The sequence below is a fragment of the Sander lucioperca genome, chromosome 6 (genome assembly GCF_008315115.2).
Source record: "Sander lucioperca isolate FBNREF2018 chromosome 6, SLUC_FBN_1.2, whole genome shotgun sequence".
NCBI classification, from domain to species: domain Eukaryota; kingdom Metazoa; phylum Chordata; class Actinopteri; order Perciformes; family Percidae; genus Sander; species Sander lucioperca.
In genome coordinates, this window is record NC_050178.1 from 6490565 (window position 1) to 6607343 (window position 116779).

Sequence of the window (116779 nt, forward strand, 5' to 3'; positions counted from 1 at the left end):
AGGAGTGAAGAGGACCCAAAACAGACAGGCGGGAACAGACCATACTGTTTGGCAGAGGGCTGCAGCTGAAAAGGGAGAAAGGAGCATTAACAACCACCATATGTCTGCATATTCTGGGGTCTCCAGCGTAAATTTCATTACCAAACGCTCAATGTGGACCATCTAAAAGACGTGTGTAACGTGGCCTGAGACAGCTACCGTGTGAAAAGCAGGCCGTTATGTGTGAGAGCCATGGCCTGATCTGTCACGCTGGGGTTTTAAGGAAAAACGGGGGTAGCAGCTGTTCAGTTCACCTGTCCTGTCCTGTACACGGCTCTCCATCAAACGAGAGGCTACTGTCCTCACAGGCCTGCACCCACAGACATGTTCCTCCACAGTAATCTCCGATGTAACACTCCTATCTAATGTGACAACATTTACAAGACCACAGCCCCTCTGTTTATCAGACTTGTACAATTATATGGTGCTCCATTTATATAAGCACACTGGTTATAGTGGGAGAGATAGCCATAAACATACTTTAAGGCCTGTATAACAAATGATAACAAATAAGGCCATACTTTTTTGTGCTCTGTATCAAACCATGTTTTTCCACTGACGGTGAGTGGGATAAAACAACACAGAAAGACACAGGTTGCTGTGTAGGTTAAACTGCATCACCATGGGTTTATTGTAAATATATATAATATATATAATTTTCAAGGGCCTACTAGTCAAAGAGTTGGAACTTTTTTAACTGTAAGTGTTTAGCGAAAAATACGCACAGCAGGAGTATGTGATTGAAAATTTTTAACTGTTTGCCGTTTGCACATGTGCTCCCTTGTTTAAAGGGGGAAAGTTACTACAGCACTGCTTAAGCCATGGATTATCTGTCTGCGTCCTCTGCCTCTTTAGCATCAACATGAATTCACCCACTCAGAGTCTATCACACATCCACAGAGCTCCCTGAGAGAGAGCGGACCTTAGGGAAGCCCAACCGGGGGGGATCTTCGACAGAGCCGAGTGGAGCCGAGTGGAGCTGAGTGGAGCTGAGCAGGGCTGTGGTTGAGCCCATGGGCATGGCCCTCTCACTCTCTGGCAACCACTTTGTTAGGCACACAACACTAATCCTCCTTGTGTCTTTATTGCCCTCTGTGTGGAGGAGCAGGCCAGGGCTGGGGCGGGGGGGGGGGGGGGTGTGAAGTACCGCTGCAGGGCCAGTATCATCAGCATTCCTGTTTGAAGATAGGCCACGCTGTACAGCATTAAGGCGCTAATAGAGGCAAGCTGAGAGCAAAACAGACTGATACTGACTGAGACAGAGAGGAAGAATAAAGAAAAAGGAGAGTCACTTTTGCACCCCACATGAAATATTACGGGTGGGGGTATAATTTGAGGATAGGCAGATTATTGCAACCAGAAATGACTGTGAGGCAATTCTGGTCCATGTCAAACATACTCAATAATCTAAACAACGCATTAATGTGCTGCCTTAATTTGTAATACTGCCTCTGTAGCTGTAAACAATTTGTCATGCGTTGAATGTATAGGATCCTCATTTTAATAACTCTAAAGCATTTAACACAAATTGTTTAATGGATGTTGAGATGTACATCTGAACGTATCTTTGTTCAGTTTATCTGTTTAGTTAGCAATATATACTATGCATCTGAAAATATTTGATGATTTGACAAAGACGAGAACTGATTGTCTTTGTTGTAGCTTTACAAAGTCAACCTTTGTTTTGTATTATTTTCTTTTTATCGTTTGTAGAGATTATTGTTGAAAATATTCTCACACACTTTGGCCTTCCTTTTTTTAACTATCCTACTCAACTGGCGTCATCTTGTGTCTGTATGGGGCTGCTGACTGCCGACACAGGTGCATAAAATTCAATGTCACCTTTTCCCCCAGATCTCCTCCCTGTCCCCCAGCTGTCACCTGAGCGCTTGGCAGCATAAGGTAATAGCATCAAGATGCAATCAAGATTATATGCTTGTCACTCATTCCATGCACTCAGTGCCTTACAATATGTGAAACAGACACAAGATAAAGCCTGTGCACAGATGGGAAGATAAAATCCTTCTAAATATTCATCAGCTTTCTGACTGCAGCGATGTAAGTCCTGAATGCTGCCATTAGATCACTGGGAAAGAGTAACCGGTTAGCAATGAGTTGAAATGTAGCATAACGCAAAGAATAAATAAATAAAAACATTTGAACATTTTTATCTTTCTCTGTAGAAGCAATGTTTCTGTATCCACTTTTGAATTTTGTGGCACTCTTCCTTACTGGGGATCTGAAACAGGGTTTGCAGCTGTGTATCTCAACTGAACAGAGCCTCTGCATGTAAGATACATCCATATTAGCAGTTTATTTCCATGTTTACACCGTTTCATATTCTTTGCAATAGTAACAGGATTACTTTGTGACAAACGGTAATTTGTGGAATTCCCTCATTTCAGTTTAAGGATTTTCTTTTTCCTCTGTCCCCGTCTTATACATTTTTTTTCTTTCTGTATTCTCGTTTCCCCCGAGGTTTGATTCCAGAAGCCCTTCAGGTTTTCGAGCAGACCTCTGCGAAGGGCCAGATAAAGCAGAGCAAGGCCGGGTGGTGAAGGCATGAGGGGGCACCAGATGAATAATATTACGCTAAGGAATCCACTGATGTGCACCCTTTTACTCAACAGGCCAATCTCCAGAAGAACATACACAACTATACTGTACCACATCTACAATATACACACTAAATGATCATTTCCATACCAAACTTATGGCCCATAACAGTTTGTATATTTTGCTTACGCACATACTATGCATGCTTTTACAGCTAACTGTTTTCCAAAGCAGTGTTTGAGACTTTTTAAAAGATATGTTTGCATTGTTATATATTTAAGAAACCAATCAGTTTTCTACTGATGGTGGAAAAGTTTAAAAACAGGCCAGAAATGTGTATAGTTTCATTTAAAAAAAGACTTGGTCATTTCCTTAAAGAGCTGAGAGTTTTGATTGTTGGCAAATGTTACTTAAACAGAAAAAAAGGAATTAATATGTGCTAGTGAATATTCATAGCAGCAGGGCAGTGTATGTGATACTGTATGACTTAATAAACTTCAGTGCCTGTGTTAGTAATAAATAAATCCAGGGCAACAATGTGGCTCATACACATGTGTTTTTAATAGTCTTTGGACAACAATTGTCACATCAGGCTTTGGCTACAAAGACAATATGTGTTAGTCAGATCAATGAATTGATGGTTTGGGTCTTTTCATGGGGTTTGTTGACAATAATAAAAATATAGGATATTGTCAGACTTATTCTTTGATATGTTTTCATTATTTTTCAGGTATTGTTTTAAAGTATTCAAGTATTCATCCTTGTAAATAATTGAACCTCGTTTGAGATGAGAAATTGAAGCCCTGTGCAAACAGACCCTTTGTTTTCAGTGTCTAAGACATTACTTTTCACACTTACCACTGTCATTTTGAAATATTTCCTCAGTGTGATCCTGCACTTTATGATTACATACTGAAAGGAATTAGCAAATGTACATAAGTGAATTAATGTATGGAAATTAGCTTGTGTGCCACTGCGGGTCTGGTTCAGTTGATCCCCAGCTGCATATGCTGGTAATCACCGCTGCCTCTTGGATTCACTCACAGGCACGCAATAAACAACCTGCTGCCAGCACCCCCTACGCTTTTGTCTAATCTGCCGTTTCACTGGGCTCTAGTTTGTCGCACAAATATGAAAGTGAATCTCAGCAGCAGAATGCACAGAGGCACATTAACTAGGATGGGTGTCTGCACGCTAAAGCCCCAGACATTAAGTCTAGGATTTACACTGGCATATGATTCCCTAACTGTCTTTGGAGTTTGGTGCAGAAGTTCTCAGACAGATCTTGAGGAACTTGGTGAACTCAATGACCTGCTGCATAGTGTTGTTACTGAATTAGCTCTTTAATTTGCACCTTGCAGCTGATAAGCTTATGATTAACTGGCATTAACCAGTACATGGATTTCTTTAACAATAGCTTTTGTGGTGTTGTCTCCATAATGTCCAGGTAACTTTTCTTTGGATTCCAGAGAGTGGTGAACATAAATGTTGTATGTAAACTTCTTTCTCAAGCTTTCCCTTAACATCCTTTCCAGAATCTTAGGTTAATGGCTCCACCTACTGGAAGAAAGTATGTAGTGTCAGTTATTAAAGGCCATTATAAGCTCCTTGCTTTGATGCCTGTTTGTAGCTGAACTATCATCAGTGGTGGAAGCAGGCTGTTCAGATCCTTTACTTCAGTAAGAGTACAAACACCATATTTCAAAAATACTCTACCACAATTAAAAGTCCTACATTCAAAACCATGCTTAAGTAAAATGATTTAAGTATTATCAGCATAATGTACTTAAAGCATCAAAAGTAAAAATACTCATTGTGCAGTAAAATGTTCTCTGTTGATGTTTTCACTTTATATATGATGTTTTTGGATTTATATTGCTGCTGCATTAATGTGTATATTGTGTTTTACTGTTGTAAATGTTTAAGGTTGTGCTAGTCTATATCCACGACGTTCCACTTTCGGGATTGGTCCGCTGGATGTCAATCTTTACGGCCAGATGTCGGTTACCTTACGCTTTCTTTGTGTTGGAATTTTAAACTCTGGTTGATTTATGAAGACTATGGTTAACTGCTCCTCAGATCTCTGCAGGGTAAATTCAGACAGCTAATTGACTATCTGTCCAATCTGAGTTTTCTGTTGCACGACTAAAACAACCTTTGGACGTACACATGTTCCACCAAGACAAGTTCCATCCCGAGGCTATTTTGCAGAGGCACCGGGGCTCTGTCTGGTGCTTAGCGCCACCCAAGACGACTGTGATTGGTTTAAAGACATGCCAATAAACCAGAGCATGTTTTTCTCCCATCCCGTAACGCTGTGTGAACTAGCCAGACCCTCCTCCGCAGCGCTGTGGACAGGGGCGTAGCACAACATTCTGGGCCCTGTAGAAAGGCATTTTCTATGGGCCCCTCCCTGCATCCACAGCTATTCATTCTAGCATCTTTTTGGGCCCTGCTCACATGAGGGCCCTGGGTACTCAGTCCCATTTTTCCCCCCAGTCCGACGCCCCTGGCTGTCGAGGAAGGTCTGGCAATGCGAGACTTCGGTTGTGCTAACTTTAAAGTGGCTACATGTAACTTTCAGTTTATGTTGATTCTAGTGGTGGCTTTGGACAAAAATGGTAGTGTTTTTACCACACCTGCTGTTTTCTTTACAATGCTGGAGCCCACTGCATTACTAAGTTTGCGTTACTGGAGGTCATATAGTTACTTTTTTCTCAGACAGAAAATCATTCATTTACAATAAGAGAATACGTTACAGATGCGTCGTTGCATTTCAAGTGTTGCATATGGTAACCTAGCCTACCAACAATTACACAGTTTCAGAAACATTTAAAAGTTACAGATTACTTTAACTTCTTTATATACTGTTGGGTTGTTAAATCTACAGCAATGCATCATATTCTATAAGATCATCATATGTTTGTAGCGTTGCTGTCCTATGAGAACCTTTATCTCTTAATCTTCATCTTTTAAAAGTCAACTTTTCATGGTGTCAGAAAAACAGCCCGGTTTTCAGCTTTGTGACGATGCATTTTCCAATTGATCCAAGAGGCTTTTTAAAGAGTTTATTTAGCTTAAGAAGTAGGAGAATTTTCTCAACACATAAAGGAACATTTCATTATTTTATCACTTTAAAATTCAAAATCTAAAATCTAAATACTCAGGTAGTACAAATACAGGTACCTTGACGTTGTACCTATACAGTACTTGAGTAAATATACTTAGTTACATTCCACCACTGACTATCACAGACTAGAAAACATTTTGTTTTTAGTGGTACGCAGTAATAATAATCTTTTTATCTTATGAATGTGGTCTTATGGTACCAAAAGCTGTTCCATTTTTCAGACTGCAAGCTGGCTAGTGGAAGCTTGCATGTGCACATACTGTATATGAACATTGGTTAAGATATAACATTTTTAATTCTGATGGTTTATTAAAAAGAGCTCTGAAATTGACAAGGCAAGTTTATATGAAAAATATTTTTTATTATTCTTATTTCTATCAATGACTTACTGTAAATTCAAATCAGCCTCACCTGGAAAGCATCTACTCAACAAGTTTAGCCACTTTTAAATAAGTTGGTGTTGTTTGTCAGTATGAGTAAGAACGACCATGAGGACAGGCTGCCTACAGTAATCTGATGGCCAAACATACATTTGTCCTCAAATTCATTACACACATACAGTAGACCACAATGTTTATTCGGAGCTGTTGTACAATTGACAAACAACCAGAATGTATAGCTAATACTGGAGCCCTAAACTGACAATTTGAGCTGGATGTTTGAGCTCACAGTAGGCCTATTGTTTCCCTGCAGAGGACAGAAGCATATTGCGTTTGTTTTTGCAGGTTTAGTTATTTGTATTCGTTTTACGGTTCATGTCTCTTTGGTTCATACATTGGTTTAAGCCTTTTATCAATTTTCTTAGTTAAGTAAAGGGTCATCATATGATAAATGGGGTCATCGTGGATCTGGTATAATAAAACCGGGGGGGTCATACTTGAGCGACATGTGTGCTGTGCTGTTATTGGTGGGATATCCCCCTTTCAAAGACGGTGCTCCATTAGTCTCGCATTGCCAGACATTGCAAAAGGTGGATAGAGGGACGCAGCCTGGCAACCCTCCTCCTGTCAGAATCTCATTGCAGAGCATGCCAGTTGCTGGAAGTACAAGCTGAAGTTAACGTTAGCGTCTTTGCGCTTACAGTAGACAGTAGCATAACTGCAAGCTAATCATGGCAGGCAAGAGGGCGTTAGTGATCCTGTCTAAAGGTGCAGAGGAGATGGAAACTGTTATTCCTGTGGACATCATGCGTAGAGCTGGGGTTTGTTTACTTGTTGTATGCTAGCAGTAACGTTAGCTATCTAGCTAGCTAGCTAATAATGCCACTGATCAACTTAACGTTAACGTTAGTTTAGCCAGCTAGCTGAGTTTATACAAATGTTAGCCACCCCACAACTGCCTTGTTAAGACATACCGGTTACTGCCAATGTGATAACGATGGAAATCAAAGAGTTGAGCAATAAGCAGCATTTGTAACGAGCTAAGTTAACGTTAACATAAATTAGTCTGCTAACTAACAGGAGCAATAAGTTAACAAACCGTACTTGTGCTATTTGTCCGTTCACTGTTTTGATTTTTGCTAGAAAATAGTATAAGCTAGCTAGTTAACTGTTGACGCACTCACAACCTTTAAAGTGAGTGCAGACAGAGGCCAAGTTAAATGTCAAAGTCGAACGACATGCACTTCTCCGCCATTTGATCGCCTTCAAAATTAAAGTCTCCATCCATCAGCAATACTAGTCTCGCATTCCCCCTGACCTATCTCCAGGAGCATGGTCTGGCTACACCACCTAGCTAGCTATCTATTCCAGGATAAGGGGAAAATGCTCGGGCTTGTTTGTATTTCTTTAGACAGTCTAGTTCGGCGCTAAGCTCCGGATAGTTCTCGATATTTCTTTTCCTAGGATGGCGAAGGCATGACCCGCCCTACTCTGCTCTGCTCTGATTGGCTTACCCTGGTATTATTACCAGAGTGATAGAGAAATGATATCTCTATGGCTCTGATTCTTACCCCAGAGCCTCCCACTCCTAGTGCCTAAACCTGACCAATCCAACCAACGAAGGTAACGATTACTAGCCAATCAGAGGCAGAGTAGGGCGGGTCATGCCTTCGCTATCCTAGGAAACGCCCTTTCCGTTAATATAATACATCCATGGCTCTTGCAAAAATAGATAGTGGATATAGTGGAAGCGATGGGCTTTATTATCTCAGCAATGTGCATCCGTTGAGCCATGTCGTGCCTTTATGCTAATGCTGTACTTTTCACATTACCTTCCCAAACCTTTAGATTGCAGTGACAGTTGCAGGACTGACTGGCAAAGAGCCAGTACAGTGCAGCAGAAACGTCGTCATCTGTCCTGATGCTAGCCTGGAGGAGGCCAGCACACAGGTTGGGCTCAGCATCTATCTACTAACATATTTAGTATTTTGTAATGTATATTTTGAATGTTGAATTGAACTTTGTGACGTTTTGCACATTCCTTAGACAACATTTTGCACAGTCCTACACAAAACTGTTCAGAATTTTACATTATCTCTTGACTTGTCTCTTGACTTTTGCACTGTATTTATGGTTATATGCACCAAAACACCAAGAAAAATTCGTTGTGCAAACCTACCTGGCAATAAACCTGTTTCTGATACTTAAGTGTGCTACAATATCAAACCTTGTTTCACTTTATCTTTAATTGTTTGTCACCCAGGGCCCATACGATGTGGTGCTTCTGCCAGGAGGAATGCCAGGGGCCCAGAATCTGGCAGAGGTGAGAAATACTCTGACTGCCTGTAAATTGCTTAGGCTACATTTTAAACATAACATTTTAAATATTTCAATATAACATTAAATACTTGTGACTAAATAAGAAGGGAACAAAGGTAAAGTTTTGGAAAAATACATCCCTGTTTAACTTGTTAATAGTTTAACACTCAAAAACTCAGCTCACCTGCCTCTTCAAGACAGTGTGGGTGTGGTTTGATCAGATTTGATTGACAGTTGCCCAGAAACAGATTCTGATTCCAATTTGGCTAAATCCTGATTGGTTCATGGGAGCATGTTGTCTCACATTGCCAGACTTATCTGCACAGTGCTGTGGAGTAAGGTCTGGCTCCTCCACACATACATTGCAGGACAGGAGAAAAAAACGCTCCGGGTTGTTTGCATTTCTTTAAACCAATCACAATCGTCTTGGGTGGAGCTAAAATCTGGACTCAGCAATGATGTCTCTGCACAATCTTCCCACTTTAAACAAATGAAAAGAGCAGAAACATTTATGTGAAATAACAAAAACTGTTCCAACTTTGGTGGAAGATTTTGTAGTCATAGGACACCATTCATCATAGTAAGAAGCTGACTGAGAAAATGTGTTTTGAGGGTCCTTAACTTGAGGGCCTTACTAGCATTGATTGACGAAAATGATTGACTTATTCTCTATTTTTCTCTATCCCTCTGTGCTACAGAGCTGGCATACAGGAATGACTGCTCACTCTTTTAGTGTTCTCAAAAAAGTAAAAGTTATTTGATTCTATGAAATTCAATATTTTCAAACTAATTTGATAGATGAGATAAGGCAAAGACCATGTTTAGTTAAAAATATTGCTCCTGATTTTGATTAATAAATATGTGGTTGTATTGAAACAATGATGGGTTAATTTTGATGTGTTTAAAACATTGCCAGTTTGTTCCAATGATTATACCACAGTCAGCATATACACTGTACAATCACATGGCCTGCAAATGACTCACTGTGCGTCTGGTTTCCATGCTCTCTTGCAGTCTCCTGCTGTGAAGGAGGTGCTGAAGGATCAAGATGGCAGAAAAGGCCTCATTGCAGCCATCTGTGCAGGTACAGTTGATGAAAACAAAGTCATAATTATACAGTACCAGCCTCTAATAGTTATGCCTTTTCTGTGTGTTAAAGTTTAAATATGAGTAGAAAGCAACACACACACCACTTGCTTTATCTCCTTTGTGGTGCAGGGAATTAATTAGCCCGAAGATCCATTTCCAAAGAAAATTCCCACACACACTTGTCGCCTCTGCATTGGTACCAGGTGACAAGTGTGAGTTCATATAACCCTAACCTGCAAAGCAAAAGTGACAAGTTTTAAAAATATCATGACCTCAAATGTGACCATCATGTTGGTGCTTTCATTCAAATAGATTTAAATTACCCAACCTATACAGTGCAGTTTATTCTGATGCTTGCAGTAATAGAGCAATACATGTACTCACAGTCATTTTCCATATCCAATCAAACCAGTTTGACAATCCAGTGATGTAAATAATAAACCATGCACTATGCTATCATGAGCTCTGCAAACGTGTTTAACTAGGAACAACACTATATGTATGATATTGTGGTTTAAAACCTACCAAGCTAATGTTGTGCCAGTAAATGGGATTTGGTTTGGCTCGCAAATAGAATCTTGGACAGAAAACATGTGCAGTTTTTATATGCACATGGCAATGGATTCAGATTTTGGTATTTTAGTAACTGGATGTGCTCTTGAAAGAGTTCATCACGTACCTTAAAAAAATAAAAAACATACAGTTAACAAATCAGAATCAGCTTTATTGGCCAAGTTTGCGCAAAACAAACAAGTAATTTGACTCTGGTTAATCTTTGCTCTCTAAGTACAACACTCACTTAACATATAAGAATAAAAAAAAAAAACAGAAGGACAGTGAGAAATATATATAAAAAAATACTATTAAGTATACAGTATAACAATACAATAGAATTTAGAACTTTACAAAAATATTGGGAAGGAATAGTGCAGTATCAGTATGGTCTGAGATTTAAGATTTGAAATATTAACAAACATGCTTTATTAATTTATGGTCATGTGTGACCCCTTTTTGGCATTTGGAATGAAAGAGAGGGTTTGATTAATAACTGTCCCTGAGTGAACCTACAAGCACTGACATTTTATTTGACAGCCTCCATATGCATAGAAAGGACACTGGAAAGACATTTTGAATAGGGACCGGGGCCAATGCAGCAAAGTGGATTGAAGGGTGTCCTAGAAAATGACTGAAATCCTCACAGGAATATACAGTTTAATGAACCTGCCAGCAAGAGGGCCAGTTGCAAGACTTATTATTCAGCCCTAACATGAAAATGATTATCTCGACATGTGGAAAAAAAAGTCAGTTCAAAAAGGATTCGATTGAAAACCAGAACAATGAGTGTAAAAAAAACCAATCTATTATTGTATATTTCTCTTTTTTTGAGCTAATGTGTTACATGTATGTCCAAAAAACATGGATACATCATTTTTAAAGATTCCTCAGAGGATAGAAAGATGGCCGTCATCACCTTTCTCTCCACGTCTGACTCTGGTTCTCAGGTCTCTCTCTCTCTCTCTCTCTCTCTCTCTCTCTCTCTCTCTCTCTCTCTCTCTCTCTCTCTCTCTCTCTCTCTCTCTCTCTCTCTCTCTCTCTCTCTCTCTCCCCCCAGGCTGGCGTCCTCTGGGTGGGGACTTGCTGTAACAGGAGTAGCCTGGCTTTAACTGACAGTCTGCTGTTCTGCCAGGGGAAAGTGAAATCTTTAGACTGCATTGGAAGGCAGCCAAGGAGCATAATCAATAACTTTCTATTTATTAACAGTTTTTGGATGAGCTCACTGCAGTGGTAGGACGTTGCCAAAGTTAATGCAGCAGCAGTCAATGTCTTCAGCCTCTCCTTTTTTCTCTCTTAAATGTGGCGCAGAGTCTTTGGAGAGAGGCTGAAACTGTATACTGTATGTGTGTATTCTTAGAAACAATGGCGCTGTTGAGGACACCTTTAGAACATAATGTTGTTTACTAACTGCAATTCCTAATGTTAAATGCAGCATTTTCTGTATTTTGATTTAGTGTTTAGCTAGAGGGAAGTGATTTGAGGATACAGTATTTTTACACCTATTTTTTATTTTACACACAAGCAGCAGAACAAGTGTTACTTTATCACAGGAAGCTGTTAAATGAACCTTAAACGACTTTGCTCTTCTGCAGGTCCCACTGCTCTTCTGGCACATGGCATCGGGTACGGCAGCACAGTCACTACACATCCTGCCATGAAGGAGAAGATGATGGTTGGAGGTAAAAAAAACACTTCATGCAAACAAACGTGTGGAAAATGTGTTAAATGTACAGCTAGTGACTAACATTTGCAGCTCTAACTCAGAACAGGAGGCCCTTGTAATTATTTGTAAAAGGCAGTAGATGGTGCTGTTGTAGCTCTTTCATGCCACTGGAATATCATGTCACTATGCAGTAGAGTAGAACACACCACCCAGGTGAAAGCAGATGCAGGAATTTGGCAGAACATACTAGAACTGGGTCAGTTAAAATGGTGGTACCTAAGTGCATATATTACAGTGTGATGTATGGTGTGGCTTTCAATCTGTAGCTTAAAGTTTTCATATTGTGATCATCCTTATGGTATGGCTCTGTCTTTTTTTAGACCACTATAAATATTCAGAGGCTCGAGTACAGAAGGATGGACATTACATCACCAGCCGTGGGCCAGGAACCAGTTTCGAGTTTGCCCTGACGATTGTAGAGGAACTTATGGGGGCTGAGGTTGCAGCTCAAGTCAAGGCTCCTCTCATTATGAAAGACTGACTGTAGCCGTGTTCACTTACATCCTGCAAGCAGCACCTCCCTCTATACAAGACTTGCACTACTGAGACAGCTAATCCAATGTAGCTGGCACAAAGAGTCACAGTCAAGTGACAAATCATTCTCCCCAGGGGGATATACCATAAAGATGTTTCTGTTCTGACAGGTTATTGTCTTTCTCGGTTGACAATGAACGGCACCCATTTGTTTTTTAACAAAGAAATAAAATATGGATTCACAGGCTTTCCAAATGAAATGAAATTGATTTTGTCACATTGTAGTTTTACCACAAGTTGCTCATTATTTTTGACAGCTTTTATTGTTTCAATTGACATTAAATATTAATTTGATAAAACGGTGTATGTCTTACTCCAGGTATTGTTATAAACCGGAGGTTACTGTGAGTTGTTTTCACATAAATATAGGCTGTATCATGTAATGTTTTGTGAGCGGTACTTGCCGGCGTATTCCACCAGGTGCAGATGCGCCGCGGTTTTGTTCCTTTCTAGCCGCTTCTGGGACGCTCTGTGTCGCGAAATTCAGTGCTAGAACCATGGATGTACTAAGAGAACGAACGCGGGAAGCAGAATCCGAATAGATTGACATGTGGTCTGGCCAATGAGAAGCTTCGCCCCGGCTGCAGTTGTATTCTAATTGACGAACGGCAGCTCGCCCGCAGCCAGCAGGGCGGGGCTCTGGTGCAGCGCGTGGTAGTTGTGTCAAAGCAACAAAATCCAGAGGGTCTTCACAGTGAAAAGAGAAGAATTTCGGCGAAGGTAAGAGCATTTGTGCTTTCTCCAATGACTGAGTGTTGTGCGGGTTATCTTCACTCTACCAACGGTGATGTTATTCCGAAATGGCGTTAATAGCGTTCGTGTCTTATTATTTATGTTGGCAGAACAGTTTACGCGACGCTAATCACGGTAACTAGCTACTGATGGTGTCGAAATGAACATAACGTTGTAAAGGGAATAACACGACAGCAACACATATAAGTTACATGATTAGGAATTGTTTTTGTTAGCTGTGATTATCTTGCTGATTGTGCTGAATTGTGAGCCTGAGCCTCAACTTCGCTGCAATCCATGGCGTAATGGATTGGCATCAGCGTCTCAAATCAAATATACTAATGTTAGCCTGAGGTAACGTTTACATAATCACAATTAAAAGACGCGTTTAGGACACTAGTAAAATCACTTGGAACACCGTATATTTAACGTTGAGAGATCGTTCCGCATATGTGACCCGATGTGGAGACGTCCGTTCCAGAAGCTCTCTATCAGCAGCTGCAGTCAGGCTGTGCTGCGTACACTGACTGTAGCTAACAAAGTGCGGCAGAGGCCAGGTTATTTACTCCATCTATCAATCAGAGACATCACTGTGACAACGAGAAAAAGCGCTGTCAAACACGTGCAACTAACTAAATACGAAAACTAGAAAGATCTTTTGTGCATGCAATGTAAATAAAAACCCGACCACGGGAAATGTCATAATGCTGAAGTTAAGGTCACGTTGCTATAGCTGTCATTATTTGAATGACTTATCCTCATAAGACATGGACAGCCGTGTTTCTCGTTAATCTAAGCAGAGCATAGCAATTGGCTTCACCGTTGAGAGATCTTCATTGACACTAGACCCGTCAAGATTGTGCTCTCTTTTGCGTTTGAGCCCTTATAACAGGAAATACCAGAGGTGTTACCATCACCTCTTTCTCTTTACAGAGACAGGAAACACAAGAAAGTTCTTTTCTGGTAGACTGCATTTTCAGTTGCTGGGAAACCGTCTCTTAGTCATGCAGGCAGAACCACAGCAAGTCAGGGGTCTTCTAAAATAAGAGGGCAACTCAAAATCCCATTTCCACCTGGTATGAAATCTAATCTGAGTGATCTGATCACAAGTGGACAGCTCTAAGAGGTGGGATGCATCCAGGACGCATTGAGATCCGATCACTCTGACCACATTCGTAAATGGTTTGTCGTGCTGTGTGTCGGCGTTGTTCAGCAGTTGTTGGGTATGTGAGTGGAAATACATCTAACATGCTAACGCATATCTGACGCCATCACCAGTCACTGGAACAAGACAAAAAAACTGTCAAACTTCTCCCTACAGTGCTTCACCAGCCTTTAGATACAAATAATTAAAGTTAAATTAAAGGGAGAAGAGCTTGGATGTTAAACAAGAGTTTATTCATTATTTTACCTACTGTTAAAAAAAAAGCAAATACAGGCTACTCTTTTTGCACTTGCTCTGTTTACTATAAGTTTTTATTTTTGTATTCCTCCTGAAAGTGAATTTATTTTGTTGTTGGATTGATAGCCTACATCTGGCTTCAGGTTGCACTAAAAATTAATTTTACTTAAACAATTTTAATAAATAGAGATTTGAACCTTATTGAAATTTGTTTTGTGTAAATTGTTAATAATTGAGCAATGGGAAAATAATTGCTAATTGAAAAATTAATCATTAGATTAATCGAAAAATGTATCGTTAGATTAATCGACTAATCGGAAAAAATAATCGCTAGATTAATCGTTTAAAAAATAATTGTTTGGGACAGCCCTAGGTGGAACGGTTTCATTTAATTCAAATTTTTCACAATGAAAGTCCCCTGTTATTTTTTTTTAAAGCAGCAAAATCAGGAAATGGGTACTCGTCAGCAGTTACCTAACACGACTTCTATAAGCAAACATGAAATAGAATAGTACACTTACATGTAGTACACTGTATGTACACACTTGTTTAGTGCGTAAATTTCAACAGAGTAATGTTGTCTCAAATCGCTCATGGCCGTTATGCACTGATCGGAAATGGCAATTCCAAGCGGTGCGCGATGCCGAGGGTAGCGCTTCCTCTGTCTCCACCGCTCTCCCCATAGGAAAACAATGGCACAGCCAGCGCAGAGCAGTTTTGCCGCAAACGTATGTGTATACGGCTTTACGTGTACGGGGGACGGCAGAGAGACCTCCACTCTGCAGTAGGGCTGCACAATTAATTGCAATTGTATCGAAATTGTAATATGGACTAGTGCAATATCCAAATCGCAGGGTGGTGCAATATTTGTTAAAGGCAAAATACAATATGTGTCAAACCATTCTGAATTAAGTATTGTGGCGCTGCAGAGATGTCCTGGGCCTACAATTCGTATCCTACAGACTAATGAAAAAAATCTGTTTGCTACAGATCCTTGCAAAAATCACACTATAATCATTTTTAATTTTAATGTTTAAATGAAAATGAGAATAATGATACACAAATGATCATTCCCTTCAATATCGTGAATCATCGCAATCGTAATATGTGTCAAAATAAGCGCAATTAGACATTTTCCTCATATCGTGCAGCCCTACTCTGCAGTTCAATTCAGTTAACAGGGATAGCATTGCCGATAAAGCGGTTGCAACTGTGGTTACTTTTCAAAACCCCACGCAGACAACGCTGCAGTTGCAGGCTCGCTGCAATATGATAGCCTATAATGACGAGCTGGAAGCGCTCCGGAATCGCTCCGGTAACAAAGACAGAAAGACAACAAATTAAAACTAAAATGTCACTAGGGCTGGACCCGAATATTCGAATATTCGTTCGGTGGGTTGGTATTCGATTTGAAAATTTGACATTTGAATATTCTTTTTTTTTTTTGCACAACCTGGCATCCCCCTCCAAACGGTTCTCATTCGCGCTTGAATATGTTCGAAATATAATACTCTCGTTTACATTTTTAAAAATGTAATCAGAGAGAGAGAGGTCTCGCTTTATAAGATAAATAGCCTGCCTATAAGTGGCATCATGCTCTGTCTGCACTTGTTGTCTGTAGCTGGTTGTGCTTTGCATGTGTGGGATTCTGATACGTCCTTAAATTCAGAAATTGTCATTTGTTTATTCAAAGTCAAAGACAGTCCAAAGTAGTGCAACTTTGCCCATTTTTGTGGGTCTGAGGTGTATGCCACATTTTAGCTGCCAAAGCTCCGCTGCTCTCTGTCTCTGGTCCTCAGGGTGAGAGGGGGAGTGGACAGCGGCAAAAGCCAATGTGTGCTTCTTTTAGCGATTTATATATTTAACGATATCTTTTGCATTTATAATCCAAACAACGTCAAACTTGGCACCCGTAGCAAGACACATGTCAAGTTTGAAATCCATCGGACTAACGGTTTGAGAGATATTCGCATAAAACCCAGACAGACAGAAAGACGTTCCTGCAATTTATAGAGAGATAATAATATGTCCTCTCGCCGAAGCTTCGAATATTCGATGCTCATTACTACTGAAGCTTCGAAGCTCAAAAAATGGTATTCGGACCAGCCCTAAATGTCACAAAGTTCATGGGAGCTACTGGCTGCCGCATTTGCAAAAAACGACAAGTGTAAAAATACCTTAACGTTAGGTTGTTCACACACGTGCTTCTAAAAACATTTTACAGTTTGCACACATCTATTTTTAGTCGCAAATGCGAGTGAAACGCTCACACTGCCGAGCCCTATGACTACCGACGTACTATGGGTAAACTAAAATGATATACGTATTTATTTGCATATAGAGCAGGGAAGTAAGATCCGGTCACAAGTGGTCACTCAAGATACATTTGGAGACACCCTCTGCTGCCATGTGGGAACGCATGTACTTAGAGCTGTCCACTTGTGATCGGAGCACTTAGATCAGATTTTTGTACCAGGTGGAAATGCGGCCCAAGTGGCTTTTTTTAATTGTACAACCAAGTGAGCCAAACAAGACTGCGAGGCCCTGTCCCATTACAGACAGTGCATCAAGAGAGCATTGTTTACTGTTGAAATCACATCAAAATCCAAATCTTCAAAATCATGAATGTGTGCATGCGTATGACTGTTACCTCTGGGTACTCTGCACATTTCCGATGGGGCAATACCTGTCATGTTGAGGCAACATCACTACATTGTGTGCCTGAGTTGATATGTTTTTATTTCTGTTTTTCGAAATGAAGTACTAACCGTTACCACTCCCTGGAAGACAAACATTAATAGTGTCTTGATGACATGTTTATAGCACACCCTCATTAATGCTATGTTTTTCAGTTGGATATTTCTGGAACGCTAGCATTTTACGCTGTTGCACATAACATGTTAGAATTATTCAGCTTGAGCAGCTGTACAGTAAAGAGCTTGAGGCTTGACTCCCTATTTCTGGATGGGGCAGAGGAGGGAATGGTGGGGGGAGGTGAAGGCTGAAGTCACTGTGACTGAGTCATTGGTTTAGCTAATGATGCAATTAGAGAGCTGCACTTTGCATCTCCTGATTAGATCCGCCACTTGAACTGGCCTGCAGACAACAAAGAATTTGTTTGCCTGAGTCACTTTGGCAAATGCATTTCGAAAGGTAAGACAATTTTCAAACAATTAGGATTTTTTTGTGTCAACATTTCATCAGCAACGAGTGGATAGATTTGTCGATCTTTGGCACTTCACCTAATATGGAATCTGATTTATTAATAATTATAGCTCTTGGTTATAGTAGAATTTGGAACCACTATTAGGTCAGTGATTACTATACTTAACCTATAATAAAATAGACATTTAATGCCAAATTGGGCTTGAAAGTTTGCATGATTAACTCTTTCAACATATTCACAAAAAAAGTGACTTTGTGAATGATGCTGTTGAATGTTGATATTGCTGCCTAAGGTATTTAAGGAGACGGGGAGGAAACTTTATTTGTCTTCAGCAACAATTTTACCCCAATTAATTACTCTGGGGGACTTGTTTGCCAGAGACATTGTTTAGCAAAAAGTACACACTTAATTTGTGTTAGTTTATTTTTAGAAGAGCATATGACTAGGTGATTTCATAGATACTTTAGACTTTTATCGAGAACATTTTTAAATGCAAAGGTTAATGAGAAATGCTGAACTCGGCTGTCCAAAGTTACACTTCTTCACATAATTCTGTTATTAGGTTATCTGCACTTGCTCTTGCAATTAGTGTTTCCATAAACAGAATATGTCTGCAGGGCTTTATGTGGGGACAAGTAGGCCTCTATACAAGCTTTAAATCTTCATAAATCTACAAGTATGTTTTTATGTATTGGTAATGGCCATAAATGGATCGGTATTAGCACCGACTTCATTAAAGTAATCATGCAGAAGTCAACGATGCACATGACACTTTCTGCATTTTATTCCGTTTGTCCGTAGGTCAGGTACAATTAGCAGAAGTAAGAAGGTCTGATCTGACATATAAAAGAGGACCCTAAACCAAAACAGGAAGATTATTACCTTAATCAGCTTGTTTGTTGTCTGGAATAACCGTCAAAGTGCTTGTCTGCTGTATGTTATCAAAGGTAAGCAAATACACACACGAGTGCAGATGCTGTGCAGTCCCATGGTGATCTGCTAGTTGTGCAGCATCAACTGTTTGCTGAAGTCCTGGAATAATTGTAATCAATCATACACTGTGTTGTCAAGAAAAAACGATCCACGCATATGTTTTTTTTTTTTTTTTTTTTTTTTTTAAAAGCTGAAGCCAATATTTGCTGCTTTCCTATCCTGCCGACGTACTGTATTTCTGCAGTTGGGTGGGACTTAGTACTGTTTAACATTAAGTTAATTTGAGGATTTTTGCAGTGCATCTAGGTTAAATTTCTATGGCATAACCACTATGAACTTCAGATTTGATATGTGAGATTAGCCCAAGGCTTTTCCCTTCCATGTCTTTAGATTAGCTGTGTATTAATATTAAAGCTGCAGTGGGAAGAAAGCAAAAAAACCCCCGCCAGATTTGAAGTAGAGTGAGATGTTTTCCTGCAGCTCTCCCTCTACCCTCTCTGTCGCATGGGCAATGCATGCTCAGAACAGCCAATAGGAACTCTCTCTCTCTCTCTCTCTCTCTCTCTCTCTCTCTCTCTCTCTCTCTCTCTCTCTCTCTCTCTCTCTCTCTCTCTCTCTCTCTCTCTCTCTCTCTCTCTCTGTGTGTGTGAAATGACCTGTGATTGACCAAAGTCTCCTGTGATGGACATATTTTCTGAAGCCTGAATACAGAGCCAAGAGGAGGTGCAAAAGTCTAGTTTTCTTTTAGATCACTTACATTACAATATGCTGAAAGATTATTATGGAATTCTTGCCCAACAACACCAAAAATAAAGTGCCTGCCTACCACAGCTTTCCAAAATTATAGCAATATCACCTTCTTCTGTTGTCAGTCTGAAACATCAGTCAATACTGTACTGATTTACACTCAGGAGCTGATCCAGGATTGTGTGGCTTTTTGTGTTTTACAATAAGTCACAGACTAATTCCTCTGAGCCTGTAATTTTGTGTACAAATGCCTGTCACTTGCTGTGTTCTCTCTGGAAATTCCAGGGAGACCGTGCAGAGACCGTAGTACTAAAAGCCTAATGGCCTTCTCCTCAGCATCAGCAATACCCAGTGGACCTGAGAATCAACTCAATATCAGGCTGAAAGTGTATGCAACTGCATGTATGCTGTTGTGTTAAGTGTTGTATGTAGATTGATAATAATTTGCAAGCTTATTCTGTTTTGTCTATTACTGGTTGTCTTCATATTTGTAGAGGTACAACAATAAGGTCATGTAAATATAAAAGCCAACAATTTGGCATTAATTGCTTAAAAATTGTGTTATAAAATGTCATGTATTCTACAACAATAACCATGACAAGTACTAGCCGACTTTCAATGAATAAAGTCAACATCTAACGTGTGTGATTCACATGAGTGTGTGATTTGTTTCTGCTACTGGTAGGAGGTAGCAGTGTGAGGGTCAGCATCTTGCACGAAAGCTTTCTGCTGTACAGACTGATCTCATGAAATGGCGTATGTATGACACGCTAATTCGTATGCCATTATTGGTGTGTTATAAAGACGCATACTCGCTTTTTAGCGTGCCGTTTGGCCTCCATTGACTTACATTACCTTGCGTTTGCGTGTGAATTTACGCCGTAGGGAGTAGTATGAAAGGGCGAAAACACAGGAGAGCGGCGATCCCTTCCCGCGTGTGGCGTTTCCTCGCTTTCTTGTTTGTGTAAAGCCAACCCCATTGTTTTTTTCTTAAACCCAACCCCGTTCTTCTTTTCCTAAACTCAACCGTCGCTTTATTCTTTTCCTAAACCCAACCGGTTCTTCTTTTCCTAAACTCAACCGTAGCTTTCTTCTCGCGATAACACGTTGTTCTCACGATAACACGGCAAGACGGCGATAACATGCCACGTGGCGTGTATGTTTACGTCCGCTGTATACGGCGTGGACATACACGCGGATAGCTCAAAATGTGTACAGATAACACGCCACTTGGCTTAAGAAAGTCGGCGTGTATGTTTACGCGAAGTCATGATACCACGTTGTGCTGTAGAACAAATGCAATCGTGTTAAATACATTTAAGTTGAAATAAATTCTCCTCATCTCCTTGAATGATTGCAGACTTTCGGAAAAGTAGTGTGTAGCAATAAATCGGGCGATTCTGATGGGTCAGGATAAAGATCCTGCAGGTTGGCTTGGACCATTTCAATTGGTCTTTATTATCTTTCTGTTCACACCCTGACCTGGATCAGGCATAGTTGAGTGTAGAGAGAGGAAGGATGGAGGTTGATGTACATGTTTTGTGATGAAATGACATTGTTGTATGCTTTTAGGGCCTCAACCCATACCTCGCAATGGCATCAGGAAGGTTTGGGTTAAACGTAATGGCTCGTTGTTTCTTAAACCTTTCAGCTGGTATTGAGGAGGGCAACCACTCACGCACCTGGCATAATCACAGGAGGATCACCGTTCCCTTATGCAACTGTCTGGCAAAGCTCCAGCAGTGTTTCACCTATAATTGCACAAGCCTGGCGGGTCGCCAGGCCAACAGAAACCCCTGACAGTCCAGAAAAGTGTTTTCCCTATATTCATACGGCAGCGCTGTAGGCTACTGTGAACTGCAGCAACGCACTGCCTAGAGTCCATTAACGAGGCAACTGTCTGTGGTTAGTTCACATGTCTGTAATAACAGCAGGACAGTTGAGTGTGTTATTTAAACTGCTAAAGTCAGTCAGAACGTTGTCGGTAGTCTAATGGGTACAAATGGGCTCGGTAGTGAGGTGTGGTTCCGTTCTCTGCCAGCGCCAGGCTAAAGAAGTCAACCTAGGGAAACCACTACTCCAGAGTGTCACACAGACTACAGGCCTGTGGCATTAAACATAGGTACCACAGAGCCAACCCTCAGCTATTTAGTATGAACATGGAGTCATAGGTAGGACATTTTGGAAGGCGATAATCGGGAGTGTGTTTACTGTGAAACAGTGGATGTTGTAGGGGTGTTCCTAGTCATGTGCATTTTTTTTCTGTGTTGGCCACCAGTTACAGATGGTGCAAAATTAATTACCCAGCATCATTTTATCTATTTCATACAAGGCAACATTAAATGCTTGTATTTTTTGTTTGTTTGGGATGACTGAATGGACATGGTGTGGTTTGCCTTCAACTGTAGGAAACTCTTAAAGTGTAGTTATTATTGTGAGTGTGGGTGAAGATCTCTTGCTGTGGCTCCATCAGACTGTCTGGCAGACGCCCCGCCATGCTTGGTGTCATAATTGGAGAGGAGCGACTCAAGCTGTGGAGCCATAGTCTGGCTCGAAGCAGAAGCTGGAGATGCCGTGACTGAGTTTGAGCTCATAGAGAAGGGACAGTGGTGCGCAACACTGAAGCTGTAGCTGTCCCCTCAGGCTCTATGCATCACACACACTAATACAGATCTAAAGGAAACTGAATCTGAACACCCTACTGACAATAAAGTAAAAAGAGAGAGAGAGAGAGAGAGAGAGAGAGAGAGAGAGAGAGAGAGAGAGAGAGAGAGAGAGAGAGAGACTTTCTATCCTCTGAGGAATCTTTAAAATGATGTATCCATGTTTTTTGGACATACATGTAACACATTAGCTCGAAAAAAGAGAAATATACAATAATAGACTTATCCTGCTAGTTTTTTTTTTTTTTTTTTTTACACTCATTGTTCTGGTTTTCAATCGAATCCTTTTTTAACTGACTTTTTTTTTCCACATGTCGAGATAATCATTTTCATGTTAGGGCTGAATAATAAGTCTTGCAACTGGCCCTCTTGCTGGCAGGTTCATTAAACTGTATATTCCTGTGAGGATTTCGGTCATTTTCTAGGACACCCTAGAAATCAGCTGTTTTTCCGAAGGGATAGTCAACAAGTCGGCTCTTTAGATCAAATTGTGGTCACCACTACGTATTTTCTTGTCTTTGATTTTGGTAGTTGTTGTGTTTGGTGTAATTTCATCGTCCATACGACTCTGTGATTTACTTTTGTCGGGTCCGCTTTGTCGAATGGATGATTAAGTTAGACTCAATGTTTTCAGATGAGATGCTGAAGAATTGATGTTGTGCTATTATTGTGGTAAGCTCGTTTGATTTTGCAGTAGACACACTGTACAGAGTTTTCGTTTTAATTACGTTTGAACTGATTCCAAACTGGTCACTTCTGTCACTTCTCTTAGCCCCTTACGCTCTTTCTTCATTTTGTAATCAGTCTTCATGGCATGTGTTTCAAGCAGCATCAGCCCGGTGTGCGACAGTAATAATCCTCCGTGCGGAAACACCGTGAGCGATACAACGTTGGTAACATTAATTAAACAAAGCTTCGAGGCAAATCATTTTGCATCGAGGATTTTTAGTAATCAAATTATTCGAGTTACTCGAGGAATCGTTTCAGCCCTAATAAATAAATAAATAAATAAATAAATAAATAAATATATATATATATAAATATAAATATATATATATATATATATATATATATATATATATATATATATATATATATATATATATATATATATACACACATTTAGCTGAAAATGTTTGCAAACAACCAGGCACATCATCATTACTGCATACTATCTCACACATGATTTGAGATAAATTACTTTTTTCTTTGCTGAGTGTGTTTAATTATCTAAGTTCAGACTGGCTGTGCTCCTAATGTCTTGAAAAATTAAAAACTACTACACCTTTCAATTGTCTTGCCTAAGCACTAACTCATCTATACACTGATACCATACTGCTAAATATTTCCTTGGCTCAAGCTGTCAGAGACACATGATGCGACTTGGGCTGTGTTCCACTTGAAGGTGTCATCTCTGAGTCCAACTACCTGCTCAGCCACCTGTTCAGTTATCTGATGCCCAAAGCAATCTACTAAAAACCAAATTTGAACAAATCTGGAATTCCCTGCACTCTTCACCATCAACCTTCTACCAGCACTAGGTGCAGCTAGGGTTGCTAATAACCACAATGACACAAATACCAAAAAACGGGACATACATTTATCTTCACTTTAATTCCTGTCCAACACAGTCTTTCCTTTGCTTTTAAGCTTAAATCTAAGTGAGGTAGTCGGTTTCATAAATGTTGTTTAAAACATCAATAACATTAAGTACTAAGTGTCTTTGAGTACCATGTAAAGCGCTATATAAATAAAATGTATTATTATTAAGTGGATTTTCAATCCCTGCTTTTTGAGAGCGGGGGTTTCATGGCCCATTGGTTTGTGCAACTACTATAAGCAAGGTGGGATCAGTTTCACATACATTATAGCACCTTTTTGAATTGCTGGAGATAGGAAGTTAGCAGGAAATACGATTGGTATCTTAAATCTTTCCCTTTTTAAAAATTCAAACTATAATAGGGAGAGTGAATCAGGCTTCTTATGCATAGAAGGGTGAATTGGGTTTGATATATAGTAGTATGTATTATGTAACAAGTTATTGATTTTTGTAAGTAATCCTCTCACTTGACCCCCCCCCCCAATTCCGCAAAGAAAACTGCCAGTGAGCAGACCTGGACTTGATAGGGATTTTATGCCATGCTCAAAGACTCTGCAGCATTTAAGGAGCTACTCGTCGGAGCTTGAATCATATCCTGACAGATTTCTTTGGGTGCAGTGTAGATTACATACTGTGCATGTTCATTTTACCTTTTGTCATAATAGGGAATAGGATTTACGTAGAGCTGCATACCAGAGAGCTTTCAACATATTGAACCTCCCTCCTCTCAGCTATAGTCAGCTTGCTGAGCTGTGTTCTTTTGCTATGCAGCCAATCAACTTCGAGCCACTTTCAGTAGAAACCACAAATCTCCTAGTGCCTTGTCATTGAATTTTAAAATGAACATACATGTTTTTTGCTTGCTTTCCTCTGGCCCACCCTATATCTCTTTCACCATTTACAGCTCACTTTGAGTCACTGAATGTGTGTGTGTGTGTGTGTGTGTGTGTTAGGGTTGTTGGAACGAATACCGAAATTCGAATATAATTCGAATAGTAAAAAAATCAATACTATTCGAATGCTGAAATTACTATTCGAATGTGACTTTTTTTAATTATAAATATACGTTATATATAATAAACGTTAGCTAATCATCCTCTTCTCGCTTTGGCCTACCCGCATGTGTGATTCATGTCATGTCGTATGAACAATAATTTAGCCGGAGTGAGAAACACAAGGCATTGTGAGGTCTAAGCTAACGTTACGTACCAAGTAACATTAGTACAACATTACGGAGCTAACGTTGCGTACCGAGTAACGTTAGTACACGGGGGAGTGACAGGCTGCGGCTGGAAATCGTAAGAAGGACGGGAAATAGTTTTAACATGACTTTAAAATCGGCATCCACCGAGCCAAAATGCTTATGTTATCAATAGTTAGCTCGTTCTGGTTTCCTAACTGCGTCGCGAGGTATAGTAACGTTAGCTGGGAGCTTCATGGAGAAAGCTAAAGTTAACTGCCCTACAGCTGTCAGTTAGCTTCCACGTCATATATATATTACCTTCTTACAGCTGTATTCTCAGTAACGTGACAATCTGCTGGAAACAGGTTGCTTATAAATCACTAAAATAGTAGTGACAGCCCTGTTTGGCTTGGTTATTAATGCACTTAGCATCGTATGTTTCTTACCTAGCTAGTTTATGACAAATCATTTCGGCTGTGCTTTCTAACATGATATCATTGTGCTAACCGAGCACCGTTAGCCTTTACAACAGAGCCGCTTCACTACACTTGTTAGATAATGTTTCATTACAGAGTTCTCTGTTGATTTGTGTTTGTCGCTGTGTGCTCGTGGTGGAAAATGAATGTAAACAAAGTTGCGTGCAGGTCGCCTCAAGGCCAGGCTAATGTTGGAAGTCCCTCTAGTGGACAGAACGTGTAACAACAACCACATGCTTATAGAGGCATTGACAATGCATGAGCCTGAGTAGTGTACTACATATTATTTAACAGGCTGCAATTGAGCATTAAATATTCAAATATTATTTGATTATTAAAAAAATATCAAATGGAATTCGAATAGTATTGTAGAGGAAGATTGACAGCTCTAGAGTGTGTGTGTGTGTGTGTGTGTGTGTGTGTGTGTGTGTGTGAAGGAGGGGCATTTCCTTTTAATGCATCTGCTCTGCTCAGTGACTCTCCAAGCTCACCCATTTATTCTGTCTCCTCTTTCCATCTCTTTCTTTCTTTCTCCCTGTTCCCCATCCCTGTTCTGTCTGTCTTGTGTCTCTTTTTTCCTGTCTTTTTGTATTTCTGTCTTTCTCATGTCAGACATACATGCTCATCTTGCTCAGTCACATAATCTTCACAGGCTCTCACATTCGCCAGTCTCGTATCATTCTTCCTCTCTCTGCTCAATCTCTTGGATATTGGTTGCTGGTCCTCCATCGTATACAGCATTTATCCCTGGTTGTGCTCACTGCGTCGGGAATCAGCAGCAGACTAAGGTGGGTGTTTTAAGAGCATCTTCGCTAGGTCTGAGGCTATGTGTCTTTACTATCTATCTCTCTCTCTTCCTCTCTCTCACCCCTTTCTCTTCCTGCCTCATCTCACTACGCTCTGTCATTGAGAGTCGGGATGCTCATGCTTGTCTGTTCCTGCCGGGGATCAAATGCCATACTATCTGCATACAGCATAATTTAACGTAGTCACAAATTATGCTAGCGAGGTAGCATATCTACCTCTCCAGATCTCTCTGTCTCAGAGCTGTTAGTATGGTTGATAGTGCTGCTGCCGCATTGAAAACAGTCTTTGCATACCTTATTACACTGGCATGTATTTTGCCCTTTCTCTTTTCCTTTTCTGCTTCTACTCCATTACTCTCCTCTGTCTGAATGCCTGTCATGTTTTATGCATGCTCTGTCATTTTGAATTCTTGCCAGAGACTTGGCCATGCTGTAGGATTTATAAAGAACCACCTTAAAACAGCCAGGGTGAAAGACTTGTGCCGGCTCACGCAGATATTTTATGCCATTAACACAGGAGGTTTGATTCCTTTTCACCTTAGCTGCCCCGCTGCTGCTGCAGTTCCATCTGTTGCAGTTGCCACAGCCAGCGACACCCTGAAGTGTGTGTGTGTGTGTGTGTGTGTGTGTGTGTGTGTGTGTGTGTGTGTGTGTGTGTGTGTGTGTGTGTGTTTTTTCTCGGTCTGTTGCTGAGGGGTTGGGACAGTCATCTGTGCCGAACTGACCAAATGTGTTACAGTGTCATTTAAATGTGTGTGGGTGTTCATGCTGATTGTTGTGGGTCAGAATCTGTGTGTGTGTGTGTGTGTGTGTGTGTGTGTGTGTGTGTGTGTGTGTGCACTCTTGAATACGGCGTGTGTGCTTGGCTGCCTTTGGGCTCTGGTCCAAGAGGAGAGAACAGGAGAGGCAGGCTGCAGGGTTTCAGTTTGGTGCAGTAAGCTGTTGAATGCTCTGTAACAAGCAGAAAAAGGCAGATTCATGTGCTAGTGGTGTGTCCTTTCACGTGGCTGGTACATCGATATTGCGGAAAGCATTGCTTTTTTTTTTATGTCTGCAATTCATTTGTCCTTGAGAAGCAAAACTCTAAGCAAAGTTAGATTGCTGTTGTTAATACCAAAACAAAACTTATATTTTCACCAAATTGGCTTGTATTTTAAGGAAAGGTACTGACAAGGACCAACAAACAATACTACCATTCCTTCAAAAAAACAAATCACCATGCCTATGTGACCTCCAGTGACAACAGGAAAGACAGATTAATTTGGGATTTTCAGAAATGCTTTGGTTAAGTGTCATTCCCAATACTTGTTTTACTAAAAACAAAGCAGACAATACTGCTCTGATGATGTCGCAGTTATGCTGATTATGCTGTCTTTTTAAGTGAACCATAGACACATCTTTTGAGCAGTTACTATACTGTATGTTTCCGGGAAGTGGTCATCTTTAGCATACAAACTAGTTGCAACAAAATGCTGCTGTAGTTTATAGCATTAATAAAGAGGGCAGCATATTATTCATAACACTGTCTTAAGGGTAACTGTGAGCACATACTACATGACACACATAGCATTCTTACTCCGATTCTCCACTAGGCGCATCTGTGCTGCATTCCGGCTGCGTGCCACACCAGGAGCGTCTCAGAAGCGGAGCATCTTGCTGCCCAACTCGCAGATTTTATTGTCTCTACAAGTACTTTACAGAACAATTGCGTGTTTATTAAGCTAGTATCTACCTTCCACTACAAGCACTTCTGCAATTAAACTCCATGCTTTCTCTTTTCTGGTGTTGTCCTTATAAAAAGGATCTGTGATATCGTATTATGTTTTTCAACGTCCAAGATGAATTGCTTGTTGTGTGGTAAAGGAGATACAAATGATATTGGGGGGTGTCTTTTGGTAAATTGACTGGATAGTCTTGCTGTTTCACTTCCTGCCCAGCAGTCCCAACGGCTCGTGTGAAAATAGCCCTGGCGTATCTTTAGCGGAGCGGAGAGCCGCTTCACGCATGCTTCTGGGACGCGCCGTGGCGCGGCTGGTGGATTATCAAGCATTGACTTGAATGGCAGCGATTGCTTGCGGGGGTCACGACGCCTCCGGAACGCAGCGCAGACGCGCCCAGTGGAAAATAGGGTTACAGTATATTATTCAACATTCTGGGTGATTTATATTGATAAATATTAAAGATATCATGTGAAACTAGAAATGTCTGTTTTGTCTTTGATTATTATCATATTGTGATATTGTGATTTTTGGCTCAGTTGTTGTTAGGAAATGACTCTTTTGTTGCCAACTGCTTCTTAACGTACAATGTCTTTCTTGTATTTCTCTCATTGAAGACTGAAAACCAGCAAATATTTACGTTTGAGATCGTGAAACCAGTGAATTTTTTGCTTAAAAGATGACAAATTATTAATCGTTTATTAATATTGTTGCAGGTTAAATTTTTGTTGACTTGAAGCATAAAAAGTCACTTTGGATGAGTTACTCACATAGCGCGTAGTAAGGTGCAAGTCATTATGCAGTCGGTATAAGACGGCTATGTTGGTTAAGGTGGACGTTTATCGGTTTTGTGTGTGATATTGCCCTCAGCCCTGTCACTAATGTAGGTCCTGACCCTCTTTAGTTTTTACAGCTTGGTCTGCTGGATGCACCAGTGGGGGGGTTTCCTAAACTGAGCTCAGTAGTCATTCTGCCTAGCTTCATTAGCCCTGTTTTGGAGCTCCCAAGGGGCAACACACACACACACACACACACACACACACACACACACACACACACACACACACACACACACACACTCTGAGTGAATTTATTAATTTATTATACATTTGTGTAGCAGAAGTGTTATCTTCCTCCTTAGTTCCCATATTTCTTTAAATATTATCTTCAATCAGAATTTAGCAATTTTTAAATCAAGATGTGATGACTGTTGCAAAGTTTACTTATGTTACCAGGCTGGTACACCACACATACCTGATAAAGTAGCTTAGCTGAGTTTTTGAATGATACATTTATTTCCTAAGGAGGTTCTTTTTTTAACTGCGTTGTTTTTAGACAGTTAGTTGGAAACTGGCCAGGTAGTTGTCAAGTGAATGAATTATAAAATATCATGTTTTAAGCTCATTACTTTGATTGTTGTAAAATATATTGGTTATAACCTCCTATATACAGCACCATTATAACAAAAGAAATCTGGGGAGACCTTAAATCACAAGGAAGATTCACAGTAGGACATTTACTGAACGTTTTTCCATTTCGAACCCTGCAGCTATGACTGTTTTGTCAATAAAAGTCTCTCAGTTGAGACACACAGCTGAAGCTTAGTTCCAGTTGTGGTGGATTATCCTTGTGTGATTACTAAGAAAGATTGACTCTCTGGCTTGCAAATTGGTAATTCCCATTAGATGTAACATGCCATCCTAGGAGACTAAAGGTTATTTTTTTACAGAGTGCAGTGGACTCATGAACTTGGGAGTTTAAAACTTGGCAACAGGGATGGAAATTAACTTTTGTGTTCACCTGCCAATGTGGCTGATGGATTCCAAAATCTACCAGCCACTCAACTTTTTTTACCAGCTACTTTCTTGTTTTTACCCGGAAAGTGTATAACAGCGTGTGAAAAATAATACAAGAAGATCGGCAATACTCAAGCTAATTATTTCATATGGTTTTAAGGAAAATACTAACATTCTCTTTCTCTCTCATGCACACTGTTTCCACTAGGATTTATAGTCTCTGGATCAGAATAAAATCTTTTACTACTGTTAGTCCGTTCAGCTTTACAGATATCGCACAGAGCTAATGAACAATTCCAGATACATAACACATTTTGCAATGTGCATCTTTGATCACATTTTCACTCACTACGACCACTACTACTGTCATTACTACACAACATTGTGCCAAAATATGAACAACGTTGCCGTCAGTGGGCTTATTTGCTAGCTAACCACCGCTCCAGCACATAGACGGTACCTTAGAGCAATGTTGCGTAAAACAGGTGATTTAACGTCACCGCTCATTTTACATACGGTTTACATCAGTTTAACAAAACAAAATACTGAGTGAACATTAATACGTTTTTCACGTTGGTTTTGAGCATTAATGCATCCCCACTAACCTGATAAACGTTTTAAACAGTAACGTTAATACTGCGTGTCGGGGTAATCCACGTCTCCTGCTGCGGGGAGTCAAAGGGACTGCTAACGTTAGCTTCTTGTCTCATCTGGGTTTTGATAATCAGTTAATTCAGCAAATTCAGTGCCCATAACGCTATTTTCCCAGCTACTGTAGCTGTCATATTTTATGGGGTTTTCATGGTAAATAAGCCACAGAGGCTTTCGTCGCTGTTTGTCACTCTGCCTGAGAAACTGCTGTACTTGCGCTGTCGTTTATGTGGTTGCCCTGACTTCGCAAGTGATGACATCCTGTCACTGTTCCAGTTGCTCACCGTCATAGGGGAGGGAGAGCGCTGTTTTTAGTACAACTACTCGCACATGTGCGACCTGCAAATTTGGCGACTTTTTTTCTTCTTTTTATTTCATGTTGAAAAATGCGGACAGAGCAAGTCTGCCAGAGTTGGTCAATGTGTGTGAGAGGGGGGAGGGTCCGGGAGTGATTAGTCAACTGTGTGGATGTGATCTACATTCGTGTATTTCACTTTTTATCATCTGTAAAAGTCAACCAGAGCGAAAAAAATGCACATGCTGTTGCACAGCGCTGTAATTGTTACCTACCCTTAGCCCTTCTCTCTTCCCCCCACTTTGTTTACGGTCTCAACCCTGCTTGCGAGCACTTCCAGTCAGCAGAGCAACATTTGCCACACGCTGCGGTACCGCTGCCTCAAGGGCTTTTCACACGGGGAGCGACACTTCGCCTGCGTAGTTGCGTGGGGTCTACTACGCTCCTCATGTAAAGGCAGCACTGCGCGATTAAACGGCAGGCGATCAATGTGTGGTAACCATGGGGATTCTGTGCACTACTGTATCCCTGCCAAACAACTGAATGACATTAGCTGACTGTGGCATCATATATCCCTTATCACAGGTCGATTTATAATAAGTGGTGGTAATCCTAGTCTTTCCTAACCACGGACTGTTATTGTTGATAGCTAAAGTTAGCTAAATTAGCATAGTCATAATTACTGACGTTACCCGATAAATCCGGCAAAAGCCCCACTGTCTATGTTCTGATAACTGTTTAGAAAACTTTTTTATATTTTAGGGAACTCACAAACAAGCGAGAATCCGTCTCTCGTTCATCGATTTGCACTGCGCGTCGCTCGCCTAGACAAAAGTTTAACACAATTCAACTCTTGCGGCGGGCGTGTGCGTGTGACGAGCACGAATGCGACAGTTTCACGGGATTGCGCCCGCTTGTCGCTTCGCATGTCAAACTACCCGTGCCCCCTTACCTGCCCGCTCGCCTCCTATTGAAAATGAATTACAAGGCGCGACAATCGCTTCCCGTGTGAAAAAGCCCTTCAGACACTTGGGTGAGAGAGGTAGAAATGTGACCGCAGAGAGTGGAGACCGCTTCTTTGAAAAGAAATGCATAAAGGCTGCTTTGCCTGGCCATAAGCAAACAGCAAGTTACTTTAATTTTGAGTTTGAATACACAGTTGGTGATCAAATATATAACTACTATAAACAAATAGTGCTTGTGTGTTTTTGAGTGTTGTGAGCTCCTCTTTCTCTGGCTTCCTCATCTCATTTAATATTTCCAGCACTGGGTGTTAGATAGTTAGTTAGATACTCTCCTTTCCATGGAAGTTTAATCACCTTAGATATTTCAGTGTTCACAAAAAAAAAGACATAGAGGAGGGAAGGAGAGCCTGTATGAGGCAGATGCAGTAATGCAGTGCATTGACAGTGATGAGACTTTGTTTACATTTCTGAAAGTACATTTGTTAAGCACCATTTAATTAAAATGTGACTGTGAACTAAAATAAGACCGCAGATTGTAGTGTCTGTATTTATTACCAAAGCATTTATCAGTAATACAGTTAAAATGGGGAAAATGTGAAAAAATTGCGTTGCAGGTCGATTTAAGTGCACCCCTAACTTTTCTGCCTGTGCTCCAGAACATTTTCAGTTAGTGGCTACAGTTCTCCTATAGTAAAAAAAGTTAGTCTGGAGCCCTGCCATGACTGATATTTGTCGTTTTCATAGTTTTCAGTGTGTCTTTTGATCACAATGTCAGCCCTAATTAACTGCTGATTTAAATTTCATCTCCATTAAGTTTGTTTTAAGATGTTTTGAATGGGTAATGACGTTAGATACATGAAGCATTAGTAGCTGGCTAGTCCTGACAATATGGTGCCCTTCTCTGTGGAAAGTAGCCTATTGTATGTCCTTAGAACTTAATAAATCACTGTAATGGAGAAACTACCCCATAAATAATCTCACACAATGCTGGATAATGTGTTGGTTGGCTAATATAGAGCTTAACTTCAGCCTTCAGTGTTATTAAAATGGCTCTTTGCTTTGACATGTCTGCTGCTGAGTGTTCGCCGCTCAATCTCACAAATGGTCCCATAGCGTGGAAAAATGTATTGGAGGATAAACGTTTGTCACCTGACTGGTTTTAATATGAATATCCTGAGTATATTGCATATAGTATATAGTCATATTGTGATAACAGGGTTCACACTTAGTAAGTTAGATCTGACCAAAATCTATCATCGAATGAGATTTAATTCAGAGTTATTAACTGCTAAAACATTGATTTACAATAGCATAGCAATTTCTTCAATTGCAATTTACAATTGAATGATTGTTCCACCCTGATAAAGGCAAGGTTACCAAAAATGTGAATATAGTATTGTATATTGCAGAAGAGTTGTGTGATTTGTTATTTTAGCAAATATGATAGCAAATTGATCTTGAGATAATTCAATGACAAAAATATTAACTTTAACGAAAAAAACTTTCGGTGCCAAATTTCGGTTCCAAAAGCGTCTGAGTGCGTAAGCGCAAGCTTATCTGTCCTCTCTGCATATTGACAGAGAGTGGAGCTCCGACCGAAACACGCACGCACGTGCGCAGAGGTGCAGACGGAGTAAACTACATCGGCTCTGCAGTTTTGTTGAAGTCACAGTGAGTCACAGCAATGCCGATAAAGTGGTTTCAAGTGTGGTTACAGTTTTTCAAAACTTCACGCAGACAGCGTTTGCTGCGATGTGATATTATTGGCGAGCCGAAAGCGGTCGCGGTGCTGTTGTTTTACACTTCCTCTGAAACAAGCAGGCACAAGAGTGGCTTCTGTGCCCTGATGACTGACTGACAGGCTGAGGTTGTAAGGCAAGGCAACTTTACTTCTACAGCACCTTTCAGCAACAAGGCAATTCAACAGGGTTCGTACGGGTGCTTGAAATCCTTGAAAATGCTTGAATTTTGATGTTGTGTTTTCAAGTGCTTACATTTTGGATAAGATGCTTGAAAATGCTTGAAATTGTAACTGTATTTCTTTCACGACAAGTTCGTTTATTAAATGGAGAAATAAAATGTTGGAGAGCTTAAAATGAAACCTGCTCGCTTGTGCATGTGTGACTGCGATCTCCCAGTCTGTTTCCATATGTGATTCCGCTCCCTGTTCAGATCCTATCCCCTGACCAATCGGCTATCCTAACCTTAACCACTTGAGGTAAAATGCCTAACCCCAACCAATCGAGCTGCTTCGTAGGGGGGCGGGGCCATAGTGGGATTCGAAATATCGCTGGCAGGTTGTCGTTTAAATGAACATTGGCTGGAAGATGAAAAATACAAATTATGGATTAAACGGGGACAAACCCCACGAATTGCAAAAAAGACCTGCAGCTTTTCACAATGGGCGAGTCTGCGCTCTTGAGTCACATGAAGGGTAAGACATAGACTTTTCAAGTTAGCCAACTGAAGTAGCCTACTATACATGTTAGCACCTATTTGTTTACGCTAGTAACTGCTAGCTAGGAATTTGCAGGCTAAGTGACTGAGAGTACTTGGTGTGATAATGTAATGTTAGTGTAACCGAGGGTTTCTAATACTGTCTAGTCTCAGGTTTGGCTGGAAAATAAAGACACAGGCTTCCAATGCTGGAACCAAGACGGCACTGCACGTCTCACTTAGTTCAACCCCGACACAGTCAAACGTCAGAAAATACAACACTTTATCCACTTCCGTTTTTTCCCGTCACAATGAAAGCTCTGTTTACGGTCACTTCCTCTTAAAGGAGAATTCCGGCCAATTTTTACGTTAATCTTGATCGCTATAGCTATGCGAGTACTTTCGATAGAAAAAAAACCCGACCCGAATCAGTGCAGGCAACACGGAGAAGCTGCAGCTACGTGCACAAGCATCCCCTGAGCTAAAACGGCAGTTGTCAGGGCAAGTTTTAGAGTGCCTTTGTGCCTCTTAACAGACACAAAATGCAATTAATATGTCTGTACCACATGAACAGGGCCCTTACGTGTCAAGGGCCCTGTTCATGCGTTTTCAACGCATCTTAAGTGTATTTAGACAGGCTTCTGTGATAATCATCCCAATAACAATCCACAGAGCGGCGGTGGTGGTGTGGCTATGTCCTCCAGAGGACAGGTCATGTCACATCTTGTTTATTCCCCCCTAAAAAAAAATAGTAGTGCGGTAGTAGCTGCTAGCTCAACAAAAGTATGACCGGAGAGTTGGAAGAGGCACAGTTGTGGTGCGTTTGCGGTGTAATCGTCAATACCGGTGTCACAAGTTCATTAACCATTGGGAAAAGGTCCTCACAGTGGAATACCTGTATTTAGAGCTGAGAATTATGTGCACAGCTCAAATTTCACGTGCACTACCGTGCATATCTACAGTATGTGGTATTTCAAGCCCTGGCTGTGTTAAACAGTGCCTCTGCTCTTTTCCTCTAAAGATTTTATTATATAAAGGTGTATTGGTGTCTTCTGATTTTGGAGGAGGCCCGCCTCCGCTAAAGCAATAAAAATCTATCACATGCAAGTAAAGCAGAGTGAGCTACTGTCTGCATGTAGCCTCCTTCTCAGTACTACTGAACACAAACGGCACAGGCTGATGGTACTGCTTAGCATAGTGCACATTTTCACAAGTACAAGCTACTTTTAGACCATACAGGTCAGTGTTGACGTACAGTGGGGCTGTTTTACCCCCTAGATGTTTCTCTGATGATCCCTGATCCTACACAGATTTAGTGCATCCATATGATTTATGGTGCCATGTTCATTTTTTCAAGGTTTCTGTTTAAGTAATGTGTGTGTGTCAGGGGTGATTTGTAAGTGCAGACACGATTTGAAAAAAACAAACCAAATTGATCATGATCCACTGCAACACGATGTGAACAGCCCTGGAGAATTACAACGTGCGAATTACGATTTAGCACTGACTGTTGTTGTTGACGTGCGTCTCTGACTTATGAGACATCATGCTGTCTGATGGCTGAGTTATTGGGGTCATGTCTGTATTTGCTTCAAATACTTGAGATTGATTAGAATACATGTGTCTGAAGCCTGAGCATTGTGTGAGATTTTTTTTTTTTTGTGCTGATTCTTGACTGCTTCATTAGTAAAGCTTCAGCAATGCATTGCCCGTTTAGCATACTATCACTGACTTGCTCCCAAAACTTGCTATTGTCGCTATTGTTTATTTAAGGCTAACATGATGTACTTTAGGCTAAGTTAGTTCAGTGTGATTTGCACAAATTAGGGTGCTTTCACACCTGGCGCATTTGGTCGGATAGTCTGTGTGGTTTGGGATGGTGTGAAAGCTCATTTGAACTCTGGTGCGGACCAAACAACCAAACTCTATTCCGCCTGGAAACGTGGGTCTTGGTTTGCTTCCAAGTGCACTAGTTTGGTTGACTTTAGGTGAAAACGCAATCCAACCCAAATTTAGAACATAGGAACCAAAAACCAGTGCAAGATTTTTTATTTTTTTATTTGCAGTTTAAAGTAATTCAATCTTGCACACAATTTACAAACTTGTATATAATTAAACGGATGTTAACTTTCAAATCCATAACTTTTTATGACCATACCTCATCATTTGTGTAACAAGGACAACACATCATAATCTCTCTCTCGTCAGGGCCCGTCTTCTCCATCGCCACTGCTTCACTTGCCTCAGTCGAAAATGAAATCCTCGACAACTCGCTGTCTTGTAAACTGATCATATTGTTTGCCTTCTTCTAAAATATTAGAAACACCAAAGCAAAACCCGAAAACCAAATACTGCATAAATTTGACGTTGCGCCATTATTTCTAAAACCAGGAAGTGTTGGCGAGTTTCACTCGGATATTCTGTTAATGGACAAGTGACCGGTTCGACCGTGTGAAATGTGTTGACAATGTTTGGTGCGCTTGACAAAATGCATTGTGAGTGCTAACCGTACCAGATGACCAATAAAATGTTCAGCCCTGAAACGCACCGAGCCTACCAAACTATAGTTTTCACAATGCTGTGTGTGTGCTCTGTGTCCTAGTCTTTGGTACATTACGTGAAGTGTTAAGAAAACACATGATAAAACTAATCGTGTTACTGCCCATTGATGTTTCCATATGGACATTCCTCGCACAGACCAAGGCTATATCTGTTCTGCTTCAGGGCCCTCCAGTTGGCCCCAGCACATGTCAGCTGGACCAGCTACTGACAAAAAGTCTCCATTACGTAGCCTCAAAAAAGACAGAGTAAATGGGTTGAGAGGAATTTAAGCCTGTATAATTCTGCTCACACATGACAAGGATGACATAAGTGGGCACTAATCTTAAGTAATACGATCAGGCACACATTACCTAAGTTGCATTGTTATTATAAACAAATCTTGAAAACAAATAAATGACATCACATTCCTCTGTTGGAAGTTTCAGTCCTTGTGTGTGTCTGTGCTGCATTGAGAGCAGGGGGCTGGCTGACCTGGCACAAAACTCTCAGACAAAGACGTGGGAGAGGTTGAAAATAGATTGATGGAAACAGAAATGCAGAGGAAGAAGTGCACCAGTAGAGTAGTATTATTTACTAGCCTACTTATTTGTAACGATACTATAGTTGCCCCTTTAGGGAAATTTGTTTTGGACTCCAAGCTGCACACATAAATAATGCTTGTCATGTGGAATGTACACATTAGAAGACAGCCTGCAAGATTAGCAGTGTTTCCCACACATAGACTAACGTGTGGCGGTGCGCCTCACTATCAACACTGGCCGCCGCACATTGCGTTTTGTTATTAATATATATTTTTTTAAACGCTATTTAAAACACGTTCAGCTGCATTTACTTTTCCTGCCCTCCTCCGTCTCTCTGTCACTTGTGTCTCGCTCACATACATACTCACTCACACACACACACACGCAGCTCCTCCCACCGTGCGGTGTTTGGTGGCTTAAAAACACCATCGAGCCCACTGTTCACAAGTTCACGAAAGGTTGGTATCTATCTCGTGAACACCTTTACACAATCACACATTAAAAAGTGCTAAAATATTTTATATTCTGAATACAATATTGAGTCCCCACCCGACTCTTAGCAAACAAGCGATTGTGCCTGCTTTAGGAAGTTGACTAGTCGCAAGTTTGCGGAAAAATGCAGTTGGGTTGTCGAGGTCAAAACACTATATGTAGCAGCTGTGAATCAAATAAACATATTATAAATGTTATGTCATTTTTTACTCTTACACTGAATGTTTGCTGCTTCAATCCAGATGAGTATTGAAAAATATTTTCCGCGACTGAAAAAGGCACTTGTTGAGGATGAGGACCAGCCTGAACCGGAGGCATCAGTCTGAAACAGAGCTGAACAGTCCGACCAGTGTAATTAGTTATGTTATTAATTTGTTTACAATATTTTCAGGCTTCAACCAGTGAAAGACGGAGAGAAATGAAGGTCAGGGAGAGAAATGGATAGATATTGTTAGGCATTGAAGAAAGAGTAGGAGAGAAGGACAGCATCCAACAGCATGTCCTCCTCAGTTTTTGGTAGTTGATTGTTATGGAAATAAGTATACCCCCCTGCCACAAATTGCTTTCTAATCTGTGGGAAACACTGATTAGGGTAGGTTAGCTTAGATTAGCATTTTCTGCAGATGGCCTTGTGCACCAGTTTAAAACTTATAGTTGTGTTGTTAATTAGAGTAAAAGCGTTTTTGTGTTGATGTGGACAGTCCCTCGTAGGACCCGGCATACTAGCACCATGGCTTAATGCTAGCACAATGGGGAACGCAATGGAGACACAAATGGGCCATTTAAGTGAGATTCCTACACCGCCGCACAACCCTGGGCTAAACGCCGCAACGCCTGATTTGTTGTGAATGCGGCCTTATACACAAAGGGGGCAGCCTGTCTGCCTTTCTGTTTGCTGTGGACAGCAAGTTTAACTTCTGCACCCCTATGTTACCCCTATAATGAGCTGGTTTGAAGAAGCTTATAATCTAAATTCCACTTTTTCTGTCTATCCTCTCTGACTTTGTGTTGTTTAAGAGTGTTGGTAACTACTTTTATTTCCAATCAGACTGTGCGTGATAAAGCTAAGTAAGATCTTAGGACTGTAAATAATCACAACTAACAGGGCTCAACGCTAACTTTTTCCCAAGGCTCCTATATAAGTTGAAAAATTTGGAGGAGCGCATAAAAACCTGTAATGTACACTTTACTGTGTAATGTGTCTTTAATAAAAGGAATATAAGGAGACATTTACAAGTGAAGTGATTTCATTTATTTGAATAGAAAAAAGTATACTAGGTTTTTAATTATTTCTGCTTAAAACTGTATTTATTTGATATGAATGAAAATGTAGGACAGGATTTCTCTCCCTCGTTCAGGACTATTTTCAAACTAAAAGAAATAAAGGTAGCCTAACGTCGAAACACACAGTGCCGCGAAGCGTAGATTTGTGCCCGATCGGGCGTCTGGCTACTCCAAACTGCGTGTGTGTGCCTGATCGCTTGTCTTGCTCTAGACACAGCTGAGAAGTTAAGTCACCATAAACCTGGGTGTTTTATTTTGAAATAAGTTTTATTTTGTAAAGTATCCGTCGGCGCTGTGGCCTTCCTGTGTTTCATTACCTACCTTGCTTGACACATTCGCTCGCGGCTCGCAAAAAAAATAGACACCGAAACAATCGCTGCAGCGCGCTGGCCAGCCAGCCGCTCCGCTCCTGATCGCAGTCGGCATGAACTGACAGATTGGATAACATGGTTGCTGAAATGAAAATCGCTCCGCGGCGTCACGCGTCCAGTGTGTATACAGCTTAAACATACACGCCACTTTTTAAAGCCATGTGGCGTGCTATCGCTAGGCTATGTGTTATCGCGAGGCTACGGTTGGTTTTAACGTCACACGCGGGGGAAAAGAAAAACCGGTTGGGATTAGGAAAAGAACTGTGTTGGGTTTAGGAAAAGAAAAACGTGGTAAGGAAACTACACATGCGGAAAACGAAGGAAACCTCACACGCGGGACGCGATCCCCACGTGTGAAAGTCCTGTGTTTTACCCATCCATCACCCAGACCAACCTCCCTACGCGGATTTTCGCCCTTTCATACTACTTCTATGGCGTCAGTTCACACGCAAACGCAAGGTAATGTAAGTCAATGGAGGACAAACAGCATTGATAAATACGCTGAAAAGCTAGTGTGCGTCTTGATAACACGCCAATAATGGCATACCAATTGGCGTGTCAGATTAGTCTGGTGAAGGAATTTCTCCCATCTAGCGGTGAAATTGTTTTGCAATCAAACGAATAGTGCTCTCTAGTGCCTCGCTTTTTTAAATGCGTGTTGTAACTACGGTAGCCGTTATGTACCAAGAAGCTGTTGACAACATGTCTTCCAATTTTCGCTTTTTTGGGGAATTCCTTCTCCTGTGGCTCGGCATAAGTATGATTCTCCATTATGAACTAAAGTGCAGTGCAGGCTTTCAAATTTGCCGGAGCAGTGACAAGCGCCTCTCGCTGATCTCCTTCTCCGTTTCAGCTGGTTTCAGTCACGTGACGCTGGCTCTGAACGAAAACGCGTTGTGGATTAGTTAGACAGCGATTATAGTTTTTCAAAATGGCGGAACGACATGGAAGCCTCCTTGGACTTGCCCGTCCAATGTAAATACAGATAAGAAATTCTTTGCTTAGGAGGATAAGTCAGATCATTGGCAGAGGTAATTTTACACCAATGAGGACATACATCTACATACTAATGAAGACATTGATTTTAGCTAATAAAATATTTAAAACACAGTGTACCTTTTAATGAATGAAAACTAAAAAATCAAGTTTCAGTCAACATGTTAAGTTTCCGTTCTAAAGATTTCCAATGGCTTTATTGTCAGTATATTGTAGAAGGAGAACACAACCTCTCATACACAGAAAAGATATAGACTTGCGTGGCTGAGAAGATATAACAATAATAGAATAGTAACAACTGACCTCTGGCAAATGCACACTTTGAATGTTACAGCACTGCTGCGAGCAGTATTTCACAGTTCTACACGTTGCCCGCTGTTAGCCTCATGGTTTACCAAGGTTAATGTAACAGTACAGATGGCACCTGGACACATTGCACTGACACACAGGATGAAAACAAGTGCTATTACCTTAATACACATAGAAGCCCTCTCTTCTTAGAGCGTAGCTGTTGTTGCTTCAGGGACACAAAAAAATCAGTTGGTAAACAAACACTTGAACTTCCACAATGATTGTCTGTGACACAGACTATGGGCAGGCCAACAGCCATGAATAAACAGGGTGACGTTAACCCTTTATGCCTCAGGAAACCTGGCGCTATTTTCATGCTTGACCGCGGGAGCCCTATGGGTATCTGTAGGTAGTCTGATGTAATGTGAGTGTGTTTATGTTTGTGCAGAAAAAGAAAAAGGGAGATGGACTATTGATGTCAATCATCCTTCTGTCTTCCTATAGAAACTCAAATAGCTACTATGTTAAAGCATGCTTAGATGGATCTATACACTAGCCGTTGTGTGGGCACTTGTATGTAGCCATTAAGTTTGTCCTACATTCTCGACGGAAGGCTCAATGTATTTCATATGCTGGCTGCACTGCAGCTCCCGTGTTGGTACTCAGATTCTGTTTGAAGGCAATTCTCCGCCTCCATAACACACATAAAAACAAGCCAATAACCAGCTGTTTGAGATACAGTTTTGTGTTTACAATAGGCCTATTGAGTCATGCTACATGTAGAGTAAATTTATTAAGCAATTAATTGCAGTACCCTCTGGAGTACAAATGCTAGACTCACGAAGATAAGTGAATGATGTTTCCACTCTGGAGCTGCTGCAAGGAGCAGTGCTTTGTTATAAAAGAGCAGCTGCAGAAGTGTCCTGAGGTGGTATGTGTCGAAAGTGACCCTGCCAAGTCATCCATGAGTGAGTCAGATCTGCACACATATGCGCACTTAATTCAAATATACAGGAGGATTTTCTCTGTTGTCTGCATGTGATCCTGGTCTTCCAATGATGGCTAAAAGAGGACGTAATGCTGCAGACTGTCACAGTCTCACAGCTGATAACCACAATAAAGGCTGCAAACTTCCCTCAGCTGGCATTTAAAGCTTGTGTGAACTACACGTACTATGTCAGACAGGCAGATATGTCTGTGCTCCACAAATCTTCAGGGTTTTACTGCTATTTCAAAGATACTGTATGGCGCCCAGCTGGACTTATAGTAGTCTCATTGTTTTTATCTGCCAGGAGTTTTTTCATGCTTCTTATGTTGACATTCTGTTGTTTACTTTTTATCTATTTTGCTTGTAATTAGGGATGTGCCAAGTCCCAAGTTATATCCTACAACAAAACAAGATATTTAAGGCAATGGCACTACGAGACAAGATAAATCCTATAAATTGTAGTGTTGTGTCGCTCCCGAACGATTCATTGGGTGAAAAAAACTGAATCGCTTCCTGAAACAATCTGTTCGTTTCTCAGTCAGGTTCAGTTGAACTTTCAGTTTTCGAGCGAATGTGATTCGTTCACAGGAATACACTCATTCACTAAGTGAGTGATCCAGTGATTAATTCAGTGAACTTACACAGTGAACGTGAGCCCTGAGTGATAGACAGTCGCTGAATCGCTCAAGCCTACCCCTCTCCCTCCCTCCAATGTCTTAAAGTCTCAAAGTAGGAAGTAGTACCAAATATTTTTTTGTGTTGTGAAAATATTTGTGCTGTACATAATAGGGTACAGGGCTCCAGACTAACCTTTTTTTACTAGGAGCACTGTAGCCCCTAACTGAAAATAAGGCATTTTTTTCACATTTTCCCCATTTTAACTGTATTACTGATTTATGCTTTGGTAATAAATACAGAAAATACAATGTGCTGTTTTATTTCAGTTCAGACACATTTTAATTGAATGGTGCTTAACAAATGCATATTCAGAAATGTAAAAGTATTATTACGGTCAGTGTACTGCATCTGCCTCATACCGGCTCTCCCTCCTCTCTTTTTTTTTTTAAACACTGAAATAGCAATCATATTTAAGGTGAAACTTCCACGGAAAGGGGAGTATCTATCTAAGTATCTAACACCCAGTGTGTGATAGATTGAATGAGGAGTGAGCCAGAGAGAGAGGAGCTCACGACACTCAAAACACACAAGCACTATTTGTTTTGACGAGGTAAATAGTTATACATTGGATCACCAACTGTGTATTTAAACTCAACATTAAAGTAATGCGCGGTTTGCTTATGGCCAGGCAAAGCAGCCATTATGTATTTTTGTTTGTTTTTATAGAAGCGGTCTTTCTGCTGTCACATCTCTACCTCTCTCACCCAAGTGTCTGAGGCCGAGACAACACGGAGTAAAAAATGCGGACGAAGATGTGCAGATGGGGTTGAGACTGTGAACGAAGTGGGGGGAAGAGAGGAGGGCTAACGTTAGGCTAACACCTTATTGGCTATCTCTATGCAGCATTTTCCTCGCCAATGTATGGTCTTTAGCAAACAAAATGGATGAACTTCGGCTGCAGATCACAACTCCTAATGGATTATGGACTGCAACATCATGATTTTCACAGAAACATGGTAACAACGGCGCTGTGCAACAGCATGTGCATGTTTTGCCATGGTTGACTTTTACGGACGATGATTGTAATGCCACAAAAAGCAAAACACACAAGTGAGATGACGTTACCCACGCAGTTGACTAATCACTCCCAGACCCTCCCCCTCTCACACATATTGGCCAACTCTGGCAGACTCTCTCCCATCTGTTTTTCAACATGGGAAAAAAAAAAAATTTGCAGGTCACACGTGCGAGTAATTGTAAAAAATACTTGCACTGTTTAAAAAAAATGATCGCAAAATGCAGTCTGGAGCCCTGGGGTAGGACTTTGTTATAGTAGCTTTCAGTTTGCAGAAGGTATGAGATGCTGCTACCCTAACATTGTTGTTTATTTATATTTTATTCATGCAAGTTTACAGATATTCCTTCTCTCTTAGAAAAAAGAAAATGCTGCTATGTGCTGTTAAATGCTGTTAAGTGCAGTTAAACTTTTTCATTATTATTCTTTTTTTTTTTTTTTTACAGTTTAGTTTTTGGATTATCTGCGGACATTTATTTAGTTAATTATTTTATTCATAGCCTAATAAGTGCACTGCAGACACAGTGCACATCTACTAATGCAAACAGACAATGCGGGAAATAACAGTGTTAAATTAATGTTTAGTTAAGTTCCGCAATTTTGTGTGTCATTTGTATTATAAATAATTGTTGTATTTTATCAGATAAACAAAACAACAACATGAAATTGCTATTAAATGTCGGCCATCGGTCGTCCTGCTCTCTAGATGTTGGAACCTGCCATTGAAAAACCCATATTGGTCGATCACTGTCTGGCATTCATCTGTGAAAAGTACGATGACAGGAAACTGGAACAACAGTATACTGCATGACGGACATAAATCCAACACAAAAGTGTACTTTGGTGGCTGTTAATTTACCTGCACACAAATCTAACCAATATTGAAGAAACCCTGCTTGTAGTCAGACATGTGCATGCACTTTGTCACATGCACAGTATGTATGTGCGACTGAGTGCATTGGTCATCCTTGTCAACATTGCCACATTGAGTGGGCAAAGTAGCATAGACTGTGTGAGTGAGGACTGTTGGTGAGTGGGTGGTTACACTGGATGTGTAATTTGCTAGTTTGTCACAATGCCTCAGTTAAATACTGTTGCACATTAAAGCCTATGTATGGGACACTGTGGTACAGTGGACAGAGGAAGTTAAGAAATTGTGGAGGAACACCACCATTACCTCAGGTGGGAGCTGTGACTGTACATATATTGTTTTCTTTTTAGTGTGTCCAAGATATGTCCAACACATGTAGTCTGATCTAATCAAGCTGTGTGTAATACTTTGGATTTTTTGGGGACAGTTGTTGTATAGCGAAAATAGCCGTTTGTCCTGGCTGAGTTTTTTTTACAGCAAGACAAACAAATAACTCATTGTTAGTTAATTTTGGTGTCAAATAAAAGCTTAATGTTTTTAAAATATCTGTAGAAGGCCGGCAGCATTGTCTCTACCTGTTCATGTAGTGAAATTGCCCCATGTTTAAACAAGAAACCATTGAAAAGAGAAGAAAGGAGCTTGTTTAATATTTCATATTAAGAGTGGTCTAACATGATGTCAGTGGCAAAACTCAGCAAGCTAAGCAGGTCTTTTAATAGTGCATCTAGTCATAGGGTTATATTTTCTAAACGTTCTAAAAATTGCAGATTTGCATTTTTTGAGTGCAACAGAAACAGTAATTAAATACAAAATACTCTCAATGAAATGGAACATTGTGTACATTATACACATGCTGTATATTTATACTCTTCTGCATGATCCATAATGATCATTACTTCGAGAGAGAGAGAGAGAGAGAGAGAGAGAGAGAGAGAGAGAGAGAGAGAGAGAGAGAGAGAGAGAGAGAGAGAGAGAGAGAGAGAGATTCTGCAGCACGGGGTCTCCCCAGCAATGTTTTTTTATTTTCCTTTTCCACTCCTACTCCTCAGAAGTTGTGTGTTGATTGTTACTCGCCGCAGGCTGCTTCTCTTGGGGCCACTCAGAGTCTGTTCTAAGAGCCGCCAGCCACTTACTGCATTTGCACCAGATTTCAATAGGAACTCTGGACCATACTTTGTTTTTCCCGTATGTTCGAAACCGCATCCGTCAGAGTGGCACGGTAGCACCCTGAGGGAGAATATTGAATCCTGTATGGCTGGAAAATAGAATAGTAGAGGTATCAAGGGCTTGTATGTGAAGAAATAAGGAAGATGCATAAAAAACCTTGGGAATTATTAAACAATCTATTTAAATGATCAGTTTAATTGTATAAACTAGTGCAGAACTAACTGGGTTGATTGCTTGGCCTCTGGTACTGCTGCCTGTGGCTTTCTCCAAAACCTTGTACCTGGAAATAACTTACAGAAGGCTTCAAAGGAAACATTGTACTGCTACATTTACCTGACAGAGAAATGTTACTGGTTAAAGGGATATTTCACCATTGGAAAGACAAATATATCTTTAAATTGGGTTAGTTATGTAGTAGAAATGTGATTTTTTATTTTTTTATTTATTTATTTTTTTGAAATTGGTGCCTTCTAGGCCGAGATAAGCCAGAAAATGTGTTTTTGGCTCATATGGATGAAAGAACCGAATCCCAGAATGTACTTGCTTTGCTGCTTTACCGTGGATTTCCACAGGATGCGGAACGTCTGCGGACCGGCTCCGCTGCGGAACGGCTGCGTGCTCCGCCATCCGTCAATACCCACCAGGTCCGGATTTGTTGCGTAACGGCTGCGAATTCACGTATGTTCGTGCGATATAACAGGATGTAGTTTCTATAAACAGAACCACAAAACCAACAACAGTTTGTTTCCATCCAGAGGAGTAGAGGGGAAACAACTCTGTGCTGTGTTTTCAAGGTGTAGTGCAGGGAAATATGACCTGCCGTGAGCACGATGTATTTTATTTTGAAAAGTATCCGGATGTTTTATTTTGTTTCTGTGCTCGACTTCCTGTCCCGCACAATCTGAATTGTGCTGAATTGCTGCGGAGCTCTCCGTCGTCCGTCAAAAATAGAAGCTCTGTGTATCTGCTCCGGAGGGCTGCGGACTGACGGAACTGGGACGGAGTAGGGACGCAGACGTTCTGCAGTCAGTGGAAATACACACATTGACTTTAATGGAAACCTAATGACTCCGGAGACGTTCCGCATCCAGTGGAAATTGCCGGTTAGAGTCTACTCCCAAGCCACGCCTACCATTTACAGACAGACAGTGAGGCAGCATTCAACTCAACTCAGATGTGTTTTATTGTCATTTCAACCATATACACAAAACAACGTTTCACCGTGGCTCAAGTGGTGTTACACATTTAAAATATATAATAACGACGTTATATAAATACGACATACGAAACAGGCTACATTTAGTGCACACACATTAGGCTCCGTAAAGTTCAGCTAACGCATTTGTAGCGTTAGTGCTTGGTGGGCTGTAAACACCGAGTATAAACACAGCCGTAAATTTGCTTGGAATGTAGAATAGTCGGCATTTAACAGTCACAAACTCCACCAGCGGTTAGCAGTAGTTGGATACAAGCACCAGTCCGTGTTAACACAGCCCACCTCCACTAGTCTTACCCGGCGACAGAGCAGCAGGCCTGGTAGCTGGATAGTCCGGTACACTGTTGTTCAGCCATATTTCCACAACAACAAAAACACAGCAGTCTCTGAACTCACGTTGGGAGTTTTGTTGAAGTTGGATGTAGTCCAGTTTGTTGTCTAATGAGCGGACACTTGCAAGCAGGATTGATGGAACAGGTGGCCGGCTAGCGTTAGCTTTCCACATAGCTGCTTTGCACTGCTGCACACCGCTGTCGAGGTCCCTTTCCCCCGCTAGTGGCATCGGGCGACACCGCAGGCTGAGGTGCTGGTCTCCGTAGCAGGCGACGCTTGCGTAGTGTGTCGAGTATTCCATCTGTAATAAAGTGTCCTGCATATTCTCCGATCTGTACCAATGTATCCCGGTGGTACACGTGTGGTAGTTTGAATGCACATAATTGTTGTAAAAGTTTAGCGATGCTTCAAGATGGCTGACACTCGGCTCCGCTCGGCTAGCATCGGCCAGTGACAGTCCCACCCCCTATGGGCGGGTTGAAAACATGCGGAACTAGCTGGCTGTAGTCCATAGCCTCTGGGCAAAAATGCCTCCGATGGCGCTAAATGACGATTTTTGCGTCATCAGAGGCTTTTTTCCAGATCCACAATACAGAGAAGTCTCGTCTCGGGGGACATGAGGGAGGGAATTCGAAAATACTACCGGGTTTCTACTGATACAAAGCTTAATGCTAAATTGGTGAAGTATCCCTTTAAGTTGCAGATTCAGATTTTACTCACAACGTATCACAATTAAAATATGATGCATTATTATTCATTAAACTATCCAGCATTATTTTAGAGTTGAAAGCTCCACCTTGAACAGACGTGAATTAATCATTTTGTCATTCTAGTCAAACTGATTTCACAAGCTTTTATCTGATGTATCTTATCTGATGAAAAACACAGGTGTCTACCGGCACTTCACCTGTTCACCTGACTTTAGCAGTTTAGATAACAGACATTCAACTGTCCTACTGTAATAACAGTCATGTGAACTAACCACAGACACTTGCCCCGTTCATGGGCTCACGGCAGTGCACCGCTGAAGAATGCAACACTGATGTATGAAACTGCCGATTAGATTACTTTACCTATACTGTAAATTGAAGGTGCCGGAGCAGTTCTGGCCCACTTTGAACCCTGGTTCGATGATTATGAATGCAGCTTACTCTTGAATCCTCAGCGGAGGTATTAATTTCCAAACAGGCGTATTAAAGTAGGGCTGGGCGATGTGGAGAAAATCAAATATCACGATTTTTTGACAAAATACATTGATATCGATACCGCAACGATATTGTAGTGTTGACTTTTGGTGCTTTCACAAAATATTTACACAATGAGATTTTTGATAAATAATAATCAGTAATGTTGACATAATGACTAAGTGGGGTAAAGTTAAATAATAGGACAGCTAGAACAGTCTGGTGAGTTCAGAAAAAGACATCACTTTACTGTAATGAAGCCTTTAACACCAGTAAAAGACAACACTTATGCCATATTACAATATCCAAAATCTAAGACGATATCTAGTCTCATATCGCAATATCGATATAATATCGATTTATTGCCCAGCTCTATATTAAAGTCGTTTGCTTTGACCACTGCAGTTAAAAAGCATGGACTTAATTAGCGGAGGCAACGTTGTTTTCCCGGATGTAACGTTATTAGTGTTAAGTAAGTTAAGTTAGTATGACAAACTTGCACAATTTGAGTTGCAATGGCCCAGTAACGCTGTTCCTGTAGAATAACCGCTTGTGCTCGTTGACTTCAGGGTAATGAAGAAGAGTTTGGTTGTTGGTAAGGCTAGCTAACGATTATTTTCATGGTTGATTTAAGCTGTCAATTATTTTCTGGATTAATCGATTAGTTGTTTGTCCAAAACCTAAGGGCATACTCACACCCAGTTAAATCGTTCCCGAGCACGTTTTACCCCAAAGCCTTTCGTTTGACTAGTGTGATCGCTACGCTACGTTGGGTTGGACTCGGGCACGGTACGTATTAGTGTGGTTGCTAAACATGCCCAAGTTTGGTTCTTGCCTTACAAATGAACGGGAAACGTGGCCGGGTTAGTTCGGTGGTAGAGCAGGCGTTGTACTGAGAGGTTTATGCCTCGACGCAGAGGTCCAGGGTTCGAATCCCACCTATGACGATTTCCTGCATGTCTTCCCCCTCTCTCTCCCCTTTTTCACCTAGCTATCCTATCAAAAATTAAAGGCGGAAAAGCCCAAAAAATTATCTTAAAAAAAAAAGAACGGGAATTGTAGTGGGCGAGTCCCGCAATGTAATGACGTAAGCGTACTCTGGCCCAGATTGTTTTATTGCAGTGTAAGCGCAGGGGAGTGGGGAGGGGGAACAGTCGTGCTTGGGCACTGCAACTGTGCCATTAAGTTTGTTGAAAAAGTAAATGTATGTGTTGTGCAGTATTAAACTACTGGTATTATTGTAGTTTTACTGCTGTCCTCTGGATCCTCCCTGATGACAGTCTGGACTTAGATGTATTGATCACCTTCACCCCTCTCTGTCCCTCGGCCCAGCTATGTTTTTGTATCAACATAATGCTTTCTTCTCATCTATGCACAACTTAATATTTAACTAAATATTGTACTTAACGTACAGCCTGCTCATGCTTATATGTAGTACTTGAACAAGGATAAAAAAAGCCGGGGGAAGCTATGCATAGTGACAGGAATCTGGGATGTAAAACTTAGAGAAAGTATATGTGTACTGTGAAAAAAAAGTAAAATGTATTGGTAATCTTACATTTCTGAATGGGTGCTTAGAGTTATTTAAACAGGCATGAAAATCTGCCAGAAAGACAAGGACACAGTTCATGTGAAGATAGTGGTGCTTTTAAAGTGTGTGGAGAGTGGTCTGAAAGCACTACCTTTCTACTTTAATACAAGTCGGAGCACATTAGGGCTGCACGATATGAGGAAAATATGCGATAACGTTATTGAATATTCCGATAACAATATTACTTGCGATAAATAAACAGATTTTGAAGTGTACTCAGTTCTGCATTTCTGCTGCTTTCAGTATTCTGCTAAATACTACAAATTGCTTATTGAATTTAAAAGAAATAAAATGAATATAAAGGCACCACTAAAAAAAAAATGACCGTTATATTTTTATATATATATATATATATATATATATATATATATATATATTATTATTCAACCTAAATCTCCTCAGTCGTTGTCCAGTCTATTTGGACACTTTCAGTTCAAAAACCATTTGCGAAGTGCAGGGTTGTGAAGCCGGCACGAGACAGAAACCCTTCATAAAAGCCCTAATTGTCATTGTCTTTATTTGTCTTTGGTGTGCAGAGGGAGAGCTAGGATGGACCCAGAACAAGAGGAAGATGGTTATATATTTCCACTGCAGTGTGCCACTCGGTGCGCCTGGTTCACTGCAGCATGTTCTTTCCCTGCAGTGCAAGCAAAAGCTACATTTTAGCATCACAGGCCCAAGTTAGCAGTACAGTCCCTTGCCAACTCGCTTGTGATATGCTACTCAATCTTTTCATATTTCCAGGTGATCTGTAAACCTGATTTGTGTTTGTAATGGATGGTATTTCTGTAGGAGCTTCTGAAGCACCGTATTTTAATGAGCATAAAGGAAATGTTGAGCAAGGACATAAAGACGCAGATTCATCTTTATGCTGTCAGTGATACAGGCAACCTGGGACCATACATCTCATACTGTATAATAACCAGCTAGTGGGAAATATGCATTACACCTCATAGGGTTACTTCATGGCTTATTTATACACAAAAGCTTTGGGAAAAAGCTTGGTTATATTTTTGCCTTACTTTTTTAGGTAAGGTTTCTGGACATGGATGGGTCATGGAACAGGATCAAAATGAGGAAATATAGCATTATCTAAAAAAAAGTTTTTAAATGTATGTTGTTACTAAATTATTTTTTAAAGAGAAACTGCATAAATTATACTAGAGGCTGCACCTGACTGACCACTGCATTATTACATGACCATTGCTAAAAATGAAAAAAACACAGATTGCAAATATTATAAAAAATGAGGTTTTACGTAATAAAAGTCTTGGGGATTATAACTTCAATGTGTAATGCTCTACATTAGACCTTTGCAGTAGGGCTGTCCTCGACTAAAGAAATTCTTAGTCGACTAACACTTATCGATTAATCGACAAAATCATATTAGTTGATGTAATCGACAGAGCTGTGCTCTTTGAGAGGTGATTAAGACTAGAAAAGCACAATATAAATGTAGTTAATGAACCATCTGTAAAACTGAGTTTCTCCACAATTAATCCTGCAAAAGCACCACTTTAAATCTTGTGTTTACCAGAAATGTGCTCATAAGTTTCTTGGAAATGAGTAATTAAGCATGAATAAGCATAAAAAATGACTCATCAACTTAAGAAATCTTAGTCGACTAAGACCAAAACGACCGATTAGTCGGCTAATCGACTAAGAGGTGGCAGCCCTACTTTGCAGCTGACCTCTAGGCTCAGTCAAAGCAGCTGATGATGGGCATGGTTTAAAGTTTATCATAACGTGATAAACCTCTGTGTGTAAAACAGCTGCAGCTGTCCTAGAATTTAATGAACTCTCAGTTGTGCTTTTAATTTCTTTTAACTGGGAGGAGGAGGATTTATATCAGAGGTTTGCTGTATAAATAGGCTATTCATGCAAATTGCTGCTAGCTTTTTTCTCTGTTGGCAGCCAGTGGCCTGCACTGTTTCTGTAATCAAGGGCCATCCACAGCTTAACAGAGAGGAAACCATTTATGAAATCACAAACTGTCTGATGAGAGTAAAGATGATGCTCCGACATGGATCACATCTTTACGTGGTTTTGACTTTCATCCTTGGATAGATGTCACTAAAAAAAGAGGAGATTCCGTCTGAATCCTCTTTGTAGCCTGATGGAGAACGAGGTTGGGTTTGCTTCTCTCTGCCTGACTGATCTCCCATGTAGGATATCCCTGGCAGTTCTCGTCTGTTAGCCTGTCTTCCTCTTCTGCAGCCATCTGCTCGGGTCTGTGTGTTTTCTGCAGCTGCCAACATACTACACAACACCGTGCTGTGCTTTCCAGGCCAGCACTGCCTGCCTGCCTGCCTTGCTCACGTAAGCCCTGTCTCAAGAGGGAATTCACTTAGGCTGGGTGTAGGTGGATTTATAGATGGAAAGAGTGAAGAGCAGCCTTTTGTGACTCAATTTTGCATTTTGTTTGGAAGAGATTGGGGTGTATGAGACAAGCTTAACAGGGCCTATAGAGCTGCATGTGTTTTTAATGGCTTCAGTTGATCAGGTACAACAAGGCCACATCTCCCTGATTCTACCCAATTGTTCTTCTTTGACTACCACCCCCCTCTGGCTGTAATGTAATACATCTGTAGTTTCTATTACAGCCCGTTTTTAAATCCGATACTGATATCCATATTTGACAATTTAAAAAATCCTTGAAGTTCATAATTTTTTTTACCCAAATATATGACAAGAACAAACATAAGATTAGGATCCTAAAAATGAAGTTATTGAGACTAAGATCTGTACTGAACAAGACATTGGATATAACATTGGCCACTATTATTGAGAACATTTACTAAAAACTGCAGTAAGTTAACACAAGGTTTCAATTAACTGTCAAAAATCATATGTAATGATTTTGGAATATATTTTTGTGATATTTAAAGGTAACCAATGAGTACATAATACTACTAATGATGATGTAATGACCCTGATCAGTTCTAAATAATATAAGCTGATTAGAAATATTTCATTAACCTGCAGCCTTCATGCTATAAGGGTTTATTTTTATTTAGGCTGATAAATAGTGCTCATTCCTGTGTGCTGTATTACAGTAAGACAATTTGAAATTATATGTTACACACTTTGAAAACACATAACTCTCAATGCTTCCGGCCATGTTCAGATAAACAATGACACTACTTAAAAAATGCAAGCGGCTGCGTTGGTGTGGGCGGGTTGCTAACCTGCTGCAGGGTAGCGGTGAGAGGTACTGTACATTTTCTCATCCGATGACACTGATGGATTCCTCTGTATTTGACAGAGAGACAATTTGGGCTCAAAACATTGTACTTTACTTAATGCAATAAAGAAGAAATGTTAACGGGAGCAGATGACAGTGTTGTTTCACAGCAAGCATAGTTATACTATTTTTATGTTGAATGTATATCTTAATCAACAGACAGGAAACAGGGCTGCTGTACTCCAATATTGACTCCTTTCACTCTGCAATTTTCTTTGTGCTTCGTGTGTCTATCTCTTTGTCTCTCTGCAGTTTTAATCTGCAAAGTGCACCTTGGACCATTAGTGCAGTAAATCTGAGCCCTCTAACTTGAGCCAGGACGAGCCTGTAGTGTACCGCATTGCTGCAGTCAGCAGCAGCAGCAGCAGCAGCAGCATCCTCTCCAACTGCAGCTCACTACAGGCATCGTCTCTGTGAGGGACTGGTGCATTGCTCTGCAATGTGCCACAGTCAGTGATCAGGTGTAAACATAAAATGTTTTGTACAGTATCTTAATGCTAAAACAGCCGATAACCTACTACATTAAACTGTAGAGAGAGCAAAAGTAGGCACTGGCCCTAATTTATGCAAACATTCACTTATTGAACAGGTCAGGTTCCACTCTGCTGTTCACTTCAAGGCACTCCGAAAAAGACAAGTGGTTTTTGTTTTGTGATGTAATGGGGCTGGTAATTGCCTAATGTTAAAGTTTAGGTGTTGACCAATAATTGTCATTCACTAGATATGACATAGTTTCCGTGACTATCTTTTTTGTATAACTGAGCAAAACTACAGTACAAATGGACCCAAATGCAACTTTAACTGCAACACAACTATGCATGAGTTTGAGTATGTTCTTATTGTGTTGGAATTTGATTGTGTCTGGCTTGTTAAAATCATCGGCATCTTCTATTTGGATCGGTATCATGCCCTTGCTGCGTAAAACTTAAAAATAATCTTATAATATTATCCTTTTTATATTGTAACTAGTGCTGCTGCCAGCAATTATGATAAGGCAGTGGTTGTGTATGTGATTAACTTAGTGGATAGTTTGAGTTACTACCAGAGGAAAGCAGAAAATCCTTACAATATACCCTACTACTTGAAGTGCTTTCATAGCCCCCCACTCAACCCACCGTATCCTTTGGTCCGCATCCATGACCGATGATCCAAGAGGATTTAGCAGATCTTTTTACCCATCAGGGTCATGCCATCATCATCACCTGATAGCAGGTCTGACTGGTGTTCCATTGCGTCATAATTAAAATGAATGGGCAGGGAGCGTTAAATAAGTCCTTGGGAACATGAGGTACCTTATTTGCCGCCTGGGAAATTGATGGAAAGAGAAAGTCACCTTCATGTTATCATTATGATGTCAGTTACAAGCCATGACTCATGTGAGTGCAGCCACTGATGAAATAGGGTAGCATGTTCTGCTCAGCTCAAGGCTTTGTCAGGGTGACATAGATGCCACTCTCTCTGCGGCTCTCCTCATTTGATTTTATCCACTCGAGTAAACTGGGCTAAAATATCAGCAGTACCACTCCCCTCCCTCTCAGGCCATAATGTTGACTTGAAATGTTCTGATGAGGTATTAAAAACTTGTGTTAATCTTTAAACCTAAGTAATGACCCACCCAGCCCTCAATGATGCCCAGCTCTCTTCCTATAGCCCTCTCTACAGCAGTGGCCAGACACTTTGAATTATTAATAGAATTAAGTCTCTTAGCAGTGGATCAGCCACGGTTTGCTGTCGTGATGTGCACACACATATGTACAGTACACCAGGATGATAAAGTAGAATCAAGATCTTAATATACAGTATGTGGGCTGCATGTTGTCTGCCTGGCTTTGTGCTGCATTTTACCGAAGGACCAGAGTGTTTTTCTGTGTTGTGATGCGATTATGCTTCTCTCTTAATACATAGTTGTATTCCAGACTGGTATACCAAGCCTTTACTGCAAAGATGTTAAAATCTTTAACTCACAGCTGTGAGAAACTACAGAGGTTACATTGGTCTCATTTATTTATTCAGCTCATGTCCGCAGAGTGAGGACATGACTCCATCTAGTGGTGGAGGCTTGTAGCAATCCTTTGAAAAAGGTGATACAATGTCAAACAAATTTACTTAACCCCTCTCTTCCTGACTATAATTCTCAAGTTCATGTTTTACTTAATATAGTTTTATATTGATGTTCAGTTCCAAAATTGCAAGTAAACAAAGACCAAAACAAAAGTGACATGGTCTCACAAGTGGCACATTTATCGGATCACCTTTTGGTAATCTTCCATGCTGCAACATTTGAAATTGTGTTAAAGCAAATCTGAATCTAGTCCCTTATGAGGTTAGCTGATGGACTTTGTGGTTTTCCCGTAATTTACCACCCGTACATCCTGCACTACCCGTGCACTACTCTTTGCTTAGAAGAGACTTGAGATCCACCTTGCTTTAGACCAAATGGCCATTGATCAACTGGATGGCCCGACCGGTTGTATCATTCCAGGCAGGGTCATTGTGGAGCCCAGTCTCCCTGATATTGTTTAAATACCTACTTATGCTCCTGACCTGATATCGGACATGTTGATCCTTATCAAATACACAAGATATTTTCATTGGCAGTCTTTTAGTGTTAGTGGTTGAACATGCTTAACTGGTTACTGAAGTGAATAAGGTGGAAATTGTGGACAATTAATGTGAGAAATCTCATGGCATAACCTGTTGTTGCCTTACTTTTTGCCTCAGTCTTCTCCAATCTATGCAGTCCATCAGTGTGATTAATATGATCTCTTGCTGAGGAGAATAAATGGGTGAAAATGATATGTTTGACCACAATTCTTGAAAGTGATGTGACAGATTAATCGCATTAAAATATTAAGACATTTGGCCTTAGATATGTGAATTACTATTTTACTGGTTGGGTGGGAGTAGCCTTTTCATTCTTTTGACCCTAATTGTGGGTGCATTGTTACCCACAGATGTGAAATAGGGCTAGACTGAGAGGGCTGTGGGGATCTTCATAGTATGGCTTATTTTTATATAGATTAGTATGGGGGTTTTGTTGTAATGATAGATACATAGTTAGATAAATGGTAAATAAAACATGAAACATGGGTGGGCCAAGTACAATTGAGAGGGCTGGTCAACTATTGTGTGTGTCAGAAAAAGCTGAGGTTATATTGTTGCAGAAACAAAAATCCAGCCACTGACTAACACAAGGATACTGTCTCTCCTTTTCCAGAGGCCCTGATTGGTAATACTGTACCCTGAGGTCCCGGTGAAAGAACACCACCCCTGGCAGGCTGGCCACACCCCCTCCCTCCTGCCTCCATGTATCCTGAATCTACCACAGACTCCCCTGCTCGCCTCTCCCTCCGACAGACTGGCTCACCGGGCATGATCTACAGGTGAGTTTATGGGCGTATACTATGTACACAGACACAAACCATTTCCGTACATTTGCATGTATGCTCGCATTCCAGTTACTGAGGATGTATCAATTAAAGCTTCCTGGTAGGAAGGTTTTTTGCCTCAATGGGCAAACATTCCATAATGACCTTTCAGCATATTGTAATTTAAGTGGTCTGAGAGACAACTAGACTTCTGCACCCCCTCTTGGCTCTGTTCTCAGGCTTTAGAAAATCTAGCCTGTGACGGAAGACTTTGGCCAATCACAGATCATTTTAGAGAGAGGGCTTTCCTATTGGCTGTTCAACAAATGCAGATGCATGTCCCTTCAGATGGTGAAAGCCTTATTTAATGGCGGAAACGCCTGCAGTAAAAGTTGCTATTCCATCATTGGCAACAACTGCCTACACTGCAAAGCAACCCAAAAAAGGACATTATTACATTATCATGCTCATGCTGTTCCACTTTGCCAATCTGCTTGCTTAGTAAATTCAACCCGTAACCTGTGTTGCTGTCTGTTGCGCAACACTGTTTCAATGGAAAAAAATAAATCAGAGTAAGTGGTTTCCATACTGTGCTAAACAAACATTTAGGTGTGTTCACTCAGCGTCTCATAGTTACTCTAATTATCACCTAAAACCTTGCAGCAGTCAAAATGTTTGGTCAATTACTATTAGGTGAAATATGTTTATGAAGTGTGTTGTGATCTCAACAAAACAAGCCAAACACGGACCGCTAAAGAATTATTGAAGTGCAACCAAGAATAAGTACACAAACTGTCTTTCTGTCACACATACACATGCAAACTTGACATTGTTTAGGTCACTACCAAGGACATCACAATTAATGTTTATTCCGTAGTGGTTTAACCATTACGTGCCTGACCCCGTAGTCTCGCATTGCCAGACCTACCTCCAGCGCTGCGGAGGAGGGTCTGGCTAGTCCACACAGCATTCCGTGATGGGAGAAAAACGTGCTCTGGTTTATTGGCATTTATTTAAACCAGTCACAATCGTCTTGGGCGGTGCTAATCGCCGTACGGAGTACTGGCACCTCTGCAAAATAGCCTCGGGAAGGAACTTGTTTTGGTGGAACATGTGTACGTTCAAAAGTTGTTTTAGTCGTGCAACAGAAAACTCAGATTGGACATTTAGTCTAGCTAGCTGTCTGGATTTACCTTTATGAGGACTAAGGTTAACCATAGTCCTCATAAATCGACCGGAGTTTAAAATGCCAACACAAAGAAAGTCCAAGGCAACGGATATCCGGCCTAAATGAGTGAAATCCGGTGGGATTTCCGTCGGCAACGGAGCAACCCCAGAAGTGGAACGTCATGGACATAGACTACTGACCCCCAACCTAATCCTGCACTCTGATGTTTCGCCACCACGTGGTGCCAGAGACCCATCATCTTAAAAAGCATCTGTTCCATTCTTCTTCTCAAGTGGCTTTATGGCGTGTTTCACATTGCCTCGATTATGGCCAGATGGGCAGCAGTGGCTGTCAGCTTTAGGTTTTGTGATACTTTATTAAAGCTATTGGACTCTTGACTTTTACTTGAGTAACATAACAATAAATGTGGATGGGATTTTAACATAACATTTTGATTTGCCTTCACTGGGAAGATGTGCGACACAGTATAGCAGCCCCATAATGCCTGGGAAACACTCAGGACATGGACTCCCTGTCAAATATTTATGTGAAAATGGAATATTACAATTCTGTTTTATAGTTACTATTTTTTCTGTGTTGTCATGTATGACTCTTGGTATTTTGCATCAGCACATGCATTTACACTTTACTTTAAAGTTTTATTGAGGGAAGCACTCCATATGAAACAAAGCAGTAATAGGTAATGGATGTTGTAGTGTCTTGCTTAATACACAGCGATTCCTCAGAGGTGCAGGTGGCAGATTCAACTAGGGCTTTGCCAAGCTGAGTGATTTCTAGTCTAAACTTGAAAGCTCTATTTGAAAAAAAAATTTATAACTAGGAACTACAGTATATACAGTGTTTTTAAAGTAGATTAATAAACAGTGATCAGAAAAATATTTTTTTTGTGCTCAATGAACTCAAACATCATAACTTGTGTTGTTGGCACACACTTAATTTCAAAACTGCTAATGGAGTGCTGTTTGGCTTGTACTTGTCTGTACCTAACCTTACAGGCACGCATTAAAGGAAAAGACATCTTATGTATATGTAAATTGTAACAATATCTTAACATATCTGAAATTGTTTCTTATCCAGTTTACCCCCTCATAGTTTGATCGGAGTATAAAACATGTATCTAGATAAGATACTCTGAGATCAGGTAACTGGATGTAATTAAGATGCAGTTTTGTACACAAGTCAGGAAACGTACGGTAAGAGTTTTTTTGTTGTAATTTTCAGATCTTGTAAAATTTAGGATTTGTGCAAACACCTGGAGGATTTTTTATTTTGTCTTCAAACATGCAGTACTAACAATTAATGTAGCAGGATAACTCTTTTTGTTTAGACTATGCAGTGATTGTGTGTTAGGGTCATATTGCTCAGACATTTCCAGAATACATAATTTAATCCGTTGAACATTTTGAACAAACACTGCTTTGTAAATGCTATATTTAATACACAATATCTGTGTCATTTCTAATGCAGTATTTTTTATTTCCTCCTTCTTTACTCTTCCACATTTTGTAGTGTCTTTGGCTATTAGTCAACATCTTCTGTCACCTTAATGTCTCTATCAAATTTCATCCGCTACTAACTTCTTCCGTTTCCTGCTTATATTAATCAAAACTTTCCTTTTTCCTCCTTTGCCCTGTCTTCAGCGCTCGTTATGGGAGCCCCAAACGACAGCTGCAGTTCTACAGGTACCTGTTTGTCTCTGAGTCTGCCAATTTGTTGTCACAAAGCAGGGTTTAGGTGAAGCATTTTCTTTTATGTATGTTTTTTTTTGTATGCGTGTGTGTACAGTATGGATTTTTTTTTTAATATATATGTGTGTGTGTGTGTGTGTGTGTGTGTGTGTGTGTGTGTGTGTGTGTGTGTGTGTGTGTGTGTGCGTTATGTATTTATTACATTTTGTGTTTGGTTATTGTTTAATTTCACTATAATAACCTTGCTGTAGAGTCTTTGCTGTTCTGTCATTTAAAACCATACATCCATTAGTAAACCTCTGCAGCATAGATAACACTTATCATCTACTATTTAGCTGGCAATGCACTATCCAGCTTAAACCTGATCGGGGTGATGATGGATTTTCTTACATGGTTGCTCACAAAACCTTTGAATCAGCAATAACTGAGTTTTGTAATGTTGTGTTTTCGTTTTTTCACTGTTTCTTTCAGCAGTGACACTCGAGACACCCACTGTTCTTGTCAAACTTCAAAATATGACTAAGAATCTCTTGACAGAACCGATTTGTAGACACTTTTTTTGTCTTTTACTTAGGCATGATTAAGCAGATAGTCATTTTGTTTATTCATCATTTCTATATTAAACAAACCTTTTTGACCTGAGTTCAACCTTATCTGTCAGGGATGAGACAATGTTCTCTTAGAGAAGGGTTGCTGGGACTCACTCCTCCAATACTGTGCCCTTTAGATGGTCAGTCTTTCTGCTGCTTATGAGTAGGATCATGTTATATGATCTGATATCAGACCTTATTCTGCTGATCTAGATATAAAAAAAACCCTGACTATGTGGATGTGCTTGTAATGAGCTCACTATCTGATTTTTATCTTGGCACCTTGCACAATTCTGTCTTTTAAAGTGCAAACCATCCCACTAGATGCTTCCCTACATGAGGGGGATCGATTAAGCCCCCTGTCTTTGTCTGTCTATCACTCTGACAGCCAAACGGGTTGATGCTGGGAAGGGAATTTTTTATTGTTTTCACTCATCTCAACATTGTAACACAAAGAGTGTATGATGGCTAGCATACTTGCTACTACTACTCACTAGGATGCAAATGAAGTCTGAAAGGAGTTCAAGTCTACAATCGTGTTGACAATATTTAGATTATTGTATCCTGTATTGTCTTATTCTCCAGCACGAGTTGTAGATCCTTACTATTCTATGTGTCTGCGACATGATCTATTAAGTCTTTATGATTCTGTACTAAGAATGCTTTTAGTGAAGTATTTCCGGGTTTGGCTATCGTTAACCCATTTTACAGTTTCCAGGGGACTGAGTGCTTTCCAATAATTAAGGTTGTTGTCTTCTGTGCTCTGTATGTCCTATGTGTATGGGTTAGGGGAAAATAGATAATGTAAAAGAAGAAGCAAGTGCTTCATTTAATGCATCCCAGGTGTCATAGGTATGTACAGTTTAGCATTAATGGATCATATTTCAACCTCTTGAGCTTGCTGATTTTGGTAAGCCCCAACTTGACCTGGACAAGGTAGTACCAGCTTGGTAAATAACTAAGTCTGTGTAGAGTAAAGTCCCTTTACAATAAACTGATTTCAATAAAAACATGATTTTACAAAGTGGAGTTTAACTACTGAAATGTAAGGATTTTTTAAGCTCACAAAGTTGATTTAAAGGTGAACTCTGTTACTAGGAAACATCTGTATTGTCCAGGTGGGTTAGAACTTAAATTGTCATATCCCCCTTAATGCTGCAAACATAATGACCAACTCAATTGGTAGGTCATGTGCACTTGGGCAATGGCAGCATATCCAAACAGACCGGCTTTTTTGTACCATGTCATGTGCAAGAGGGTTGGGTGGAGTGAAATCTATACAGGAGGGTGTCGCGATTAATCATTGTCTTCCAAAATAGCTCACCAGATAGAGAAGAAATAGGCAAACTGTACTGTTGTCTGAGTAGTGCAGAGAGGTGGGTATCTGCAGGTCTTAAAAAGTCTTAAAAATCTTAAAGTATTTTGCCTGCTGTAGGCAGTTGGTTATAAACTGAAATAAACTTGGATTAACTAATACTTTTCAATTGGTTATTTCATCCATCCTTTGTTATCACTTTCCTTGGCCCAGGTTGTGCTTATTAAATTAAATATATCATTAAGAATGATTGTTACATACTGCTAAGAAGTACTAAAATTATAATAAATGATTTGAGGCCATGTCTTCCATAGTGGATTCCTATCATACTTTCATACTTTGGCCAGTATAACAGTGAAACAGGTTTTAAATTGCATTCTATGTGGCATTGTAAAGGTCTTTAAAAATTGCTTTTTTAAGTTTACTTGGTAACTGCTGCAAAAACCATGGATTACTTTGTACTGCCAAATATGTATGCACTCAGTGGCTGTTATTGTACTATAATTGTCTACACTCATATAATTATACAGATATACAGAGGTGTCTATTAGTGTTTTAGTAGTTGTCAGAGATGATGATAAAATATATTTGAACTTTCCTTTGTGTAATTAATAAGGCCAGTATAGAGCAGCTACATGTATACAGGTGTCTGCCTGACAGTTCTGTGTTCAGAGTCATTATCATGTGACCCACTCTGATTCTGACCTTCACCTGAACACAAGCCTGTGTTGGAGAGAGATGCAGCAAGGCATGCTTAACCATTGCACTTTTCATAATTTCTTGGTTAGAGAGTACTTGAACATGCTTGGTGGTTTTTGTCTGTCTGTGTGCATACGTACGGTATGGTGTTCGCTTGATACTGTGTCAGTTTGTGTCTGTGTTTCATGTGCACACAACACTCAGGGCCTCATTATTGTCCAGCTCTTAGTGTTCTTTCCTGTGGAACAACTATCAGAGGCTTTTAGTGCGAAAGCTTTTGTGAATTATTCAGGGATGATATTATTTGCTGCGGTTAGCAAAAACAAGACGGGCCACTAAACGACATAAATGGATTTCTTCCACGAGCTCTCACAGAGAGAGGAGGGGGAGAGGTGTTGGTTGTGGTGATAGAGTATGGTCCAAGTGGTGAGGGGAGGGCAGGAATGCACTCTCTTATTCACTAATTCGTTTAGACGTTTCCTAGTAAGACACTCCCAGTTTGGGTAGACCCGCTTCATCACTGTCTGCAGTGTGTGTTTATAAGAGCAGACTGGCATTCCACAACCTCGCTCATGAGCCGACACACAAGAAATCGGGTGAGTTTGAGGACAAATTTGCACTCATGACCACATCAGGAGTGTGTATGGTTTGTGTGTAAGGGGTTGGCAGAGTGATGAGGAGTGTGTGTGGGTGTGTGGATGCATGCTGCCTAGCTTGAAGTCTCCTCCTTTATTTATGTCTTCTGTATCTAAGGAGGTAACCAGCTGTTCGGGAGAACTATTTGGGAAATGAATATAGAACTTGTGAGAGAGATCCATGTCATGATGGCGTCAACGGTTTGACTTATCTTTTCTTTTCAATTACTGTTTTAAGGTTTTTACAGTCTGTATGTTGAAATAGTTGTGTTAGATTTAAAATTAGTTTATTTCCACATCTTAGTTTTAAATGGAGGTTTGATGTCAGTGTCATGGTGACTGTGTGTGCTGGGGTCCGTTTCAGAAAGCAGGTTTAGTGAAAACTCTGAGTTTGTTAACCCTGAGATGAGTGAAACTCTGGGTTTTCTGTTTCAGAAAGGGAGGTTAATCAAACGTGAGAGAGAGGGGTAACTCCATCCCGTTTCAGAAAGAGAGGTAACTTAACCTCAGAGTCAGTTACTATGGTAACTGAGTCTGTGAACCTAACCTGGTCGGGAGCAGGTTAAACGTATTGGTTTATGTTAGGCAGATTATAAAACGTTTTTTTCTCAAACATTGCATGTCCTTTTGTCGACGATCCCGATGATGAAAAAGCTGTATTAGGCCTACTTCACAGAGAGTTTGCGTCGGGAGATGATATGAGTCCTGACTAGATGTATTTTCATTTCCAGATAACCGATTTGAGAGGTATTTTCTTCAGTCGATTAGATATGTAGATACCTTATCCGTCCTCATATCATTAACATCCAACATCGTGGACATGCTTTAACATCCCAGCAGATCCTTTGTGTCACATTATTATTATTATTATTTTTTGCAAAGGGCAGTTTTCTTAACAACATTGGTGATGCGGATCATATTAGTAAAGCCACTGTATGCAGAGCCGTCAGAAAAGTGTGCCTCGCTCTGAAACGTTTTTTAAAATGTTTTTGTAGTGTTCCGTGGACACAAACCAGTGAGAGCCATTAAAAAGAATTAAATTATTATAAATTATATTTCTGTTAATAATCATGGTGCTGCAGCCTCAGAATGGGATTAGTATCTTACTTTTTCGCCCGCAGGATTGCACCTAAATTAAATAGGTGTAATACCATTCCAGTTTTCACCAGTAATATTATAGGTTACCTGTGATTAAATATGAAATTAATACACTGTCAATGCTTACGCATTGACTCGAGCAGCGATTTTCTCCCACACCAATTCTCTCTTTTTTACAGCAACTGCTGTGTTGCTTTTTTAACGAAATACATGTTCAAACTCGCTGTATGTGCGCATGAGTATTTCCGTCGACCAGTTTGTTTGTGGTTGTTACCATGGTGAATCGTAGTATCATGGCTCCATTCATGCTGCCTTTTTATAGTGGTGATGCACGTGCTTAGCTCTGAGTCAACCTACTCTGAGTTGATTGAACCAACTCAAATCAGCTGTTCTGGAACCGAAAACTCAGAGTTTCCCATCTCAGGGTAAATCAACTCAGAGATCAGGGTTAGACTCAAGTTTGTTAAACCTCCTTCCTGAAACGGGCCCCTGTTTTTTTTTACAGAGGCAAACAAAGTGCTGTTTTTAAGTGTTACAGTTTAGGGGTTATAGTAGGTTTCAAACCAGCAGTACAATTAATATAATTTCCTTATTCTCAGGTAGTTATAAAGAGGAAACTCTGCATTGACAGTGGCCCAAACTGATTAACATGTAATTCTTGTTCAGGGTACAGATTATAGGATACATTGCATTTTTATTTGAGTAATTATTTAAATTTCCAATATTAAAATGCTAGAATAAATGTCACTTTAAGTATTTTCAGATTGATCCGTTATATTAGGCCAGAAAGTCTTCATCATGTGTCTTTTGTTAATATTTAATTAATTATTTGGCTATTATCACATAATCTCAAAATCATGAACATGGATGTAGGGTATATGTCCATGTTCTATAATGAGATATAACTAAGAAAGAGATTATCCTGCAATGTAGTTTCAGCATGTTTTTAATGTTTTTTTTTTCTTAGACAAATGTTTTTATAAATGGCTGAAATCTTCTTGTTTTTTTATGTAAAAATAATTGTTGCACTGTTCTCTACATTTTATATTTTCATAGAAGTCATATTTATAGTCATAACTAAAATACAATTGCAGTCTCAGTGTCATACAGTTCATTGCCTTTATCAAGAAAGTGGCTTTGTTGCCGGTGCTCAGGAGTGCAGCATTAAGTTGCATTTTTGTAGTGATGGTTCAACTGACACAGTGCTGCCCTCTGTTGATTAAATTCAGCACAACACTCTGTACATCTGAAGCTTAATGGAATCGAATAACTCAAGCAAAAGTAAGTGTTTAACAGAAGAATGAAGACTACATGGTTAAAACAAAAAACTATTTGAAATGGGAATCACAATCACTTTAAGCTCCCTGAACCTGAAATAAAGCACAACTCTACAATAGAGATTGTGCAGTTGTTATTTTAGCGCTTGTGCCCATCGGTTTTCTGTTTCTTTTTAGTCCAGATGGGCTTGTTGTGCCTTTTTTTGTGAGAGGCATTCAAATTATATTGTTGACTACTCTCAGAAAGTTTGTCTCTTGGCTCTCCCTCTTAGTCCAGTCAGAATTGAAAGAAGTGAGACCAGATCATCCCTCTTGCTTGGTGCATGTTTGAATGCCTCCCATTCGCAGGCAGCATGTGTCTTCTTTGGTCCTGCTCCTTAATCACCAGCAAGTCACCTGAATGCTCCCTATCAGTGTAACCCTGCCATTGTGTACCTGTCAGGGGAGGGTGGTGCGGGGCTATGTTGTGCGACTCTGATTACAGGATGCATGGCCGTGTGCTGCCCCAAGCAGGAGAGCTGTTTTTTTATGGGAGCAGGTGCTATTTAAGGAGGTGGCTGTGCTCTGCCGGCTCCTTGCTCCGTCCACGTCCCTACTTTACTGCACGGGTTGCCTCAGCATCACAAGGAAGAAGAATTGGAAGAGGGGGGGTGGGGGCATGTTTGCGGGAGGGTACGCTACTGGCCCCCGGGGGCCTCCCGGCAGGCGCAAGTCCAGTTACTGTCCTCCTGAAAACCTGCAGATCCCCAAACCGGCAGCGGCAAGCAGCGGTGTTCGAAAGAGCAGCAGCAGTGGCAGCGGCAAGATGCTGTCTATGTCATACAGCGAGAGCATCCGGAGCGGGATCAGCCGCTACCACTCGGACCAGGGGCTGAATCAGCCACCGGCCAGGCCCCCCGACCCGGCTGAGCTGCAGAGACTCCGGGATCAAAGAGTCGCCGCTCAGATTAAGAACATGGAAGACTTCCTGAAGATGAATGGCCTGGCCCTGGAGGAGTGTGTATCCTATCAGACAGGCATGAAGTACAGGTAAGAGAAGGGCAGAGCTTGACAGGGATTCGGATACTCCCGGGACCTGGACAGTGGTGGGTCTGAGAACCAGCAGGTGAGAGCAGCTTTATGGTCAGGGAGGTCAGATACTTGAGCGTCTACTGAACAGGTGTTTTTGTTGAGTTCTGTACCTTTGCTGTTGATTTTATTTAGATAAATGCCGTCGTCAGAAACATATTAATGTGTCTCGTTGTTAATATTACTATAGTCTGCCTCTGTCCTCTGGTCAGACTGCTGCACTCATGCAAAGGTACTGGGGCTCAGGTTTTATTTTAATCATCTAGGTCGGTGGCATATTTGCCCAACTACATGGGAAGGACAGACTGCTCCGTAAGGAGTTACCTGGCCCCTTAAAATCTCACTCAGACTTTTTCTTTTTCCCCTTGATCATAAAGATACTCTCCCATGTTCTCTGGCTTTCCTGTTGACTGTACAGAGAATTCTGCTCCACAAAGAGGTACTGAAACGGAAATAACTCTGTAATTTCAGAGTAAAACTGGGAGATGTCGAAAATATACATATAGTAATATTAGACTAAATATAGTGTATGATTTTGGCTGTTATTACAATATAGGTTAAAATATTGGCTTGGTCTGACTGGTAGTGTTTTCTGATCTTAATTGAATATTGTAACTAGAGGGAGGATTGAAATCTCATGCCTTCTTGGCAAGTGTATTTCCAATTTTTGTAATTTACAATTGTTGACACGAACAAAGGATTAAGTATTCCTTTATGGGTTGAGAAGATTCACCCATTTCTTTAAATATATAAACTATTGATTACATTTACAATCCCATTGTATTGTGTTAGACCATTTTCTTAGACCATTAAAAAAACGTTGATGTTTTGGATATTGATATGCAAAATATCGTCACAACACCGATGCCGTATCAAAGCAGTGTGTCAAAACTTTTGTGTGATTTTTGTCAGTAAGCCATGCTTTAGTTCAAAAGGCAAATACTTGAATTTATATGTATTTATCTCATATCTTCAAAGATTAGTTATAGATGCACTAACAATAAGTATGAAAAGCACCATCAAGGCAGATGAAGAGATACAATTTGAAACATTTGCTCATTTTGTCTGTCATGACACAATGCCAGCAAACCAAACAGCCTATTTTACGGACTGTTGCTGTTCAAAGGATTGAGCTCGTGCAGCAGGCTGAGCGGCTGTTGTGTTGCCTAATAAAAACCCTGTTACGCTGATGTTGTCATTGTTGTGGACATGGATAGCTTTCATCACACACAGGCATGGCTGCTGTTGTTTTTGACTGAGACCATTGACTAGAACGCAGGTATAGCTGGCTGCTGTTACCACGTCTGGGGTGACAAGTTTTACGGTCATCTACAGGCAGTGTTGTATGTCACCACTGTGCTGGCATTATTTCTCTCCCGTAGTTACCTCCCTGTTGTAAAGATGCTCAGTCACCGGCCCGTGACGGGCTTGGCTGCAGCTTTACGAGCTTGTGTGTAGAACGGGAGTTTAATATTGCAAAGAGCATGTGCGGTTCTTTGCTTACAAACCTCAGAGAGCCTCCTACAGTAACCATCAATACTGATTACATATCGGTAATAGTAATGCTGTTTATCTTTGGTTGCTTCTGTTTAATGTAACGGACATAGTAAAGAATCTAAGTGTGATTTATGTTATTTATTTGTGTTGTTGTATTTCGCCACAGGTATTGGCATTTACCACAGGAGTGGTTGCTCATCTAAGGAGGAAGTACCTGCAAGGATCCGCTGTTCCTTGTAGCATGATCGCCCGCAATTCTGTAATTAGTGCTGTAATTGGGTCAGCAAGTTCCTGTGACCTCTGCCTCAAACTCATCATTATTTCAGGTTTGCGGTTAGGAAGGCAGGCCAGCATTAATACTAAGCTGCATTTAGCCATTCTTAGCACTGCCATCACCTTCTCCAACACAAGCAAAAAGGTTATATTTTAGTCTGTCTCTCTTATTTTTAACTCTGGTTTGCTCACTACTCTGCACTCATACTTGGATACTTTTTTTCCTTTGTTTTTTGCAGACCTTCTATAACCAGAGATATTGTTTTACACCACTAAAAAGGCACAGGGTTCATTTTCCCTGCTCTAAATGAGCATAATCAACATTACTTCAAGAAGACATAATTATTAGTCTTTTATCTAATACTCATACTAGTCATTGTGAATGAGGACTAGTGGAAATATTCCTGATCATATGGTTTTAAGGATGTAAATATTGTGTAATTCAAATTAAGGAAAGTAATTACTCTATTTCCATTATGTTGCCCTTGAAACAAAACACTACCATTTGGACGACGGAAAACTTTCCCTAGTGTCCATGCCCTCCGACTGAAAGAGCCAGGCAGCGGGTAAAGTAGCCAGCTTGAGTTCAGTGAGGCGAGACAGGAAGCCTTGTGTCTCGTGTTTGAGCTATATGGATGTTGACCTGAGGAGTATAGATTTCTGGAGTGACTTAAAACTAATGGACATGGAAATGATCTCCACTTAGACGTTCATGCATGCCTAGAGCTTGACCATAACTGTTCCTAGATGTTCAGTGCGCCTTTCCTGCTCATTGTGGAAAGCTTTGATGTACAGGTGGACACATTATATCTTGGATCCTTTGAATAAAAAAATGGTTTTCACCTGTATGTAATGACATGGTCCGTGTACGTTTTGATAGTTTGTTTTTTCGTTTGAATCACAAAACAAAATAATGAGAAACCACCTGTTTTTCGTTTGTCGTTTCAAACCAAAAACAAAGAAACGGTAAAAAAAAGAGCTGTTCTCCCGTTTTTGGTTTCTGAATCCAAAAACGAAAAACGACTAAACCAAATTCAAATAACGGTCCGATTTTGTTTTTTGAAATTCCTTTTTTCATTTCTCCGTTTGAATATCTACATTAAAAGAAAGACAGGTTGGCCAAGTGACCCCGAAGTAATAGTAAATATAGCCTATAAAAATAAAAGCCAAGCTTTCAGAACGGTGTGTTTGACGGCTCGCTGGCCCACACACACACACACACACACACACACACACACACACACACACACATCCACAGCGCAGCAGGCAGAGGCGGGGGAGAGAGAGATACCCTTTTCTCTTCCGGAGACTTGTTTAAATTATGACAAATATGCTATATACATTAGATTTAGTATTTAGTTCATACTTTTTTTGGTGTATTTGTTTTCTGATTTTAACGCTATAAAGACCATTGCCTTGCTTGCATCACTCTCTTACCCCTCCTACCAGTCCCTATGGCCACTTGGCCAGTGGGAATGCAAACGGAAAAAAAGATTTTGGGGGAGAGTAGCCTAGTTCTTAGAACTGCTTAGAAGTGTACTTTTCCTCTAAAAAGTACAAGTACTATCCGGTCGGAAAGCCCCTATAATATGCAGCACTAATGTTATACCAGAGTAACGTTAGAAGAAAAAAAATCAATCAATAAATAGGCTTATATAAACCTGGACCGAAAGAAATATGTTAGCAACACTGTTTATTACAGTGATTTAATATCGTGCCTATCCACGTACACATCACCAGTCACGTTTAATGAGCGCATTGTTTGGTTCAATACAGTTGGTAATAGTTAACCTAAGAACATATTGTGTGTGCAGAGTTGTTACTGTTAGCACTATATTATATTATATAATTAAATTAATATTTAATGTGGTTTCCACCGTAATGTTCCCCCTTTCTACCAGCAGGTGGCAGTATTTAAATGACTGACTGACTGTATTGTGTCTTTGGTAACTGTTTTAAATCAAGATTAATGATACAGATGTATTTATTGTTGTTCATTTCATTTGGTTTTTGATTTTATTTCTAACCTAGTTATCATCATCATCATCATCATCATCATCATCATCATCATCATCATCATCATTCACCCCCAGCCCAGAGTTAAACCTGCATGCCCTTCTGTTTTAACCTGATTCTAACACTGCTATCAGCTTCTTAGCAGCTCAGACAACAAACTCACATCAGAAATGTCCTAATGTAGGCTATCTGGCCAAAAGAATGATTTACCAGTGTGCTATATACTGTGTGAATCTTTCTTCTCTATACACATTCCAGTGTGTAAAACATACAACACTCCCATTGTGTCATGCAAGTGAAGAGAATCCATACAAGTCTTTAACATTTATTCAACATATATAGCACATACATGCTTTCAAAGGCATTGCATGTACAATCTATGGCTGCAGAACATTTACTGTGAAGCCCTAAGGTAAGAAGGCTAGGCAATAGCCTACATAATGATGGCAGTTGTTAAGTAGGCTATTCTGCTGAATATTACCAATATGCCTAGTAATTGCTGACAACAACTAGCCTTTATAATCAATCTGGAATGTAAACAAAACATTTTCAAGGTACACATTTCAAAGAAGACTACTTGAATGAATATGAGGTGCTAGAAAAACAAAATGCATCAGGCGGTATCCAATGATAGCCCCACCATGGGCCCAACACTTTTCTGTAGCTTTTCCATCATATTAATTTAATTATATAATATAGTGCTAACAGTAACAACTCTGCACACACAATATGTTCTTAGGTTAACTATTACTAACTGTATTGAACCAAACAATGCGCTCATTAAACGTGACTGGTGATGTGTACGTGGATAGGCACGATATTAAATCACTGTAATAAACAGTGTTGCTAACATATTTCTTTCGGTCCAGGTTTATATAAGCCTATTTATTTGATTTTTTTTCTTCTAACGTTACTCTGGTATAACGTTAGTGTTGCATATTATGACCGTTCTAAAAGCTTGGCTTTTATTTTTATAGGCTATATTTACTATTACTTCGGGGTCACTTGGCCAACCTGTCTTTCTTTTAATGTAGATTTTCAAACGGAGAAATGAAAAAAGGAATTTCAAAAAACAAAATCCTACCGTTATTTGAATTTGGTTTAGTCGTTTTTTGTTTTTGGATTCAGAAACCAAAAACGGGAGAACGGCTCTTTTTTTACCGTTTCTTTGTTTTTGGTTTGAAACGACAAACGAAAAACAGGTGGTTTCTCATTATTTTGTTTTGTGGTTCAAACGAAAAAACAAACTATCAAAACGTACACGGACCTGACATGTATGTACAAGTTGGAATTACTTTTTTGATAACATTGGTTAGACAGCTAGGAAGTGCTTTTGTTTTGTTAGTTGTAGTTAAGATGGATTTGTCAAGGTTTCATCACAGACTCATGGACAGGTCATTTACGTCTGCAGCAAACTCTAAGGAACATAAGCATTATATATATTTTTTTATATATATATATTTTATGGCCACCTGATGAATGTAAGACCATGATTTGATTATCTTAAATTCCGAGAATGTGTGTTTAACTGCTAGATTCTAAACTATGTTCACCAGACGCTTTTTCTGTATGCCGTTTAGTATTGGTCAGGTAGTGCACAGTGGGTTTAAAAAAGCATTCTGTGCTGGAAACATCTGGGGATGATTACAGCAGCTTAGACTCAGCCACATAGTAATACCAAAACAGTTTGCCAAAAAAGGGCAAAGAATAGCTCCAGTAGAGCTCCAATGATGGGTGTTCATTTTCTGTCATTTTACCACTACGACTTCTATAATGAAGTCATTTGATTTGTTGTTAGTTTAAAAAAAATAATGATCAATGAAGGTTAGGGCTGTAACTCATGATTACTTTCATTATGGTTTAATCTACCGATCTTTAGCCTAAAAAGTCAGAGCCCAAGGGGATGTCTTCAAATGTTTTGTTTTGTCTGATTAATAGTCCAAACCCAAAATGTATTCAGTTACAATGAGATTAAATTAAGAGAAGCAGCAAATTCTCACATTCGAGAAGCTGCAACTAGAGAATAACAGACAGTTTTGCTGGAAAAATGAATGAGCCGCTGAAAAACTGAATGATTATTTATCAAAATATCTGCATATATCATAGATACCATATCATAGATCTAATGCAAGTTTAAGCACACATAGACAGAAATTCTAAAATGTTCTATTTGTTCGCTTTAGTTTTTCCTCAACAAAACAAAGAAAAAGTAAATACAGCAATTACATAGTTGAGGTTTGATTATGTCTGTTAAGCAAGCTGAAGCATGTATTTTCAATTTGCAGAATGTACTATTACTGTATATTACATCCACTGAGTCATCTTGTGATAAGTAGCATCCCCTTTGAGGAGTTCTCTGTTAATTACACCTGGTCCCCAATAGATGGTGCTGATGTTCCACTTTAACAGCTGATTGACTTTCTGAAGGCCTCCCACTGCACCCAGTGCCATAATATTCACTGAGCACAATGATTGCTTCACTCTTTGCACTCTACACTGCTGAACATCCTGACCAACTAGTTTAAATATTTATCAGTTTATACTGAGCTTAGCCAGGTATTGAAACTAGACCAACATATGACTTAAAGCATGTAAAAGCAGCCCTGTCACTAGGTGGCAGCATGGAGCAATGCTTCTTATTTCTTATGAATTGATTGCCTCTAAAGTAGGGCTGCACGATATGAGGAAAATATGCGAGATGCGATAACATTTTTTATATTGAGATAACGATATTACTTGCAATAAATAAACAGATATTAAAGTGAACTCAGTTCTGCGTTTCTGCTGCTTTCAGTATTCTGCTAAAATACAACAAATGCTTGTTAAATTTAAATCAAATACAAGGAAATAATTTCCAACATTCTTTTATTAAACATTGAACTGAATATAAAATGCACTACTAAAAAAAGAATGAGTTACATTATAACGTGCAGTTATCTACTGATATTTTCTTTCAACTAACAAGAAATCTCGGGAGTGTCTTTTGCGATATGTTACAGCCTTTTGCGATATGTGTATTGCACCAGTTGATATTGTGATGCTAAAAAAAACAATATATTGTGTAGTATGAAGCATCACTTAGACATGTCCTAAAATTTGTGTCTCTCTTTCTTACTTTAACACACACTTTACCGATCTTTCACTTATTTTTCACACACACACACACACACACACACACACACACACACACACACACAACCCGTAAGTATATAAATCTGCACCGAGCCACTGTAAACTATATATTTCTCAACCTCAGCAGCATGTGTGTCAGCCCAGGCGACTGTGACGTTTTTTCTTCAGGCGATCCCCTACTCCAGAGCTAAATTCAGCAACAGACTCGTATCCACAGCTGCAGCTGGGTACAGCTAAACGGGCTGAAGCTTAACCTGTTAATCCACTATTTTACCTCAAACCCACTGCCTACTACATTGATGAGAACTGCAGAAGTGTCTGTGCTTTATCAATTCAATTCAGTTCAATTCAAATAGGCTTTATTTGCACGACCATATTTACACACAGTATTGCTAAAGCACATAGTAAACAGGGAAACATACACATTTACACATTTACAGTAGGATGCAGACAATAAAACATGTTAAAATTCGTTCAACAGCAACAATTAGGTCAACAAAATGTAACCGCATAACATAACATATCAGCAACGACATGAAAACAAGAATATTACGTGTGTGTGTGTGTGCGTGTGTGTGTGTGTGTGTGTGTGTGTGTGTGTGTGACTGACTGACTGACTGACTGACTGACTGTGGCAGGTAAAGACATACTCTGCTGCTAGACTGCAGCTCTCTGTGTGCTCTCCCAACAGGATTGGCATTTTATTTATGTCGGTCATTTGGTCAAATGTAGGGTGTTTGTGCTTGAATTTGGGGAAATATTTAGTTCGGACTGGCTGCAGTTTTGTGCATTCTGTCAGGAAGTGCAGCTCTGTCTCAGCTTTGTCTTTCTTGCACAGCTGGTAGAAGCGCTCCACTTTGGGGAGCCATGACTTTTTTGTAGCGGCCTGTCTCGATGGCCAGGTTGTGCTCACTGAGTCTGTACTTGGTCAAGGTTGCTCTTTGCTTCATGTCAGACACTGAGGTCAGATAGTCTGTCACACTGTACTATCTCTTTAGGGCCAAAAAGCACAGCATTTTGCTTTGTGCTTTTGTTTATGTGTTCCAGTTGGTGATGTTTTGTTTCTGTTGTGTTATAATTTGCTTAACCCTTATTGATTAGTTCCCAGACTGAGCGTCAGGACCAGCTGAGTGAGGGGACTCTTTTCTTTGCTCAGCTCTTGGCCTTCCAGGGCTTTCTGCTGATAGGAGTGGGGGTCACTTTTTAAATGTAACCAATATTTGATGCTGTTTTTTTAATTTTGATAAATAATGGGAATTGGCCCAGTTCAGCTCTGCAGGCATTGTCTATAGTTTTTCTGTGCACCTGCAGGATGCTTTTACAGAACTTTAGATGCATTTGCATCAAATGGGTTTTTGTCCAAATGGGCCGAATTCTGGTAGGAATCATCAGCTCTTTAATATCTTTGTCACAGGAGTGGGAGATGATGTTTAGGTATTTGGAGTGATATAGATTTTGTTTCCAGTGGTGACCCCTCCAGATCTCTGTCTGGCCTAGTCTTGACAGCCTGTCAAAATGTTCTAGTCAAAAGTGTTGGCACAAGAGGCCGTGATGCTAGGGATTACACAATTCTGTTTAGTTTTGGCCGTTGTTGTATTTCAATGTAAGTCTCTTATTTATGACAGCTCAACAAGATGTCCCCATGATCACAGTTTAAGGTTATTACATTGTTTTTAGATTCTTGAATTGGCTATGTGTATAGTTTTACCTTGAATTATGCCACAAGAGGGTTGTAACCTGAAATTGTCATCAATGACTTCATGTTTCAAGTAAATTCTTGAGGAATAGAAGGTCTTTCACAGTCTTTCTTTTCACGGTCTTACACAGGCTCTGTTTATCCTATTCCCCAAATTTAAATAGTAAGAGCACCTTTCTACCTGTTCTCTCCTTACATCAAACTGCTGAACTAAAAGCACTGTTTCGGGACATGTTAAAGGGGTGGTTCAGAATTTTGTTGTCGATGTAAATGTCTGTTGATAAAATAATGTTAGAAATAAAACTACCCTTGCATCTCAATGATCGCATTACATTTTGAGGGACTAGTTTCTCAGCAGCGGCGGAATTTTACTTACCTCCGGTTAGTAGTACTGCACCATAAAGTAAACAGAGAAGCGCACTCCAGTCGGGAAACCTAGTAGCTGCTGGCTTGGACATCAAGATACCGGCGGAGACCCTACTCAACTAGCAAATGTGTAGTGATCATTTTAGACAAGACGACTTTGAAAAACCCCACAATCTAAAGAACCACAAGTCGCTGACAACGAATGCGGTTCCATCCGTCTTTCTAGATGCACCAACAGCTACTGATGAACAGGTAATAACTTTCAGTAGGCTACTCTAACTAATAAAGCTAGCCCCTTTCATAACGTTAGCCTAGCTGCTACTGATAGATTGAGACCGACAACGTTAGTGGAACGTTACTGTTCAATGCATTGTGGAGAGTGACAACGTTAGCTAACAGTATAGCTACACTCTTGGTAGATACCTGGCTGGGCTAACCGCTAACTTTAGGTAATTGCTGACAGAAACGTCATGTAAGCTCGGGCAGTTTACATGCAAATTGCTAGCCCGTGTGCTTTCATGTACCGGTAACGTTATGTGAGTTATAGCCTGGCAGAGTGGAATTAGTTGGAGCTCACAGCGGCAGGTAAATAAACTTGTGTGATTGTCATGTAAACCGGCTTTCTCGGTAGCCTAGGTAATATCACTCTGCCGCTGCTGTAGCCTATGCTACCAACTACAGGGAACAAAGTAGAACTATTGCAATGCGATGCAAGAGTAGTTTTAATTCTAACATTATTCTATCAACAGACATTTACATCGATAGTCTGGCGTTATAATTTATTTGCCTCGGGTGTACTGTGGAGTGTGTAAGACTGCTTTTAATGGCAGGCTACAGATACTGTTGACTTGCTCTAGCCTAGCACCAGCAAACTCTGCAACTGGAAGGACTGGATGAAAAGTGTTGAAAACTGTCTCCACTGATAAATAACACACCGGCTAACTTGGAAATGAGGTCCTATGTCCAAAATTCTGAACCACCCCTTTAATGCTTTACACCTATGTTAACATTGCTCTTCCTCACATGTACTTTTGTGCCTGCCTGTATTAACCGTGTTTTTTTTCTTTGTCTGAAAGAATGTGTGTATGTTTGTATGTTAGTGTGTGTGTCACTGGAGGCATCAGGGGGATTGCTCTGTACTTAATGAATACCCAGTAGTGACAGGAGGCAGGATGCCCTCTCCACTGTCCTCATCCCTTTAGACACTCAGGCTTTAGAATTGTGCTGTTGTCGCTTTGGATCCTGTAAAGGTTTATACTTCAGCACATATTTCCTAAACTGTTAAGTACCCTCTCTGAATGAAATGTGAAGTTTTGTTTGGTTAAAAGTTCTACTAGGGCCATGTATATACTTTTTTCCTTGTCTCTTGAACTTCTCATTAAACATCAGAATGTGTTGCATCAGTGTTGAATTTTTTGGGAATCGTACAATGTTTATTTTCTATGTCTCCTGTGATGTTTCTATAATAAATTACAATAGGTCCTTAAGCAACAGAAGATATGATGATGGATGTAAGTATTAACATGCAGTAAAGTAAATGTGGTTGGGGAATACTAATTGTTTCTCATTCACAAGGCTATCCCGGTAAAGAAGGAAAGCTCACCCAAGCTTTTAGTACACGTCTGTGGTTTTGTGGTCACTCTTGCAAATTTGATGTAGAGGGAAATTTTCTATTTCACGCTTGACCCATCTTTCAGAAATGCAGCAGGAAACTCTCTCCTTGCTTTCCCCCACATTGCTCATCGCAGCTTAGTATCAGCTAATGGCATATCGCTCTTTTTTGCTCTGTTGATCACTCTGATCCTTATGTGGTCCATATTTCTAATGGTTTTATCATTAAGAATACACAACATCGACTCTCTGGCTGAAAAGTTTTTCTTATTGTACGAACAAACACTTTTCTTTAGTTTTCTGCTTTCCTGGCTCCTATTGTCCTCCTCAGTTTCAGCTGGTAATGTGTGGCATTCGGTATAGTGTGATCTATTCTGCTTGATATTTCCTCTCAGATTGTTCCTTTGTCTTTTTTAAGGTGTCAGGTCATAGTATTCGTGTAGACAGGCAGGGCCACCAGGCAAAAGGTTTGAACTGGTCTGACCTCTCAGCATGTCTAGGTCAGAGATTTGCTAACAGCAGTCTGACCACATTATAGAGCTACATTGTTTCTATATCTGTACATGTTGAGGCCATTCGGGTCATAAAATCAGTAGCTGAGTAGTATCTATCTATCCATCTGTCTGCCCTGCCTTTGACATATATTGTCACAGATAAAGTTACATAATGACTATTTCATGGGCTGTTGAACAGACCCACGTGAGAGCCCCCTTTTCTGGAGGCTATTGCAAAGTTCTGACCAGTGAGCATTCAGCTTCCCCCATTTTCTTCTGACAGAATAAACTACATTAAAGCACACTGCAGGGCAACAGAAGGACAAAGAAGAGCACATTCTTAATGTGACTGTAAACACAACAGATTTCAATGCCTTGCTCTCTCACGCTGTTGTAGCTCTCTGAATATTCCTCCTTATAGCTTCTCAACATATCCCTCCCACCACATCTCCTTCCTCCTCTCCTCTCTCTCTCTCTCTCTCTCTCTCTCTCTCATCTCTGCCTAGCAACCTCTTTGTGAACCTTAGGTATGACAAATGCACACAGGCAGGCGGGACGATCTTCCGTTGAACAGGACAGATTATTCTGCTTTCTCCACACACTTTTTTCAGATTAGTGAGCGTGCACCCTCAGACTGAAACTATAACTCAGCCCTGTTTGGTTTAATCACACCTTGTTACATAACACGTGATGCTGAAATCCGAAATGGACGTGAGGGCACTGCTGTTTTGTAATGGTTAACATACATATTTACTTAAACTCACACAGTGTGTTTACTCCACTGCATACTGTATCAGCAACACATTTTTTCCTAGATATTTATCTTGCTATAGTAACCCATTAAATATACAATAAACATTACACATTTGTTGTTTATAGTAGTTACCATTTTCCCCATATTTAAAATGTGTAATCTCTGAGAACAGCTAAAGTCAAAAGGCATAGTAAAGGCTATATTACATAATAACAGGGGTTCCCTGACTGCTGTTTGTGCTTGTCTCAGCTCTCCCGCTCTGTTTGATGTGTCAGAAGGGACAGCTGAAACAACAATTCCTCCTGAGCCCTGCTGTCTGTGGGGAATCTGTCATCTTCATTAGAAAATGCTGCACTCTATGCTCACAGATGTGACCTGCATGCGTCTCTCTTGACTCTGCAGTTTGCTCAGAATTCCCAGAAAAACAGAGATAGTAATTACCCTTAGATAAACCAAATTTTCGACAGTCTCTGTGTTTGTATGACTGAGCTATTTTAAACCTTCAATACATCTACAGTAGAAATCTTTCAGATCAGCAATTAGAATAGTTGATATTTGACCTGTAGAACAACAAAAAACAGAAACTAAACAAAAGATTCATGCTAAGATAATATACAACAATATTCTAATAAATATTTTCTCCTTCAGTTAATTACATCCTCATAACAGTGATGAAAGAGTCAGCCATTAGAAATGTTTAAACACTGCCTCAGGATGCATTAAGCTGCTAGAAAAGCATTACCACATCTGTCGATCAACACTGTCAATCTGTCTGACCTCACATCACTTTCCATTAACTCTCTTAAGGCCTTTCACCAACTCACACACACACACACACACACACACACACACACACACACACACACACACACAGACACAGACACACTCCTGCCTCACCACCCCCATCTCAGGGATGCTATCTTTTTCACTCGGTTACTCAAATCGCTGTTCAAATAAACCCTCAGTCGGTGGAGCTTAAACCTCCATTGGACACCTGGCCAACAGTTCAAATGATACAGCTGTGGTCATCCTCTACTGTACAGTCGTGTATACACTGCACTAGGGCTTGGCAATATGGCTTAAAAAAATATATCTCTGTATTTTTAGGCTATTCCGTAACATACAATATATATCTTTATATTTTCTCTAAAATAACATCTGTTTGATTTAACCTTTTGATGCGTATGATCACACCAGCATGATCATTCTAGTAAACTAATCTGAATTTAGAGGAACACAGCTTGTATATGACATTTTAGAGAGCTTTAATTTTGAAATTTCACATCAAAATGTCCTGACATTGTCAGAGTGACACTCTGAGGTGGTCTGCTATCATTTTGAAGTAAAAGTGCTCTGTGGAAACGGGAAGTTTCACTCTGACACTCAGAGTTGGTCTACTGTTCTTTCATTTTGACGTGACGTGACCTTGGGACAATGATTGACGTTAAACCGGTGCAGCCGGTAGCAATTTTTCTGTCAGCCATGCTTGTTGCTATGCGTAATAGTATGACGTCATTACTTAAACATGTCGGAATATTGCCATTCTCACAATATGATTTTCCATGTTAAAAATGATACCGGTATTATCGTAAACAATATGATATGGCACACACACACTGTACTAACAATCAGGGCTTGCCACAAACATCATTGTCCTGGCCTGATGCCCAGCTTGGATATGCTTTCTTAAGTTAACCATAAGAGAGACTCAGCTTTAAGATGTAATACCCCTGTTTAATTGCAGATCTCAAAGGAGTCATCAGACGATCTCTGCAATAGTCTCTACTAAGGGCAGAAAGCCAGTACTCCCTAAACTAGCTTGGACAGATCAGGCCTAGCTCTATGCAGCAACTCTGGATTTTCAGTTCATGTGCCAATCCCAGCTTGATGGAGGTGCCCAGTAGGGGTGCACGATTCAGAAAATGTCACGATTCGATACCGATTTTTAGGCTCACGATTCAAAATCGATTTTCGATTCAAAAACGATTCTCGATTTAAAAAATATATATATATTCACAGTATGTAAATGTAGTTACTTTTCCCATTTGATTGCAGTAGACATGCAATTAAAAAAAAAAAAATGAATTGATTATTGGAATTCTATGAATTGATTTTGAATCGGTAGAGCTTGAATCGCGATTCAAATATGAATCGATTTTTTTGCACACCCCTAGTACCCAGACTGCCCCTGAGATCAAATTAGTGAAAGTGACTATCAAACTTGGGAGTAATTTTCCCCTTTCATTAGCTAAGGGCGTTCTTTGTATTTTGTGTAAAATGAATTCAGAAAGCCAGTGATTATTTTTAGAGCTAATGCTGCCTTTGTGTTAAAGGATCACTGGTGATAACGGTGCCACCCCACTGTACCTCTGTGGTCTGAGTAGTTTCTAACGCTCTGTTGATGAAAATACAGTAGTTGTCTTTCCCATCGCATTATGTGGGCTGTAAGCCGGGAGAGGTCAGCTGTCCGAGCAAAATCTCCTGTACAGCCAGGGCGGACTACTGGGCGTCATTATGGTATGGCATCATTGATTGCCAACACTTCTTCCCGATCAGGGCTGCAAGAATGAATACAAGTGTGTGTGTTTCTGCAGCTTTCTTTTGTAGTATTGGTAATAAGGGATGTGGGTTTCACAGCTTGTTGTTTGGGCTACATGGTGAATTTAAATGAGAATATTGGTGTCTTTTGTTTTCCTTCTCCTTCTGCACACTTCTGAAAAAGAGAGCTTGTGTTGGTGAATTTTACTCCGATGTAGTCGTGATTGCAGAAACGCACATCTCCAGCTTTTCTCTCCTCTCCCTCTCCCCCGCACGTTGAATGAAGTGCAGGGCCCTAACAGTGCTCTGCATTCACTCACACGGATTGAGTGTCTGACAGGGGTTTTAGCAGCTCAGTAGATTTTTGAACAACCACAAATCAGGCACTTAATCAAAGCAAGGGACGAAGGCCACGACTCAAGGGAGGGCATTGTGATAATATGTGGAGGCGGAGGAGATACATTTCTTTTCTTTACGCTAAGATTTCTTCAGCAGTGCTATCTAACATGCAGCTACTGAGTCCAGCACTAACAATGGTAACTGATGGGATTTAATTTCCAGGTATTGTTCAAACATTTCCCTCTGCATTGATACAAAAATTACAATTTGCACTGCATTGATACAAAAATGTTTTCCTAAGAATAGTCATGCTTTGGATTTAGCAATTTCTGAGTCACCCTACTGTGCTTACCCTAAGCACAATGTCACTAATTAGCAATTTAACAGCGGCACTCTAAGGCATTATGTAAAGAGCAGAGATTCTTATTTTTAGTTCAGCATCCTTTATGATGTATCTTGTGACTAACAATGAATGGACAGACTCTGATGAATGAACACAAAGCAGCTCATAGTTCAGGTCCGTATTCGCTCAATTATAGCGTTTATTAATGATTAAAGTGTGCATGAAAAGACTGAATGAGATAATAAATGTGTACGCATTCACACTGACTTTGAGTCTGGGATCACCAGGAGGCGATGTGTCCTCTTCAGTGTAATTTAATGTCACGCAAGTGAAAACTTCAGTAACAAAATAAACAGAGGTTGTTTATAGAGCATGAGTGTCATGCAGATGAAAGAGCTCCCCTTCAGCAATGTCATGACTGTGCTGCAGGAGTCTTGATAAGTGGGCACATGTGGAACAAGGTTGCAGGTTTCTAACAAAAAAGGCTATAACATGTTTCACTAATCATCTTTTCACTTGACAGCAGTAGGTGTAGAGCTTTAACATGTCTTGTCAGGCATGCTCACAGCAATGCCTGCTAACATTGTGATTTCTTCAAGAGAACTATACACGTCATCATGAAGTGATGAGGTGTCAGTCATCTTATATGATCGCCTTTTCTGTTTATCTGGTCTTTTGGCTTTTTTGTTGTTTTCCAGATATAGTCAAAGCAAATGAAATGCATGCTGTCAATCTGAAATAAAGTCGGCAGATGTGCCTGTTTTGAATTATTAAATCATAGTAAGTGTGACAGGCATGGTTTATTGGATTGAGCATATTTGTTGCTCACTCTGTTTGCATATTTTTGTAGCAGTTTATAGCTCCTGGTGTGTTTATTAATTACAAGTGCATGTGGTGTTGTGTAATTTTTATTTTAGATATTTTACAGAACTGTTAAAGTGAAAACGATTATGGATACAGACTGTTGCAATCTGGTTTGCATCTGTTAATGAGAGTCAGTTAGCTGGACAAAATGCCAGAAGGAGCAATATGTGAAAAAATGGTTGTTCTATTGATTCATTTAGGTGATGGATCACTAGTCTGTCAGAAGATGCATGCTTCTATTGATTACTGTACCTTGCATTGCACAACAGTCAATAAATGTGTAGATTTTCTGATGCAGATAAATCAAGGGTCAACAAAGGATTCATATGGTTTAGTAATGACAATAAATCAGTCGTCACATGGTTTCAGTAGCTATGAAAAGCTGTGGCAGGGTAGTAAAAGTCTAAACAATATGCTGTAGGGCAAATGTTGTATGTAAACAAATCTATTTTATTTTACCCTAATGCTTGAATATTGTTAGGCGTGCCTTAGGCTGGATGTTGGGGACATTTTCCCATATCTAGCCAAGGCTGGGGGATTTTTTGTCAGGCTTATTATGTGTGTATCAGCATGGCTCACAGGACTGACACTGTATCTGTGCAGCCTGAGCTCCTGTCCCCAGCCTCTCCCACTTCTCAGTACAGTGCCTTCACCATGTCACAACTCCTGGGGGCCCTGTGTTCCTCATCACCCTGACCCAAAGTGCAGGACATAACCCTCCAAAGGTGAAAAGATCCCCTTCAGCTGCTTCAGTGTTGTTACAGGAAGGAGCATTTCGAAACGCGGTCTTGAGCCTGGCTTCTCTGCTCTCTGTCCACGGTGTCAAATTTAAATCAAATTTCAGTTGAATTAAACCTTAACCCTCAGGGTTCTATTTAAGTCAAGGAGACCAAAGGTCATAGCTCCAAGAATAGAGCTGTCAGTTAGCAACAGCCTGTTTGCTGGAGTCCCGTGATGGAGGTTGCCTCTTCGACTTCTTTTACTATACACGTCTGCTTCTGATGGCATCTCTTTTAATTATCTCCTTGGCACACTGGCTGGTCCGTTCAGATAAGCTTCAGTATTATATTACTGGGAGCGTGTGTCTAATCTACTGTCTCTTCAATCTGCAGCCACTGTTGCGCTGAGTCCAATACTGTGGTGGTAACTTTCAACCTCTAACCATTATCATATTTTTACTACTCGGCTCCTCTAAGAATGCTTTTAATGTTCATCAGACCAGCTAATAACAAACAGATGTTATACAGTAGTATTCAGGAGCTGTATCCTGCAACCTTAATAATTTCTGTGCTCAGCTTAAGAATATGCAAAGTTATATAATTTCTTTTAATCACTTACAAGGAATGCCGCAATATAGACAAACGTAGCATCTCAGTTATGTCTGTGACAGTCCTGCCTTTGACATATATTGTCACAGATAAAGTTACATAATGAATATTTCATGGGCTGTTGAACAGACCCACGTGAGAGCCCCCTTTTCTGGAGGCTATTGCAAAGTTCTGACCAGTGAGCATTCAGCTTCCCCCATTTTCTTCTGACAGAATAAACTACATTAAAGCACACTGCAGGGCAACAGAAAGACAAAGAAGAGCACATTCTTAATGTGACTGTAAACACAACAGATTTCAATGCTTTGCTCTCTCACGCTGTTGTAGCTCTCTGAATATTCCTCCTTATAGCTTCTCAACATATCCCTCCCACCACATCCCCTCCCTCCCCTCTCTCTCTCTCTCTCTCTCTCTCTCTCTCTCTCTCTCTCTCTCTCTCTCTCTCTCTCTCTCTCTCTCTCTCTCTCTCTCTCTCTCACACGCTACTCCCATCTCTTGCCTGTGTGCCCCGTGCAGCTTTACGCTGAGCACAAGGCATACAGATGTAAATTTAATCCAGGCAACGGCCAGAGCTGTCAAGTGAATATGAGGTTGCCCTTTTGCTAACATGCAGTAGTATTCAGTAGAATATTCAGCAGACGGGGCAACTATCAAGGCGGACTCAGAAGGGGAGATGAATACCTCCCGGAACTGTGTTTATTCTCTTCATCTCTTTGTGTGGATCTATGCGTTTCCACTGTTAAAGCTTGGCAGCAAAAGGTTTTATCTCTAGCACTGAGCTCAGCTTTAAAAGGAAATTGCAATACTCTAAATCTGCCTATCAGCCTCTGATGAGCCTCTGATTAAAGCCAAAGGAGGACACCCGGATGAATCAAGGAAGAACTTGCAGAGTGAAATTCACATGAGCGCTTTTCTTTTTTTTTTTTTTTTTTTTTTTTTTTGGGACTGTGGTTTTTAGATTTAGATTTTTCTTTTATTTATAGCTTTGTACTGGACCTGCGTTTTATGTATCTGAAGTCTGCAGTGATTGCACATTTGTTTCTCACACCAGCTGAGACAGAGATGCTGTAATGTTGTGCTTGGATTTGGACTTCCTTTGAGAGGATTTTGTTTTCACCTGATCAGCAGTCCTTCACTGTTTGAATACATTCTGATCTGCCCTCCCACCCTTCTGCCCCTTTTTTCTGAACATTGTCAGCTGGTTAGTCACTTTAGTAACTGGGTAGTGATTTCTAACGGAGGAACAGTGTGTGAGACTGGATTTGGAGTAGTTGCCTCCTACAGACTGAACTGCCTCATGCTCATTAGAGGATCCTCAGACTTCGCACCTCTGGGAGTTTGTCTTAACTGATTTAACCAGAGGAAAGTTTAAGTATCTGCATTTGGGACGGCCGGCCAAAAGCCAGGATGCAGGTGTCATTAGTGTGCACTGACCACCGTGGGGGGGTGAGCCGCGCCACAGAGGACCGGCTAAACCGACAGAATGCCAACAGCCCCAACACAGGCACCCGCAGCAAGTTCAGAGCAGTGGCGATGGTGGCTCGCAGTCTTGGACAACTCTCTGTTCAGAGTGTGCCTTCCTCCAGCGAGCAAAGCATGAGGACTGGCATGAAGTATAGGTAGGGCATGTCTGAACTGTTAACTGGTTGCTATAAATTTCATTAGACTTTTATCATCATCAATATTTTAATTGATCTTAAACTGCAGGATTTGTCCCCCTGCTGCTAAAGTAGATTTTAAATATGACATGTCACATTCCTCTTGGCTCAGGCTACAATACATCACAAAAAAAGACTGCCCATTTGTCCAATCTTGCTATGTACTGTATGCCAATTTTTCTTCCTTTCTCCTTCCTGTCAGAACTGCCCAACCCCACCTGTTTAAGACTGACGACGGTTATTATGACAGTAACTAATTAATTAACCTCCCCAAACTCCCCTCAAAAATAGCAATATCTCAGAAGGAAAGATTTGCAATTTGTAGTTTTGTCTGATCTTTGCGCTTAAATGATACAACTAAGTGGTTGGCATGTAATTTACATTTAGTTAGTGGCCATTGATCTGTTCTGTGCAGGAATGACAAAGTACAGTGAGCTGCATTGTTCACCTTTTAAAGAGCAAACTATTTAGTATTTTAGTATTAGTATTTTTCCAGATTAGTCTCTTTAAGTGCAAGAATACTATTATCACAAAACACCATTTTTGTATTTGTTTACCTTATACTGATAATCCTTTAGTTTTGAATTTCTTATGTGGGTTTATAGATATTATTATTACTGCAGATCATTTTGTAAGCAGAAATAATAAAATCAGATATATATCCAATCATTATACATACAAAGTCAGTTGTTACTATTAGAATAACCCTTGTTGCTATATTGAAGAGTGTCCCTGTTATGCTGTGAAAACAAACTTTTGCCCACACCATTGTATTGTATGTTGACATAATGCTGCATTGACTATTTATCACATCCCTTCAAACAGTTGAAGTTCAGCTGTCCTGACGTGGATAAAAGATTAGTTAATTTGCAATAATGTCCTGCTCTCTGTCACTAAACTGCTCACCAAGACAATTGTTTGACAAGAAATATTGATTTAAAATGACAAGCGCTCACCAAAAAAAACCTGCATCCATGTACTACATTCTAGCACAACTGCAACCTTTGCAATATACATATTTTCAGTATGATTTATACTCATTCTATTCTCTAACTAGCAACCTAAATCTGTGTGATATATATATATATATATATATATATATATATATATATATATATATATATATATATATATATATATATATATATATATATATATGTGTGTATATATATATATATATATATATATATATATATATATATATATATATATATATATATATGAAGAATATTGATAATATGATAACAGTCTTCCTTGTTTCTAGCCTTAGTTTGAGTAGCAAAGTGTTACCAAAGCCTACTGTCTTTTTGCTAAAAGGACTTGCTAGTTCTTTTGATAGAAAATGAATTCAACTGAACACACTTCTTGACTGGAGAGTAATATTAGATATGATGTGCAGATATTCGTTTCTGCAGTTGTATCAAAACTGCAGCAGAAATCTCACAATACAGAGGCTAATGAAGAGCCTCCATTAAAAGCTTGTGAGCTGTTTTCCTGTTATTCTACCGTTTTACCAAACAGGAACTTTTTTTGGTTGTCTATTTGTACTGTACTCTTTATAGGATTGTCATGCAAGTTGTGAATTACATTTCTGATATAACTGTTAATATTGTAATCAACAGTTTATATTTTCAAAAAATGTTTTTCAAGCTCCAAAACCTAAAGAAGAAAAAACTGCACGGTGATGTTGTGCCTTTGAAGCAGAATTGTTTTTGGGGGGTGAAAGATTAGTGGTACGTTGATTTAGAAATTAAGATTGGGCGTTGATTAGAGGAAATCATTCACCCGTCCTCAGTACTGTTGTCTGAAGGAACATCACAATCCTTTGCATCTGATTTGCTAGCGTCATTATTGAGGCTAATAATATTGAATGAGAAGAATAATTTTCAGCTCGGGGCGCAAGTGGCTGTTTGTGTTCTGTGCTTCCGCAGTGTAGTCCAAAATACATAATGGGTTCGGTGTTGTGAAATAGGCTTGCATCTGATGCAAATTGAAGGTAATGCTGGCCTGACTGAGGATACAACATAGCGTTTCGTGGTTTTGAAGAGATGCAAATGAAAGGGAAGTAAGGAGAGAGTGAAAGAAAGAAAGGGAGATTGCTAAGATTAATGCTAGTGTAGGCACTATGCCCAAGAGGAAGTAAAGTAGGCTGGAGTGATCTGTGCTCATGTCACTGTGTATCTTTCAAACATGCCTCTCTGAGTTTAAGCTCGCAAGCCCTTTTGCATGGCCATGCATTTATCTTTTTATCCTTGAGCACAAGGAGTTTTTTCTCTCCGTTAAATTTTAAGTTTTTAGTTTCTCTTATTGACATTTTGACAGCTGAAGGTTAGTGGTTTTGTAACTGTTCCCCAAAAGAATACAGTTAAAGCTTATCCACCCAGCAAAACTTTCCACGATTATCCACACTGCAGAATAGCCGTGTGAAATTCAGATCAGACTTATTTGCAAACAGTGCTCTCTCCGTTTCCTTCAATGTCAGCCTTGAGCTTTAATCAAGTCTGTCAGTCTTCATCCATGGGATGCTGGTTAGGTTGGAAGTGACCTCCCCCACAAGGCCGAGGAAACCATCAAAGTGAACATCTTTTCAAGGTATACCGAGGGATTGCGGCAGCTTTAGTAGGCTGTCTCACCACAGACTGAACCGTTTTGTAATGTCACACCGGGCCTGCATGACCTGAATTGTTAAAATCATCAAGCTTGACTGTGAGAACCTGCACCTCCTCCAAGGAATGATTAAATGCCTTCAGTCAGGACTGAATTAATGACGTACACAAAATGGCTTATGATTATGTAAAGTAGTCCTTCTAAGGGAATGGAAGAATATCTGTGAGATTGGGAAGGCAGTGCAGGTGGGGAGACAATCCTATAAAGCCCCTGCTTTTCACAGTCCAGTTATCAGCTCTTCTCTCAAGCAACCAAACCTCAGAAGGGTCTTGAGGGAATGAGTCATCTTTACAGGAGCCACTTTTATTTGCTGAGGTGTAGCAAATAAACTGCAGCAAATTATTGCTGATGTGTATAAATTTGAATAAGTCTCACTTTTTGGTTGGACTGCCATTTTTGTGCTTTGTGCAGACTAAATATAGGAGCACCTATACTGTAAACTGCTGTGGATAACATTTGTGCTTTTAGTAGGATTTTGTGTCAACGCATCAGCTCCACAACACTTGCAGTATTGTTTATTGCTGTGACCATGTAAACCATGTAAATCTGACTCACCTTCTCTCCTGGTGTAAATCTACAAGTAACTTGCTTTAGCCCAGACTGTCAGTAGGATTCCTCACATCTCTGGAGGTCCATTTTTGGTTGTAAAGTTGACAGTGAATCACAGCCACAGTAAATAGCTACTGGCAGTGTTGTGTAAGCAGATGGCATAGAAATCCCACCAATGTGTTGTGTGAAGCTGTGATGTGTTTTTATAAATCACAGAGATAACCTGTCTCACCAGTTCTGTTTTCATTTAGTGCACCTTGAAGTGACGTGATGTAACAGATGGCAGAATTTATAAAGACAGAAATGAGAGCAGCATACTGTCAAAAATGTGTAATATGTACACATCAATTATTAGTGCACAGGTTTAATGTCTTTATTGTATTATTAGCTGCAATTGCAAAAGGGAAATTCAATATGTGGCGCTTAACTATGGGAATGTTCTTGTCCTTGTTGGGGAATTTTTAAGAAAGATGAAACTGAGCATTTTTCCCCCAATAGTTTGCTACCCAAAAGCAAAAGCATGCATTGCTCAGGCTTTTGGTAACAAAAGCTGTGGGTGTGAGATTTGGGGCGTCATGAGTGTGGGTGCATGCTGGGATGTTTTCCTGTATTCTAAGGGCTCTTTATCAGGGAGCCAGCTTTCCACAGCCTGCACTCCCCCTTGAAATATGAATCATAAATAGACTGTGGTAGTTGAACATAACACGCATACAGGAGTACACTTTGGCCACTCTACTGTAAATACTAAGACTCATCCACACAGCACAGCTTTTAGGCCCACAGTAGCCACTAAGGTATCATCTTAAAGAACATTCACAACACATCTGTTTGCTCTGGGCATGTGGAGAGAAATTGCGGTGGGATGGTTCATTTACTGATGTAGGCTTGTGTTTCACTGTATGCACTGAGGGTTTGTCTGTGTTGTATAAGAAATCGAGTGAGATCGGGGGGGGGGGGGGGGTTGTTGTGGAATATTTTGCCTATAAGCGCGTTCACATGAGGGACACACTTGTGTTATGTTGAAGGAGAAAATGAAGACAGCTGTTCTTTCTTTGTCTCACTGATAGTGAGTTTAATTAGTGTGTGTGTGTGTGTGTGTGTGTGTGTGTGTCTGTCTTAGCACCACTCATTTCTCTCTGCATGTTATTTTCTTAAATGCTCTAGAAATAGCCTAGATTTATTAGTTCTATCTTGTCCTGCATGCACGTAACCCTGTGCAATCTGACCAGCAGCTCAACACCTTCCACCATCAAGCACTGGAGACTGGGATTGTCGTAACTCAGTTTATTTGGCTTTGAAAGGGTGAAACTGGGAAATGAAACACAATGACCAGTTACTTACATATTGATGAGTCACAAACATATAACAATATATAAAAATATAACTACACGTCACTGTAATGTGGTAGTATATACAGTAGCTAACATGTCAGTCCCTCCAGAAAACGCGATTATGCGATCGCATAATTCAATGCATAATCAGCCAAAGTCTGCATATTTATGTGGGGGCCGCATTTTTTCAAATACACCGCACTTTCACCGCATAAATTGCCGATTTCCGCGCAAAATATGCAGGGCTTGCATATTTCATAATCCCCACATTTTCGTTGTAAAAAAGTCACATATATCTTAGCAGAAAGTTGAAAAGAGCAGCCATTTTCCCCTGTTGCCATGGGAACGTTATGAAGTGACGTAATTATGCGACGTGAACATCATCAAAAAGCTGCAAACCCTGCGATGAAGCCATGATGAAACCGCAGTTTTTGCAAGTTCCCGCAATTTCATCGCATAAAATTGCATAAATATCCCGCATATTCTATCGCATTTTTTAAGAAAACGTGCCGCATAATCAATGATTTTTGCCTGCAACAATCACAAAAAACTAATTTTTCTGGAAGGACTGACATGTAAGCTGAAATAAAGGAAATACGTAATGTATTGTTATACAGTGTACGTAATATAACCTATATTGTTTATCTAAATAAAATAAACTTACATGTAGCACAACACAAGATAATATTGGCAAACTAGCTTACTGAGCTATCAGTCATCATCAAAAAATATACATACTGCATCAAACTTACTAACAATAATTAACAAAGATATAAGAACAGTAATGTCATCATCTATTTCACCTACCAAGAATGCTACCAAAGGCATGGAACGTCGAAGATTGAAGCGGATAGTATGGAGAGATGATAACACAAACCATGAGGCTTGCTCACATTCAACTTTCTGACTAAATCCCATGGTGCAAAAGTTTCTACAGTTCCTAAAGGAACACACACACGAAACAAACTACTGCCAGCAATGGGAGAAGAAAAACATTTAAGTGAACTAATGTCCTGATGGGGACAAAACAAGTTCTGTCGTGCACTGCCAGGAAGAGGCAAGTCCTTTGTTTAAAGTATGTGTGCAGGAATTTTGTTTAGCTTTAATAATGATTTAGTCCAGTGTTATAAAAGCTGCCTATATACATATGTGCACAATTATGTGTTTAAATGCTCTGTGTGAGGTTATTATATTTATAAAGCTGCCACACTAGACTGTCATTCTGCATACATTATACATTGATTAATGAAATGTGTGTTGTGCCTTTTCTCTCTGCATAAGAAGCATTTGAACTTCTGGTTATGTAATGTGTGATTGAGGAAATAATGTAGTACAGATAGAAGTGAGCCTGTACTGTAGAAGGAGGCTACAGCTTATTTCAGAAAGTAATAGAGTGCAGGCCAGCAGGGGAAAATCCCATCTACCCCACAGCATCCTGCTTAGTCATGTGTATTATGAATATTAACCTCAACATTTCTTTAATTAGACAGATGGCACGAGCCAGTTTTCTCTAAATTGATACAGTAGCCAGCACAATCTCCTTTTCATCAGCAAGATGGTCTCCTTCAAGCTAGTTAAAGCTAGTTAGTACAGTTGAACCCTTTTACAGTATGTAAATACCTCACAATTCAGGTTGTGTGTTGCCTTTAAAAACATTATAAAATGCATTTAATCTGTTGGCATTGTCAGGGAATATGCTTTATCCATATCCTTTGGCTACGATTGTCAATTTAAAAGCATGTCAGGATGTTAGAGCACAGCTCAGTTTGACATTAAAGATGCCGTAAAAGAGACGTGGAATCCCCTACAGGTTCTAGGAAGTTTCTCTCTCGTTCCTCTCCAGCGTATAGCAGAAGATTTTCCATCCCTGTGGGGACTGGCAGATTTATCCCCAGACAAGAGTCTCTGAAAACGCCCGAGTTAGAAGAAAAACAAATTCAGCCTCAGGGAAGCCCTCTGAGCCAACAATCTGTTTATGCCCAAGTAAAAAAAAAAATAAACTGCCATTGACAACTGTCTTAAAGTGCTTCAATGCCAGTGGCTTTATGTTTCTGGCTGCGTGTGTTGCATACTTGAAATGAAATACATGAAATCACATTTGATGTGTTCTCAAGCTGCTGTCAAATATGGCGCTGCAAGCAAATTACACTATACTGTGTATAACTGAGCGTGTGTTAATTGAATGGCTTCCATGAGAGATAGCGGATCATCGAGTCACGTCACAAGAGCAGAAATGACCGGAAGTGATTCTGGAACTCTGGAATGTACAAACTAAAACTTATTTCGCAGCCATAACTTCATCCAGATCTTTTTATTTTTATTTATTTATTTATTTTTTTACAAAAGAGCGCACACATACATTAAGAGGATGTTTAAAAGACTCACAAGACAATACATGTTTGTCTCAGGGTCAAATGTGTCGGTTTGGACTTATTTTTATTGTTTTATTTTATGTTGCCCATACCAAAACATTTAATGCACTAGCTTCAAGAACTGAAAGTCACAAGATCGGTGATTTGACAGGGCCTTGAACAATTGTAATTTAAAGGATCTTCTGTACAGGTCTAGCCCTGTGTTGAGGTTAGAACTTAAAGGAATAATTCAACATATGGGAAATATGTTAATCTACTTTTTTTCCTGAGATTTAGATGAAAATATCAATACCACTTTCATGTCTGTCCGTTAAGTATAAAGCTAGAGCCAGCAGCCACTTATCTTAGATAATCATAAGGACTGGAAAAATGGGGAAGGCTTGCCTGGCTCTGTGCAAAGTTTAAAAAAATCCCACCTCTAAAACTTTTGTTGTCACTGTGAGGTTTCCAAGCAACCAGCGGAGACATCTGGATATAACAAAATAATTTGTGAGCTATAGAGTTGCTGGTAGACAGTTACACTAGCTGTTTCCTCCTGCTTCCAGTCTTTATGCTGAGCGAAGATAATCGTTTCCTTCTTTATCGATTTTCTCATTAACTCTTGGCAAGAAAACCGATTAGTGTATTACCCAAAATGTCAAACGATTCCTTTAAAACAACAGTTAACTCTTAAAAAAAGTCTTTTTTTCAGGTGCCATTCACCTCCTGTCACAACTCACCCCACGCAAATCCGTCTTGGGCTTTATCTGAAATGAGAATTGAGGTTTTCTGTGTTAGGTTGTAAAAACAAAATGTTATCCAGCTGGCAGCAAGTGAACAGAGCCTCGTGGTAGAATGCTGTAGGGTTTGCACAATGAAGCGCATAACCATTCATGCTTCGTAGCAATGAGGGGAATTGAAGATAATTGGATAAATAGGGTATCCAACTGTATGCTTGTTAAGGTTCAGCTGATACAAAGAAGCCTATAATGGGGATTTTTTTAGTTTTGGGCAAACTGTTGAGTAGATAGATAGATGGATTGATTCTTTACAGTACGTTCCAAGGAAAGCTGTTGCCACAGTCTGTACACAGCCTCATAAATAGTGCATATGCTAACAGTTCATGTGTATAAGCAGCTTAAGAGTAAAGTGGCACGCCCTATTCCTATTGTCTAGTCAGGAAATTTCTAATCTAATATTCTCCACTGTCACTCCTTCCTTTTAATGGATGTTACATAAACCTAAATGATGGAGGAAACCACCTGCAGCCAACACAAGCTAGTGGCATTTGGTCTGTGTGCCTTCTGAAGTTGAACCCACGAGTTAGGTAGTATTAATAGTGCTGCTCGGTGAACATATCTCTCAACACGTTCCGCTTTACAGCTCTGTGACCTTGTTTCCTAATTCATCACCCTGTCCTATCCGCTGACTTCACGTCGACTTTCAGTCCTCTCTCCGCTGACTTCACGTCGACTTTCAGTCCTCTCTCCCACCCAGTCTGTCGACCACTCAGTCCATGCCTCCAGTCCTTCCTTATACTCAGCTGTCACACCTTACCGAGACTTACTGTAACCAGTTCATGATTTTTCGGTATAATGCTTTTAATTGGGATATACTTGATGTTAGTGTATCAATCCCTCCTCATCTTCTCAACCATTGTCTTAAAACACAATTACAGGAGCAGATCTGACATGACAGGCATATAGTTGATACCCTGTATAAGTTATAATTTCAAGGGTGCAACAGTAGACTGAACATATCAAAACTCAGAAAAAAAATCTTTCAGATAACTGGTTTTAACAGTATTGAGTTGATCATTAAGATGGCATAAGGCATAATAATGAATTTTATGCTGACTTATTAATTCAAGACTAGCTAAAATCATGGGTGTCTGAACCATTACGTTTTTTTTAGGGCTGTCAAGCAATTACATTTTCTTAATCGCGATTAATCGTTGAATTTCTATAGTTAATCGCGATTAATTGCATGTTTTATCACATGATTAAAATTATATTATTTTGCATTTCAGAACTGTTTTTAAGTACATATTAATAATGGAAAGCAATTCTTACCAGTGTATCTTGATTGGGAATCAAATGAATACAAAGAAAGTGACTTTATGAACTTGATTTTAAGATTTGTATTTGTTTATTATATATTTAATCTAGTTACACATTTGAATTTAACAACAACTTTGAATGCACCACGAGGGTGTAAATTACCAGTTTCATTGAACGCACTGTCTGTGTTTTTCCGACAACAGCAGCTGCAGATTGTTACATCCCGGTGTCGGAATCCTCTACAGTGAAATAAAGTCACACTTTACACTGTTTAGCGTTAGCTGTCAGCATTGTGACCGTGTTTAATCCAGCTACTAGCTAGCGTTAGGCTAACACTAGCTGCTGTCGAGTGTAGTCTTAACTAGCATCATGTGCAGCAATGTTTCTGTTGCCTGTAACGTCTGTTTCAGAGCATCAGAGAGAAGTCCAGGCATATCAGTGGCACCGGAATGAGGCTGCGAAATCCCCGTTGCTATTCCTGCAGCAGCAGGATGTGTTACGAGGAAGTACGGCAAAATAGTAGCCTGTTAGGCACGACGCAAAGCCAAGTGAAGTGAAAATAAATTAATAAATGGCGGCATGCGATTAATACGATTAAAAAAAAAAAAAAAAAAAAAAAAAAAAAAAAATTAACGCATTATGCTCGACCCTTAATTGCATCGCGATTAACGCATTAATGCTGACAGCCCTAGTTTTTTTTTTTTTTATCTAGGCTGACAAGTATTTGCTGTAGCCTTCCAGGTTGCCTTATTATGATAGTTTTAACAACAAGATCAAGAGACAATGTGGGTGTATATTTGTCCCATCACGGATTGGGTTGGGTTCCTAAACGACCAGTATCTACCAGACCAAATAGCAATGCGGATTTCGGTGCCACTTGAATGCCTGCACTGCTCTCTGTTGCTCCGAAACGTTAGCCTACCGTTAGCTAGTACCTTGCTTAAACACGGCTAAAATACTGAAAGCTAAACGGTGTAAAAAGTGTGACTTTGTTTCACTGGAAAGGATTCCAACACCAGGACTTTTGTAGGTGGTGGTAAAGCACGTCCAGCTGCAATTCATCATTAAAAAGAAGAAGAGTCCTTTCCGGTCAGTGCATAACCGCCATAAACGAACACTACCCTGTCGAAATGTACGCACTACACAAGCGAGTACATACTGTAGTGTACTACATGTAGGTGTACTGACAGAAGTATCAGAATTGAGACACACCTTTTGTTATTGAACAGGTCAGTCTATTAACAAAGACATTAGTGTTCACCTACTCATTTTTATCCGTGCATACTTTCCATTGCTGAGTTGATGTCCTGCTATTACACATCTTTCTCTCTTCTATTTCAGATTTTTCTTCTAGAGACATTAACCCAATAACCAACAATCCAGTAATCAATAATTAATTACTGAAAGATATGCCCTGCCTAATGTTGACATTGATGGAAAATAAGCTTCACTTTGTTCCACAAATCAGCTTCCATCAATGGGGGCCACAGTCGTCAGCAGAGCTGAATGATTGACTTAAGCTGCAGACACACTGACCAGATGGCCGACCCTTGGCAGAAAAAGGCAGTTGGACTGATCAGTGTCCCCGAGTTGGTCAAAAAAGTTCCTCGGAACACACCAAAGCGACGAGACGTAATACGTCTCCATAACAGCAGGCGGCGCTAATCTGTATTGTCGCCCTAAAATGAACACCGGCAGCTGATTGAACGAACGCGTCACGTGGAAATTCAAAGACAGACTGTCATGGCGGCTTGTTCAGAATACAATCTCATATTGTACTAAAATAGTTCACCGAAACGTGTTTCTGAAAACATTTTAAGCGAGAAATAGGCCATGCAGTTGCTGAATCTGTCTTCATTTCAGATCAACAAAGGTCAGTTTAAAAGATTTTCATCAGATTTTGAGAGACTCTAGTCACGCTCATTCCGCTCCCCATTTCCAGGTTAGCACTCTACCAATCAGATGGGTCATTTGAGTCCGACTGCCGGCAGTGCCCGCCCTCCCGATTATACATGTCAAATCTTCAAAAATGAAGGCCGATGGCCCCTCCGGCGGATGACAGCACGGAACACACTGAACAGACTCGAGTCACTGACCTCGCCACACTGTCCAACGGCCGATTATTGTTTCTGTGTGTCCGGGCCTTTAGACAAGCAGGACTTATTGTGTCAAGCAATGAATGTGAAATGCAACCTGTGTGTAAACAAGCCACAAATATATCTCCAAGCCACCCTTAATCACATAACCAACATTAGAAAATGAAAACCCTCGCCTTGTCCACTTGAGCTTCTGGCTGATGGGATCAGAAGGCTAATGTTAACTCATGGAAAGGCTTCCTAATATTTCAAAGTAAACAACCAGACTGGACATGCGCAATGCTCACTACGTTTATCATCAGGCTTTGTCCCTGTGGCTGCATTGATGTTGCTGTCCTGTACTGTGCCTGCCTGTCTCCTTCATTTTTGAGGAGGGTGTGAGAGAGATGACATTACTGTTGTGGTTCATGTCTGCTGAGACTCAGCGTGAACCTGACCCCTGCCTGCTTACAGGCCCTGGCAGAGGGTCATTTTAGCAATGCAGAATGCAGTATTCAAGGCCAGTCTAGTAAATTATTGAACACAACAATGTGCTGACAAAGGGACATCCTTACAATGAGAACAATGACAAGGGCAGAGCTGTGTATTCTGATATCCTGGTTATTTTAAGGTTCAGGGAAGTGCTTAAATGCACTGGTACTGTATGTGCAGTATTCATGGTTAAAGCATGCTTATGCAACACTTAACACAGTAAGCTTTGCTTTTTGATAAGCCCTTACACACGCTGATGAAAATGGTGCTACTCTAGAAGCATGTGTATACAGTTGCTCCTGGTATATCTTATTAGTTTACTATGCATCTCATTTTCTGAACATGCGTGTGCACCATGTATTAACACATTAAGCAACACTAATTAATTTAATCACATTAGGTGTTTAAATGTGGAGCAGTGCAAGGCTTGAAACAGACTCACTCTACCGTGTTTAGATACTACTACTACTAAAGGATGCAGTCAAGCAGAATATTGAATGAAGATATTTTGCACTTGACAAATGTCTCAATCCATCATCAAAAACCCTTTAGCAAATATGCTCCACTAACAATTTTGGTCAGTGAGCTGCTTTTAGTTTTGGCTATCTCTATTTGTGCCGTCAGCAGCACCCTGAGGGGGTATTGTACTCATTCAATTAAGAAGCAGTTAATTGTAGATTGGCTCCAGTGTTTTGCCAGAAGGAACTTGACACCGCGGTGCACAGTAAGGGCACGTGGTCCCACTGGATTCTCTTATCTTTCTTCCTCTTTTCCCTCACGACTGACTGTTTGTATAAATCAGCGGGCTCCTATACGTGACATCATTGAGTTCTCTGATTCAAACTTTAACATGATTACAGACCTCAATGACTAAATCACATCTTTTTAATGAGGCTCTTTGTTGTGAATGTGTTTGACCCAAATGCTTTACTATACACAAAATTTATACAATTTCATTATTTTTCCAAATCACTCAATCTCACTGAAACCTCTGATGGCTGAAAGTTGACTTCTGCTGTGATTTGCAATATCTTAATTTAGAAAACAAAAGAATATAAATGAATGGAGAGCCTCTGCTATCCATGGTGGTTCAGTGAAGTAAAAGTGGAACTAATGATGTTGGATGATGAAGTGAACATTTAACTGGATTAACGCTTCCAAAATAGAAAGTATATGGAAATACATAAAAAAGAAACTTGAAACATTTTAAGAGCCTTGTTTTGTTTTTACCATAACACAAATGTGGCCCACTTAGCCTACTTGCAGGAGATGTGATACTGTTAAAATTTCCATATTTATTTATTTTAAACGGTTTAGTTAGGTTTCAGTTTCTTTGGGACTTGGTGTTCAGACCACATTGAGTGTTTTGTTATTCACCGCAGCAATTCAGCAATCTTATCATGGCTTCACGAAACACCCACCCACACACACTCTCAGTCAGTCCCACTTACACATGCAGTCACAAGCGCAGTCATATAACACACACATCTGCACACACACAGCACACCTATCCTCGGTCTCCCTCTCTACTCCTTTTCATTTCAACTGTATTTCTATATAGGCAGTCTTACAAAAATATATTAGATATCCTCCCACACGCTCACTTTGACTCCTGCACGTTACATCATCTCTGATGCCACATTTCTTTTATTTCTTTACATTGCCAGCTTATCTCTGAAAGTAGGTTGACCAGAGGTAGCACACTTCATTTTGTTTAATTAATATTAAAATATATATATAATAATTTCTTAGATCAGTGATATCTGATGAAACCGAACTATTAAGGTCTGAAGATACACTACAAATTCCTCCAAAAAAGAGAAATTAACGACAAATTTAACAAGATCAGTTATTTCAGTGTTGCCATTTAACTAGCAGCCATAGACGTCTAAGAGAAGTTTAAATGCTCGCACAAAAGAATGAAAGCTGTAATTGTCAGCAGAGGCGTCTGTCTGCACTGTGATAGGCTCAGAGACGCCAGCTTTAGGAGCAAGTTGTTGTGAGTAGTCAAGCTTCCGCAGTGCTGTGGGGGGATTTTCGTCAGATGGCGGCTGAGGCATCCTGGTGTGCTGTGAGAAATTTCAGTGGATGTCATGGTGGGCCTGCTTAAGAACTCTTGACTTTCCCCTGGCATTTCACACACACACACACACACACACACACACACACACACACACACACACACACACACACATTCTAATTGACGGTACACGTGTTACAGTCCTTCCTTACACATCCAACATGCATGTGTCAGTGCTGCAGTAGATGCTGGCTGCCTTCAAATCCATACAAAACCCCTGTTCCTCCCAGCTTCAATGACTTCCACTGCAATTGCCTGCTTTCCTCACATTACAGATGAGTGGTAGAGTTATTTATTTATCAATCGGTCAATCAGTATAAAAATGACACTTAAAGTCCTACTCTAATGGTCATAGCCACTGCTGGAGTGTGAAATATCACTAATTACTGCCACCCCAGTGCTGCATTCATGTTAATGTAATTTTCTCTGTTTTGACAGAAACCTTGGGAAGTCGGGCCTGCGGGTCTCCTGCCTTGGATTAGGTAAGAGTCTTTTTGATCATGAGACACTCAGAGAAGTTTGCTGCACAACCAAAGACTTTGTATAGAAGATCTGTGAGGGGAACTCATAACCCCACGGCCTTTTTTATCTTCAAAAAAGGAGGAAAGAGTGTTTTCACACAGTGTGAAAATATAAGTTCCAGTGACTCAGCAGAAACTCAGCTCAAATATATTATCCTGAGGGCCTTTTTTTTTTTTTTTTTTTTTTTTTTTTTTTTTTGATATATCTTGTTTGTTGTCCACTATGTGCAGTATCACTTGTCCAAAACATATAGTATAACTGTTTACTTGCTCATTTGTGTGAATGTGTGTTTATGTACTTACACTCTGACCCCACCTCCCTGTCGACCTCTGTAGGAACATGGGTGACGTTCGGTGGACAGATAACTGATGAGGTGAGAGCAGATGGATTTTGTCATCCTCCATCAGTCAGAGCTCGGGAATGGAAGCCCTCCACATGATCTGGCACATCAAGGGTTGCGCAAGAAGCCTGTTTTTACTTAAAGTGAAAACATACTGCCATAGGGAGTCGACAGGCAGAGAATAAACACATAGGAAGGCAAAGCCATCGCAGCCTTGTTTAGTCTTGTGAAGGAAGTTTAATAATTGAAAAGTCCTCACATCAGTGGTCTCTCGCCCCACCCTTCACCGTCTCTGTTCCTTCTCCCCTGATCTCTCAACAGATGGCAGAACAGCTGATGACTCTGGCCTATGAAAATGGCATTAATCTGTTTGACACAGCAGAGGTCTACGCTGCTGGCAAGTGAGTATATCTTGTGCCACAGGTCACATGGTAGTGAGCAGTAACACCAACTATTACCACAACCATAAAGGCACTAGGTAGAGATTATATACAGTAGTACTGTAGTGTTTCCCATTGATTACCTAGAATGTGGCGGGCTGCTACAGTCTAATTTGTCCCACCACATTTTGATAATAAGCCAAAAATATGTTTACACTTCTCATAATAAAATAAAAGAATGTTGTGTTTTGCGCTGTTGACTCAGCAAATCTTCTCTCACTCATTTTATCTTTTTCCATGTCATTAGGGTCAGTAACAAATGACCACGGGCCAGTAAATACAATTTTAGACTTAGGCTTTAGACACCACCCACCACCAAAGTTGTGAAAAATCACTTTGAAAAACTCATCAGCAATGTGTCTTCCCAAAAACAAAGTATTTGTTACTCTACAATCCACAAACATCACTGTCAACAGTTTTCATTGGGACTATTTTGTTGGCAGAAAGTAGTTTGAGTGACCTATTAAGAGACTAGGGCTGTCAAACGATTAAATTTTCTTAATTGCGATTAATCGTATGTTTTATCACATGATTAAAATTCTATTATTTTGCATTTCAGAAGTGTTTTTAAGTACACATTAACAATGGAAAGCCATTCTTACCAGTGTATTTTGATTGGGAATCAAATGAATGCAAAGAAAGTGACTTTATGAACTTGATTTTAAGATTTGTATTTGTTTATTATATATTTAATCTAGTCACACATTTGAATTTAACAACAACTTTGAATGCACCACAAGGCTGTAAATTACCAGTTTCATTGAACGCACCGTCGTTTTTTTTCCGACAACGGCAGCTGCAGATTGTTACATCCCGGTGTTGGAATCCTCTACAGTGAAATAAAGTCACACTTTACACTGTTTAGCGTTAGCTGTCAGCATTGTAACCGTGTTTAATCCAGCTACTAGCTAGCGGTAGGCTAACGTTAGCTGCTGTCGAGTATAGTGTTAACTAGCGTCATGTGCAGCAATGTTTCTGTTGCCTGTAACGTCTGTTTCAGAGCATCAGAGAGAAGTGCAGACATATCAGTGGCACCAGAATGAGGCACCGAAATCCGCGTTGCTATTCCTGCAGCAGCAGGATGTGTTACGAGGAAGTACGGCAAAATAGTAGCCTGTTAGGCACGACGCAAAGCCGAGTGAAGTGAAAATAAATTAATAAATGGCGGCATGCGATTAATACGATTAAACAAATTTAACGCATTATACTCGGCCCTTAATCGCATCGCGATTAACGCGTTAATGCTGACAGCCCTATAAGAGACACAACAGATTATTGTCTCTGTCCCTGATCTTCAACCTGAGATTAGGGTTGTCCACCTTGTCATTGTTGCATTCATGAGAGTTCACATATTCATAGTCTTAATTTACAGGACAGCCAGGGTTGATATTTTTAACCTCAGAAAGCAGCCTTGTACTGCCTTATTATTGTATGTAGTGAAGATTTAAATTCCAACATGGAATAATCTGGCTTTGTAGTAATTTGGGTGCTTTGAAATAATCTAAAGGGATTATCCTTCGCAAACAGTATCTCTGATTAACAGCACCAAATTCTTATTTTAATCCTCCCAAGAATAGCCTAGTTTTGCCAATATGTTTGGGAAAATGCATCAGTGTCTCACAAAAAAAAAGAAGAAAAAAAAAGAAACATTCAGCAGGTCTTAGTGTTTTCCCTATCTAGTGCCTCAGCAGTTATTGTCTACATGCTTTATTATTCTGGGGGTCTTTCAACCTCAATCTGTTTGCCTTGTTGTTTTAGGATTGGAGGCCAGAAAAAGTTGATCTTTGACACAGAAGTTTGACCAACTCTGACATTGATCATCAGCGCTTCCATTAATCAGACCACTGTTTTGACAGAAGGGACAAATCTGTTAGACACGTGCAAATGTTTGTGACAGCATGTCACACAGCTCAGTATGTGTTACACAGGTGGTAATCCTGACACCTTCCATTGCAAAGCAGCGCAGAGAAGCTTATATTACACACATACACAGGAGTAGAACAAATCCCACACTTTGCACATCAGAAATGAAAAAGCTTTCATGTGAAGTCCTTGGTTCTGGCTTACTGCGATTCCTTAATCAGTCAGACTTGGAGAACGTGAAGTGGTGCTGGTGGCTGTACAGTCGGCTGCTGTAATGTCGATTCTGTTTTCGAGCGTGGAAGTTTGTAAGCTGTGTTCACACTCTGCTCATGCACAACATATGGCAGTTGGCTGTTTGTTTGGCATGTTTGTTCTGGCATAGCCCTACAAAACAGAACTGCCATAAAACAAACATTCAGCACATACAGATATTTAGATATTCATTGTTAATCCTAACCAGCATATCCATCCCAATATGCAAGCTAGTGTTTCTCAGAAATATAAATAACAATGTGTAATTGCACAAATAAACATGTTCTGCTTATTCCATGTAGCTGCTGTTATCAGCAAACACATATGGCGTCAAAGCATTTAAAAGTATGCGAGTAATTGGCAGAACAGAATTTCCTTCAGCATTTTCTTTTAGGCTTAGACATTTCACTCTGGGTGCATAGTAATTGCATGCTGTTGTGTGGAACCAGTGACAAATTGGAAGCATAATTACAGAGAAATCTGAAAGTAATAAAATGTTGTAAATGCATGAATAATGCAGCATTATGTCACTAAGTCATCAACTTTGTGCTGGAAAAAAGACCTAATTCATGGATGGATGAAAAAGGTCAACCTGCTCAAGGCACACTGTACCTTATGTTTGGGCTCTCAGATTACTCACATTTCAGAAGGGCAACACACAGTGCACTGTGTGGGTGTTTGCCAGACACATACATGCTATAACACTATTATGCACACAAACACACACATCATTGCCTCCAGGGGAGTGTTCAGTGCTCGTTGTTTAAAAAGGTGTGGATCCAGCTGGCGGGGTCTGAAACAGCTCTGAGTAGTTCAGCACCTTCCGTACTCGTGCTGCTTGTTGGATCAGCAGACTACCAGTATTCATATTTTATTGAATTTACCTTTTTAATAAGTGACAGAGAGAAACAAAATAAATAATAAAAACACATGCATGACCCTAACAATATGAAGAAAAAAAAGAAGAAAAAAAAAAACATATATAAACATATAACATGTTTATATATAACATAACATATAAAAACATATATATTAGGGCTGTCAAAATAACGCGTTAATTTCGATTAATCTGAGAAAAAATAACGCGTTAAAAAAATAACGCAGATTAATCCATTCCATATTGACCTTTTGACCCGTAGCCGTTCTAGCCACCATTGGACTGTAAAATGAAGGAGGGAGACGAGAATGTGCTGCCTGGATCATTAATTGGAACATTTACTTGTAAAAATCTTCTTCCTGCCAACCCTGGCTACCGAAATCTGGTGCCACTAATATGTCTGCGCTTCTCTCTGATGTACTGAAACAGACGATAGGCAACACAAACACCGCTGCACGTGACGCTAGTTAACACTATACTCAACAGCAGCTAACGTTAGCCTACCGCTAGCTAGTAGCTGGATTAAAAACGGTTAAAATGCTGACAGCTAACGCTAAACGGTGTAAAGTTTGACTGTGTTTTACTGTAGAGGATTCAACACCGGTATGTAACAATCTGCAGCTACCGTCGGGAAAACAACCCAGACGGTGCGTTCAATGAAACTGGTAAACACAGCCTCGTGGTGCATTTGAAGTTATTGTAAATGTCCTTTTCCCATCTGATGGTTGTTTTTGTCGTTCAACAGCAATTTACTAGTGAAATAAGTTATTGTTATTGTTGTACATTATTATTAAATCATTTCATTTTGACCATATGGCCTTAGCAATAAACAAGCCGTTCTTTAATGTCACCAACTGTTGTTTAGTACCCTTTTTTTTCTTTTCTTTTTTTACTTTCTTAAAAAGTATCAGTTCAGGCACCATTAATTATGTATGCGATTAATTAATCACAGAGTATGTAATTAATTAGATTACATTTTTTAATCGATTGACAGCCCTAATATATATATATATATATATATATATATATATATATATATATATATATATATATATATATATATATATATATATATATATATATATATATATATCTCTCATGTAGCAGCCATGTATATAGGTCATGTAGCAGCCATGTAGCGCCTTCATCTTTAAAATACATTAGCCAAAGAGGGACATACCTCCGCATTTCGCACTCTTACACCTATCGGCACCGTGACGAATGCAAGGGGGAGATTACTCACCAGGGAAACGAAAAAGAGAATTAAAACGACAACGCGACAGGCAAAGCAACAAGACCAAAGTTAATATTGCAGTGGCTAGAACAGATGCGTGTAAACGATGGAGAGAGCTAATTTCGGGTTCGGCCACCGTAGGAGGAAGGGCTAGAAAGTAATATTCAGTTGGTTGTCATATACAATTTCACCGCTAGATGGGAGAAATTCTTACACAATGTAGCTTTAAGAAGTTGAAAATAATGAAGGTTTGGCAGCTTTGCTTAAAGAATTTCTTAAAGTTTAGTCGATTTTTGAAATAGGTGCCGGAATTTTCCTTCAACTCTGTTTCATCTAGCAATCCCAGTAAGTGATAATTGTACAGGCGTGATAGTCTTTCAGTCTGGTATAAGCTGTCTGTATTTCTAGTTTAGTTGACATATGATTATATCCCCATCTGATTACCACAAGTCAGACTGTCTCGCCACAGGCAGGAGCACTAATGCGCTGTCATAGATAAGATTAATTATGATCCTTGTAGTTTGCAACAACACTTCTCACACTTGGCAACAAAACATAATTGTTTTAGAGCAGCTGGCTATATTCATCAGTGTACCCAAAATGAATAAAAATCAAATCTTAGTAGTTGCAGTTTTGTTTTTTACCTCTAAGGAGTGTCCAATTACATTTTATCTGAAACTGTGTTTCAAGGAGAGCTCCCATTATTTGTCAGAGTAAGAGCACTGGAGAGATATCCTACTGACAGGTCTCTGCCCATCCCTAACGAGCCCCATGTTGATCATAATGTCACTCATTAGCAGCCACAAGGCTTCTAATGAGTGACATAGTGGTGGCTCCACAGCACAGCTGGTCCCAGGCTCTGCTGACTCTAACACACACACACACACACACACACACACACACACACACACACACACACACACACACACACACACACACACACACACACACACAGTCCTAAACAGGTGCTCTTTCCAATGAAAGCTTCTTTATGCATTACACAGTATGTGTGCAGAGTTGGACTGCTTTCTTGAATTTAGGGCTTGAAATGATTCCTCAGACGGATATTAACGCTGTTATCGTTTCAAAATCTTTATTTAATCTTCTCACCGTGTGCTTCGCAGGGCAGAGGTGGTGCTCGGAAACATCATAAAGAAGAAAGGATGGAGGTACGAGGCACACTTAAATTAAGTTTGGTGTTTTTTTATTTCCGTTCCAGCCAGCCTTCCCAATCTTGTATCCTTCCTTGCACATATTTGGAGGATGTGTGTTGTGAACTGGAACGGTAAGGTATGAAGATGAAAGATTAATGACGGCATCCGTGCCATGCCCACGCTCCTGTGCCACTTCTCAAAGATGCTGAATAATGGATGAACTTCTAGTCCCTTGTCCTCTACTTTGTCAAACCTGGATTGGCATTTGTATAGCTCTGTCAGGTTTTACGTTCATTAATTGGCACCAGTCGAGTTCTGGCACAGTCCCGCTTATTGTGGGATGAGGGTGTGTTTGACACTGAAAGAATAATGTAGAAATGCATGATTGCCCAAAGTAGGAGTCCACGCTTCATCCTAGCTGTTAATACATATAATATAAGGTTTGTGTAGACCTTAGATATCTCCAGCTCCCATACATTTTTGTTGTTGCTATAATTCTGTGTTTGGCAGATGTAACAGATATGCTTTCATTTCCCATTTTCAGACGTTCAAGCCTGGTGATAACAACAAAGATCTTCTGGGGTGGAAAGTAAGTTTCATCTAGCTGCTTCTTTGACTCAAGTGAGAAACGATCCTTCTGTATAATTTTTCTGTTTGATGCTCCTGGTAATGGGATCATGTGTCATCCAAACCGATCTGTTTTCAGGTACTTTCAATAAAACACTGCATTAGATCATATTTCACAAAGGATGGATGCTATATCACAGCGGAGGGGGCAGGTCCAGTCATATTTCAAGTAGTTTATAACGTCAAGTGTATTTTTTTTTTTTTTTTTCTGTAGAGCGGAGACTGAAAGAGGTTTATCCCGAAAACACATTATAGAAGGTAAGTAGCAGCACCGCAGGTTATTGGATTAAATACTGACACTGCAACAACACAATACTTCCTAATTAGATGCTTTGGCTTAAGGGAATCAGTGCTGCTTTTCTTTTTTTAAATTGAGACACTCTGGGGGTTACCAAGAAAACTTTTGGGTACAATAAATAGTTTGAGATAATAGTCTGCTTTATTTATATTGGCAGTATATAGATTTGGCAGTATATAGTTTGAGTTTTTATGAAGAGCATAATCATGTAGCACAAAAGGTTCACTATTACTGTACTAACTGTGGTGCATTTTTCTAGGTTTAAAAGCCTCTCTAGAAAGACTGCAGTTAGACTATGTGGATGTGGTTTTTGCGAACAGACCAGACCCTAATACACCTATGGAAGGTAATTATTGTATTGTCTCTCTCCTTTATCCTTTATTGCTTTTGAAATATCACCTGTTTTTTTCTTTTCCTCTCACCCACTTAACCATGTTTTTCATATGTTTTGTCATATTGCACTTAAAAAAAAAAAAAAAGGCCCTCTTTTTTGTCTCTATGACTACTGTAACGCAAACATATAGATATACAAACGTCTTGTAACTAAAATATCTATTTTTAAAAGCTGCATGTTGTCCTGGTGCTTGCAGCTCCACACTCAGAATGAGGATGGATAGTGATGCTGGAGACCTTTTTAAATGGCAGAGCGCTAACTGTGTGTGTGGGCTCAGCTGGTCACACAGTATGCATGTGCTCCCTAGGAGTTCCACTTTGGGTTACAGAGTTTGGTCAGAGGTCATCTTCCTGCCTTCAGTGTAATGCTTCACTGGCTTCGACGCTTTCACAATACTTTAGCGTCTTGTTAGTCAAAAGTAGCTGGTGTTTTTGATGTAAACGTCGAGGCAATTCTTTTGCTCATCTGCCCTTTAAAGATTGCACACAGTTCACAGGGACAGCTTTGAGTCTATGCCTTCAAAATCGCAGTAGTTGGACCATCTGGTGTGTTTTATTCTGGCAGTAGCTAAAGGGCAGTGTGCAGGGTGAAGAGGTGGTAAGTTGCTGTTCTCTCACTTTACAGAGAAACCCTCTTAAGCCTAGCACACACTAGATGATAGGGCTGATTTAGCTTTCAGAAATAGCACATCAGCACAGAGAATAGATGGATTGAGGATTATTGAGGGTTGACAAAATAACATGAGATTAAATCTGTGTAACATTTAGTCAGCACATTAATGGAAAACACTAATCTCAGACTTATTTTTACATTTTTTATAGAACCAAACATGTTTTTAACCGTCCTTGCTTTAAATACATGAGCTGTAGTCCAGTCTGTCAACCTTGTGAAACGCTTTGTCCGTGATTAAATATTTGAACTTGTGCCTGTCATCTCTTATTTATTTTAATGGGCTGTTCTTATGTTCCCCTGTATCATGTTGCAAATCAAAACAATTTCTTGTGGATTTTTACATTAATGTCATCCAAGTGTGCCTTGTTATGAATAGATGTCACCCTCATCTGAGTGAATCACTCACCATTCTGATTATGTTAATCAGTTTTCCCACTTCTCTCCTAAATGACCCAATCCATTTTAAATGCAAATGATACCAATTAAATCTCTTATAATCATACAGAACCGCTCAGATACATATTCAGTACATTGCTTTGTTTTATAGAGAATAGAAAAACAGCAGAGAAAACACTAGTCTGTAAACACAACTGTGTGTGACTCCAGCATTAATGGTGGTGACATTTTTGTGTATTTTTACTTGCAGAAACGGTTCGAGCAATGACCCATGTGATAAACCAAGGCATGGCCATGTACTGGGGAACATCCCGCTGGAGCCCGATGGAAATAATGGTGAGACTCGGCGTATCTGTGTAGGGATACACAGGGTAAATATTCATTTCCAACATAGCTAAAGGAGTTTTTTTCTGCCACCACCTTAGATTTGAATTTATTTCTGACCTTGCTGTATCTTTTCTGTTCCTGATGTCCACTGATGTTCTTTATAATGTATATGCACTGTACTGTGTATGAGCCTAATTTTTTGTTACTTCCATGTTTTCCTTTAGGAAGCATACTCTGTGGCACGACAATTCAACCAGATTCCTCCCATCTGCGAGCAGGCTGAGTACCACATGTTCCAGAGAGAGAAGGTGGAGGTGCAGCTACCGGAGCTCTTCCATAAGATAGGTAAGTCGTGATGGATTTACAGTAGGACTGCAGAAGTTGGGTGACTGCAGTAATATTGGACACAAATTCTGGAGAAACAAATCCAAGTTTTAAATGCAAATTAGAACAGAAAGTATTTCTGAGTTCCAAGATTTTCAACTTGTGCAGCAAGGACCTAGTGTTTAGTTTTCCAAAGACAAAATAAGGACTTCAACTCTGAGAAAGTGATGGTGTTATGATGATCACATCTTTTGCTCCCAGGTGTAGGGGCCATGACGTGGTCACCACTGGCATGTGGGATCATCTCAGGGAAATACGACGGCAGGGTTCCTCCATACTCCCGGGCCTCTCTGAAGGTAGACAAACTGCGCTCGCTGTTTTCTGTCTTTATCCCGCTCTGGTCATTTGTGCTAGTGTCACCGTTCCTTGTCTCCCTACTGGTTGCTAGTTTGTTTGTTTGTTTATTGTGTGTATTGTGTCTTTCAGGTTCTTTAATTCTGTGCACACCACATATCTGTATTTTCACTGCCATGGTTGATGCCATGCACTGTGCAACTCTTCCTGAGCGGTGCTGTTCGACACTGTTTGCCAGCTGGTGTCAGCTTAATGCATTTTAGTGCACACAAAACACACAAAACATGCATACACACAGTAGCAGCACATATTAAAAAAAAAAATATATATATATATATATAATTTTTTTTATTATTTATTTATTTATTTATTTGAGGCTATGTATACCAACACTTAACTTAATTAAACTAAATAATTATGAATCATGAAGAAATTCAGTATGTTTCAGGAAACTTTTGTTCGGCAGGACTTTGTTTTCCTCTAAGCATAAGGGATCAAAACAGCCATAATAACTGAACATTTTGAGGAGGTGAACCAGTTTTAATGATTTAATTCAGTAAACACTCACAAACCCAGTGGAATATTTCACTTTAATGTGACATATTAACTTTTTATAATACAAAATGTTAAACCGCAAACTGGATTTTGAGATCAAGAATTTGAACAAAATTAGTTGTGAGTCAGAGACGACTCTGCCTCTGCATTACACAGAAGCTAACGCCTGACTTAAGCAACAATGTGTCCTTGTAGTGGAGTGGCATGTTGTGTGTTTGTGGCTCGTGTGTCAGTGACCGTTGATCAGAGAGGAAGGTAGCTCTCCATTTTGGTGTTGTGCAGTACTTGTGGTGACTTGTGTGGAATGTGCTGCTTGCTGTCTGGTTCAGTGTTGTCTGTGGATGTTTGTGGTATTTTGGCTCTTTGATTATTCTTACTGGTTTATAATCTGTTACTAATGGCATTATAGTATAACTCCTGATGCTTGATACTATATAAAGATTAGTGTTTTGACTTAACTGAGCACAAACAGATGTCAGTAAAAACAGCAATAGTCAATTTAAATAGAGGATTTTCTGTCTCTGTTTGTAACTTTATTATAATAATAATAATAATAATAATGAACACACAATTCAGCATTTCAGTAAGGGTAGCTGTAGCTATGTTCCCTGGCTGAGATGTAGACCGCAGGAGACAGAGTCACATGTTTAAAAACAGGCCCTGGTGACACAGGAGCTGCGGCGCAGCGGCGTGTGAGCAGGGCTGTGTTTTCGAGCAGGTGTGCTGTGTTTTCGACAGGGTTACCAGTGGTTGAAGGACAAGATCTTGAGCGAGGAGGGCCGGCGTCAGCAGGCGAAGTTGAAAGAGCTGCAGGCAATCGCGGAGCGGCTGGGCTGCACACTGCCCCAACTCGCCATCGGTACGCAGATACACTCTGCCGCTCTCTCTCTTTCTGTCTGTCTGTCCGTCCCTCTACCTCGGACGGGCCGAGGTCAACACCGCTCTGGCAGCTGTCTGGTTTGACTGTTGGTGTGTTGTGTTGTCACGTCTTTGTGTGTGCTGTAACTACTGTCATTTAAAAAAAAAAAAGAGGTTAATGAGGAAAAGAGTAGAATATAGAGGAAATCCAGGTAAACAGGGACATTAACTCATATATAACGGGTCTCATTGTCTCTCAGGGACCAATAGGCATTAACATTAATAGAATATACAGGATGGCCTTCTAAAGAAGGATCTGGCACCGTCCCTTGGATACATTAAGACAGTAATGTAAATATTATAAGTAATGCAAACGTGTTTACAGTATATATTTGTGTATGCAGGTCTGTGGTGTTAACATGTACAGTTCCCAGTGTCTGCATTCAAATAGAATCCCAGACATAAATCCAGCGAGTGACCGATATCGATTTACTGCCGGGCAGGAAAGTAAGAATGTGCAAACCCCCGAAGACGTACGCTCCTGCGAGGGCTGTTAAAGCGTCAGACGTTAGCGCCACAGGCGAGTAAATCTAGGACTGCCTCTCCTATCTCAGCGCCGATCACGGCAGATTTTTCACCCTCGCCGTAACGCAGTGTCATAGATTAGGTTTCACGGCCCATTAGTGGACACCCTCATCTCTCCCATTACCATAAATCCTTCCAGCACTCCTGAAGGCAGCACAGGAGATTTATGTCCATCATGTAGTCCTGTACATCACTGTGGCACTTCAGTATTGAATAAAAACTATATAACACTGACGGACTGAGGCCTGCTGCTGCTGGAGCAGGTGGTAAATTCAAGTGGTGGTTGTGAGAATAGAGTTAATAGATGATGTGGGTATCTCAGTGGCCTGAGGGAAGGTCTACACTTGCGTCACTCCAGACGTTCAACTGTATTCATGTATGGCCATATTTTCAAGTTGGTCGAAGATTTGCACAGAATTATTATCCCCCTATTCTTACAGCTAAATTCTTCATCCCTTTATGCTGTAATCTGCTTACATGCGTATTTTCCTCAATTCCGTGCAGTTGTATTGCATAATACAGCTCACAATTATAATAGCACACCAAACAGATGAGTTTTTTTTGTGTCTCAGTTTCCTCAGAGAGATAACAAAGTGTGTTTTCTTCATATTATTAGCAGAGTGCAGTATTGGAATTTAGGCATTTACTCAAGTATTGTACTGAAGGGCAATTCTGAGGTACTTGTACTTTAGTATTTCCATTTTATTCTTCTTTGTACTTCTACGCCACTACATTTCAGAGAGAAATATTGTAGTTTTTGCTCCTCTACATTTATTTCACACAGGGATGCTGCACTGATATGCCGGATTAATATCGCTGCAGAAACTGAGTTTATTAAGCAGACCATCATTTTAAAATTCTGTGTTGCTGCTATCTGTTATTCATTCAGTCATGGCAGGCTGCTGACTCAGTTTTTAAGTGCCACAGAAAGTTTCAAGTTAGCTACATAAAAACCATTTCAGCGAGTTCCATGCAGTGATGTAAACAGATTTCAAATTTAAGAGAAAGAAAGCTCTGTTATTGGATCAGTACTCCAGCAGGAGTTATTTAAAAAAGGTTTCACATCTATCTTAACTTAAGACATAATATTCAAAAACTATGTTCTTTTATTTATATATATATATATATATATATATATATATATATATATATAATATGTGGTTATAGATTAAACTATAACAGCATACACAATATATATGTATAACATAGTTAGTTGCTTCCTTTCAGCCATCTACCGACTAATATTAATACTAATATTGGCTTTAGTGTGTTGTAAGTGTAGATTTTGTGGCCAGCTATAGCTTATATTATTTTTGTAAAATTAAGTTTTTGTGGACAGGAAATGTTGCGGTAGCTTTCTTCTTTTTTTTTTTTTTTTTTCAACCTGGTGTATGTTTGTGAAGTGTTGTTGTAGAAATGTGTTTGCGTGTGATGCGTCTGTGTGCGTGCGTGTGTGCGTGTGTCTATAGCCAAGATTGGGGGTGTCATTGTTGTTTACTGGTCTCCTGCAGCGTGGTGCCTACGGAACGAGGGGGTGAGCTCTGTCCTTTTAGGGGCGTCCAACACCGACCAGCTGATGGAGAACATAGGAGCGATACAGGTGAGGCCACAAAATGAGTGTGTTGGTACACGTCTGTTGTTCTGCATAGCAAATCAGTGGCTTAATTTGTGAAAACGTGACCTGACCTGTTTTATCAGGCCCCTATTCGTGCCTTACGTTTCATAACAGCAGCTTCGTCTCCTGGGTACAGCTGGACCTCTTGGGCAGTTTGCTGCTGCACGCTTGGGTGCTTTACTGTACCGAGTTAAGAAGGTCAGCGGAGTATCATTCGCCAGGGGGATTGGAGACGAGCTTACAGCCACTTCTTCCTCTCCTGATAAGATGCACTCTTTTAATGGGGTTTTCAGAGGGGGGGGGAGGGGCTTCTCTCCGTACATTATGTCTGGCCTGCAGCAAAGAGCATTCCTACCCCTTTATATTCTGATGCTTTGTGCATCCTCCCACGTGTGTCTCCTCTCCCTAAGCACATTTGATATTTCAGTTTTGAAATGCTGAGCTCACATTTCCCGAGGGCTCTGCAGTTTCCCTTTTACTGGGAATGTTATATCACAGACCCTGAAATAGGGACATGGTCCTTAATCTTTAAATAAATAAAAATAAAAAATGTCCATTTCAAATTACTTACTAATGTTGTTAGTATTTTGTTAGTATTTTAGTATTTTTAATTTGATGTCATTTGAGTTAAATTTCAAAGAGAGGATTTTTACTTGTAATGGAGTATTTTTTTAGCCTGGTTGACACCAGACCCACTCTCAGTTGTAACTGAGAGTGGGTCTGGGGAAGGTTCATTCCAGCCCATTTCCAAAGGGGCGTCACCAACGGATGCCGCTCAAATGTCTCTGGGCGCAATTGAATAGTCCTTCAACCAATTCAATTCAATTAAATTTTCAATTAAATTTTATTTATAGTATCAAATCATAACAAGAGTTATCTCGAGACACTTTACAGATAGAGTAGGTCTAGACCACACTCTATAATTTACAAAGCCCCAACAATTCCAATAGTTCCCCCAAGAGCAAGCATTAGCAGTGGCTATTGCGACAGTGGCAATCAGACCAATGATCCGGGTGACGTAGCAGCGACAGCGGCATCAACGGGTTGCTGCGCTTTGTTCGGTGGCCGTCATGTTGAATGTAAACAAAAAGCGGAAAAATTGGAAATGGGCTTGAATGGGCTCTTGGCCAGACGGACTTGCAGAGCAAATCTCAAATTTGCCGGAAGTTCGTCAGGATTTTTCCAGGCTAGTATTTTTTGTCCTTATTGCTATCTGAATACTTTTTCCTTCACTCTATAATGTGTAATAATTTACACTCACAAATCAGCGCTGGATGTAAGTAAAAGAAGATACAAAAACAAAGTCAAGTTGTTAATGTTAAGTTAATAAGTCAATAAGTTAATGTATTTTAAAACGACCCACAAGATTTATATACAAAAAATTAAATAAGCCACAGATAAGCTATAAAACTGTCTAATAATCTCCCAAGTTATTTGGTTGCTGTATTGCAGTTGCAGACTGGACAACATTGGTGCCAACTAGAAAAAACTCGTCACCCTTCAGCGCTATCTAGAGGCTGTGATGTGCAACTGCAGACACTTTCTGATCATTTCGTATTTTAAACAATGACCAAAACCACTGACCGTAAATGTAAGTGAAGAGAACATATTCACCATGTGTGTCTCTCTCCTGTTGCAGGTTCTTCCAAAGTTGTCATCATCCATCACACACGAGGTGGACAGCATCCTGGGGAACAAGCCGTACAGCAAAAAGGACTACCGCTCCTAACGCGCAGCACGGCCCTGCCCGGCAGGGCTGCACCCGGGCTGCAGCCGCAGAGCCCCACCTTTGCCTGATCCTCTGTTTGCTTGAGCTTTTACTAAGTGAGACCCTGGCGCATGAGTCTGGCCACACCAAGGCCACCCAGGGCACCTCATTTAGAGTTACGGGGATAAGATAAGGAAAGGGGGGGAAAAAAATACAGTCACCTCCACAGGAAAGGAAGGGAAGAAAGACAAAAGTGGAAGAGAGGTTAGGGATATGCGCTCATACTTAAATCAGTTATACATTCAATTCAGCTGAACGTATTTTAAAAACGTATAAAAAAAAAAAAAACCTTTTAAAAAAAAAAATAAGCACACGCTTGCTTGGCAGCCAGATTTTTCTTTTTTGCTTTTTTTTCTAAAACTGAATGCAACTAAAAGGAAGATTAAGTTCATACTGTACGGATATATGAGAACTACTCTGTTGCACATGTACCATAGCCATGCATTTGGTCCTTGGATGTTCTGTTTACAAACACCTGTGTACTGTACGAGTCCGTCAAGGTTTCTCTGAAAAAACCTTTTCTTTGTGTTGTCGGCATTGTCAGTGTACGAGCCTTCTCGTGGGTTTTAACAATCAGCACTTTAGTATTGTCAGTACAAGTGTTGGAGGGTAGTTCTAAGGAGGGGAGAGGATGGTATTACAATAGTCTTATCTCACAGCCATTGCACTATAGAATCATATCTCCCCCTGATAATTCCCCTCTCCTCCTCATCCTCCCTTTGTATCTTCACTGGCAGTACGTTTGACCAGCCTGATGCTTCGACGCTCCTGCTGTTTTAAGCGTGGCGGTGGCGGCCAAGATGAGGGGGAATAAGGCTCCTCTTCCGTCCTGACCAGTGAACCGTCTGTTACGAGTCAGGAGCGTAGGGCGATGTGTCAGGGCAACTCGTCTGCCACTGAAGAGATTAGCTACTTATTCATCCCTAACGGTCAGAACTGCAGTTGCGTTAAATCTAATGCAGTGTCGTACTTCACTGTGTCACCCAGCCTCTGCTGTCTGTTTTCAGGCTGAGGATTTACTGTGCAGGAAGTAGTCATATCAGTGCTGGCTCCATATCTCATGGAAACATTTCCTTGATCAAATGTTCAAGTATTTTGCCTTATTTACAGTTGCATCAGACTGCGCTGTGGGCTTTGGCGTAGATGAGCAGTTTGACAGTAAATACTGGAACGCTGCAAGGAGAAGGCGCTGTGTCCAGCTAATCCATGGGTGGCAGCAGCTCAGGAAACAGAGCAGGTGGTTTTAGTCGTGTGTGCGCGTGCACATGGTCTGGAGGTTGTATTTACACGTCCGTCTTTCTTCCATGTGTGGACACTGGGCAGGACCAGTTGCATTTTAGCGTGGCTTGAGCCAAAGATTTTCTCCTTCTTCATCTCTCTTTGACGACACATCCAGGTGTTTCACTCTCACTTCCTGCAAGATTATAGAACTCATCTTGGCGCATGTGTTGTCCAGCTTGGTATCTATCTATGGTATGGACTTTACTCCATATATATATCGTTACTTGACCACGCTGTTATACTAGTAACTAAATAATATGTCCTTCATATACAGAATGCATAAGTACTTGCTTTAGGATCGGTAAGGTTTGTTTCAGGCGACAATACAACCTGAGACGTGTCAGAAATATTACTGCAGCCTTATATCATTCTTTCTCCTTTGGGTGCTCTCTTACTGTGATTTAAAGCACAAGTGGGTAGCATGTGATACATCCTCAAAGCATGGAGCCTCTTCACCCAGCCTACAGTACCTATACGGGATAAGCAAGGCGATGCTACTCCACTTACTAACGTGTAGGTAACAAATCTTTACTAATGGCTAATAAACTATTGATTCTTAGAAGAAAAATAAACAAGTACGTATTAAGAAAACTGTCATATTAGTGTGAATGATAATCAAAGGAAACGAACGACTGGTCTGCTTCGTTACTCCTCTTACGTGATATTTAACAGAAGCAAAGGGATTTTTTGTCTCTGCTGTTGATGTTTTTGTGTGTGCGTGTATGGGGAGGCAACTAAACTAATCCCTTGCTTTAGACTGTTGTATTAGTTGATCCCTGTATATGTTTGATTTGCTGTGTCTCAGTGTTTTCTCAGAAGAAGAGAAGAAAAAAGAAAAGCAAAGAACATTTAGTTAATTTAGTCTGTGGAGTTCCTGTGTCTTAATATTGTCATCTGCAGGGAGTGGGGAGGAAGTTTGAGACTTAACGTTCGACATTTTGGGAAATACGCCTATTTGCTTTCTTACTGAGAAATGAAATAAAAAAGATTGACTGCTCAATATGAAGTAGCGTGACCGCCGGCAGCAGGCAAACTTAGCTTAGCATAAAGATGGGAAAAGGGGAAACAAATAGCCTGACCTGATCTACCTACTGCTCCTCTAAAGCTAACTAATTAACATGTTACATTGGTTTCATTCCTCCAAAAAACTGTTTGTATGGTAGGGAAACACTAATTGAGGGGGTACAGACTTTGACACAAGACCTGTTCATTTCGCCCGTAAAAATGCAAATTGACGTATTTGTGCAGATTAAACACACAAGATATAAAGTCTTAACAAGAGAGCTTCCAAGGTGCTGGTAGGTGGACTGTGTTACTTTTGTACAGAGCCAGGCTAGCCGTTTCCCCGTTCCTAGTCTTAATACTTAGCTAAGTTAGCCGGCTGCTGGCAGTAGCTTCATAATTAGCGTGCAGACGTTATCAAAAAATGTTCTCGTTTAACTCTCGGCAAAGAAAGGGATAATTGCATTTTCCAAAATGTCAAACTTGCCCTTTAAATGCGTTTTGTTTTAACCATCAGTGTTATTTCACATCGTGCTGACCTGCCCAACAAAGATCTTGTGGCGTTGATAGGTTTCTGCACATTGTAGAAATAAACTCTGTTTTAAGGCTGTAATGTAGTTACCTGGTGCCCTCGCCTGTTGAGAAATTCATGCTTTAAGAGGTCCTAGTTTCTTCATATTTGCTAACATTGTAATGACTAGTTGAGAAAAGAAACCAGACCCACAGATGGATAGAGCTTATTTTACAGAAGGTTCTAGGTGATACAGATAATATATTTTTATGTTTTAGCCTTTAATGCAGTAGAAAAAATCCAAATAACTTTTTTATTTTTTTCATCATGCTGCATTTTTCCTGTCAGTATTGTATCGATTTTGAGAGACAAAATGAAGCAATTTCTTTGT

At 40.1% G+C, this 116779-nt stretch overlaps 2 protein-coding genes across 9 annotated transcripts; both read left to right on the top strand.

Annotated features, from left to right (window-relative positions):
- The first annotated feature begins 6684 nt into the window (after positions 1-6684).
- On the top strand, positions 6685-12624 carry park7 (parkinson protein 7). The gene is made up of 6 exons (XM_031302076.2): positions 6685-6926; positions 7954-8055; positions 8369-8428; positions 9439-9508; positions 11661-11747; positions 12112-12624. Exons 1-6 carry the CDS (start codon positions 6837-6839, stop codon positions 12270-12272), a joined length of 570 nt encoding a protein of 189 aa, XP_031157936.1. The 5' UTR covers positions 6685-6836; the 3' UTR covers positions 12273-12624.
- Positions 12625-12932: 308 nt separating this feature from the next.
- On the top strand, positions 12933-113896 carry kcnab2a (potassium voltage-gated channel, shaker-related subfamily, beta member 2 a). 8 transcript variants are annotated; one of them, XM_031301636.2, is made up of 16 exons: positions 12933-13045; positions 55916-56081; positions 58896-58937; positions 98578-98621; positions 98997-99034; positions 99323-99402; positions 104792-104836; positions 105366-105410; positions 105663-105706; positions 106006-106092; positions 107459-107544; positions 107760-107880; positions 108121-108215; positions 109507-109627; positions 111723-111811; positions 113466-113896. In XM_031301636.2, the coding sequence occupies exons 2-16, from the start codon at positions 56005-56007 to the stop codon at positions 113553-113555; spliced, it is 1104 nt and encodes a 367-aa protein (XP_031157496.1). In that variant the 5' UTR covers positions 12933-13045; positions 55916-56004; the 3' UTR covers positions 113556-113896. The 8 variants fall into 8 exon arrangements, with proteins under 8 accessions (XP_031157496.1, XP_035858352.1, XP_031157495.1 ...); XM_031301635.2 differs by lacking the exon at positions 12933-13045 and adding an exon at positions 25717-26015; XM_031301637.2 differs by lacking the exon at positions 12933-13045 and adding an exon at positions 43351-43370.
- Positions 113897-116779: the final 2883 nt, after the last annotated feature.

Coding starts and splice junctions, on each gene's coding strand:
- park7 (XM_031302076.2), top strand. CDS start 6,837: ATGGCAGGCAAGAGGGCGTTAGTGATCCTGTCTAAAGGTGCAGAGGAG. Junction 8,429..9,438: donor GGGCCCAGAATCTGGCAGAG/GTGAGAAATACT, acceptor GCTCTCTTGCAG/TCTCCTGCTGTGAAGGAGGT. Junction 11,748..12,111: donor GGAGAAGATGATGGTTGGAG/GTAAAAAAAACA, acceptor GTCTTTTTTTAG/ACCACTATAAATATTCAGAG.
- kcnab2a (XM_031301633.2), top strand. CDS start 65,363: ATGCTGTCTATGTCATACAGCGAGAGCATCCGGAGCGGGATCAGCCGC. Junction 65,587..98,577: donor CAGACAGGCATGAAGTACAG/GTAAGAGAAGGG, acceptor CTGTTTTGACAG/AAACCTTGGGAAGTCGGGCC. Junction 99,035..99,322: donor GTGGACAGATAACTGATGAG/GTGAGAGCAGAT, acceptor ATCTCTCAACAG/ATGGCAGAACAGCTGATGAC.